Consider the following 144179-nt stretch of genomic DNA (forward strand, 5'->3'; position numbering starts at 1 on the left):
CGATTGTGATTGGGCTTTGGCTTGAGCGCGGATCTAAGTTTGCTGATTGTGGGGAGATTTTGGTTGTTTGATTTAGTGTTGTTTGCTGCTTCACTACGTCAGAGAACTTTAGTTCTGGGACGTATTTGCGGCTTATTTGGGCAATTCGTTGTGTCTTTGCTTCTTTGTCTTTTTTTATTTTATCTGCTACCTTTTTACGGAGCTCTACGAGTTTGGGGCAACCTTTGTATGACGCGGGGTGTCCATAGTTTTTGCAGTTGACACAGAATATTTTGTCTTTGGTTACTGCGTTTTCCTTTTTTATTGTGCAGTCGCCTGGGCCATGGGGCTCACTGCATTTAACACAGCGGTAGTTTAGGTTGCAGTTTTGCGCTGTGTGGCCTATTCGCTGGCATTTGTGGCACTGAGTTATGTCATCCTTTTTTTTTATTATTTTTTCCCATTTTATCTTGTAGTAGTTAAAGTAGTTTATTTTTAGTAGGTTGCTTGTATTGCTGTTGGGGGATAGCTGTATTATGTAGATTGGGAGCAATATATTGTTCTCCCTTGATTTTTTTGTCGTAAATCGTGAGACTTTTCTAAATTGGACGTCGTCTATTTGTAGGGCTTGTAGGTCTGTGAGTATTTCTGTTTCAGTGTAGCTATTGTCTAGACCTTTTAACAAGTATGTATGGTGTTTCTCTGTTTTGGGTGTGTACGTGTAAAAGGTTGTGTTAGCTGAGAGGAGTATTTGTTTTGCTTTGTGGAAATCGGGTAGGTTTCGGAGGTAAAGTGCATGTTTACCTGAGTGTATTCTTTTAATATGGAACTGATTGATGTCCGCTACTTTCTCTATGAGCGTTACCGTGTCCTTGGGGTCTTGTAGGAGTATGTTTATGGGTGGTGGCCTGTTGTCTTTTATGGTGGGTGGGGTGCTCGTGCGCTCCTCCGCGGAGCATCCGGTGGGGCGTCCGTCCGGTGCTCGGTCCCCCTTGGCGGTGTTGGAGGCGCCGGGCCTCCTGGGTTGTACGGTGGGGTGCGATGCCCTTGCTGCGCCGATTGTTCCGGTGACGTGGTGGGACCGTGTCTTCCCGTTTTGCCTCGTAATGTTTCGTTTTTCTTTTTTATTTGCTCTAGCGTTGATTTCCACGTGGAGTTTGATGGTCCCGGTTGTGGATGAGGCTCTGGTTCAGATTGTAATATACTGAACCTATTTTTTGTTACTATCGCTGGAGGCGAAGTAGCTCTTGTGGGCTTCATGTTTTTGATTTCGTTAGCCTTTTCTTCTTGGCTGGGGTGATAATCTACAACTGTGTTTCCTAGGATGTTTGCTAGACTTTTTGCCCTGGCGACCAGGTTAGGTTGTGGGTTGAGTTTCCGCGTCTTTTGAGCGGGTAGTCTTAAGATACTGTTGAATTCCCTGGCTGTTTTATGTATAATTATTTTTCTCTTGATTGCTTTTTTCATTGGATCTGCGGTGGGTTCCGTTTCGTTGCTCTTGGCTTCATTATCGGTGGTTTTGATTTTTTTGTACAATTTTATTTTGTCTTATCTTATTTTATTTTCTTTTTGTTCTTATTTGTATTTATGGAGATGATGAGGATGCAGTATTTTTCACTATTTTGTCACTATTTTGTCACTTGATCCTTCTACTTTAGTGGATGTTAGTCTACTCCGACGCGCGCTCCGAGGGGTCCGTCCCGCTCGGTGGTCAACACTCGACTGACGAGAACGAGTGCACTCAGCGCGGTATGAGCGTTGGCTGAAATTAATAGTTTTCTTATTTGTTTTCCAGGGTCAAAAAATAGAATATTTAAAGAAACATAGGTGTGTGCCAAAATGAGAATGATACAATGTGCATGATAATGATCGCGTAATACTAAAACATTTCATTTTCTCGATTATTCGATTATAGATTGTTAAACATTGTTTGTTAAGGAAGCCGAATTGATTTTTTTTTTAGGATTACGCTATTTTTTTTTGTTCAAAAGGAGACTAGGCGGTTATTTATGATTATTTCGAATATTTTGGTTATGTTGGTTAGGAGACTTATATATCGCAGGTTTGAGGGTGAGAAGCGGTCTTTATTTTCTTTTCTTTTGTGATGGCTGCTAATATTATTAAAGAGCACTGTTTAATATCATTTTATTTTGTTGGTTAACCGTTTGAGCAAAATGTTCGGGACGTCGTCGAAAGCGGATGATTTTTTATTGTTTAATTTAGAGGAAATGATTTTTAGTTTGATTATAATTTGTAAAGTAGTTTATTTCTGTGTCTGGTTGTTTGGGGTTGTCCGAGGTGTTTTCATTAGAGAATATGAAGACTGCCTTATTTAGCGATATGTCTCGCTCTATTTTATTTTTCAGTTTATTTGTTTCGGAGATAATAATTCTCGGCCCAGGTGATCGTTGTGTGTGTCTGTTTTGGAAAAGTGAGTGCCGATAACGTATAGTTTTTCCGTTGTTTTACATGTTGTGAAATAACTAGACTCCATGTTTTTATTGATGTTCTGTATCGCTATACCTGCATCTTGGAGGAGGGGAGCTTTCTCTGGAGGTAGTTTGAAAGAAGGGATAGAGTTAGATTCTTTTTACCTAAAAATTTGATTTGTCTGTGGGAACATGCTAGCTGAGTCTTTTTAGACATATTTTTTTTATTTTATTTACCTTCTCTTTTTGTCGTAAGAATTTTGTTGTACTTTAGATTGTTTATTTTGGATAGTATGTAGCTTTTGTCTCGTTGTAGCTCGTTGTTGCTCGCTTTCGCAGTCAAGGCGCTATTTTAGAAGGGTACTCCAATAGCCAAAACGATTCTCTTCAACATTCGTAGCAGTATTTCTAATTTCCTACGCTACGAGTTCCTTGTAAGGATAATTGACGGATTTTAACGGCCCGAGCGGTCGAGCGCCACTCTTACCCAATTACATCGAAGCCTCGCATTCACCCAGGTATCGTTCACGCTCTTCCAGCGAAGGATCTGCCCCGCACTTGGAGCGTATTCACGCAGTAAACGCCATCTTGCGGGCGAATATGCCGCGTGACGATTTTCTTGAAAACCACCAATCAGCGTGCGTATTTGGGGTCCTCCGTTTCGAGCCTTGTTGGAGTCTAACAACGGTATCGGCAGTCTCGTTCGAGTAGTTTAATCGTGAGCATGTAGCAGCGAGTCAGTTTCCGTGCGTTCGAATCGCTAAACGTGGACTAAAGAACCGTTTCAATCTCTTAGCGCTCTTCAAGCGCTCGTGCAGGTGAAATCGTTTCGTCAGTCGCAACGATCAGTGATACTTTTCTGTGCTAGCTTCTTCGATGAGTCAATATCTTGAAGCATTCGTGGACATGGCTGCAAGCGTTGGTGGAGACAGAGTCGTTCCATCAGGCGTGACGATCAGTGGACAGTCCTGTGCGAAATCTTCAATTGTGAACAGTATCTCCAAGCATACGCGAAGGTAAGTATCATTTTAGTGAGCGAACGATTAGTAAACCGTCTCGTGCTGGTCTTTCAATTGCGAGCGGCATCGTCACGCGTGTATCGTTAATCATTCGTATCGTCGTACGATAATTCAGTCGCATTCGTTCAGTCGTACATCGCGTCGCGGCATTCGCTTCAGTTGCTTCGTATCGCATAATCGTCCGCAGTAAGTATTCCTAAATTTCGTCTTAATCGTCGAAAACAATTTGAAACTTTCTCATTGTTTGTTCTTTTTTTCTTTTTTTTTTTTTTTCCGAGTTTTAACTTCGTCAATTGTTCTTCGCGCATTGAGTCATTACTCTCCCTCGTAAATCTGTCACCCAAGATTAATTCGACGGGGAACGAGTTACAGAGCGCGGTATCGTCCGATATCAGAGACACACGCGCATGTTAGACGTATCGTTGTTTCTTTAACCGATTGAGTACCAAGCAGCGTGATCGCGGTGTTTAGATTTTATGTCGAAAAGTCCCAGTACATTTGAACGCTACGGACGACTGACGGTATTTTGTATTTCATTGTTATCTTAATAATTTTTATTGAACAAAATTTGGAATATTTATAAACTAATAGTACGCATATATAAAAATATAGATGTATTTCATAAAAATAACACGTATGACGAGCGCTATTGTGCCGCTTGTTTCTCTCGCGATCGATTAAGGGGTTATCCTGCCGTTCCGGACTTTTCCACTGTCACGTGAAATAACAAAATAAAAAAAGGAATTTGAGGTGAAAAATAAAAAAAGAAAACTTTATTTTTTTTTCTTTCCAACAACAATACACTTTACAATCTACTTCTGAACTCTAGGCGTGACTTTCTAAGACTGACTCTTACGATTTTACTTTCGATCGGATCCGATTACTTTCTTTTGTCATCCCTCAACATCCATCCCCACCGTCCATGCATTTGCTAGGCGTCCGCGATCGTTGCCACGTGCTCTTTCTTCTAGAACCTTCGGTGGAAGGACCGTTGGGATGTTGATGGTTCATTAGGCACTTCAGCGATATACATTGTCGCCGAGTGCCGCCACATCTTTATCTCTGTCGTCAGTCCGTCGGATTTGAAGTATGCCGGTCGTGACATACCCTCCTGGTGAGATTGATCTTGGTCCTCTAAGATCGTAGTAGAATGGAATTATTTAAATGTAGATCATAGTATATGTTTACGCTTTTTTTTCAGGGATCGCTATGAATTGATTTTCTGCATGTGATGGTACAAAAGTTATTTCGTTAATCTTAAATGTAGCAATTTTACAATATTTGTTAATGCTCGAGAAGCTAATAGTTTGAGGCGTAATCATGTTGTAGTTTTCGATCGTGAATTGGTTGGGTTTGTTTACAAAGCGTAATTCCTATCCCGTGAATTTAAGGCAACTAATTAAGGGTATTGTTACTAGTGCTAGGGTCAGCATTATCCTGATAAAAGTACGCTTTCAATCGGTTACCATGTATCTTTTTCTTAGCATTGTCGATGGAAATAATGTAATAAGGAGTTTTCACATCGTTAATCCTGTAGGGTCCTAACCATTCAATGTCCAACTTATCTCTTTTATGGTCGTTGTGAATTAAAACAAAGTCTCCTTTCCTAAACACAGTCCGAGTTTTAACAATCTTTCTTTCTTGGTCTCGCTTGTATCGCTGCTTATTCTGAATAAGTGTTTTGTGAGCTGTTTCCCAATATTTATTCAACTGTTTTTGCCAAAGTGAGTACATATCATCATAGCTAAGTGTGGGAAATTTGGATATTGCGGAAGGTAAGTTAGCTTTTCGCCCAAAGGTCAATTCAAAGGGAGAGAATCCTGTTCCTTCATGTTTCGCGGTGTTGTACCCTAAACAAATGAACTTAAGTACTTCATCCCATTCTTTGTCATTGTCATGTAATGCAGTACGAATTAAATCTTTAACTGAGGCATGCGTTCTTTCGAGGGATCCGTTACTTTGTGGGTGAAATGAAGTTGTTTTGATGTGTTTGATTTTAAAAGCTTCTTCAAATTTCGTCATTAAATCACTAACAAAATTTTGTCCCTGATCTGTTAGGATCGTTTTTGGTGCCGAAAATATGTAAATATAGTGTTCAATGAGCGCGTTAATTATGGACTCAGTTCGTTGCGTTTTAAGGGGAACTAGTATGAGATATTTCGTGAGTTCATCGTGTATTGAAAGTATGTATTGGTTTCCGCGTTTGGTTTTCGTCATCGTTCCTATGATGTCCATAGCGATTTTGTCGTTAGGGTTAAGTGGCGTGTCTGAGATTTGTGGGGATTCTTTGGGTCTGATACGTGTTAGTTTCTCCTTTTGACGTGTGTCGCATGTTTTCACAAAGTTTTCTACTCTTTCTAAAAGTCCGGAAATTTTGAATTTATCCTTGATCCGTTGATACGTTTTCTGTATTCCTAAATGTCCTACGGTGTCGTTATGGTTTTCCTTTATTGTTTGTATTATTTCGTTTTCGTCTAGTTTTAAGATGGGATTAGGTGCATAAGTAATTTTCTTGTACGTGTCGTTAAAATATATTAGCATGAGTTTAATCTGTGTTTTCTCTAATTCAGTGAAATCGTTATTTCCTATGCCGATTTTTGTTGTATCTTTAAGAATTTTGTAAAGTCTTCTGATCCAAAGTGTCTCGTCGTATTCTCCTAAGTCGTTTCGATTTAATTGGTAAAATGTTTGGTCATTTGGTGTAATTTCTAAGAGTTTCGGATTCTCGTTGTTGTCTTTCCATGCGTTGAATGAATTAGTGTGATCAATTACTAGGTCGAGGTTAACTACTTCGTCGCGAGTTACTGCGTGAACTCTAGATAAAGCGTCTGCAGTTGTGTTATCTTTACCCTTTGTATATTCGATTTCATAGTCATATTCTTCGAGTCTAAGTCTCCAACGAATCAGTCTGCTAGAAGGGTCTTTGCAATTGTGTAGCCACTTAAGAGCTTGGTGGTCGGTTCGAATAATGAAGCGTCGTCCTAACAAATATCGTCTTAATCTTTTCACGGCCCATACGATGGCTAAGAGTTCCTTTTCTGTCGTGGTATAGTTTCGTTCGGGTGGATTCAGTGTTCTTGAAATGTAACAACAAGGATGACCGTCTTGCGACAGTATTGCTCCTAGTCCTTCGTTACTTGCGTCGTAGTTAAGGTAGTTAAAGGTTTTGTTAAAGTCGGGATAAGGGAAATATTGGGAAATTACAGAGTTTGTCTTTTAAAGTATCAAAGCTAATCTGGTGTTTGTCAGTCCAATGGAATGGTGTGTCCTTTTTTGTTAAGTCTGTAAGGCTTTTCGCGATTTTGGAAAAGTTTCGAATAAATTTGCGGTAATAACCTGCTAAACCTAAGAATGATTTCACGTCCGTGGCATTGCGGGGTAATCGAAAGTTTTTTACAGCGTCTAATTTCTTGGGGTTTGGTTTGACTTCTTCGGATGAAACTACATGGCCTAAGTATTCTAATTCCGGTTTTACGAATTCACATTTGTCTGGTTGCAATTTAAGTCCTAATTCTCTGAGTCTCTGAAATACTATCGCGAGGTTTTCGTTATGTTCTTGAATCGTTTTTCCGAATATCACTATGTCATCCAAATAAACAAAGCAGTATTTTCCTACAAGTCCAGTTAAGGCTCTGTCCATTAATCTTTGAAAGGTAGCGGGTGCGTTTTTAAGTCCGAATAGCATTCGATTGAAATGAAAATGCCCTTGCGGTGTCGAAAAAGCGGTATATTTTTTAGATTTCTGGTTCATTGGAATTTGATGGAATCCTGAGGATAAATCAAGTGCCGAAAAGAATTTTGCGTATCCTAGTTGTGTTAAAATGTCGTCTATATCAGGTAAAAGGTAAGCGTCTTGTTCTGTGAGTTCATTTAGTTTCCTGAAATCGATAACTATCCTCCATTTCTGTTTTCCTGAGGCGTCTAATTTTTTCGGAACTACCCATACCGGAGAGTTATAAGGGGATTCGGATTCTTCTATAATATTTGTCTTCAACATGTCTCCTATTTGTCGCGAAATCTCGTCACGGTGACATTCCGGTGGTCTATACGATCGTGTGTTAATAATTTTGTCTTTGGTTAACGAAATTGTGTGCCGAGTTAAATTAGTACAGGGTAAAAGATCGGTTTCTAAATTAAAGATGTCAATATAATGGAGGATAATCTTTTCGATGGATTCACGGATTGGTTTTTCAATGTGATCTGTTCTCACTAGGCTTTTTAGTTTTGATACGTTGGAAAAGTCATGAGAATTTTGAATATTGCTAGAAATTTCAATGTTTTGCTCACCAGTGTTGATAAAACATACTTTAGTTGGTTTGCCTTCCAAATAGATTGTTTGAACTCTGTTTTCTCCAGGACTCAAATGTATTGGTTCCTGAAATAAAATGGTTTTGTCGTTTAATCGAATTTTGTCATTGGATATTGAATAGTTATACTTCTCTAAACATGGTAGCCCAATGATTCCGTCTTCGATAATAGGGAAATTGTTCGGTATGTGAAATTGTTCGGAAAAATGTTATTTTGTCCAAAAATTCGTTTCGTTACGTATTCGTTAGTTTCGTATTTGTCTCGTCCCATAGAAAATTTTTGTTTAGGCCCTATTTGTATCGCGTTGACAGTTTTGTTACGTTTCACCAGGTTTATCCCTGCTCCTGTGTCGACCAGAAATACTCGCTCTTCGGTTCGGGTTGACAAAGGTATTGCGAGTAGTCTTCCCGTGGCGATGTTGACTCGTATGTCTCGTACGGTTCGTCCATCTCCTGGTTCGATGTTGTTTCTTGTATTTCGTCCCATTCCTGGACTGCCTGAATCCTTGCGAATCCTTGCGGGTGGTCGATCGCGCTGGCTCGGTGGTAGAAAATTTTGACACTTGTTGGCAATATGTCCCAGCTTTCCGCACTTGAAGCACTTCATCTGCGCGCGTTCAGCAGGTGATCTATTTCCTACTTGGTTAAGTGTAGCAGGTTTCTCAGCTACTGGCGTGTTAGGCGATTTTGATGGTACATTAGATCGTCTTACCTGCATATGCTGGTTGTTGGGGCGATTACTAACCAAAGGTAAGCGATTACATGACCAATTAGGTTGTCGTTCTTCTCGCAAGTAGCGTTCTACATCGGCTGCCTTTTTTTCAGCTTCCGGAAGATTCAAGGGTTCACTGCTTAATAGTATTCGCCCTATGTCGCGTCTGAGTCCCTTTAGGTACACACGAACAGTCTTCTTCGTGATTTCATCGGTCATAATTTTACGTGTTAGTGGTTGTGGGTACTCATTGGTTACTGCGTACAGCAAACGGTTGAGTATTCTTCTAAACCGAATATTAAAACTTTGCACTGATTCCTCGCGTCCCTGTCTCAACTCTCGTAATTGTTCTTGGTACTCATCCGAAGTCACTTGTGCTGCTAAGTTATTTCTCAGTGCGTCGTACAGATCACTGTAACACTCAATAGGAATGTTGCGAATACTTTGGGCTGCTTTCCCCACGATTTTTTCCACTTTTATTGCTTTTAGCAATAGATCTTGCTCCATACAGCGATCCTTCATACTTCTCACTTCTTTGATGAAGTCTTCAACTCCTACATCATCATCTCCGTTGAGCGTTGGGATGTAGCGTATTGCATCCTTAGCTCGTAGAGTGGAGAGGAGCGGGCGGAAAATAGCCTCTTTCTTCCACCTCGGGTTGTTCGATGTCGAGGTGGACAGGTGGGGTGTCTGGAGCTGCTAACCCTGACAGTTTGCGTGCTTTTGCCATATTCACGGTGCGATTGATTGCTGTCGACGCACTTTCATTGTCTTCGGTGATAATGGAAGCAAATTCATCGGTCGCAGGGGATCCGAACCCAGTCCGTAGCCCTGCGACGGTTTTCCCGAGATTCTCGATTTCTGCTGTCCTGTGTCTGTTCTCTTCGTCATTTTGCATAGACAAACGTAACATTTCCTCTCGTAAAAGGGCAATGTTCTCGTTCTGTTTTTAAATACTGTCCCATATTGCTCGCAACATTGGGTCAGTTGAGGTTGAAGTTTGAGATTCGTTTGCCTTGGACATTATTGCCCTGATTTATAATTTTCAGACGAAGACGAGTCTTGGCTACTGAAGCTAAATTTTCTTTCACGGTAACGTACAAAGGAATTCAGTTTACCTTTTATTGTTACTTCACTTGGTTCGTGATAGTTACTTTGTTGTTGCGGATGACCGTAGTCCCAAATAATTCGATCTTCCGTAGATGATGAGTGTCTTTTGGTTTCCGAACAAACACTTTTCACTATCCTGGCAGGATCGCCAAAATGTCACGTAAAATAACAAAATAAAAAAAGGAATTTGAGGTGAAAAATAAAAAAAGAAAACTTTATTTTTTTTAACATCAATACACTTTACAATCTACTTCCGAACTCTAGGCGTGACTTTCTAAGACTGACTCTTACGGTTTTACCTTCGATCGGATCCGATTACTTTCTTTTGTCATCCCTCAACATCCCCACCGTCCATGCATTTGCTAGGCGTCCGCGATCGTTGCCACGTGCTCTTTCTTCTAGAGCCTTCGGTGGAAGGACCGTTAGGATGTTGATGGTTCATTAGGCACTTCAGCGATATACATTGTCGCCGAGTGCCGCCACATCTTTATCTCTATCGTCAGTCCGTCGGATTTGAAGTATGCCGGTCGTGACACTGGTTTAGTTACCTTATTATCCTGGTTTTGGATATTTTCAATTTACTTTCTATGCTGAGTTTACAGTTTCGACTAGTTAGCCAGTACGTCTGTCTCCTTCTTATCCGTATTTTGTCTATAATTGATTTGGTATGTTGCTTTCATGTAAGTTATGAGTCTAAGTGGAGTCTTAGTATTTAACTTGCTTTGTTTGTGTTATGTGCGTGCCATTCAATCGGATATTAGGTGGTTTCCGTTTTCGTATTGTAAATGTAATGTGGTTAAATTGACTGGGGTTTGCTTTTATCTTGCAGTCATTTTTCTATTTTTCTGATAAGTTCTGGTAGTAATATGACTGCTGTTTCTGGATTAGAGTGTTTGTGTTACGTCGAAGGCACGGGGAGTAGTGAAATTAAGAAATCACTGTTCATTTCCTCGCGTCGTTCGAATGATTTCGCTTAGGTTTAAACGTTTCACGAGCAAGGTAAGAAAAATTCAGACGTTTATTATGTGAATTCAACAGAGTGGCGGTTAAGAATGTTGGGACAGAGTGTGATATAACGACTCTCGATTGACGACTCTTGACTCTTCGGTGGCTAACCGAGGATCAACGGTTGCGGTGCCGAAGAAATACTCTGTGGTGTTTAACGGTATATTTATTAACAATGCTCGCTTTCGACTTTTTACGTACAACTCTCGATTCCAACTGACGATTCTCTGCCCTCGGTTACAACTCAACTGTTTTCTTGATCCGTTTCGTTTCTTTTTGTCATCCGTTAATATCCCTACTACGCACACGTTCGTTACACGTCCGCCACCGTTGCCATTGTCACGTAAAATTGATACTTGGGTTTGAAGAGAAAAGAAAGCTGAGTCGCGTAACCCAACTATTAATTTTCTTTTATCGAACTTTATTATAATTTTGGCACTTATAATAATAGTATAACACTGAACCGTAAAAAGGGTGTTGTACAAGAATAGCAATTAGAACAAGAACTGCCCGAGCTGGGTGAAGCCTCGGTTTATATACGTTTTGGTTTGAGGATGTTGAGAGGGGCTCGGTGTAGGTTATGATGTAGAAAAGTGTCCGAAGGTCGGGGGTCGATGTCTTGTCTCTGATGTAGGTTGAGATGTGATTGATGTCACACCATCTACGCCTTCTTCCAAATATTCGGCGGAAGAACCGTACGGATATCGGTAGCTCATTAGGCCTGTCGGCATTTGCGCTTCGGTGATACCGTTGGAAAGTTTTGTTGCCGAGTGCCGCGAAGCCCTATTCAAGTTTTCCGACCCTTTCTGCTTCTCGGCATTTGCGCTTTATCGCCGACATTGTCTGTATGTCGGCGATCTTTCCGCGTTACTATAATAGACATCAAAGAAGCCGTTCTACAGTGTCACCTGACTGGTACAGTGTCACGTAAAATTTATGATAAAAAAGGAGTAACTTAACTTGACCGTGTTTTTATAATTTTATAATTTTGTTTTTATAATTTATAATTTTATTCGCGAAAATGATTAAGTATAATATTACAATGAAGTTCAAATCACGGCCAAACTGTACACAAGACTGAACTCAAAACTAAAAAAGACTCTTCTTGGTGGAATGCTTGCGATTTTTATAGGTTGCGTTTGTTGGTGTTGAGGGGCAAGGGGCGGCGGATCCTAATTGCCCTACGTAATGGGGAAAATGTAACGTTGGGCCATGTGCAAAGGTCAAGTCAGGTAGTATGGAATGACGTGGATTTGGATATGGTCGTTGTCACGACAGCCGTGTCGTCCGTGAATGTTGGTATTTTGCTGTTGGTAGTTATACGCAATCCAGTGAAACTAAATAGTTTCAAAATTGAAGTAGGCGAGAAAATTAGAGTATTATGATGGTGCAGGTCGAAAGGGCCTGATTTCCTATACCAAAATAAGTCGAGGATGAAGTGACAATTTTTGACACAAGACTTGGTTTTCCAGAAAATCAATTATGAAGTTCGGTCCACTTGACTCCGCTACTTTTTAAGTATACGCGTATCTACATGACGGAACTTCACAATTCATTGTTTGGGAAACGAAGCCAGGAAAAATTTTATAAATCTGTATGCACGTCTAAAAATACCATTTATCCTCATACATACACGTATGTTTTCTTAAATATTGTGTCTATTCGATAACATGAAATAACAAAACTGATCACTAAAGCTAACGCTCACACCGCGTTGAAAGTACTCGGTCTCGTCTGATCACGAAAGTCAAGCAGCGCTGGGCACGGTTAGTACTTAAACGGGTGACCGCTTTGGAACTCCGTGTGGTGTTGGCTCTTCTTACTTTTCTTAACACTTAGCCATCCGAACCATCGGATCTCTCCTCTGTGGAGAACATCGATGAGTGACCGAACGCGGGGAGATCTCCCTTTTTGATTTTAGCGACGCATTTTCTTTGTTGTTGTTGTTGTTGTTGTTGTAATTATCAGTTATTGTTTACCTGGAATTGTTTCCAATTAATTGCTACTCTTTTTCCGCTTTTATAAAGTGCAATATGTAATAAAATACACCAATTTAGTGTTCTTAAAATTAATTAAAAAGTTACACTATCAGTTATGACTAAGTAAAGTTATAGTCGAACAATACCACACTGTAAAAAAATATTAAAATGCATTATGAATTTTCAACTTCACTTTCAAGTCGTTTCATTTATCTTTAGTCATCTTTAATGTTTTTAATTTTACCTATATCTCCTTATACTTTTAATTTGATGTTTTGTATAAACAATATGTGAAATCGTTAAACAAAATCATTACCGCAAAATATAATTGACCACTTAAATAATTTTTAGACTTCTTTGTTTTTCAAGTATTAGCGAATATAAGTCCTCCTTACTTGGAAAAATGCACGGTGGACAGCGTATAGGTTAGCCTGTGCGAGCGCGGTTGGCTAAGTGTTAATAAGCTGTATAGTCGTATACATCGAGAAAATATCTTTTTAGCATCAAACGATTATCACCATACGTTGTATCATTCTCGCATACACGTTTACTTATACAGGGTGGTTGGTAACTGGTGGTACAAGCGGAAAGGGGGTGATTCTACGCGAAAAAAGAAGTCGAAAATATAGGATAAAAATGTTTCGTTTGAGGCTTTGTTTTCAAGAAAATCGACTTTGAATTTTCGCTCGGTACGTGCGTACTTTAGCACATCTTGTTATAACGGATCTCACTGTAGATCGTTGTCTCGATGGAAAAATTAAAGAAAAAAAAAAATTAAAAAAAAATTGTATTCTATATTTTCGACTTATTTTTTCGCGTAGAATCACCCCCTTTCCGCTTGTACCACCCATTACCAACCACCCTGTATATTGCTTTGTTTATATTTTCCGATAATGTTATATGTATTCAATATTCGAAATTGGAGAACGTACAAGTATTATACATACGTATGTCGTTTGAAAGAATGCAAAGATACATGTGCCGAAAATTGTGACACAAACCGAAGGACGATGATTCCCTGTGCGTGGCGAAAATGAAGTCGAAAATGTAAAATGACATTTTCCGCTTTGTTTTCGCGAAAATCAATTATGAAATTGCCCCTACTTAACTTCGCACTCCATTTTCTTGAAAACGATGCCGGACAAGATTTGACATATCTTTCTTATCCTCCTACATAATTGTACGTTGTAAATATTTTTTATTGAATAATATTAAATAACAAAATTGACTGCTTCAACTAACGCTCATTCCGAGCTGAATGCATTCTTTCTCGTCAGAGTGCTGTGAACCCCCAGCAGGTCCTATCTCACTGGCAAAAAATACCAGGCGTAAGATTTGTTAGTGAGTTTGCCAATTTATGCAGTGATATTAAATAACGAAAAGTGATAAATAATGCTCACTAGAAAAACAATCAAGAAAATAAGAGAAGGAAAGAAGATAGATAGAATGAAAGAAGCAACCAAAAGAATAATATAGCATAAGTGGGTCAAGAACTTTCTTGGCAACACAAGCTTTGGCACCTAAAGGACGCGGAAACTCAACCATTCGCCAAACCTGACCAAGGGAAACAACAGGGCAGAGAGTAGCCAGGAAAGTGTAAGCAAAGAGGAAAGTACAACAGGAGACGCGGACCGCCGAAAAAACGAAACCATAAATTCAGCCGATAGCTCCCCATTATCAGCAATCAGCAACGCCCTCAAATAATAACAATAAAAGAATCCACAATAATAAGGAAAAAGAACGAAAACCTACGAAATAAAGCAAGTAGGCATACGGCCTCTCGGGAGAGGAAATCACAAGTCTGAGAGAGAATAATAAATGGACCGAGAAATGTATCATAACCAACGACACCCTCAACGTCCCTGGCGCAGCCCAGCGAAATGGACAACGCAGTGGGCCCATCTCCAGCGACAACGCAGCCGAGAAGCCAGACACAACCCGGACAGGCGACTAGCCTCTGCAAGGAAGAACGCAGACACCACTGTCCCTACAAATAGAGACAACCCGCTCCCAATAAACATCATCCTCCAAGACACGAAGGGCACGGTAAAACTGGTTGAAGAGGCTCTAAACACAGTCACTCCACTTTAAACGAATACACGCAGATAAACACGTGCTATTTCTACGAAATATACCAGACTAACAAAATGAAAGACATCCTAATTGCAACCAAGACAGCGATTACGCATATATACTCAAATCAGGGAAGTACCACACGATCGTATTAAAGGGTCTAAACAATAGCTTCTCCGAGACAGAGATACTCGCAGAGTTGCAAGCACTACAGATGTCCGACGTCCAATTGATAAAGGTTTGGCGCTTCTCAACAAAAAGATCCATAGAGAACAATGTATTGCTCCCAATTTACATAATCCAAGAATTCCCACAAAGCAATATTAGTAACCTACTAAAAATGAACCGCATAAATTACTTTAGGGTAAAATGGGAAAAAGTCAGAAAAAATGACATAACGCAATGTCGCAAATGTAAACTGCATGGAGCCGCACGGACCAAACGAGTGCAAAATAAAAAAAGTGGACGCGGTAAATAAAGACGAAGTATACTGCGTGAACTGTAAAAACTACGGATATCCTGCGTTGTATAAAGGATGCCCAAAATTCGTTGAACTTTGCAAAAAAACTTTGCAAAAATATCAACAAATGCAAGGAATCAAAAACAAATGCGTTGCTCAAATAAGCCGCAAATTCATTCCGTAGTTAAAGTTCTCAGACATATTACGACAAGGAATAAGCCGAAACCAAGTCTCCGAAAACCAACCACATCTAACAAATTTATTACCGCGCGTAATGCAAAATCCAAATCCAATTAAAACCATACCCCAACTGGACATAATAAACTTATCGAGGTCTTCAAAAAAAGCATGTTCAAAGCTCTAAATGAACAACAAACACAATTAAACGAACTAAAACAATCATTAAAAACGCAGGAAGAATGGATTGACTCTTGCCCAAAAGGAGTCTCATACCTAGACATATGCTTTGGAGACACACAATTACAATTCCTTTATCAATTACAATTCCTTCAATTTACGGGCAACTAACCCGCTCAAAACTATAGACTACGATTGCGACCATAGCGCTCTCGTATTCCAGATAAGCAAAAATACATCTGACTTCCTAACCCTAGAAATACAGAGTGACGAACCCAGGTGTAAGTACAAAGAAATAAACTAAAAAAATTACAAAATCAGCTGGAAAGAACTGCGACCTAAATATCCACAACAATGTCAATCTAACAAAGAGGCAAATCGACTCACTTATAGACGAAATAGAATAACATATACAAACCCTTCTTCAAGAATCCGTACCAAACTTAAAAGAAAAAAATTCTTGCGAGTCCTATATCAATAATAAAATTAAAAAACTACAGCGAGACAAAAGCTACATTCTATCCAAATTAAACAATCTAAAATACAACTATTCTTACGACAAAAGAGTAAACTTAGAATTCCTAAAGTAGCTGCTATAATGTTAATAAAATCGCAACTGAAACAAGAATTCGCAAACTCTATAAATCAACACTGGGCAAACAAAATAAAAAATATCTCTAAAAAGGACTGATAGCATGCCCCACAGAGGAATCAAGTTTTTACATCCAAAGATCCAAACTCTGTCCCATCTCTCAAATTGCCTTCAGACGAGAACGATTCCATTCAGCGCGGTATGAGCGTTAGCCGAAATAAATGATATTCTTATTTGCTTTTAATGTACAAAAATAGAATATGTGAAAAAATATAAATGTGTGCAAAAATGAGTGATATATGGTATTAGTCGCGTAATACTAAATCATTTCTATTTTTCCATGTTTCGACTATAGATTATTAAAAATAGATTATTAAGGAAAGTAAAAAGGATTGGAAAAACAAAAAGGTCAACACCACGGGAAGTTCCCAAGCTGTCACCCATTTAAGTACTTTCTTCATCTTAACTTTCGTTATCGGACGAGAAGGAGTTTTTTTTTATAACGTTTGTTGACCAGTAGATGAGTATTACGTTTGTATGTTGTTAACAATAAACAATGGACTTCGGTTGTGGGGTGGCTTAGGCAAAAGTACCGATACGTGACTGGTTCTCGTTTTCTTGCGCGACGGAGAGAGTTTGATGATCCACAGACTGCCGTATGTTGGCGGTGAATTGTCCGATGCAATCAAGGTGTCGGAATTGTCGCGGCGAACATTTATCAGGATTTTGATTGAACGCATAAGTAAGGGGTTTATGGTCCGTGAAAATTATGAAATTTCTTCCTTCTATGGCGTGTCAAAATCGCTTGACCGCGGTGTACATGGCAAGTAGTTTGCGATCGTACGCGCTATACTTTCGCTGCGCGGAGTTTAAAGGTTGGTAAGGAAACTCAACGGCTGCCAAGCGTCGTTGACGCGTTGCTGCAGGGCCGCTCCTAATGCATAGTCGGATGCGTCTATCGCGAGGCTAATGGGCGCGCCAGGTATCGGATGCGCTAACATCGTGGCGTTAACGAGGACGCGTTTCGACTCGTAGAAGCGAGCTTCGAATTGCTCCGACCACTCGATGGGCGCGTTGCCCTTTTTCGCTCCTTTTAACAGGTCGTTGAGTGGCTTAAGTGTTTTTGCGGCCCCCGGTATGAAAGGTCGGTAGAAGTTAATCATACCGAGGTGCCTACGTAATGTTTTAACGCGAGAAGCGGTACTTCTACAATTGCGTCAACGCGTTCGGCTACCGGCTTTATCCCGTTGGCGTCTACGGTGTGTCCCAAGAATGTGATTTCGTTCACATCAAATTCACACTTTATGGGGTTGATGACTACGCCGTTGTCGTGTAAAATTAAGATAAAAATAAGGAACTTGTTAATTTCCGAAAAGGAGATAAAGTTCTTTTTATTTTTTACTCAATTTATACAATTTTTTCGGTTCGCGATGATACACTTTCGATACTTGGATTAGTTAAGAATTTTTTTTTAGACTGACTGGATGATTTTGAAGGGAGCATTTATATTCTTCCATTCGTTGGAGTGGGAGAAGGTTTTGTTTATACTTAGTGTAAACTTCGGTGAACGGCTGGAGTGATCGAATGCCACTCAGGCGGCTGAGAACGGATGCTGACCGGACGGTCACACGCGATAAGGCGTTCGGAATTTCGGTTTGTTATATAGAGCTGCTCGAATTTCGTCTGTGACATTCCCCCCTTCTTAGATTGAACTTGATCCCTCAAGTTTTCTTCAGAAGACTTTTGTGGAATCGGACTTGACGTGGCTTGAAAATTACAGCTGATTCCTCCTCTTCATCTGAGTGGTATGTGTTGGTTGGAATATAGATGTTGGGTGTTGAGGCCAGGGTGAGTGGTACTGGTGGGGCTGTTGCATTGTGGCTGTTGATTACAGTTTCATTTCGGCAGCAAAATAAATTGATACATAATTTGTTCGGTATACATTTCCTGATGCATTTGAATACCCCTATTTTGTTTAATCCATATATACCTAGTATGCCTAATGCTATGTACCCTAATATCTGGAGCGTGGTTAGTCCCCAATACTGTATATTTTTAATTCTGTGTTCGAAATTAAGAGTTTCTATCTCGTCGCCTATTTTATCGATCGTTGTTTTATAGCCTTGTAAATTATCTATTATTTTCGGTGCTCGCTCGAGTTTATCTAACAGATGAGTGAAACTATCGTTTGTTTTGAGCGCTAGGGTTTTTGTTTTGATTTCGTATATGACTTCATTTTTTGTTTCGCCTATACGCATGTGTTCGTCTTTGTACAATATATCGCAAGAAGTGTTGGCTCTTATGATGGAAGGCTTGTCAAGTTTTTGTAAGGTATGTTTCGTTTGGCAAATGGTGTCTATTTCTATCGGATTTGCTGGTATCGCAATGTAACAGTTGCTAGTTTTGAGCGGTATAAAGCTAATGTCTTCAATCTTAAGTACAGTTATTTGACAATGTTCAATGTGTGGTTTGAAATTTATTATTTCGCTGCGACAATCGGTTCTTGAATTTCTGTCATGGATTGGTAGTGTTTGTTTGCATATAGTGGTTCCGGCTCGATTCTTACAAAGTTTGTTGAAATACTCGATATCAGCGTTTATAAATGAAAGACCTGAAGTTAAATATATCTGATGTTCGACTACTGGAGCCAAAAATACTCCATTTCTTTTACTCGGGATAGGATATACTTGTAATATGTTCCATTCTGTTTTAGAGACTAAAGGTATGAGGTGGTATAGTGATAGGTGCGTAAGGAACTACTCTTGGTGTTTTTACGAATAACAGTTTATTAGAACTAATCAACAATCAGAGTTAACAATTAATGATCAACAATAACACTTAACGGACAACAGGTAACAACTAACAAATAACGATAGACACCGAGATGCCGTTCGACGCGTTGCTATCAAAAAGGACCGAGGAGCTACACTTTTAATGACGCAAGACAGACTGACTCTGCTTTTTGTTTTTCTTCGCGCAGATCCTTCCCTTCGTAGCCCATCGATATCCCCACTAGCGTGCATTCATTAGATGTGCCGCCTGTGCTGGCACGTGTATGCTCTTCCGAGAATTCGGCGGAAAGAGTGTGAAGATATCGATGGTTCATTGGGCACGTCGGTGTTGCGCTTTGGCGGCGTCGCGCTTTGTATCCGGAGCCGTTGAACAGTTCCGTGGCCCGTGCCGCCACAGGTACTATGATTTTGAAAAATATTTTGTCATCTATTGTGAAGATTTTAAGATCACTGATGTCGAGTATGAATTGAAAATGTTCGGTTTTGGCAGAAATCGCGGTGTTGTACATCTGGCTACCTATTGCCTTGGCGTAATTTTCTATGAATTCATTGGGGTCAAGTATTTGTGGACTAATTATTCCTTGTTTGCCTAATATCATGACGTTAAGTATTTCATCTAATTGGAAGTGTGAAGTTTGCATCGCGGTGTCGACTTTCATGATCATCTTAAGCATAGATCTATCGATATTTGCCTGCTGTTGTAATTTTAATATATCACTATGTGATCTCTCTAAGTGGTGTAGGTTTTCTGAGTTTACAATTTTTCTAATAAGTGCTGTTTGATTAGCTATTATGGTCTTGATTTTATTATTATCATCGAATAGTTTGTCCATATTTTCGTTTATGAGCGTAAGATCATCATCGTCGAGAGTCCCGAACAGACTTTTCGATACGAAACCTATGATGTTAAGCAAATCTCGTGTGCTCCGGGTATGTGTTAACGCTTTCAAGTGTTTTGCGAGTTGTTTTAGGTTATTGATGCGATTTTGTAATCCGCCTAACTCTTCGACGTATTGTTTGCTGATTGCACGTGAGTCTATTGTTAATTTATATGATTCTAATCCTACTATAACATTGGCAGTATCGCTGTACAAATATCCTTTTCCTATGTTTTCTACGAATACAGAGTTTCCTTCTAATGGTGTAATATTTATTTGCGCGGATACTATTCCGGCAAAGAGGAGCGTCGACCTGGAAAGTAAGGTTTTAAACGATTACCGTGTATCTTTTTGTCTTGAATCAGATAGTACGGAGTACATACTTTATCAATCGTGTATGGTCCTAACCATTCCACATCAAGTTTATGCCTTTTATGATCGTTATGTATTAAAACGGAGTCTCCTTCTTTGAAAACTGATTGAGGTTTTATAATCTTACGTCTTTGATTGCTCTGATATCGCTGTTTACTTTTGATCAATGTTTCGCGAGCGTGTCGGAGTCTAGAGTCCCATTCCTTCTTGCGGAACGTGATTTCGTCTGCGTATGTGCGTTGGGGATTCTTGGATATTGTGGAGGGAAGATAGGCTTGGTGTCCGAATGTGAGTTCGAATGGCGTGTAACCAGTAGAGTCGTGTATCATTGTATTATATGCAAGGCATACAAAGTTAAGTTGATCGTCCCATTCTTCATCCGAATTTCGCTGTATCGATTTTAACATGTCTGTTACTACTGCGTGTGTCCGTTCTAACGATCCGTTACTTTGTGGGTGGAAGGATGTCGTTTTGATATGTTTGATTTTGAAGGCGTCTTCGTACTGTTGCATTAAACTAGATATACAATTCTGTCCGCGGTCAGTTAATATCTTTTTTGGAGCGGAAAAGATGTAAATGTAATGATTCAAGAGTGCGTTCCAAATTGTTTCCGTTTGCTGAGTTTTTAGTGGTACGAGTATTAAGTATTTTGTCAATTTGTCATGTATGGATAGAATGTACTGATTGCCTTTTTTCGTCTTTTTCAGTGGGCCTAATAAATCCATAGCAATTTTATCGTTTGGTTCGAGGGGTGTGTCGGTGATACAAGGTTCTTCGCGCGGTCTGATACGTGTAGTTTTAGATGTTTGGCAGGTGTCGCATGATTCTATATGTTGTATGCGTTTCATCAAATCTGGTACTCTGTGCCGTTCACGAATGCGGTCGTATGTCTTTTGTATACCGGGGTGTCCTACTAAATCGTGATTTTCTTTCAATAATTCGTCTATTTCTTCATCGCTATATGTTTGAATTGGTTCCCATGCAAAATTTAATTCTTTTACGGTGTCGTTCAGGAATAGTAAAATTCGTTTGATCGCGTTCTTCTCGGTCTCTGTGAAACTGTCGTCGCCTATACCTATCTTTTCGTTTATACGAATAATTTCGTTTAATTTAGTTAACCATTCGATTCTGTCGTAATTTCCTAGCTCTGTTTTGGATAATTGATAGAAAGATTTACGGTTCGGAGTCATTTTGAGAATTTTGGGTAACGCGTCGGTAGATTTTTCCCAATCGTGATATTTTTTATCGAGTTCTATGTTCAAATTTTCGCGTCGTCTGGTCAGAACATGTATTCTAGATAGTGCGTCGGCTGCAGTATTATCTTTTCCTTTCGTGTATTCTATGTCGTATTCGTATTCTTCTAGTTTTAATCGCCATCTCATCAAGCGTGATGAGGGGTCTTTGCAATTCTGTAACCATTTTAGTGCTTGGTGATCGGTTCGGATGAGGAATTTCCGTCCTAACAGATATTGTCGGAGGCGTTTGACGGCCCATACTATTGCTAAAAGTTCTTTTCCTGTAGTGGAATAATTTCGTTCCGGTGGGTTTAGAGTTCGCGAGATCTAACAACATGGATGTCCGTCCTGTGATAAGATTGCACCTATACCTTCGTTACTGGCGTCAGTCGTTAATGTGAATGGTTTCGCAAAGTCTGGGAATTTTAGTACGGGTGATGAACAGAGTTTGTCTTTTAATGTCTGGAATGCTTCCTGGGTTTTATCTGTCCAATGAAATGGTGTCTCCTTTTTTGTAAGTTCGGTCAATGGTTTCGCGATCTTAGAAAAGTTTCTGATGAATTTACGGTAATAACCTGCTAGTCCTAAGAACGATTTGATGTCTGTGGGATTACGTGGCTGTTTGAAATTGCTAACGGCTTCTAATTTTTTGGGATTTGGCTTTACACCTTCGGCGGTTACTATATGTCCAAGATATTCTAATTCTGGTTTGAGAAATTCGCACTTGTCCGGCTGTATTTTGAGTCCGAGTTCGCGTAGGCGTTGCAATACTATCGCGAGGTTGCTATTGTGCTCTTCAATCGACTGTCCGAATATTATAATGTCGTCTAAATATACGAAGCAATGTTTATTTATGAGTCCTCTTAGCGCGGTATCCATCATGCGTTGAAATGTTGCAGGTGCATTCTTTAAACCGAATGGCATCCTATTGTAATGATAGTGTCCTTGTGGTGTGGAGAATGCTGTGTACTTTTTAGAGTCTATGTCCATTGGGATTTGGTGGAATCCGGAGGATAAATCGAGGGCTGAGAAGAATTTTGCGTTGCCTAGTTGGGATAGTATGTCGTCTATGTCAGGTAATGGATATGCGTCCTGGTCAGTTAGTTCGTTTATTTTTCTGAAGTCTATTACAATTCGCCATTTCTGTTTCCCTGAGGCGTCTGCCTTTTTTGGTACTACCCAGACTGGTGAATTGTAAGGAGAATCAGATGGTTCTACAATGTTCTTTTGTAGCATTTCGTCCATTTGTCGTTTGATTTCTTCTTTATGGCATTCAGGCGGTCGGTAACATTTTGTGTTAATGATTTTATTTTCTTTTAACGTTATTGTGTGTTTAGCAAGGTTAGTGCATGGTAATAAGTCGGTCTCTAGATTGAATACGTCGAGGTAGAACAGCAACATCTTTTCGATTGGTTCACGGAGGGTTTTCTCTATATGCGAAAGTCTAGCTAAATCTTTAAACGTGGAGACTTGATCGTACGTATTTGAATTTTCGATAAAATTAGTCATTTTGGCTGGGCACTCACCACCATTGATAAAGCATATCGTTGTCGGTTTTCCTTCCAGGTAGACTGTTTTTGACACTGCTTGTTTTGGAGGTACGTCGTTTTCCTGTTGCAATAAAAGTATATTATTGTCAAGTTTTAATTGTTGATTCGAGAATTCAAATTTGAATTTAGATAGGGCTGGCAAACCGAGTATGCCGTCTTCTATAATTGGAAAGTTGTCTTCTACCACAAAAAATTCTAGAGTTTTGCCAAATAGTTTTATCAAAGCGTGTTCGTTAGTTTTAAATTTAGAGAATTTCCGTTCTTTTGTTATTCTTGGTCGTAATACGCATCTTCGCTTGAGTATATTAATTCCTGCTCCGCTGTCAATGAGGAATTTATGTCGCTGTCCGTCGGATCGTAAAAGTACTGTGGGTAGCCTTCCTGTTGTGGCGTTAATTCGTAAGTCTGGTCTATTGGTTTCTCTATTTCTTCCTTGTGTGTCTCGAGATTGTGGACTGCTGGTGGTCTCGGAAATTGGCTGGGTGTTCGAAAATTTTTACATTGACTGGAGACATGTCCGATCTGGTTGCATTTGAAGCATTTTAATTGTGTCCTTTGGACAAGTGGTATTTGTTCGGTTTGTCGGAAGCTTCTTGGCATTGGATTGGGTGTTGGAGTTGGTTTTTTAATGATCGGATTAGGATTATTGGTTGTTAGTCGTTGCTGCTCAGGGAGTCGTAATCGTTCTATTGGTTTTGGTCGTCGATTTTGATCTTCCCTGAAGAATCGCTCGATGTCGGTGGCTTTCTTTTCGGCTTCAAGGATATTGTATGGCGGATTGGCGAGTAGTAATTGTCCTATTTCGCCTTTCAGGCCTCGGATAAAATCGATCACGGAGTCTTTTAAAATCCTGTCGTTCATAGCTCGTCTAGTAATTTCGTCACAGTATTCGTTCGTTATACTGTATTGTAACTTATTGAGCGCTCTGCGGAACCTGATGATATAGCTTTGCACACTTTCGTCGTGACGCTGTCTCGTTTCGCGTAGCTGGTCTTGATGTTCTCTAACAGAGTCTTGGATGGCTACGTTTCGTCCTAGGGCATCGTACTGGTGTGCGTATTCGTATATCGGTATATTGCAGATGGCCATTGCGGCTTTACCCGTGATTTTCCCGATTTTGATCATTTTTAATAGTAGCGTGGGTTCGCTACACATGGCTCGTAATTCGCGTACTTCGCGTATGAATTCTTCTACTCCGATATTGTCTTCGCCGTTTAATTGCGGAATACATACTATCGCGTCTTTGGCCCGTAAGCTCGGAGAGGCGAATTGCGGTGGACGGTCTTCGTAAGAGGGATGGTTGTCTTCTTCTGTTCGAATTGGAACGCATGGTGGGGAAGTTCTATCTCTCGCGGCAACAGATTCGTCCATAGTAATAAGGGAGCCTAGTTCTGTAGTAGCGACGCGTCCTATTTTTATTTTGGAGATATTTTTGCCTAATAGTTCTATTTCCGCTGCACGCTTCTTATTTTCACTGTCGGCCGTCCGTTGTGTCTCTTCTACACGTTGCGCAAGAATTTCAATTTGTTTTTGTATCACGTCGAGTATGGCACGAATCGAATTGTCCGTACCTCCGTTTGTAGAAACGGTTTCAATAGTTTCGACTTTGTCTTTTCGTGATGTGGGCATGATTCTAATTAAGCTTATTGATTCTGAACTAATGTTGCTATTTGGACTCGAAGCGCTTGAGAAACTGGGTTTTCTCACACGGTATCGTGAAAATGAATCCAGATTTTTCAGCTTACCGTAGTAGCTATGACCGTTGAGGAGTCTCAGGGATGTTTCCTCTCTGGTTGGTTCTAGATTCCGAATCTTATTCGTAGGCTTGCTCTGCGCTGACCGTAGTCCTCTCGTCTAGTTTCACCGTAGTGGAACGTTGAAAGTTGCTGCAGGGCTTCGTAGTAGCAAAGATTTGCACTGGGTCCGTTGATCCTTCGATCTTCCATGATGCGCGTACGCCGAAATCGTAATTTCGTTTGCACTGAAGTGAATAGATCCTGGCAGGATCGCCAAAAATGTCGTGTAAAATTAAGATAAAAATAAGGAACTTGTTAATTTCCTAAAAGGAGATAAAGTTCTTTTTATTTTTTACTCAATTTATACAATTTTTTCGGTTCGCGATGATACACTTTCGATACTTGGATTAGTTAAGAATTTTTTTTAGACTGACTGGATGATTTTGAAGGGAGCATTTATATTCTTCCATTCGTTGGAGTAGGAGAAGGTTTTGTTTATACTTAGTGTAAACTTCGGAGAACGGCTGGAGTGATCGAATGCCACTCAGGCGGCAGAGAACGGGTGCTGACCAGACGGTCACACGCGATAAGGCGTTCGGAATTTCGGTTTGTTATATAGAGCTGCTCGAATTTCGTCTGTGACACCGTAATCGTTTAAGTTTTCAAGCAAAATCCGTAAGTGTTCGAATATTCCTATTTTCGTGTTACAATTTTTTTCGAGGTATTCATTGTCAACGTTCATATATGCAAATCGATGCGTTAAGAATATTGGATGTTCTGTTACAGGTGCCAAAAATACATGGCCTATTTTTATCGGTATGGGGTATACTCGCATTATATGCCATGCCGAGTCTGTTAGCAAAGGTATGGTTATTTTAAAGAAAACTACTTTTGACAGTGAATACCGTTAATCTTGATCTTGATATCTAGAATGAAATGATAATTTTTGTATTTCGGTTCTAATGCTGTGTTATAAAGGTGATGTCCTAATGCTTTTTTATAACTCTCGATAAACATTACATGATCAATGATTTGAGGGCTAAGGATCCCTGCTTTTCCCATATTTATAGAGTTGAATATTCCTGTTAAGAATCGTGGATTTTGATAGCCGAAATAATGTTATAGGAACACTAAATTCACGCTGGAAGTTGCTGGAAGTTTCTTGGCATTGGACTAGGTGTTGGAGTTGGTTTCCTAATGGTTGGATTGGGATTATTGGTCGTTGGTCGTCGCTGCTCGGAGAACCGTGATCGTTCCATTGGTCTTGGTCGTCGACTGCGATCTTCTCTGAAGTATCGCTCAATGTCGGCGGCTTTCTTTTCAGCTTCCACGATGTTGTATGGTGGATTGGCGAGTAATACCTGTCCCATTCCGGTTTTTAGGCCTCGAATGAAATCGGTTACGGAGTCCTCGGTACCAAATTCATCCTCATGCGGCACACAAATATTGTATGCCCGTAATTACCGTAGTGGCGGCACTTGCTCCAGAAGGCTGGTGACCCGCTTCATTTATTTTCGGGGCTCGATGGTGGCTTCCCTGACGGAGACATCGGCTTCTCCTCGTAAAAGAAAGGTCTCATTTCGCTTCGTAATTGATCCGTCGTCCTGATGTCGCTCGTGAGTGCTAATCTCATTTCTCATTTTGGAATCTGTAAGTACTCAATCAGGCTCTGATGCATTTTCTTTCGAATATGCGAATCTTTTCCATTTGGGAGGCTGATATGTTGTACCAGATTGGGCAGCCGAAGGTTATGATCGGTCTGATTAGTGCTTGGTAGCATAGTATTTTTACTTTGCTGCCGAGATGTTTGGAGTAGAATAGTTTTTTTATTTTCCAGAATGCTTTATTGGCCTTAGTAAGTTGAATTTCGGTGTGCTGCTTGTAGTTTAATTTATAGTCTATGTTTACTCCTAGGTATTTTACGCAATTTTTGTGTGGTATGAGAGGCCCTTTGTCTGTTTTTTCTCCTAGTTGAAATTTTTTGCAGTATTCTCTTTCTATTGGGCCTATTTCACTTGACTTGGGTCTAAACAGTATGGTTTCGCATTTGCTTGTGTTGATTTTTAGTTTCCATGCGTGGTAATAGTCGTTTATTTTTTTGAAAAGTTCTTGAAGTTCAGTTTTTATTGTTTTGGTTTTGCGGCCTGTTACGTAGATGATTAGGTCATCTGCGAAGGCTATGGAACGTTTATGGGTGGATGTATCGAGATTAAAGAGATTTAGTAAGTCACTGTTGTAAATACTGAAAAGTAACGGGGAATTTACTGTACCTTGTTGTAGACCGTTTTTTATGGAGAATTCTTTGCTTGATGAGCGTGAACCTTCAGTCATTACGAATGTTCTGCTTGTGATCATGCCCCAGACTATTTCAATCAGGTATTTAGGAAAATTTTTCTTGATCAATTTGTATATGAGACCTGGAATCCAGACTGTGTCGAAAGCTTTTTCGAGGTCTATTTAGCAGGCGGCTGCTCGTTGTTTTGCGTTTAGAGCCCAGCAGATGTCCGACGTAAGTTTGTTTATTGCGTGAATTGTGGAGTGTTTGTGTCGGAAGCCGAATTGATTCTCTGGGATTATGTTATTTTTTGTGCAGAAGGAGGTTAGGGGGTTGTTTATGATTATTTCAAATACTTTGCTTATGTTGGGGAGGAGACTTATGGGTCGTAGGTTTGCGGGCGATGAGCCGTCTTTATCCTTTTTTGTTATAGATATCAGTTTCGCTTTTTTCCATTTTCTGGGGAAGTATGTGTTGTTTAGAGCATCGTTGAAGAGTACCGTGTAGTACCATTTTATTTTGTTCGGTAGGCGCTTGAGTAAGATGTTTGGGATGCCGTCGAAGCCGGAGGATTTTTTGTTGTTTAGTTTGGAGAGGATTGTGTTTAGTTGATTGTAATTTGTGAAGTAGTTTATTTCTGGATCTGGTTGTTTGGGGTTGTCTGCGGTGTTTTCGTTTGAGAATGTGCAGACTGTTTTGTCTTGTTCCATTTCATTTTTGAGTTTGTTTGTTTCGGCGATGATAATTCTGTTTAGTTGTTCTCGGCCCATGTGTTCGTTTTGCGTATGTATTTTGGAAAAGTGGGTGCCGATGATGTCTAGTTTTTCTATTGTTTTAGGTATTATGAAGTTACCCTCGGTGTCTTTGATGGTGTTGTGTATCGTTATACCTGCTTCTTGGGTGAGGGAGGCATTTTCTGGGGGCAATTTGAGAGGTGGGATGGGGTTTTGTTCTTTTGGTCTAAAGATTTGATTTATTTGTGGGAACACGTTGGCTGAGTCGTTTTTGGAGATGTTTTTTGTTTTGTTTGTCCAGTAATGGTTTATAGAAATTGCGTATTCTTGTTTCAGTTGCGCTTTTATTCTGTGTAGTAGGAACTGTAGGAATTCTAATTCTTCTCTTTTGTCGTAAGAATAGTTAAGTTTTATATTGTTTATTTTGGAGAGTATGTAGCTTTTATCTCGATGTAGATCTTTTATTTTATTGTTTATATAGGGCTCGCATGAATTTTTTTGTTTTATGATTGGCACGGATTTTTGGAGAGCGATTTGTGTGTGTTTTTCTATTTCGTCTAAGAATGAGTCGATTTGTCTGTTTGTTAGGTTGACGTTGTTGCAGATCTTTAGGTCGCAGTTTTGCTCGAGTGTGTTTTGGAACTTTTTCCAGTCTGTCTTTTTGTAGTTGTACCTGGGTGTCTCGGTCTGGGTTTCGAGTGTTAGGAAGTCAGATGTGTTTTTGTTAATTTGAAATACTAGGGCACTTATGGTCACTGTCATAGGCTAAGGTTTTTAGGGTGCTATTTGGACGTAGGTTTTGGAATTTTAGTCGCGCATCTGCTAGGCATATGTCCAGGTATGAGCCTCCTTTTGGGTAAGAGGGTAGCTCGGAGCTGTATAAATTTGTTTTGTAGTGGATGCTTTTATTGTCTAGCCAGTTTCTAATGAAGTTGCCTCTCGTGTTGTTTATTTGGTTTTTCCAGCTTGTATGTTTTGCGTTAAGGTCTCCTGCTATTATATAGTAGTTTTCCGGTTTGTTGAACAGCAAGAGTTCGAAAAGATTATTGAATTCGTAGATAAATTCTTTCTGGTTTCCGTAGGTTGCGTAGGCTGCAGTGATGAATAAATTTTCCTTATTGCTTATTTTTATTTTTATGATCGTTGTTTCTAAGGTTCTGAAACTTGTTATTTTATCAATTAGGATCTTTTTGTATTTTATAGGGTTTTTTTATGAGGATCGCTGTTCCTCCTCCTTGACTGGCGTTCGGTCTGTCGTGTCTTATCATGGTGTAATTTTTGAAGTGTACATTGTGTCCTTTGTTTAGTTTTGTTTCTGAGATGAGTACCATATCGGGGGCTTCTTTATTTATTAGGGTTAGCATACTGTATCTTTTTTGGTTTGAAATTAAAGAGTTAGCATTTATTGCGATTATTTTCAGATGTTTTAGGTTGAATTTATGTGTTTTTTGCTGTGATTGTTGGTTTGGCGTGTTTTGGTTATTCGTCATCTGTACTATTGAAAGTGCTGAAGATGGCGTCGAGCCTTTCTTCGTGCGTTGATAGTGTATTTTTTATTCCGTTTAATTGCATTTGTTGTTCTTTTAACGCTTGGAGGATACCTTTCTTAAAGTCTTCGATAACGTTTATAATGTTTAGATGGGGGGAGTTATCGATTGTGATTGGGCTTTGGCTTGAGCGCGGATCTAAGTTTGCTGATTGTGATGTGTTTTTGGTTGTTTGATTTGGTTTTGTTTGCTGTTTCACTACGTCAGAGAACTTTAGTTCTGGGACGTATTTGCGGCTTATTTGGGCAATTCGTTGTGTCTTTGCTTTTTTGTCTTTTTTGACTAGTCTTTATCGGCTAGCTTTTTACGAAGCTCTACGAGTTTGGGGCAACCTTTGTATGACGCGGGGTGTCCGTAGTTTTTACAGTTGACGCAGAATGTTTTGTCTTTGGTTACTGCATTTTCCCTTTTTATTTTGCAGTCGCCTGGGCCATGGGGCTCACTGCATTTAACACAGCGGTAGTTTAGGTTGCAGTTTTGCGCTGTGTGGCCTAATCGCTGGCATTTGTGGCATTGAGTTATGTCATCCTTTTTTTTTTATTATTTTTTCCCATTTTATCTTGTAGTAGTTAAAATGGTTTATTTTTAGTTAGGTTGCTTATATTGCTGTCGGGGGATAGCTGTATTATGTAAATTGGGAGCAATATGTTGTTCTCCCTTGATCTTTTTGTCGTGAATCGTGTGACGTTTATGAATTTTACGTCGTCAATGTGCAAGGCTTGTAGGTCTGTAAGTATTTCTGTTTCGGTGTAGCTATTGTCTAAACCTTTTAACAAGTATGTATGGTGTTTCTCTGTTTTGGGTGTGTATGTGTAGAAGGTTGTGTTCGCTGAGAGGAGTGTTTGTTTCGCTTTATGGAAGTCGGATAGGTTTCGGAGGTAAAGTGCGTGTTTACCTGAGTGTATTCTTTTGATATGAAATTGCTTGATGTCCGCTACTTTCTCTATGAGCATTACCGTGTCCTTTGGGTCTTGTAGGATTATGTTGATGGGTGGCGGCCTGTTATCTCTTGTGGTGGGAGGGGTGCTCGTACGCTCCTCCGCGGAGCATCCGGCGGGGCGTCCGTCCGGTGCTCGGTCCCCCCTTGGCGATGCTGGTGGCGCCGGGCCTCCTGGGTTGTACGATGAGGCCTGTCGCCCCTGCGGTGTTGATTGCTTTGGCGGTGTGGTGGGACTGTGTTTTCCCATTTTGCCACGTAATACTTGGTTTTTTTGTCTTATTTGCTCTGGCGTTGAGCTCGATATTGGGTAGTTTGCTGGTCCCGGCTGTGATTGTGGATGTGGTTCTGATTCTAGTAAGCTAAATCTGTTTTTTGTTGAGATCGCTGGGGGCGAGGCAGCTTTTATGGGTCTCATGTTTCCGATTTCCTTAGTCCTTTCGTCCTGGGCGGGGAGGTGCTCTTCTTTTGTGTTTTTTAGGATATCTTCTAATCCTTTGGTCCTGGCAACTAGGTTTGGTTGAGGGTTGAGTTTCCGCTTCTTTTGCGCGGACAGTCTTAAGCTATTGTTGATTTCCTTGGCCGCTTTTTGCGGATTTATTTTTCTTTTGGTGGGTTTTCTTGTTAATTCTAAGGTGGGTTCCGTTGCCTTGCCTTTTGCATCATTCTCGGTAAATTCTATTTTTTTATATACTTTTATTTTCTTATTTTTTTTAAATTTTATTTTTATTTGTTTTTTTATTTATAGCGATGATGTCACTGCAATATTTTCAGGACCTAAGTCTGATGTCCCTTTTTGGGCTGAGGGCTCCGTCCTGTTTGGAGGTTAACGATCAACTGTTTTTAGTATGTGTACTACCGAAGGAAGTAATTCTCATTTTGGCACACACCTATATTTCTTTAAATATTCTATTTTTTGATCATCAGAAACAAATAAGAAAACTGTTTACCTCAGCCAACGCTCAAACCGCGTTGAGTGCACTCGTTCTCGTCCGATCACGAAAGTTAAGGAGCGCTGGGCACGGATAGTACTTGGATGGGGTGACCGCCTGGGAACTCCGTGTGGTGTTGGCTTCTTTTCCTTTTTCCAATATTTTTACTTTTCTTGACAATCTATTTTTAATAATCTACAATCGAAGCATCGAGAAAGAGAAATGTTTTAGTATTACGCGACCATTATCATAAATTGTATCATTCTCATTTTGGCACACACCTATGTTTATTTAAATATTCTATTTTTTGACCATGGAAAACAAATAAGAAAATTACTAATTTCAGCCAACGCACATACCGCGCTGAATGCAATCGTTCTCGTCATATAATTACCGTGCGCTGAAACAGGCTAGGAAATCAACTGTCCGCGCAAAAGAAGCGGAAACTCAACCTCCAACCAAACCTAGTTGCCAGGACCAAAGGATTAGAAGATACCTCCAAAACCTACCCGATTTCCATAAAGCAAAACAAACTCTCCTCTCAGCTAACACAACCTTCTACACGTATACACCCAAAACAGAGAAACACCATACATACTTGTTAAAAGGTTTAGACAATAGCTACACCGAAACAGAAATACTTACAGACCTACAAGCCTTGCACATTGACGACGTAAAATTCATAAACGTCACACGATTCACGACAGAAAGATCAAGGGAGAACAACATATTGCTCCCAATTTACATAATACAGCTATCCCCCGACAGCAATATAAGCAACCTACTAAAAATAAACTATTTTAACTACTACAAGATAAAATGGGAAAAAATAATAAAAAAAAAGGATGACATAACTCAATGCCACAAATGCCAGCGATTAGGCCACACAGCGCAAAACTGCAACCTAAACTACCGCTGTGTTAAATGCAGTGAGCCCCATGGCCCAGGCGACTGCAAAATAAAAAAAGAAGAAGCAGTAACCAAAGAGAAAATATTCTGCGTTAACTGCAAAAAACAGTTCTGCCCGAACAGCCGAGCTAAACGGGCGTGTAAAACAGTGCTTCAGAGAAAGTGCGGCAAGTGGGGAAGAGAAATTTAAGAACGGTTACGCCTATAGCCAAACAGTGGAAACCCGTGTCTTCTATCAAGAAGACTAGCAAACCTACCATGGAGAATATTGCACCAATAAAAATTATAAACAAACAAGATCAATACTACATATACAAAACAACAGATACATCAAAAACAAGTCAACCAACAAACCAAGGACAGGACTACTCAGCCACAATTGAAGTTGACATGGAAATCAACAAAGTAACAACTCAACAGGACGAAAGCTGGAAGGTAGCCAGCTATAACAAAAAAAGAAAAATAACAGGTAATCTAGATACGGAAAAGCAGCGATGGCTGCAAGAATTACCGCTAAGAAACTCCTTCAGCTCGCTAACAGAAGAATTAGACGACGACCCAACAAGCAATACCACAACTCAACCAACACACATTACAAAACCTCCACCAATATTTGTTGAGACGCAAATAATAGACTCGCTTATTGATCAACTTAACAATATTGTTGGAAAGGATAATTACACAATAAAACAAACAAAATTAGAACAGGTAAAAATCCAAACAAACACACCAGAAAATTATAGGAAAGTTATAAAAGAATTAAGGGGAAAAAATGCTATATACCACGCGTACCAGCTCAAAACGGAAAGGAGCTACAAAGTAGTTATAAGAGGACTGCATCCAAAAATTAACACAAAAAAACTAAGTGACGAATTAGCAAATATTGTCCACCAAACAAGAACTATAAACAATATTACAAGGTACGATACGAAGCAACCACTACCGCTATTCTTAATAGAATTAGAATCTAAAAATAACAACAAGGAAATGTTCGATATTAAAAAAATTTTAAACACATTAATTACAGTCGAGCCACCCAGGCACAAAAAAGACATACCACAATGCATGAGATGTCAACAATATGGACACACTAAAAATTACTGCAACAGGAACTCGGCGTGTGTCAAATACGCAGGAAAGCACCTTACAGTGAACTGCCCAAACACGGGAAAAATAAATGATGTAAAATGTTACAATTGCGGTGAAAATCGCCCAGCTAGTTACAAAGGCTGTTTAGTAAGAAAACAACTTCAAGGTAAACTTTTTCCGCCGCTTCGTAACAGGATATACACTAACTCTCACACACATCAGGATAGCACAGTAACTGAAACATCAACAAACATACAGCATGTAATGAACATCAACCATAATAATACCAACACCTTTGGTAGTCGAAGCTACGCGCAAGCAGCCAAACAGTCAACACCCTTAGATAATCAAATCCAGAACAATAACATCGACGACGCTACAGAAATCATAGAACTGATAAAGCTATCCATTAAAAACAAGGAAATGTTAGCAAAAATGATAAGTGAACAAAACGCAATCCTTGAACAGCAAACGCAACAAATCACACTCATGCTACAGCTACTCACAAACACGCTAAGCAAAAAATAAAAATTGACACGCTTAAAATAGCAGCCTGGAACTCTAACGGCCTACAACAAAGGGCCTTAGAAACTAAAACATTCCTGTACAACAATAATATCGATATACTACTTGTTTCAGAAACACACTTCACTATAAAAAACTATTTAAAAATACCGTACTACACCACATATGATACCAAGCATCCCTCAGGAAAAGCACACGGCGGGACCGCAGTAATAATAAGAAACGATATTAAACATCATTTACACAGTCAAGTTTGTAAGGAATATATCCAAGCAACCACCGTTACAGTACAAACTAGCAGCAACTATTTACAGTTATCAGCAGTATATGTGCCACCGCGACACAAAATTACATCACAAATGTGGGAAGAGTACTTTCAACATTTAGGTGACAAGTATATTGCAGCGGGAGACTATAATTCGAAGCACACACTATGGGGATCAAGAATCACTACACCCCGAGGTAGAACCTTGGAAAAATACATTAGAAACAATAACCTCAATATATTGTCCACAGGAAGACCGACATACTGGCCGACAGACCGAGCAAAATACCTGACCTACTTGATTTTGCAGTTACAAAGGGACTAAATGCAAATAAACTATATATAGCACCCAGTCTTGAGCTTAGCTCTGATCATACACCCATAATTATTACATACAGAAACAAACCAATACTTTATAACAATTCAGAGACACTATGCAATAATACCCCCAAATGGCAAACATTTAAAGAAATAGTTGAGAACAAAATCAATTGTAACATCTCATTGAAAACACCTGAACACATCGAACAAGCAGTAACAACACTTACTGAAACTATCCAAGAAGCAGCATGGGCAACTACTATACCTGAACCAACCAATAGACAAACAAAAATAATTCCGCCAAACATCCTCGAAATAATTAGAGAAAAAAGAAAAGCGAAAGCAAAATGGCGAAAACATAGATCAAAAGAAAATAAAAAACACCTAAATAAACTTGCAAAGGAAATTAAAAACAAAATAAAAGAACACAATAACAATGAGTTCACAAAATTCATAGAGTCACTATTTGCGCACGAGAACTCCAACTACTCCCTATGGAAAGCCACAAAAAAAATGAGAAAGCCAATAAAACTAGTCCCAGCAATCAGAAAAGCAGATAATACATGGGCAAGAAGCAACGAAGAACAAGCTGAAGAATTTTCCAACCACCTAAGCAACATATTTACACCACATATAATCAATAATAGCAACCACAATTGTCATACCGATGAGGATGCGTTAACCACTAGTACCTCAACTGACAAACACTATATCATACCTAAAACAGCAGCACAAGAAATTAGAAACATAATCGAGAAAACAAAAAACAATAAAGCACCAGGGATCGACCTAATCAATGGTAAAATTTTAAAAAACCTTCCTCCAAAAGCGATACGACTAATCACAATAATTTACAACGCAATATTAAGAATGCAATACTATCCTAAACTATGGAAACTAGCACAGATCATAATGTTACCTAAACCAGGCAAAGACCCACACCAAACAACTGTTAGGGAAGTGATACATTTACACTGTACATGAGAGTGTGTGTGTAAGGGTCAGAGGGCGTCCAGGTCTTAGTTGAGACAAAAGACTGCCGTTAGAAGATTCTGTTTAGTCGGTTGGCGACAAGCGTGCGTGCAAGACGTTTTTCAGAGTGTAATATAGATGTATAGCTGTTGGGTGTGAAATATAGTCAATTATTTGTATTTCCAAATCCTCGAATTTCCTCAACAACAACATCTTATAGACCAATATCACTACTTCCCGTGTTTTCCAAAATACTAGAAAAAATAATTTGCGCCCGCTTAAAACCAATAATAGAGAAGGAAAAATTAATACCAGATCACCAATTTGGATTCAGAAACAAACACTCCACGATAGAGCAAATGCACAGACTTACAAATTCTAGCATTAGAAAACAAACAATACTGCACAGCCCTCTTTATGGACATCGAGAAAGCATTTGACAAAATAAACCACGAAAGTCTACTTCAACCAATCAGAAAACAATTCCCGGAGCAGATATACCATTTAATTAAATCCTACTTAAGCAGCAGAACCTTCGTAATAAAAATTAAAAACACATACTCTGAAGTTAAAGACATCAAGGCAGGGGTTCCGCAAGGTAGCGTCTTAGGACCAATTCTATACACATCTTACACGGCCAACATACCAACAACTTCTAATAGCAAGATACTGACATTCGCGGACGACACAGCGGTACTAGTCAGGCACACTGACCCTGCAACAGCAGTCACATCACTACAAGAACATATCACAAAAATAGAAAAGTGGCTTCAAGCTAAAAAAAACTGCAAAAACTACGGACACCCCGCGTCTTACAAGGGGTGCCCCAAACTCGTGGAGCTGCGCAAAAAGCTAGCTGAAAAAAAGAAAAAAGACAAGGAAACAAAAATAAAACGAATTGCCCAAATAAGCCTTAAATACGTCCCAGAACTAAAGTTCTCTGACGTAGTGAAACAACAAACAAAACTAAATCAAATAATCGAAAACACAACACAAATAACAAACTTAAATCCGCGTTCAAGCCAAAGCGCAACTACAACCGATAACACCCCTCAACAAAGCATTATAAACGTTATCGAAGACTTAAAAAAAAGTATCCTCCAAGCGTTAAAAGAACAACAAACGTAATTAAATGAAATAAAAAAGACACTATCAACGCACGAAGAAGGGATCGACGTCATCTTCAGCACTTTCAATAGTACAGAAGATGAATAACCAAAATCCACTAAACCAACAATTACAGCAAAAAACACAAATTAAACTTAAAACATCTGAAAATAATTGCAATAAATGCCAACTATCTAATTTCAAACAAAAAAAGATACAGTATGCTAACCCTAATAAATAAAGAAACCCCCGACATCGTACTTGTCTCAGAAACAAAACTAAATAAAAAACACAAAGTATACTTCAAAAACTACTCCATGATAAGACACAACAGATCGAACGCCAGCCAAGGAGAAGGAACAGCGATCCTCATAAAAAACCCCATAAAACATAAAACAATCCTAAATGACAAAATAACAAGTTTTAGAACAACGATCATAAAAATAAAAATAAGCAATAAGGAAAACTTGTTTATTACTGCAGCCTACGCAACCCTTGGAAACCAGAAAGAATTTAGCGACGAATTCAATAAACTTTTCGAACTCTTACAGCTCAATAAGCCGGGAAACTACTGTATAATAGCAGGCGACCTTAACGTAAAACATACGAGCTGGAAAAACGAAATAAACAACACGAAATAAACAACTTCATTGGAAACTGGCTAGACAATAAAAGCATTCACTACAAAACAATCTTATACAGCTCCGAGCTACCCTCTTACCCAAAAGGAGGTTCATACCTGGACCTATGCCTAGCAGATGCGCGATAAAAATTTCAAACCCTACGTCCAAATAACACTCTCAAACCCTTAGCAGATCGCTGTGGAGTGCCGAAGCGTGCAGACGTGTCTCTAGTGCCCAGTGTAGTCCGAAAACAACACGTGTCGCCCAACCGTCGAAAATGAACACAGCCAAGTGTTTCCTACCATTTAGGGAGAAGAAAATTCCACGCACCTAACCCGAATACTAGCCTCATAGCCTCACGACTAGTTATTCATTTTGAATTAACTAGCTCGATGATGGCCCAGTAATCGCGACCAGGCTCTCCGGAGCAGACTCGCAACTACTCCGCGCTACCTCCTCCGTGGCAGAAGTGTAGCAGGTCTCTCCGCACCAACGACGCTAATATTACAAAGAAACGGAAAATAGAAACATCAAACCAGACATGAACGACACCCGGAACGAACAATCAACGATACAAATAAACACCCACAACAGGTTCGCCGTATTGCAATCCACTAACGACGCCATGGAAATCGCAGACCCGCCGCCAAACCAACAAGCACAGAAAATCCCCCCTCCCCCACCAATATTTGTGGATGACGTCATCAACATACAATGATCAAGTCCTTAGAGAGAGATATCTCCAAGGAGGACTACAACTTAAAGATAAATAACAATAAAGTAAAAATACTGCCGAGGAACCGAGAAGCTTACAGAAAACTCACCAAGATACTTAGGACCCTGAGCGCCAACTTCAGCACCTATCAACTCAAACAGGAAAGGCCTTTCCGGGTGGTCCTACGAAACATCCACCACTCAGCAGACATAGACGAACTCAAATACGAACTCTCAAAACTCGGCCACGAAGTCATCAACGTAAGTAATATAAGGCATAGAGTCTCGAAAGACCCGTTATCCCTATTTTTCATAGATATAAAACAAAAGCCCAACAATAAGGAAATCTACAATATCAGTCGCCTAATGAACGCGATAGTAAAATTCGAACCACCGCTTGTGAAAAAAGAAATAGTGCAATGCAAAAGGTGCCAAAGGTACGGTCATACGCAGAAATACTGCAACCATACTTTCCACTGCGTTAAATGTGCAGGCACTCACTCCACTGACCAGTGCGCCAAATCACCGGAAACCCCAGCGAAATGCATCCACTGTCAAGGTGACCATCCTGCCAACTACAAAGGCTGCTCAGTCTATAAAACCCTATACACAAACGGGTACCCTAAACTCAGAGCAAAAGAGCTAACCAACCAAACACCCAGCCCGCCGAAATGCACGACTACCCCAATCCCCTCAACCAACCAAACACCCAGTCCTACCAAATTCATCACCACCTCAACCTCCTATGCCCAAGCAGTACAAGGCATCCAAAATAACCCGAATAGCCAAAGGGATCTTTCCCAAAATAGTGTCCCCAACCCACCTAACACAGACAACTTCTCTAGGCTTGAAAAGCTAATAGAGAAACAATCAGAGCAAATAAATAATTTGCTATCGCTACTAACACTCATCATGGATAAATTAATACGCCCCGACGCAAAATAAAACCAAGGCGCATAGCTCTTTGGAACGCCAACGGTCTAGCGCAACACAAACTTCAACTAGAACTCTTCCTAAAACACCAGCAAATCGACGTAATGCTCGTATCGGAAACCCACTTCACCGACAAAAACTACCTGAAAATAAATGGTTACAAATTCTACCATACCCAACACCCCAGCGGAAAGGCCCACGGTGGCACCGGAATCATAATCAAAACAAGTATTAAGCACTTCCATCATTCCAGAAAGACTACCTCCAAGCAACAAACGTAGCAATAGAAGACTGTCATGGCACAATCATCACTTCAGCAGTATACTGCCCTCCCAGACACTTCATCGCCAAAGAAGACTTTGATAACTTCCTGGACACCCTGGGCAATAGATTCATAGCTGGTGGAGACTACAACGCCAAGCACACCCAATGGGGCAGCAGACTGGTTACAGCAAGAGGCAAAAACCTCTTAAACAGCATAATAACCAACAACTTCAACTACCTCACCAGATACGAACCCACATACTGGTCCACTGACACTAACAAAATACCCGACCTTCTCGACTTCTTCGTAACTAAAAATATCTCATCAAGACACGTCCAGATCAACTCCTCGGCTGATCTCTCCTCCGATCATTCCCCCGTGATAGCAACAGTCAGTTCAACAATTATCGAGAATACACCTAATGGCTCCATTCACAACCAACACACCAACTGGCAGCTCTTTAGAGAAGTCTTTACACACTCAACTTCAGCCTTAACTCCACTAAAAATAAAGGAAGAAATCGAAGCATCCAAGGAATACTTAAACACGAGCATAATAAACGCCATCCGCCTCTCCACACCGACAAAGACGTCTATCAGCGAACAAGAATATCCCCAATACATACTAAGAAAAATAGCAGAAAAACGTAGACTAAGAAGAGTATGGCAGACCCATAGAACACCGGATGACAAACGTAAATTAAACAACGCAACTAGAAAGCTATCCATAACCATAAAAAATTACAAAAACGACTGTTTCCAAAAATACCTCGCCAGCTTATCCCCCACAGCCGACTCAACTACTCACTATGGAAGGCCTTCAGGAAACTCACACGCCCCCCACAAATAATCCCACCAATCCGCCGTCCGCAAGGTGGATGGGCGCGAAGCCCTATAGAAAAAGCAGACCTGTTTGCTAAATACTTGTCTAAAGTATTCAAACTCCATCCCCCCAAAGCTGCCGCGGACGTTACTGAATACTTCCAAATGTTACTTCCAAATGTCCCCTCCTATTGAACCCTTCACTTCTGCAGAGACTATAGAAACAATCAGTCGCCTAAATCCCAAGAAAGCAGCAGAGCAAGACCTAATAGGCAATAAAGCAACCAAGGAACTTCCCATAAAAGGGATCGCACTCATCACATCGATTTTTAATGCTATCTTTCGCCTTGAACACTATCCTAAGGGCTGGAAAATCTCATTGATTACCCTCATCCCTAAACCCGGTAAACCGATATACGAAACCAGCTCCTATCGCCCAATCAGTCTTTTACCTACCCTGTCTAAACTATTCGAGAAGATGCTCACGAATCGACTCCTTCCACTCCTAGAGAACTTGAAAACACTCCCAGATCACCAATTCGGCTTCCGAAAACAGCATTCAACAGTAGAGCAAATCCACCGCATAACTCATACGATCAACCAAACACTCGAAAAGAAAAAATATTGCTCAGCGGTTTTCCTAGACATCCAACAGGCATTCGACAAAGTATGGCATGAAGGACTACTATACAAGCTTAAAAAGATCCTACCTTACCCCTACTACTCCATCCTAAAATCCTACCTAACCAATGGACAATTCATGGTTAAATGCCTAGACGCCACTTCCGCAACATTCCCAATAGAATCCGGCATACCCCAAGATAGTGTCCTCGGGCCCCTACTGTACTCCATCTACACTGCCGACTCACCTATATCAAACGAGATAACAATAGCGACATTTGCAGACGACACAGCGCTATTAGCTACCCACGCAGACCCGGTAATAGCCTCATCCACTCTCCAGCGAAGTCTCGACTCCATGGAAAAGTGGTTTCACAAATGGGGCTTCAAAGTCAACGAAAAGAAATCCTCACATGTAACCTTCACGCTCCGAAAACAAACCTGCCCCCAGGTCACCATCAACAATGCAACAATTCCTAGCAGGGACACAGTCCGATACCTGGGCATGACCCTGGACAGGAGACTAACGTGGAAGACACACATCTCAGATAAAACGAAGCAACTAAAGGACAAACTAAAAAAACTCTATTGGCTCACGGGCCGACGCTCCAAACTAAACATACAGAATAAAATTACCCTGTACAAGACCGTAATAAAACCTGTCTGGACCTACGGAATCTAACTATGGGGAACAGCAAGTAACTCCAACATCGAAATACTACAACGATTCCAATCGAAAACGCTAAGAGCCTTAATAGACGCACCTTGGTATGTTACCAACGAAACCATCCATCGCGACCTCAAGACACCTACAGTCAAAGAGGAAATAGCAAAATATAGCGACAGATATAGCAAAAGAGTCAACAAACACCGAAACCCCCTAATCACTGGACTACTCGATACGACGGACCAGATTCGCAGGCTGAAGAGGCACTACCCGCTAGACCTAAACGTTAGATTCATTTAATTATCCAAATTAAGCATATGCACTTACTTATAATACTTATAAATTATACCTATCTATAATAAGTATTAACTTATTGTAAATAAACAGCCATGTCACTGCGCCACGCCAGAAAAATTACTGAAAATTCTCAACGCGAGAATTGATTCTAATTTCAACAAATAAATAAAAAAAAAACCCTTAGCCTATGACAGTGACCATAACGCCCTAGTATTTCAAATTAACAAAAACACATCTAACTTCCTAACACTCGAAACCCAGACCGAGACACCCAGGTACAACTACAAAAAGACAGACTGGAAAAAGTTCCAAAACACACTCGAACAAAACTGCGACCTAAAGGTCTACAACGTCAACCTAACAAACAGACAAATCGACTCATTCTTAGACGAAATAGAAAAACACACACAAATCGCTCTCCAAAAATCCGTGCCAATCATAAAACAAAAAAATTCATGCGAGCCCTATATAAACAATAAAATAAAAGATCTACATCGAGATAAAAGCTACATACTCTCCAAAATAAACAATATAAAACTTAACTATTCTTACGACAAAAGAGAAGAATTAGAATTCCTACAGTTCCTACTACACAGAATAAAAGCGCAACTGAAACAAGAATACGCAATTTCTATAAACCATTACTGGACAAACAAAATAAAAAACATCTCCAAAAACGACTCGGCCAACGTGTTCCCACAAATAAGTCAAATCTTTAGACCAAAAGAACAAAACCCCATCCCACCTCTCAAATTGCCCCCAGAAAATGCCTCCCTCACCCAAGAAGCAGGTATAACGATACACAACACCATCAAAGACACCGCGGGTAACTTCATAATACCTAAAACAATAGAAAAACTAGACATCATCGGCACCCACTTTTCCAAAATACATACGCAAAACGAACACATGGGCCGAGAACAACTAAACAGAATTATCATCGCCGAAACAAACAAACTCAAAAATGAAATGGAACAAGACAAAACAGTCTGCACATTCTCAAACGAAAACACCGCAGACAACCCCAAACAACCAGATCCAGAAATAAACTACTTCACAAATTACAATCAACTAAACACAATCTTCTCCAAACTAAACAACAAAAAATCCTCCGGCTTCGACGGCATCCCAAACATTTTACTCAAGCACCTACCGAACAAAATAAAATGGTACTACACAGTACTCTTCAACAATGCTCTAAACAACACATACTTCCCCAGAAAATGGAAAAAAGCCAAACTGATAGCTATAACAAAAGAGGATAAAGACGGCTCATCGCCCGCAAACCTACGACCCATAAGTCTCCTCCCCAACATAAGCAAAGTATTTGAAATAATCATAAACAACCCCCTAACCTCCTTCTGCACAAAATATAACATAATCCCAGAGAATCAATTCGGCTTCCGACACAAACACTCCACAATTCACGCAATAAACAAACTTACGTCGGACATCTGCTGGGCTCTGAACGCAAAACAACGAGTAGTCGCCTGCTGAATAGACCTCGAAAAAGCTTTCGACACAGTCTGGATTCCAGGTCTCATATACAAATTGATCAAGAAAAATTTTCCTAAATACCTGATTAAAATAGTCTGGGACATGATCACAAGCAGAACATTCGTAATGACTGAAGGTTCACACTCATCAAGCAAAGAATTCTCCATAAAAAACGGTCTACAACAAGGTACAGTAAATTCCCCGTTACTTTTCAGTATTTACAACAGCGACTTACTAAACCTCTTTGATCTCAATACATCCACCCATAAACGCTCCATAGCCTTCGCAGACGACCTAATCATATACGTAACAGGCCGCGAAACCAAAACTATAAAAACGGAACTCCAAGAACTCTTTGAGAAAATAAACGACTATTACCACGCATGGAAACTAAAAATCAACATAAGTAAATGCGAAACCATACTGTTTGGACCCAAGTCAAGTGAAATCGGCCCAATAGAAAGAGAACACTGCAAAAAATTTCAACTAAGAGAAAAAACAGACAAAGGGGCTCTCTCTCATACCACACAAAAATTGCGTAAAATACCTAGGAGTAAACATAGACTATAAATTAAACTACAAGCAGCACACCGAAATTCAACTTACTAAGGCCAATAAAGCATTCTGGAAAATAAAAAAAACTATTCTACTCCAAACATCTCGACAGCAAAGTAAAAATTCTATGCTATCAAGCACTCATCAGACCGATCATAACCTACGGCTGCCCAATCTGGTACAACATATCAGCCTCCCAAGTGGAAAAAATTCGCATATTCGAAAGAAAATGCATCAGAGCCTGATTGAGTACTTACAGATTCCAAAATGAGAAATGAGATTAGCACTCACGAGCGACATCAGGACGACGGATCAATTACGAAGCGAAATGAAACCTTTTTTTTACTAGGAGAAGCCGATGTCTCCGTCAGGGAAGCCACCATCGAGCCCCGAAAATAAATGAAGCGGGTCACCAGCCTGCCGGAGCAAGTGCCGCCACTACCCTACAGGCAAACTTCTCACAATACGGTTTAACACAAAAACTGGACATGTAACACACTTCATCGACGCAGAAGCAGGAATCAACCTATTGAAAATGACAAAGTAGACTCTCAAACATTCAAAGCCGATGAACCTCGAATGTTCTCCATGGGACAAGACAAATATACCACTAACGAATTTATTAGATCTAAAATGTTTGCAAAGAACATAAATTTTTTATAGTACCGGAAGACTTTCCCCTAATGGAAGACGGAATAATAGGACTACCTTGTTTAGAGAAGTACCAATATGAAATTTCCAACGGTAGATTAAAACTTGATAATAAGATTTTATACTTTCAGAAACCAGAATCGATACAACCAGGCGAAAAGAGAGTTCGGACCATCTACCTAGAAGGCAAACCAACGCGAGTATGCTTCTTCAATTCTGGTGAGACAAATCATGAAATTTCTAACGACATTGATAACAGTAAAGGATTAGATCAAATTGCTAAACTTAAAACCATAGTGAGAACAAATCATATTAAACGCGAACTCCGCGAACCCATAGAGAAAATATTAATACATTACATTGACGCATTCAATTTAGAAACAGGCCTATTACGATGTAGTAATCTAACAAAACATACAATCACATTAAAACAAGATAAAATCATAAACACCAAACCATACAGACTCCCAGAGTGCCACAAAAACGAAATCTACGAAAAAAACGAAAAGTAAATAAAAACATTATAGAAGAATCAGACTCTCCGTTCAATTCACCAGTATAGGTTGTTCCCAAGAAATTAGATGCATCAGAAAAACAGAAGTGGAGAATAGTTATTGACTTCAGAAAACTAAACGAACTGACTGACCAAGACGCCTATGCATTACCCGACATAGAACATATATTAAGCCAACTAGGAGATTAGGATTACTAAACTGTATCAGTAACCTGAAACAACTCGCAAAACACTTGAAAACGTTAATACACACCCGAAGCAAATGATGTTTACTCAACATCATAGGTTCCGTATCGAAACGTCTATTCGGAACTCTCGACGATGATGTCACGTCGATTCGGGGTAATTTCACGTTCCGCACGCAAGGTGAGAAATTCGTACTTAAATTTTGATTGTTATTAGAAAATTTATTGAACACTGACAGAGTAACAATACAGAATGGTCAAACAGCACAGAAAAGAATGTTCTTACAACGACTCGAGAGGTACTTTTTTATATCAAGGACCCGGCTCCTGTGGAGGGGCTATCGCTGGATGCCGGTCACATAGGGTTTCTATTACTGCTTAGCCATCATTTTGCTGACCAAGGTATGTGAGGCATAACCATCCTTTCGTTGCGTTCTCATGACCACCGTGACATTCCCCCCTCCTTAGCTTCGCTTTACTCCGCTAAAGCGTAAGGCTCTGGTGGGGCTTCTAAGTTGAATGATCCCCTCATCTTCGTCTTCGGTGATATTTTGGAAGGTGACCGTCCTTGGTACTGTTGATGTTTGATCGATCCTGTTTACGCGAGCGGTAGGGCAGAGTATTTTGATACGTACATTTTTAGGAAATGATCGGCGTAGACATGCGAAAAGTTTACATTTGTACATTACATATATTGTTCCTAGTCCTAGGGCTATGATTCCTAATATTTGTAGTGTGGATATGCCATATTCCTTCAATGAATTTATGCGTCGCTCAAATTGCAGGGTACTGATTTGTGTTTGTAATGTGTCGAGGTTGGCTTTATATTGGTTAAAATTGTGAGTTACTTTTGGAGCTGTTTCTAATATTTTCTCTAATATTGGAACATCTGTTTCTTCGAAGCTGTATATGCTATTCTTAAATTTGGTTTCGTAAGAGATATTTTTATGTGATCCTCCTATTTTCATAATATTATGATCGTATGTGATTATGCACCCGGTTTTACTGCTAATTAAGCTTGGTTGTCTAATTTCTAGGATTTTATGTGTCTTACATAACACGTCGATTTGTACATCTTTCGCAGGAATAATAATATAATGGTTTTTCGTCTGCAAAGGTACGAACGTCAATTCTTCCAGCTTGAAGACAGCAGTCGGGCAAGTTTTGACCGTCTGTCGATTAGTAATTAATTCTGATCTGCATTCAGGTGAATTGATTCTATTGTGACTCGGTTGAGTTCTTTTACAAATGTGGATGATTGCCGTTCGTTTACAATATTTGTTTAAGTAGTGACTATCGACAAAGGTGTATTGTTCTGAGTCGGTTAGTATCAAATCAGTTTCTATTACAGGCGCAATGAATACAGAGTTTTGTTTGGAAGGTATCGGGTAAATTTTAGTTATTTTCCATTCATTGTTTTCCAAAAGCGGCACAGTTATTGTATATATAAGTTTGTTATCTCTTATCCATACCTTTAGTTTGCTTAGATCTAGAATTAGTTGAAAGTTTTGAACTGAAGGTTCGATATGGTTAGTCATAAAGTTTTGTCTCGTTATTTGGTCAAGTGTTTTTAAGAATTGTTCGGGTTCTATAACTTGTGGGTTTATGATTCCTTGTTTCCCTAACATAACAGTGTTAAAAATTTCGTCGATGTTTATATGGAGTTCTGATATGGTAGATTCGGTTTGAATTAATAGGGAGACTAATATTTCGTTTTTTTCATTGTGGTTTTCAATCTTGTGTATATCGTTGGCTAAGTTTTCAAGTTGATTTGTTTTGGTATTGTCTAGCACGCGTTTGATGAGTGCGGTTTGGTTACTAAGAATTGTTTTTATTTTATTGTTGGAATCAAATAATGTATCGATGTTCTTGTTAATGAGTTCTAAATCGTTTTCGTCGAGAGTTCCGAATAAAGTTTTGGATACTGAGCCTATGACATTGAGCAATCCGCGTTTGCTTTTATAACGCAATAATAATTTGAGTTGCCGAGTCAGATTTTGAAGATTTCTGTACTTAAATTTTAGGCTGCTTATTTCTGGTATGTAAGCGCAAGGTGGTTTACATTGACGGTCTATTAAATTTATTACGCGTTGTAATCTATTAACTTGGTCAATTGGATCGTTAAGGCCTACTATAAGGGTGATATCTATTTGTTCGTTGTACAGATAGCAATTGTCAATGTGTTCCAGGAATATGTTGGCGTAATTCAATGGTTTTACTTCTAGATCGCTTCTAATGTACTCGAGTGTTATGATGATCCATATTATGGTCTTCTTCCTGAAAGGTAGGGTTTTAGCCTGTTACCGTGGATTCTTTGCGTGTGACCGTTGGAATATTCGATAAGATAGGTGGGTGGATTGGATGAGAGGATTTCTGCAGGTCCTAGCCATTCGTGGTCTAGCTTGTTAGTTTTGTGATCGTTATGTACCCATACTTTATCTTTTACTCGGAATATCGTCTGTGTTTTAATAATTTTTCGCATTTGATCCCTCTGGTATCGCTTTTTGTTAGATTCGGTAACTCGTCTTGCTTTAGCTATATAGGCGTTGTGTCGATTTTTCCAGAGGTTAAACAATTGTTCTCTGGTTAGGCTAGGAGTGGTTGATATTGAGGATGGCATGTTAGCTTGTCGTCCAAATGTTAGTTCGAATGGGGTATGTCCGGTCGTCTCGTGTACTGAAGTATTATATCCCATGCATATTAATTTTAAGTTTTCATCCCAGTCGTTCTGTCGGTCGGTCGTACAAGTTCGAATAAGGTCCTTTACTACGGCATGCGTTCGTTCAAGGGATCCGTTAGATTGTGGATGGAAAGAAGTGGTTTTTATGTGTCGGATTTTGAAAGCCCTTTCAAATGTGTCCATCAATTTACATACGAAATTTCGTCCCATGTCCGTCAGAATACTTTTTGGTGCGGAAAATATGTACACATAGTGATCCAAAAGTTCGTTAATGATTGAGTTGGCTGTTTGGTCTTTTAAGGGTATGAGGATGAGATATTTGGTTAATTGATCTTGGATAGACAGGATAAACTGATTGCCCCGTTTGGTTTTGGTGAGAGGTCCGAATATGTCCATTGCGATTTTGTCATTAGGATTAAGGGGTGTGTCAGTTATCATAGGTTGTTCCTTGGCCCTGATACGATTTAGCTTTTCTCGTTGGCAGGTGTCGCAGTTTTGTATGAATTCTGTAACGTCTTGTTCTAGGTTTGTCCAGTGATGGTGCTCTTGTATTCGTTTCACGGTGCGGTGTATACCTAAGTGTCCTACTAATTCGTTATGATTTTCGCGTAGTATCGTTTGTTTTTGTTCGTTATCGTAGTCTACTGGCGGATCTTGTCCAAATATTAATTTAATTTGAGGGAATCTAGTTGTTAGAAACCTTAGCATGAGTTGAATATTTACCTTTTCTAACGTGCTGAAGCTATTGTCGTTTATTCCTATTTGTAAGCGTCCGGTTCGGTGTTTAATAAAGTGTTTGGTTAATTGACGCAACCAATGCTGTTCGTTAAAGTCTCCCAGTTCGGTCTTTGTAATTTGTTTAAAGTGTGGTCGGTTAGGTTTTTGAGTTATCGGAGCTGGGGTGATATTGATTTTCCAGTCTATATACTCGTCATAATAGTCCGGGTTTTCTACATTGGGTTGGATTTCTTCATTAGTGATAGGATACAATCGGGATAGAGCATCTGCAGCTGTATTTTCTTTTCCTTTTTTGTATTCGATTTCATAATCGTACTCCTCGAGTCTCAAACGCCATCGCATGAGTCTCGATGAGGGGTCTTTAACATTCTTTAACCATTTCAAGGCTTGATGATCGCTTTGAATTTTCAATTTTCTACCAAGTAGGTATTGTCTTAGTCTTTTGATTGACCATACTATTGCTAATAACTCTTTCTCGGTTGTGGAATAATTCTTTTCAGGAGGGTTCAAAGTTCGGGATATATAACAGCATGGATGTCCGTCTTGGGAGAGTATTGCTCCTAACCCTTCGTTACTTGCGTCTGTTGTTAATGTGAATGTTTTGTCAAAGTCTGGATATTGTAGTACAGGGGCTTCGCAGAGTTTTTGTTTTAGTGTGTCAAATGCAAGTTGTTGTCTATCGGTCCAGTAGAATGGAGTGTCCTTTTTTGTGAGATCTGTCAATGGTTTTGCGATTTTAGAAAAATTACGTATAAATTTTCTATAGTATCCAACGAGTCCTAAGAATGACTTTATGTGAGTCGCGGTCTTTGGTGTTTTAAAGTCTTTCACGGCTTGAATCTTTTTGGGATTAGGTTTTACTCCTTCCTTTGTTACTACGTGTCCTAAGTATTCTAATTCCGGTTTCAAAAATTCGCATTTGTCCGGTTGTATTTTTAATCCTAAATTTTGTAGTCTGTCTAGTATAATGGCTAGATTTCGGTTATGTTCTTGGATGGTGCTCCCGAATATTATAATGTCATCCAGGTATACGAAACAGTTATTTCCTATTAACCCCCGTAGCGCGGTATCCATCAAAATTGTAAACTCGGAAAACCTAAACCACCTAGAGAAATCATATAACGATGTATTAAAACAACAACAGCAGGCAAATATCGATAGATTTATGCTTAAAATGATTGTGAAACTCGATACCGCGATGCAAACTTTACACTTCCAATTAGATGAAGTACTTAACGTCATGATATTAGGCAAACAAGGAATAATTAGTCCACAAATACTTGACCCCAATGAATTCATAGAAAATTCAGTTAGACGAGATACTTAACGTCATAATATTAGGCAACACGGAATAATTAGCCCACAAATACTCGACCCCGATGAATTTATAGAAAACTACACCAAAGCGATAGACAACCAGATGTGCAACACCGCTATCTCTGCCAAAACCGAACAGTTTCAGTTTATACTCGACATCAGTGATATTAAAATCATAGTACCTTTAGTCTCTAACACGGAATGAAATATATTACAGGTATATCCTATTCCGAGTAAGAGAAATGGAGTATTTTTGGCTCCAGTAGTCCAGCATCAAATATATTTAACTTCTGGACTTTCATTTATGAACACTGATATCGAATATATCGACAAACTTTGTAAGAATCGAGCCGGAACCACTATATGCAAACAAACACCACCAATCCATGACAGCGAAATAATAAACTTCAAACCCCCTATCGAACATTGTCAAATAACTGTGTTTAAGATTGAAGACATTAGCTTTATATCGCTCAGAACTGGCAACAGCTACATCGCAATACCGGCAAACCCGATAGAAATGGGCACAATTTGCCAAACGAAACACACCTTGCAAAAACTTGACAAGCCCTCGATCATAAGATCCAACACTTCCTGCGATATATTGTACAAAGATGAACACATGGGTATACTCGAGACAAAAAACGAAGTCAAATGCGAAATCAAAACTAAAACCCTAGCGCTCAAAACAAACGATAGCTTCACTAATCTGTTAGACAAACTCGAGCGAGCATCAAAGGTAATAGATAATTTACAAGACTATAAGACCACGATCTATAAAATAGGCGACGAGATAAAAACTCTTAATTTCGAACATAGAATCAAAAGTATACAGTATTGGGTGCTAACCACGCTCCAGATATTGGGGTACATAGCATCAGGCATGCTAGATATATACGGATTAAACAAGATAGGAGTATTCAAATGTATACCGAATAGTTTATGTATCAATTTATTTTGCTGCAGAAATGAAACCGTAATCAACAGCCATAATGGGACATCCGCACCAGCACCAAGCGCCCCGGTCGCAACATCCGACATCTATATCCCGACCAACTCATACCACCTCGAAGAAGAAGAGGAATCAGCTGTGATTTTCAAGCCACGCCGAGTCCGATTCCACAAAAATCTTCTGAAGAAAACTTGAGGGACCAAGTTCAATCTAAGAAGGGGGGAATGTCACAGATGAAATCCGACTAAACAAAACGATAGGATAGCGAAATTCCAAGCGCCTTAGCATGAGTGACTACCGGGGTAGCATCCGGTCACTCTACCCGTTCTCAGAAATATATGATCGAAGCCTTTTCCCACTCCCACGAATAAAAGAATTTAAATACTCCCCCTAAAATCATCCAAGTCAGTCTTGAACAGTCACGCCTAGAGCTCGGAAGTGTATTGTAAACCAGAAAAAAATAAAGTTCCTTTCTTTCTTAAGTTTCTTTCTATTTTACGTGACAACCACCATGGCATTCAACGTGTTAATATAAACATACATTTTATTATTGTTTTTTACAGTCTACAGCATATTACTTAATTTGTTATATTATTTGTTATTAAATAGGTTTTGGAGTTTGATATTTATTGATTCACACAGATTCAGCTTTTACGTTCTGTATTTCACCACCATGTACAGCCATATAAACACACCAGATACACTCAGATGATTAACACGTGGCGGACGCCAAAACAAAAGAGCGTCGTTAGAAGTCGTACCAACTTTGCATGTAGGAACTAGTAATCACACCAACCTAATATTTTCTTCAACATTATTATAGTAATAGTTGTTTATACTAATGAAAAAATGTACACAGTAAAGTTGTAATATTACATCAATTTTGTTTTAATTTGCCTATACCAGAACACGAGTGGTCTGAATTGACACCGTGCGAATCGCGGTTGCTACGTTCAATAGGAATGTTATGTTACTATGACAGAGATATGTATATGTATATGTATATGAATGTGCATCTCTCAAACGGCGAAATTGGATTTGGAAACAATTTCTCTTTGCTAATTTAAAGATAACCGAATATAGTTCGCAAATATAAAATGGTTTAAGCATAATGTTACTGGGGACACTACTTTAGCTCCGCGTTGTTTTCTCCATTTCCAAATTTATATGCTTTTGCTTAGTTATAGATTTCGAAAGTATTACACTGTCTGTTTTTGTACTGCAGCTGCATTTATTGGGACTCTACTAACGCTTTAATTTCAGCAGCGACGGAAGAGAAAGTTTCTTCAGTTGCCTCTCGCAAAGCGCGTGTTACATATTCCTCCGTAACGTTCTCGTATGCCTCTTTGGCTGTAACATACATAAAGAGAAATGATAATTATTTATCCTGGTTTAAAGTTACAAAGAGATATTCCAATTAATAACCAATATTCAATTAATAAACATGTCTAATCATCCACTTGCACATTAATAACAAAAGCGTCAAAAATAAACAAATACGGCGCTTTATTTTTTCATGCGATAATTATGTAATTAATGATATAGACAGTTTGCTATTTCATCATACTGAATATTAAAAAAGTTAAACAATACTTTTACAGATGATTACAAACCTTCGTATTTCTAATGGGGATAAAATGTATCGATATCATCATACGTTATAACCCAATCATTCTCTTAAAAACTAGTATAAAAGTTCCATCGTAATCTACAGAACGTTTACGTTTCAAAGAAAAATGTAAAGTAAGTGATTATTGTCTGACTGTTTATTAACGCACATTAAAACCATAAATGTGGCGAATCAAATTTTTCAGCAATCAAATAACAACAAATTATTCTTCCACTTGTGAAATATACCGCTGTGCAGTAATAACTAACTATAACTACTACATTCACTTACTATGTAAATTAAGAACTAATACTACATCATGTTTTTTGACATTGATCTTGACAGTGATCTGTTGATTTCGTGATTTCCTGTTCTTCCACGTGACAACGGCAGCAAATATCACGATGTTGACTTAAATATCGGAGAGATCTCTACAAAAATTAATAAGTCCACTGCATCTATTTACAATTCCCTGGAAATGCCTAAGAAGTACGGTAAAAACCACAATACTGGTGACAATACTAAATTAACAAGAGAAGATCGTTTACGAATATTCAAAGAAATTGTTATTGGGAATAAAAGAGCCAGCGAAGTGACAAGAATTTTGGACTTTCCGGTGATCGCACAACGTGCCTAAAAAATATTGTGGCAAAATAGAAGATTAAAGTAGACCAAAAAATCATTGAAACCACCTTTTGAGCAGGAGCATAAAAGAGTAAGAATGGAATTCGTTCAAAATCACATGTCATAGCGTGAGAAGTGAAAAGATATTACATTTTCTGATGAAAAAAAATTTAATTTAGTCAGTCCAGGCAGATTTAAACATTATTGACACTCTTTGGTTAAATTTCGGTGAAGGAAGTTTGATGATGTGGATTACATTCAGTTATTTCCAAAAAGCACCAATTTGTATGATCTCTATAAGAATAAATTCAGAACAATACATAGAGTTAGTAGATGATTGTTTGATTACGATCCTTTAAGAAAGTCACGAAGAAAATGTTATCTTTCAACATTCGACAAAAGGATTGGAGACTAAAGTGGTATTCACGCTGCCCGGACTTCCAAAAACTTAGTCGGAATGCTATCAAGAGCCGTATATAAGAGAGGCAAACAATATAATAATGTTACTATACTACAATATTTCAAAAATTAATTTGTAATATGGACTATCGAATATTGGAAATGATTAAGCGTACTAGTGGAAGTACATGTCATTAATATCATAATTTTTATGTTCTTTGTAATAATTTGGTACATTGTACTTTACACATTACGTATTGCATATGCGTTATTTTGTTTTTATTCTTTTTGTCCTGGTTTGCGGTATATAATAGGTAAGATTTTTCCGATGATTTCATATGTAGTTCCTTAATATTTTCATTAAAAAACGACACTACAAAAAATGTTTCCTACATCTGGCTCATCTCTCGAAATCACTTGAATTTCGTGAAAGTAATTCTCATATCATCGCAGATCGAGAAAATATTTACGTGGCCTGTTTTAGGTGAAGCACCTTGTATATTGGGAATTACATCAGAAATATTGTTTAATAACCGTTTAGGCCTAGCTCGTTTTCAGAAAGTCTGGTGAGTGGCTAAAATAAAACCGCTTTTGAAGAAGAATAAGGATCAATCGGACCCAGTTAGTTATAGGTCCGTATCACTTTTTCCTAATATTAGCAAAATTTTTGAAAAAATCGTAAACAGAAATGTTATCAATTTTTGTCATAATAATGGTCTTATGTCAAACAAATAGTGAGAATTTCGCAACCACAACTCCTAAGAGGTCACCACCACTTCTAAGAAAACTCTACATTTGGTCTAACATAACTGAAAATAACACCCAGCCTCGAGATTAGCTCCGATCATACACCCATAATAATTACATACAGAAACAAACCAATACTTTACAACAATCCAGAGACACTACGCAACAAAACCACCAAATGGCAAACTTTTAAAGAAATAATCGAGAGCAAAACCAACTGCAACATCCCATTGAAAACACCCGAACACATCGAACAGGCAGTAACAGCACTCACAGAAACTATCCAAGAAGCAGCATGGACGACTACTATATCTGAACCAACCAACAGACAAACGAAAATAATTCCACCAGACGTACTTGAACAATTTAGAGAAAAAAGAAAAGCAAAAGCAAAATGGCAAAAACATAGAACACGAGAAAACAAAATACACCTAGACAGACTTGCAAAGGAAATAAAAAAACAAAATAAAAGTGCACAACAATAACGAATTCACAAAATTCATAGAGTCACTCTCTGCACACGAGAACTCCAACTACTCCCTGTGGGAAGTTACGAAAAAAATAAAGAAACCAACAAAACTAGTCCCACTAATCAGAAAAGCAGACAACACATGGGCAAAAAGCAGCGAAGATCAAGCTGAAGAATTTTCCATCCACCTTTACAACACATTTACACCACATAATATCAACAAAAGCAACCATAATAGTCATACGGACGAGGATGCGCAAACCACTAGTACCTCAACTGACAAACACTACACCATACCCAAAACAATAGCACAAAAAATTAGAAACATAATCGAGAAAACAAAAAATAATAAAGCACCAGGAATCGACCTAATCAATGGCAAAATCTTGAAAAACCGTCCGCCAAAAGCGATAAGACAAATTACAATAATAGTTAACGTAATACTAAGAACACAATGCTTTCCTAAAATTTGCAAACTGGCACAGATCATAGTGTTACCTAAACCAGGCAAAGACCCACATCAAACTACATCATACAGACCAATATCACTACTTCCTGTGTTTTCTAAAATACTAGAGAAAATAATATACGATCGCATAAAACCAATAATAGAGAAGGAAAAATTAATACCGGATCACCAATTCGGATTCAGAAACAAATACTCCACTATAGAGCAAATGCACAGACTGGTCAACGAAATAATACTAGCACTAGAAAACAAGCAATACTGTACAGCCGTCTTTATGGACATAGAGAAAGCATTCGACAAAATAAACCACAATAGCCTTCTACAAACAATCAGGAAACAATTCCCGGAGCAAATATACCAATTAATAAAATCTTACTTAGGTAGCAGAACCTTCGTAATAAAAATCAAGGACTCCGAAGTACTCCGAAGTCAAAGACATCAAGGCAGGGGTTACGCAAGGAAGCGTTTTAGGACCAATACTATACACGCTATACACGGCCAACATATCAACAACTACCAATAGCAAAATACTGACATTTGCGGACGACACAGCCGTACTAGTCAGGCACACTAACCCAGAAACAGCAGTCAAATTACTACAAGAACGTATCACAAAAATAGAAAAGTGGCTGCAAGTTAAACAAATTAAAGCAAACCCCGAAAAATGCAACCACGTTACATTCACACTGCGAAAACAGATACCACCAAACATTATACTGAACGGCACGCACATAATACAAACAAGGCAAGTCAAATTGCTAGGACTCCACCTAGAAACACAACTCGCATGAAAACAGCATACTAAATCAATAACAGACAGAATACAGATAACAAGGATACAAATGCATTGGCTAACAAGTCGAAAATCGAAATTAAGCATGGAAAATAAATTAAAAATATACAAAACGATCATAAAACCAATCTGGACGTACGGAATACCACTATGGGGAGACAGCAGCAATGAGCCATATAAACAAAATAGAGACAGTACAAGCTAAAATTCTTAGAACAATAGTAAACACCCCATTGTACCTTAGAAACGAAGATATATAGAAGGACCTGGGAATACCAACGGTCATAGAGGAAATTAGCAGACACGCAGGAAAATATAAAGAAAGAATAGGAACACACCCAAACCGGCTAGCTGTGGAAACAATCAACACCTCAAACATGGATAGAAGACTTAAAAGGAAACACCCAACAGACCTCACAAAGGACACAACCTAACCAACACGAAATGGTATCCCACTGGGGGCAGCCACCCACATGATAATCTAACAGCTAAAAAAACTCTACCAAATATCCAAACTGGACAAATTGTGAATGTAAACAATTAAATAAAAAAAAAGAAAAGAAAAAAAAATTTGGTCTTTTTAGTTTTCTCAAGCACTGAAGCTGAGATGTAGTTGTTGTCCGTGATACTTTTAGCGCTCGCTGTAGATGTGGCTGCTGAGGTACTGCTATTTTTCTTCTAATTTAGATGCGTGGAAGAAAAATAGGACACGGGCGCTGGGATTCGAACCCGGGTCCCGAACTTTCGTAACCTAAGGCGCTAACCACTGCCCTACCGTGGTCCGGTTGTAGTTACTGTCGAGTGACGGTATTTGTTGTCGAGTGCCGCCACAAAGCCATAGACAAAAGACTGCGACGAAGTCAGACCATAAACAGTATACAGGCGACGTTGGCTTCGGGATTTTTAGTTATTGGGTAACACAGCTAGCGTGCGGATCTGGACCAACTCAAATTGTATTCTTACTTATAATTACACTTCTGCATTAAAATATATTTCTACCTTACAATTCATCCACGAGTTTCTCTGTTTATACATCAAATAACCTCAACAATAATAAACATTTTTTACAGCCCATCGATACTAACGCGCAATACGCTGCCATGGACACACAGCTATGGATTGAGTTCATTGTACCGATCATTTTTTGCGAATATCTCGGAAACTAAGCGAGACCGTCGATTACGTATGTAGGAAAAATCGGAGGTGAAGTAGCTTTTTTGCAGTTTGACAATTCAGTCTTTTCTTTGAGGTATATTATAATTTACGACCGACCTATTTCAATATTGCCAAGTGAATGTTTCAAGTGAAATTTCCATAGGAAATGAATTTCTACCACATTTTCGAGATTTTCTACAACTGCGGAACATCAGCGTGTGAGCAGCACGTTTCCTCTGACAGCGGTCTCCTGTAATGGTTGCAGATCCTGCAACTGGATCCGCATACAGGTAGCTGTGGTCACAACGGAATAACTATAGCGCGTTGTTTGAACGTACCTCAACTTTGTGCTTATGAAAACCGCACCTGGTAAGGCTTCGCGCCAGGTACAGATACGTGAAGAAAATAATAACGTATTTGCTATCGTAATCTAAAATCTCCGAAAAGTTTTCTATCTTATTCGGGATACCATTTTGTTAATTTATTTTCATCTCGACACAAGTTATAGATTAACTTAGGTATCATTTTTAAAAAATTATAGATTGTGGCTACTAAGTATAAAATATAATATGAATGAACAATAATTTTTTATGAATATACTAGGAAACTGATAAGAATATGATTAGGAATATATACGTATATATACTAACAATTACTCACATTTTATTGACAAGTGTCCAAAAAGTTCGCAAGCTGCCAGATTAAACGCATGAATATCTTTTGCACCTTGAGTAGATTTTCTGGCCCAAATATAAATTCTTACGTCTCTGTACTCCTCTTTATTTTCTTTAATATTTGATTTACCTCTCGTAATATATATATTGTGTGCTATTTGTTTATTTTGCAAATAGTCTATTATCAAAAATGCCCAATTAACAAAGTCATCCATATTCTGGACATTGGAATACTTTATACAAAATCCTTTTGCTGGGTAGTTTCTTAATATTTGTATAGGCCCTGCATGTTCTTCAAGATCCTGAAAAATAGTACTAGTGTAGATAATAATGTTATACAATAACAAATATCAGTGTTAACGAAATTATATTGAAAAGAAAATTACAAAAGTTGCAATAAATAAGCAAAGAATTTAGCCTTTTATCCATCAGTAACATATGATAATTGTTATTTAAATTTTCCGGCATCTATTTCAAGAAGGTTTAATATCTGATAGACATTACAATTAGTTAGACTAACACGTGACGTTATATATCAATAACGTAACGATATATCAATTGTTAATTATCTTCACCATTAAAATGTAATTAAGAAAAGTGAAAGATAAAATGATTGTTTTATATTGTTCTCGTTAATGATATTAATTAGATTAAGTTGCATTTTTCTGTTAATACTCTCCACATATGTCAAAAAATATACTGGATGAGTAATAAAAATGATTGTAGTAAGAAAGTTTAAAAGAAGATTGTAACGAAACAAATTATGAAATAGTATTGTTAAAATTATTACAATTGAAAATCAGTTTACTCTCTGAGAGACTTTCCTAATTACATGTTAGCATGTTTCTATACATCCAAAATAAATACTTGAGCAGATGTCTATCTTCTTCTACACCATTTACAATAGGAGGTGCAGCTACAAATTTCTTTTACTTGGGATGATAAATTTAGTCCCACAAATAATTTTTATATCATTAATAACCATATATTTATTACATATTTTCTATTTTTCACAGAGAATGCTGCAAATAGCGAGTCAGAAGCTTTTAAACAATTTATATATGTCGGGTTATCATTAGAATTTAAGGCGCGTAACGATTCTTCGTTTGAATTAGCCATTGTTTTACGAAACAGAAATTATATTTACGCGAATATACAAGATTTTACAAAATATTATGAATAATGAGTTTAATGAATGATAAGATTAACAAACGATAAGTTTAACTAATGATTAGATTAAAGAATAATAAGTTAAACGAATAATAAGAGGAACGAATAATATGTCTTACGAATAATGAATTTAACGAATAATGAGATTGATATGTTTTACGAATAATGAATTTAATTTACGCTATTAACAATGTTCCGGAGTTCAAACGAATCCACGGTCAACGGGATAACTCTTTACTATGCGTAGAATAATTTTAAACACAAAAATACGATTGCTGAGACACTCGGTAAATTGCTCGATGTATCACTTTCCAAGGCGATCACACGAATGAATATCTGATGAAAATCTTTTTCGCTATACAACTGCATTTGTTTGTTATATGCTCGCTGGAGGCATCGAGAAAGATCCAAGCGCCGTTGCTAGGCAGTTTCTGTCTGGAGTTTGATTCGTAACACAACGTGTGTCCCATTATATCGACATCTCCAAAGTACAATTCTATGTGATTTCTAGGGAGAACAATACAACCGATCCACACCTTGATCAGGCAAAACGTTTATCCCGTGACCGTGGCTACGTTCGGCGACCAGTTGTCACCTCGAACCCACTTTCGCTATCACAAATATCGAACAATTACAAATGACAACAATTGCTTAATTACAGCTATGATAAAATCTAGGCTAAAGCATTAGAAGACTTTCTCAAAATTGCAAAGGGAAGGCTCCGGTTTTCCTTTCATCTCCGACATATATATTCAGGGGCTCAGCTCCCTTATCGCGATAGTTAAACAAACGTAGTAAAGCTGTTGTCAAACTTTAACTAAAGTCTTATTTAAACCAAAGTCTTCCATTGCTGAAGAATCATGATATTACTTCAACATCTCTTGTATTTTCTCTCCTGGTATAACCAGCAACCACGAAGAAGTCAGCCGATTTCCGTTTTCAAAATATTGGAACCAAACTTCCAGAATTTCAAGTCTACCAATAATATTTCAGCGACGCGGAAGACTGGCGAAAGCAACAATTTGACTTTAAATTACGCAAAAGCTATTATATTTGCAACAAAATCTTTCATACCACAAACTTACATAGCTACATGACATTATCGAGTGACAGCAATTTCGCTTTATGAGAAGTAATATCCAAGCTATTAACCCCTTAACCTACGATTTACGTTCGAGAATTTTGGACCGAAAACGTAAACAAGCTATTATATATTACATTATATATTATATTTGGCCCGATCATCATACATCATACCACTGCCCGTTTACATTTGACCCGATTATCGTACTACGGGCTATGCCCGCAGTTGTAGGTTAAGGGGTTAATAAAAAGATGGAAATCGAAGAGAATGTTACAATCGTCCTATACCCCGCGGCGTACTTTTTATTTGCTTTGCTGAAATTATACGAATTATTGTATACAAGGCAATAATACTCCTTATTTTCTTCATTATTACGTTATTCATTTGTATTCTTCCTCTTGATGTTTTTGATGCGAAGTCTCAAATAACTGGCGATCAGTCAGGTTGCAACTGATCGCTTGATATCACAAACCGTGAACGATATTAACGCTCAAGGTGGAGGTAAATTAAAGATACCGAGTAGTAGTACGTTTAGTTGATTTATTTGCACTCTGTACATGAAGAGAAGCTAGCAAGTTAAGATGCAGAGTAATGTTGTGTTTAGTTGATTTATTTCCAGTGTTTAGTATACACGGAAAGAGTCACTAGCAAGTTACGATGTTGACCGATTGAAGATTGGAAAACTATCATCCTTCGGTGATGATGGTGCTGTCGCTGAGGAAAATTAGTGATAGTTGTATCTAATTTGTATTAGTGATAGTTGTTTGACAATTTGTTTTTAACCTCATCGATTTTCCTTTAACTTTTCCCCACATATCAATAAGTCATCTACGAATAGAACTAAGTATACATCATTGATCTCATACTTTACATAGAGATAAGAATCACTCTCGCTTCTTTGAAATTCTAATTTTTTCATATAATCGTCGAAACACTCATACCAAGCTCTTGAACTTTCACGCAATCCATATAATGCCTTTGATAACTTAGATACTTCCCCGCTTTTGTCGTCGTAACCCATAGATTGTTTTACAAGTATTTCCGACTTTACAGCTCCGTTTAGGAATGCTGTCTCTACATCCATTTGCATAATTATTGAACCATATTGACAGCAATAAAATAATAGTAATTTCAACGCCTGCATTTTTTTTACTGGAGAGTATAAATCTTCCTGTACTTATTTTTGTTGGAAGCCTCGAACAACTAGTCTCGCTCTCTGACGATTATCAGATTTATTCGTATATGTCCATTTCAAATATAATATTTTCTTGTGTTTTAGTTTCTCTACTAATTGTCAAGTTTTATCTTTAATTAAACAATTCATTTCTCGATCCATTGCTTCTTTCTGTGAATCTCTGCCATCTCACTTAAAGTCTCTTCATGGATTTTAGGACTATCTGCGCTAACTACATTCACGTAAATGAGATATGAGCTCGTTTGGCCGTATCTTTGAGGTTTCTTTCTTTCCCGTTCTGACTGTCTCAAACCATTTCCTTTATCATCAAGTTTCCCTTCTGATTTGTTACTTAAGTTCCTGTCCTTTTTTGCTTTAACTTTTTCCGCAGAGGTCTCCGTCCGCGTGTTACCCTCGCTCCGAACCGAACCGAAAACCCAACTTTATTTATATAATCAAGAAACAATTATAAACCTCACTCTTTGATTTCAATGTATAGATCTATGCGCCTTTACTGTAGTGGCCTATAAATGTCAAAAAATATTTTGATCCATCATATCCGGTATTAGTGTGAGACCCATTTAATCCTTTCGCCACTGGAGGTTTCTCCGGCGAGGCGCTCCCGCTGAACGAGCCGCCGTGCCAAAACTATTGAAATGTTATTGTTATTTCCTTGTATATAATGACTTAAAAGTTGGTGAATTAATTCCAGGTGAAATTTTGCCATTGATATTTGTTTGTCAGTTTTTAATTCATATAAACAATGAGAGTTCCAAACACACATATCTATTAAATAATAAAAATATTTTTATACAACTTCATACTTTTTCGTTCTGAATGCATGGTGTTTATAACCATGTTTGCTTTGTCCACAGTTCTCATCAACCGACTATAATCGACAATACGCTCTGCTTTTTTAATCATTTCTTGCGTGTGATAATGACGTTTCGTGTGAACAAATTTTTCATTGTGGAAAGAACGCAACATATACACTTCCCTCTTGTCACACCATTTCATTGCTAATAAAAGACTTGAGGAGCGGAAACTCGCTTCACCCATTTTTAATTTTTTCTGGGTAATTGGAGTGCCCTTTCGCCTTTCCTTTACAGTTCTATAGGTATTAGTTCCATTTTTATATAAAAAGATAAAAAGTGCTGGGCTTCTGTACCAATTATCCAGATAATTTGCCTAAATAAGGTTTCAATAGTTACACGACTATAGTCTTTGATTCGCAGATAATTTCATTTTCGCTGCTTACAGTACTCAATGATCCACTATAAATAATAAGACCCTGTACATACCCAGATTGGGTATCACATAAAATAAAAAATTTTATCCCAAATCTGTTTTTTTTTTTTTTTTTTAGAGGGAATGTATTGTTTAAACGATAACCTTCCTGTACAAAGGAGTAAATCCTCATCAAGGTACAAGTTTTCGAAAGGGTAAAATGCCTTCTGAAAACTTTGTCTGGGCGTATCGCAAATTTGCCGTATTTTATTGCTGTATTCATAACTCCCCCAAAAATTTTGCTCTTGAACAATTCATCGTTAGATCAATATTCACAATATGACACTTTTTTATTTCGTGGCATTAATAATTTGATGGCGAGAAAGCAACAAATTTCTGGAAGAGAATTGTTTCTGGAATTTATCGCATTAGCATCCTGATCAATTCTGCTCCGATAATCGTTTGTCGTGCCAACAATGAAATTTATAAAATTTTCAGAAGAGAACAATTGAAAAAAATCTAAAACTGGTGCCGAATAACTAATTGATATTTTTATTCCCGAATGCTCACAATTAAATTTATGAATATTTGGCCGGAATGATTCGTTAGTCCATGTAATTTCTCTGGTATCTTTTCCAGATTCAGTTGAAGTGTTTGAGGTATTTCGTCCGCGAGAAAGAAATGAGGCAAAACAAAATACTAATGCTACGTGTCCAGAGTAAGATACGTGATGTGTAATAACTTCAATCACTCGTCGTATGTACAGTACACGGCATTTTACAAAGAGCAATTATTTCGCCCATAGTACGTCAGTGACATTTTATGCAGAGCGACTGTAGTCGCCCGTAGCAGCGAAAGGGTTAAATCGGTATGTACCAATTCTAAAATTTCGTGTGCTTTACTGCGGTTATTTTGGAAAGGCAAAATGTGCATTTTATTCTGGATGCAGGTTCCACATTTCAATTCTATTCTGTTCACAATTTTCTGGCATTCCCTCAACTAAGTTTTTCTTACATGTCGTATTTAAATAATTAAAACTATTACATGTCCCAAGATTCTGTGAGATTTATCTTTTAGTGTCATCTTTTACATTTTTTACATGAGACTCTTGCCTTTCAATATAACTATTTATCTATCTTCCATCTTGGTTACAATCCACCGTAATTTCCATCTTGGATGACTAACAATCGCAATTGTGTAATCAGATGTTCTCTAAGTCTTCGGTTTCCAAAAACTCGTAAAAATGAGAAAAATAAAACGCGTAGATAAATTGTATGGTAGAAAATATATTTTAATACAGAAGTGTAAGTATAAGTAGGAATATAATCTGAGCCTGTCTACTGTGTGTCTTCGTCCCAGTCTATTGTCTATACGCTGTGGATAGCTTCAGTGCTTGAGAAAGCTAAAAAAACCAGATGTTACGTCGCGTAACCCTCTACCTAGCCCAGGCCACACACCGCGGGCAATATGGCAACCAGATGTCTTCGGATACTCGCAGCGTATCCTCCATAGTTTCAAGTACCTTCCATAAATCTCATAGATTTCCTAGAAAAGGTCCTTCAAACGAAACAAACATCTGTTTCCGAGGAATTTCTAGAGACTATTGTCTACCACGGCGAAAAAGGGAAGTTAGTTTTTCTCACGTACGCTGCAACTTTCCTCCCACTAACCACTTTCTCTCGAGCGCGGTTAAGACCCTTCGTCTAACCAATTAACGACGAAGCCTACTCCCTCACTCTCCTAACTCAAATCGTCACGAACAAATCCGATGGTCCCGTGCGCTAGACACACCCATCCTTAGCTTTCCTCCGACACAGCATCGTCTCCCAAGGGAGTACTGATTTTACATCCTTCGAACGGTCAACATCCTTCGACCGGGTATACACACCCGTAGATCAGTCACTCACTCATCTCGTACATACGCACCAGCGTAACTGCCATCGTTATAAGTTGTTGGAATAAACGGTGAAATATAACTTACTATACTGTGTCATACTCATTCAACCACCTCTGTTATCTTAACCGAAACAGGGAAACGACTACTTCGCGGCGTCGATTAACCGAATCGTAGCGAGAATTTACGCCTCTCGCTGACGCGTTTTCCTCGCGACCGCGTCTCTCCGCGAACGATCGTAACAAGGCGAGTAATTTGAATTCTATAGAATTTACATATACATTTTAATATATATATGTCGGGTTTACATTAGAATTAGGGTTAAGGGCGTGAAACGAATCTTCGTTTGGGTTACACGTTGTCGTTATGCAATAGAGAAGACATTGACTAGTGCAAATACGATTATTATAGAACCGGACAAGTAACCGCGGTAATTAGGTACTCGAGAAACTAATGACAATGATCCTAGGCTCAATAACGAATCCGCGGTCGACGGGATGATAGATGAACGTACTCACAAAATCTAAGTCGGACGCGTAATACTCACTGGTCGCAAAGAGCTACTCCTTTCATCAATGAGATCGCGAGCGAGAATGTCTTTCCCGTCCCGATGATGCCACAGAGGAAAACTATAATGGGGTGTGTCTAAGGACACGAGATCATCGGATTCGTCGAGAAAAGCCTTCGTTCAGAAAGTAAGGGAAATTGGCGTTGCTGCTAATTGGTCAATCTCCATATCGGTGGTTAGAAAAAGATGCTAGCCGCCCTCGAGGGAAAGTTGCTAGTGGGAGACGCCGCTCGTTGAAAAATATGTCTCCCCTATCTTCCCGTAGTTGGGACAAAGACTGTTTGTCTGTTTGAAGGACTTTAGTTAACTAAACCTTAAGATTTATAACGGGCCCTCGGGCTAGCCGAACATGTACTGCGGAGACGCATCGACATCTGGCAATCATCTTACTCGAAGAATAGGGTCTGCGTGTGGCGAGCCACGGGACAAAAACCGTTGGAATGTTTACTGTCGCGTGTCGCCACGAATATTTCTTTTAAGGAGAGCAATAGAATTACTCCATACCTTTGTTAGGCAAAGCGTTCATCCCGTGACCGCGGCTACGTTCGGCGACTGACTGTCGCCTCGAGCCCAAGCTCATTATCACAACTCTCGAACAATTACAATCGGGTTGAATAACTACAATTGTTCAGTTACAGCTATAGTAGACTTTAGGTTACAATGTTGCGGGATTATCCAAAATTCCAAAGGCTCCGGTGTTCTTTCATCTCCGACATATACATATGTTATCTATCGTGCATCGACCTATTCTGAATCTTGGTTGTGTTTCTGAGAGTATTTTCTTCCTCTCTACTTTTTTCATTGGTTGTTCTTTTAACATCATTGCGTAAACCTTATATGCAGTATTCAATGGTAATAGCCCTCTGTAGTTGTCTACTTCATGTTTACTACCATTTTTATTTATGGTTGTTATTTCTCCCTTTCTCCAATCTGTCGAGAGGTCTTCTTCATTCCAGATTCTTCTTACTATTTCCTTTAGTTTCCTTCTGGCTTCTCCTGCACCATATATTCATGCTTTATTTTGTATCTTGTCTCTGCTTACTGCTTTTCTCTTGTTTATTCTTCCTATTTAATCCTCTATTTCCCTTTCTTCTACTTCTCCTGCATATCCCTTGTTTATCTTGTAATAGGTCATTGAAATGTTATTTCCACTCTTCCATCTTTATATGAGCAATTGTCTTGCTTTTCTTCTTTCTCTTCCCATTAACATATGCCCATATTTCTGCCTTCGTTTTACAACCCCTTACCTCTTTCATCTTTTCGTATATTTTTTGTTCTTCTTTTTCTTTACATAATATTTTATACTCTTCTTTTTCTGCTCTTTATACTTTTATATTCTTCTTATGTCATACTTGTTTTACTTTTTTGGTCTTTCCAAGACATATTGTCAGTGCCTTTTTCGTTTCCCAGTATTCTGCATCCTACAACTTTAGTCTTCTTGTTCTTCCTCATTTTCGTTCGCGTTGCTTCTATTAATTCTATTATGCAATTCGATGAGCGAGCGATGATAGCGGTAGAACATACGATTCACACATTCGTCTTTTTAATAATTCCTATAGATTTTCTGTGGGTCTGAGGTCGAAGTTTTGTGCAGAACAATCCAAAACTGGAAATGTTAGAGTTTTTAGCCAATTTTGTATGTTTTTGCGTATATGTTTTAGTTCCTGATCTGGTTTGTGTGAGGATATTTTTAATGAGTATTACTCCAAATGTTAGATATATACTGCAGGTTTCAAATTTGCTGCAAATTGAACTTGTCATGGAGGGAAACCACAAGCGTATAAATTTATTAAATTATAATTTATTGTTTTCACCACTTGTTCTGCATTAGCTTCATATTCATAGCATTTATTATAATTTATATAAATAATTTTATTTCTTATGTATAGCGCAGTGTTCTATTAAAAATTCGATAAGAGCTTGTTGAAAGTCAAGCCAAAACTTCACTCCGAGAAAAAGCATCAAGTTAAGATATCGTGGCAGACCTGAGCATTATAAATCGACTTCATTACCCTCTTCATTTATTTGAAATTTTATTTATACATTTATTTTGTAGTAACTGATACAAAACGAATGTCATGCAGCCATTATACAAATAAATAGTAATAAGAGTTAAATAGTTTTCAAGGGATAAGTAATCATGTGAAGAGGAAGAGTCACTACCTTCCGGTATTCACTATCCTACTATAATAAGAGTAGCTGCTGGAGGTAGCGAGTGAACTTTTATTATCCAAATGATCTTGTTCCTCGAGTCGTTTGGACAAACGTAGTCCTACTGTATTGTCAAAAAATTTCTTACATTTCCTCTAACCACGATAATTGTACATATTATGTTTATTTTTCATGTTTCTTATTGTTTATGACAGCGAATAATGATTTATGCAAAAGCTACTCATCATTTTGTTCATATAAATACTAAAAACTTTTCTTTTAAATTTTCTTTGTACATACAACTGTATAATTTGGTTTGCTCACCGTGTGCATTATTATCATTATTACAATATTTAGTAAATAAAATGGGTTTCACGAGTTATAAAAAAAATAAAAGAAAACGATATGTGAAATTGTTGATTTATGATATTTTAAGTTAAGTAGTTATTTCTAGTTATTTCTAGAGTTATCCCATTTATTTATAAGGCAAGTACTAAGGAATCGAAATAAAATTTCCCTATTGTGAATCTTATTAAATGTTTCAATTGTTTATGAATGTTTAAGTCACAAAGAAATCAATACAATTGGAAGTAACAGATTACCATGTGTCCCCTCTATCATAGCAACATAACATTCTTATTAAGCACCTATAGTCTATAATAATAGCCTGATACTCATGATCATCGTGATGACTGCCCTATTCCAATCGATTGATTCCTTGACATAGCAACTACCCAATACACTATATATATAAAAACACCAAGAATATCAATAAAGAATGGCCCTCTCATTCAACATTCAATCAACTATATAATATATATAATTATAATTAAGTATAAGTATACTTGAACACCTCCTTTCCACCCTGAAAATAAATTTATTACAAAATTATGAATTTTAAAGTTTTCATTTGTTTTTTTAAAAAGAATAAAACTTTGTAACACATGTTATAATTTGTTAATACAGTAAGTTATTAATTTTTCACACAGATATTCTTGTGTGATAATGATAATTTTTTAATCCAAATTGCAGTTCAGTTGGTGGTCTACAACATTCATTTGTAATATTTTCCTCTATCTCCACTCAGTCCCCAGATATAAGCAACTAAGTAAGAGAAGAGACTGATTTTTACAATTATACCACTTCTGATTATGTATTGTTGAAAATAATCTCTTACCTTGAACAGATTCTCATTCTCAATTGTCAATAGGACCACATTAAGCGATAGAACAATAATTAGAATTTTTTTAATGAAATGGATTTAATTTAATTCAATGTAACTCGACTGGACTAGTAAGATATATATATATAAGGAATAACAGAATAAAAATGTAGTTACAATATATTCCAGTAACATCCTCCATCTCAAGTAGTATAAATGCCAATGAAGATGGTTCACAGATGCAAAAGCACAAAGACTGTTAAAAGCCACCCTGATATATCTGCAAACAACATATTATCAAATTGTTAAGCTTTAGTTATTTATTTACTCCAATTATTCTTTTTATTCTCTGTAGATCTTATATCGAAAACTCAAGTATATTTAAGCTCTTGGTTATTTAAAATAGTAGATTAAAAATATTATTTTATTATAAGTATAAATATAATATGGATTAGATTTTGAAATATGTAATGTTATTTCTTTGATCAGAATTTCACAATTGGATTCCATTGAACAATAAAATCACAAACTTAACCGTTTGAGTGCCAAGCAGCGCGATCGCGCTGTTTAGATTTTGTGTCGAAAGGTCCCAGTACATTTGAACTGTATTCTGTATTTCATTATTACCTTCTCAATAATTTTTATTGAACAAAACTTGAAATATTTATAAACTATGTCATAAAAATAACAAATATGACGAGTGCTATTGCGCCGCTTGTTTCTCTTCGCAATCGATTAAGACAAGCGTTAGCACGCTGTTCGCGATTTTTCGACACCTGAGACTCAAACGGTTAAGACATTTATTGTTGCATGTTGCACAAATCCAAGATAGTTAATCCATTGCCTTATGATTTAAGTTCCAACATCGCGTGCTGTAACCAACGGCAGGGTCGAGCCATTTCACAGTCTGGCTGAGCGTTCAAAGTTGTGTAAATCGCACCATTCTTCTGATCAGTAAGGTACAACTGTAGAGGACAGGTATATATGGATGTTTGACCGTGAGATTTATTGGAGGTTATCGTTTGTTGTCGTAACCGTCGAATTTATTTAAAATAATAAATTAATGTACAGCCTATATTCGCTGAGGCTTTAGCACAAAGTATAAATCGCAAAATAAAATCGCGGATAAACACTCGATAAATGCTCGTCGCGTAACTTGGTAGATAACTCGTAATAACACTTGGATCGCTCGTTACATACAGAAAGATGCTCGTAATACTCGTAGATACTAAACTCTTTTTGGTTGCGTCGGTTTATTTATACTGGTCGATGGGGGGGGGGGGAGAGTCGGAAGATTAAATCGTCGTTGTTCGACGGTTATGCGTAGCGGTAACATTGTTTTTCCCGGAGTCTATTTGTTCTTACATTACTTGTGTCCTAACGATCTTGATAATCCGAAACAACAACATGATATGAATTGTCCTCTGACTCATGTGCCGCTACACAACTAACTTTATGTTGCAAGATGTTTGATAAATAGCTACTACCAATTGATCATTGAACAAGAAAGATTTGTGGGACTTTCGGTTCGATTCGGAGCGAGGGTAACACGCGGACGGAGACCTCTGCGGAAAAAGTGAAGTGTGAAGGGAAAAAGGAAAAGGACGCACAAACTGGCATGAAGAAGGGAAAATAAAGAGTGAGCATACGAGGAGCAAGCAAAAGAAAAGCGAAAAAAAAGACTAGAACAAGAGAGAGCTATAAATAAAAAAAACTAGAAAAGAAGAGGTTAGGAGGTCAGAAGCGCGGCAAAACAAAGTAAGGTAGGGAAACGGCAGATGGCGACAAACAAGGGAAGACCAAGGAGCACTGGTAAAATGGGAAATAAGGCAGTCTTCAAAAATACACTGGACAAATACAGCTCGACAGAAAAAGAGACACCAGCCAGGGAGAAAGGAATGGAAGTAATGATGGAAAAAGCAGAGAAAATGGAAAGAGGATTTAAGGCAATGATAAAAGAAATAAAAGGGATATTCGAAAAAAAGTGGAGGAGATGAAGAGGGAAATGAAAGAGGAAGAGGAAAGAAGTGAGAGAGAAGAGTGGGAAAGGGAAAAGAAGGAACCATTGGGCAGAATTAGAAGAATCGCGGAGGAGAAAGACAGAGCAGAGAGAGAGAGAGAGAGAGAGAGAGAGAGAGAAAAGAAGAAGGAACATAGTAATTAAAGGACTGGAACGAAGGAAGCAATGAAGAGACAGTAAAGGAGTTCATAAACGAAAAAATGAAGATAGGGGCAGAAGTAGAAAGAGTACATATGATAAAGGGGGGGGCAAGAACACAATAATAGTGGCGACGATGAAATCGATGGAGGAAAAGATACGGATAACGAAGGAGAAAAGCAAATTGGAAAAGGGTGTATACATAGACGAAGATCTGACGAGAAAAGAAAGGGAAGTACAGTTACACATAAGAAGGGTAGCCAGAGAAAGAAGGGAAAAGAGCGAATATGTAAAGATAGGATACAAGAAACTAAAAATAGAAAACAAATGGTACAGATGGAACGAAAATGAAGAGAGGCTGGAAGAAGAAAGATAGAGAGGGGGAGAAAAATGAAAATAGGGGGAAAGGGGGGTTACAAAGGGGACGAAAACGTACTTCTGGAATGTATCAGGGCTAATAAGCAACAACAGGGAGGTGTGGGAATATCTGAAGACATTCGACGTGATCGGACTCACGGAAACATGGATAAAGGAAGGCAAATGGGGAAAAATTAAAATATAGACTGCCCAAAGAATTCGACTGGAAATGCAGGACAGCAATGAGAGTAAGGAAAAAAGGAAGTGCAAAGGGGGGGGGGGGATAATAACGGGTATAAATAAAGAACTAAGAGAAATAGAATATAAAGAAATAAGTGATAATATAGTTGAAAGAAAAATAATATACAATGACAAGACATATAGAATAATGATGGTTTATAATCAAGATACAAAAGGGACATGGAAAAAATAGAGGAAAGAGTAGACGGAAGAGAAGAGGAAGTGATGATCATCAGCGTAGACTGGAACGCAAGAACGGGAAAAGAGGGAGACAAAAGACAAGACAGTAAACATGGAAGGAAGAACACTGCTAAAGTATCTGGAAGAGAGAGGCTGGACGATAATCAATGGCAGAGATAAAGAAGGAGAGGAGTGGACCTATATTGGGGAGAGAGGAAACTCAGTAATAGACTATGCGATTGGCAATCAGGAGGCGACAGAAGAAATAATTGACATGAAGTAGGAAAAAGAACAGAGTCGGACCACATGCCGTTAGAAATAGAAATAGGGGGCTGGAATTACAAAAAAATGAGGAAAAGAAAGAAGAAGAGAAGGAGAAAAGAGAATGAACAAACGGAAGTGTGGAAAAATACTTGGAGGAATGTAAAGACTGGACCTACAATGGAAGAACAGTAGACGAAATGTGGACAGAAATCAAAAAGAAGATAAACGAAGCAATGCCAAAGAAGAAAGTGAAGATGAGGAAATGGGGCATGGGAGAGAAAGTGTGGTACGACAAGAAGTGGAAAGAGAGGAAAAGAGAGATAAGAAGGAAAGTGAGAAAGTTTATGAAAGGAAAATGCAGTAGAGAAGCGCTCATAGAGGGGAAAAAGGCATTCAAACAGTGGTGCAAACAAAGAAAGAAAAGACACGAAGAAGAAGAAATGGAGAAAATCAAGCAGATCAAAACAGAACAAACAGCGTGGAAATACATAAATAAATGATACAATACTTCTTAATGATACAATAAGGTTAATTGAAAATACTTATAAACTATAAACAACAATGTGATATTAGTAGTGTAAATAGTTATAATGTAAATATTTTTAAATGTCAGAAAATGTTAATAAATCATGCCAAAATTTCAAAATTTTTATTTTTCCTATTAAATTGGGATTGCATCACTGATTAAGTTTTATGTTATAACAATTAGAGTTTCAAAAATAAAATAGAATCATAAAATAATTACTTCTTTATTCATAAAGCATTACTACAATAATCTTATTTTATTAACTGAATAATGCTTAATAAATATTATTAAGAAAAATGAAATTTATGAGAGTACTGTGTATGTTTTATTAACTTTCCTTTGACATTGCATTTTTTAACAATCAACATATGTATTTATAAATTAATTAAAGATTTAATTTCTGTACTTTTGCTTCAAAGGTGGAATATACTTACGAAGACAAACTCAAGGAAAACAACTCAATAGCTTTCAATAAGCTATGCTTTGTTACAAGTTGAGGTAATTGTTTACATCTTTGTGGCAACAGCAGAGAATGACAGTATTCAATCGGACTAGCATTAATTGCAATTATATCATCTTTGTCTGTATTATTTAAATTCATTATTTGTTCTTCTGACACAAGTTTTGTAAAGTTAAAGTCTTTCCCATTGAAAGGTTGGTTCATCGAAATAATATTTTCTGGAGATCTTCTTTTATAACCGCGATCAATATTTAGCTAAAATTAATAAAAATTGTCAGTATTAAATATTAAGAAAAATAAATATTATTTATTATAAGATTATTAATAATAAAGAAAATTTTTATATGATTAAAACAAGTTTGTATATGTTTTGTCAGAGGACAATATATAATTGGATTGTTCATATAAAACCTTTATAAAAATTTGAATCATTAAATATTTTAAACATTTAATGCCTGTGTCTAATGAATAGAAAATATCAGTACATATAAGAATTAATCTTATATAAAGTACTATTTATCTTCATCTTCTCCTTATAATGTATTTTTTCTTTTGTGAATCTGTTTTTTGATTTTTGGATTTAATGTCTAGATTTACATAAAATATTGTCCAATTTTTTTAACACCTTGTATATAACACCTTAAACAATTTACTGGCTTAGCAGTTTCTGGAAGTATGTATATCTCTCTAAATAACAGATGAATTTCAGTGTATTTATAATTCAAAGGGGCTTATTTACATGGTTAAGGAGATTCCCAAACCGCATTTCTCTGGTGATGAACTATTCAATAGGTTAACAAAGAGAAACATCATACAAAAAATTTCTGTAGAAAATTGTGGCATATTACAAACATTACGAACTTTTTGACAATTTTCTTTTCGTAAAAGATGACAAATTTATAGAATTACAGATTATATATATATGTAATAATGTAAATGCTTAGAATAAATCGGACGATCGATTCTGGAAAATCGAGTTTATTTTGAGAATAATTAAATTCAATACAAGAACAGTTAATAACAAATCCACTACAAATTTTACCTGGAAAATCGATTTTCTAAGTCCTAAATTACATTTCTTCTCTCGTGATCTATTCTATTCATACAGTTACATATATATATTAGGTTGTCCGAAAAGTTTCATTCGTTTTATAAGGCAATAATAGATGCACAATGTTTTTTGTTTTATATTATTTTATTGAATTATGCACGAACATAATAATAGAAATATAATGGAATGTGTCATACCTAATTCAATAAAATAATATAAAACAGAAATTGTTGTTCATGTATTATCACCTTATGAAACGAAAGAAACTTTTCGAATAACCTAATATATATAGAACTATAGAATTTATAAATTTATAGATTTTTAGGCTTTTTAATAAGATATTCCAGTGGTGAATGTGTCAAAAATCGATTTCCTCAAAAATTTCACGCAAAAAAGTAGCTTTTATGTTTTGGATATTTTAATACCTTCTATATATAATAAATATAGTATGAAATTTTAGAATTTGTGTTAATTTGAAGTATCGTTCAATAATGTGACTTACAAAGTAGTTGAGTGAATTCGAGCTCAATATAAGATCAATTATTTTTTAGATGAGAAAAAAGTTGAAATTTGATATAAGATGTTTTTTTGGTACTATCATATGGCACATCATTACATAAATTTGGTTGGAGGACTCTTTTGACCCCGTTCACTCGCTATACCTTTTAGATAAAAGTAGCTTTAGATAAAAGCTACCATTTTACTAATTTTCAATTTCTTATGATGTTTAGATATTTTGCAAATTTTTAACCACAATTTTTATGGATTAAATTACTGGAAGTCATATTCACAAGGCACAAGTATTCCAAGATCTGGTTAATGACTAAATGTACAAATGAAGGTGCAACATCCCATTGGGAGATAAAGTATATTATTGGCAAACAGATACAGGTACAGGTACAAGCTTATGAGTACAGAAGTCTTCCAACAAAGTCTCAGCCACCATAAATGTCCGATGCTGAGAAGATAGACAAAACTGTGTAGGTTCGGCATGCCATAGGTAACCACATCATTGTTCAAATCAATACCAACTCATTTTGCCAACTAACACTCTGGCAACGCACACATGTTAATCTTTTTTGCAAAAAGATGTTAACGAGATGCTAGTCACAACAATTCAGTAATAGGTGACATTTATAGCAGCGATGCATGTTTAACCATTTATGACGGATATACTCATCACGTCAAAAAAAGGCAATATTTCATGTTATAACAATTCATGTCAGCAATAAAATTAAAAAATAAAACAGTCATTTCATTATAACTTAATTCTATATTATAACAGCCACACATACTCTGTATTTGGCCATTATACTTCATCGCTTACTTTCTGTGACACATTTTAGGTATACAATTTTCAAAGTTTTCAAAGAAGGCGCAACAGCTAACTGGTTAATCAGCAATTGTATACTCCAATGAATGTACCATGGCGCGCAATATGATTTTTTTCAAATATTAAATTTTCTAACAATGCACCCTATGGGCATTAAAGTACTGAATACTACAGTATTGCAAATTTATTTACTATGCAAAAAAAGACAATGTTATATTTATGATTGTATATATCTTTGATTATATATATTGTATATATCTTGTATATTTGACCTTTGCTCTTATAATGGAATACTTTTGCAGAGTGAGGATCTTCCCATATGCAGAATTTTAACTAAATCAGTAATACAAATGTCTTGCAGTTCCCATGTTATTTGTTGATGAATTTACATATATATGAATCAATAGAATTGTTTTTTTCCTTTCATTGTGTTACAGTTATATTAACTAAGTCATACTAGAGTAACTTAACACATTAGCACCGTGACTCACATATATGTCATTTGAATTCCTTTGCTAGAATCTAAATGATATATATATATATATATATTATTAATATATATATATATATATATATATATATATATATATATATATATATATATATTAGTTTCTAAATGCTCTGATGCCAATGTGTTAAAAGATTATAAGTTCTTTGAAATACAATAGGGGCGAGAGACATTATGATTCTCATAATTATAAATCATAAAACATTAAATAATTTTAGTTCATCAATAGATATATATTCCTAAAAGTATAATACATTGATTAATAAATAAACAATCCTGATATTGTATTGACAATAACAAATATATATTCATTGCTACTTCTTTAACTGTTATTTTATATATGATTTTGCACTATAAAATTAATTTATATAATTTTACTCTTATAAATATTCCTAGAATAAACAATATTATCTATATTATATTATTAGATATAATTACAGTTACATAATATTTATTTCATTTTTATTTTTGTAAATTATCACTGATTTTGTAAATATTTTTGTTTTATCTGCTTATTTTTATTTTATAAGTTATCAACAAAATGTACTTGAGAGTATTAAAACAAAGAGATAAGCATATGTAACCAGATTTACATGTACTTTTGTATTAATGACATTAATACACAAAACATATTTGTAATTATTAAAATTTGAACTAGAAAATTATCTCATGAATATTTATGCAAGAGATGGTAAAATTAAAGCATACATTTACACATATGACAAGTGAACAATAAAAACATGTAAAATATTTTATCCTGTAAATTACTATATTACTTAAACAAAATTGTAACAATTAAAAAATATTTGAAAATAAATTAAACAAATATTTATTATAATTAATTATTTAATAACATTACCTGGACTAAAAAGTGATATTTGCCTTCCAATATTTTTGAATCTTGAATGTTTAATATATAACGAAACACTCCATTTTTCTGGGCTTCCATCCACTTTTCTTTTAAAACCAAATCAAAATTAGATTCCTCATCTTTTTTAATATCTTTACTACAAGCACAATTCGTTTCAGTAGAAGAATTGTAGGACATGATTGTGTCGGATTTTGTTATGTAGATTTAAATAATATGAAATCATTTAGCACAACTAACCACAGCCTATTTTAGGTATAAACCATGTGGTGATCTAAACATAACCTAGTTAATATTCTATGTAATATATATATATATACATATGTATGTATGTACTTCACCATAGATTTCCTGCGAAATTAAAAGATACTGACACGATAAAAAAATTATAATGCAGTGAGTTAGAATATGCAATAGTGAATACAATACATGTAAAATGAATTTATACCATATTTAGATTAACTAGTTATATTTATTGTTTTCTTGTGTATCATAATTACTTAGATGAAGTGAGAAGTGTTGTATAATATTAAATATTTATTTTGTATCTTTTATCTTAGGTATTTTACTCTACAATATGATAGTATTACATAATTTTTTTTACATTAAGATCTTATTAATAATATCATTGTATTACTGTAACACTAGTTACAAGAAAGTTATGATACAACTTTTTTTAAGAATTAAGGCATGATATCTTTATTATATTAGAAAATATGTTTAACCCTTTGCACTCCAAATTTTATTTCAATTTTGTTATCAGCAGCTCCTAACGCTTCTAAGTGTTTTATTTGAAATTTACTTTAACCAAAAAATAAGGCAATTTAAATAAATAAAGGAAGAAACAAATTCACTTAAATACCAGTTTTATTCACACTATTGTTGTATTTTGTAATTTTTAGGCGTATGATATATCTTGAAACAATTTCCAGGATGCAATCCTTGTTTTCTTTCGCACATTTCACAAAAAAAGGTGGAACTGAAAGAATGTCGAGTGGGACTCAACAAAGTAGCTCCTGAAATAAAAACTGATGTTGAGTCACACTCGACATAGGAGTGCAAAGGGTTAATACATTAATAAAAAATTAATAATACAAAATTTAACAAAGAAGAAATTAAAAGAAGACATTAAATTATATTTAAAATTTGTATTTCATATTGAATTTTTTGATCTCTGTTAAAAGTTTCTCATGGTAGTATTAAAGCTAGTAAGTATAAGTAAATAAAGATAATTAGTTTAAAAATTGTTATTTTAATGTTTGATCTCTGAATTAATTTTTTCATTTTGATGCTAATTTGAAATTTTATTAATTTTAAATGAAATCTTGTATTAGATTTAACTTTTGTTGAAAAATATAAGAGAACATTTTTTTCTATTGTAACTTTGGGAATATTTTGATTACAATTTTTTTCTATTTTCTTTTCAATATTATTTTTACTATCTGATATTAGTTATGAAAATCATTGTTAAAGCTTGGAAACGCGCACGTCGATTATATTAACTATTCGTTACAAACACGCACAAGGGCCGACTTCCGAAAATATGCATGCCTAACCGAATAGAATAGTGGAAAACCATAAATAAGGGAAGAGAATAAGAAGCGTATCAACGCTATGTTACAAACAGCACGCCAGCGACATCCATATACCCATTCATCAAACACGCACAAATGTCCAAGGACACTTGAATTCCTTTCTTTCTTTTTTTTTTATTTATTAAAATTTACAATCAATTCTCGCATTGAGAATTTTCAGTAATTTTTTCTGGCGTGGCGCAGTGACATGGCTAATTATTTATAATAAGTTAATACTTATTATAGATAAGTATAATTTATAAGTAAGTATTATAAATAAGTAAATATTACTTAATTTAAATAACTAATTGAATCTAGCGTTTAGGTCTAGCGGGTAGTGTCTCTTCAGCCTGCGGATCTGATCCGACGTATCAAATAGTCTAGTGATTAGGGGTTTCGGTGTTTGTTGACTCTTTTGCTATATCTGTCGCTATATTTTTCTATTTCCTCTTTGACTGTTGGTATCTTGAGATCGTCATGTATTAGTTCGTTGGTGACATACCTGTTAATTGATGTAGGTTTGGGGTTGATAATTAATCGATTCACACAGATTCGATTTTCTCTATATATTTCTCCGCCTCGTACAACACGTCTTAACTCACAGGATACACTTGGTCAATTAACACGTGGTCGACTTCTAAGACAAAAGAGCGTCGCTAGAAGTCGTACCAACTTAGCTTGTAGTAACTAGCGATTATACCAACCTAACTTTTCTCAACAATACCAGGGTGCATTTATAATGGATCTTAGCGTTTTCCATTGGAAGCGTTGAAGTATTTCAATGTTGGAATTATTTCTTGTTCCCTATAGTTGGATTCCGTAGGTCCAGACAGGTTTTATTATGGCCTTATAGAGGGTAATTTTATTCTGTGTGCTTAGTTTGGAGGATCGGCTAGTAAGCCAATAGAATTTTTTGAGTTTGTCCTTTAATTGCTTCGTTTTGTCTGTGATGTGATTTTTCCAGGTCAACCTCCTGTCCAGGATCATGCCCAGGTATATGACTGTGTCCTTGCTAGGAATTGTTGTATTGTTGATGGTGACCTGGGGGCAGGTTTGCTTTGGGAGCGTGAACGTTACATGTATGGGTTTTTTTTCATTAATTTTGAAGCCCTATTTATGAAACCACTTTTCCATAGAGTCGAGATATCGTTGGAGAGTGGATAAAGCAATTATCGGGTTTGCGTCTATTGTCTAGAGCGTCAAGGAAGTTATCAAACTTTTCTTTGGCGATGGAGTGTCTGGGAGGGCAGTATACCGCTGAAGTGGTGATTGTACCATGGCAGTCTTCTATTGCTACGTTTGTTGCTTGAAGGTAGTCTTTCTGGAATGTTGGAAGTTCGTAGTGCTTAATGCTGGCTTTGATAATGACTCCGGTGCCGCCGAGGGCCTTTCCACAAAGACTGTTTGTCTGTTTGAAGGACTTTAGGTAATTAGATCGTAATGTTTATAACGGCCCTTAGGCTAGCTGAACATGTACTGTGGAGATGCATCGACATCTGGTAATTATCTCGCCCGAAGAATAGGGTCTGTGTGTGGCGAGCCACGGGACAGAAACCGTTGGAATATTTACTGTCGCGTACCGCTGCAAATATTTCTTTTAAGGAGAGCTATAGAATTACTCCATGCCTTTGTTAGACAAAGCGTTCATCCCGTGACCGCGGCTACGTTCGGTGACTGGTTGCCGCCTCGAGCCCAAGCTCATTATCACAAATCTCGAACAAATACGTCTCCCACTAACAACTTTTCCTCGAGAGCGGCTAGCATCCTTTTCTAACCACCGATATGGAGATTGACCAATTAGCAGCAACGCCAAATTCCCTCACCTTCTGAACGAAGGCTATCCTCGACGAATCCAATGATCTCGTGTCCTCAGACACACCCCATCATAGCTTTCCTCTGCAGCATCATCGCGACGGAGAGTCATTCTCCGTGAGGTCGTATTAGCGAGTTACTTTGTGTCTGTACGCTCGGTGGATATTCCACGTTTTCGCAAAGAGTCCGACTTAGATTTTTGTGAGCACGTATATCTATCATCCCATTGACCGCGGCTTCGTTATTGAACCTAAGACCAACATCACTAGTATCGCGAGTGTCCAACCGCCGCGGTTGATTGTCGAGTCGGTAGTATTCATACTTGTATTAACAGACCGTACCTTCATTATAACCCAACGATGGCCAATTCCAATGAAGATTTATCAAACGCCCACAACCCTATTCCTGACGTTTCTCCGACATGTATATTATTTTACTATTTCATTAATAGTATTAGTAAATTATTAATAAATAATAAATTAAATATGAATTATATAAATTGTACACAAAATAGTAAATTATTATTTTATAATAATGATATTGTTGAATTTATTTATTTATTGAAATTACTTTTGAATTTACCAGAAACAATGATAGAAAGAACGAATTATTAATTAGATAAATAAATATTAGTCAAATTGTATCATGTTCGATCTCGCTTTCGTCGGAAAAGGTTCGTCAGTATCAAAATCTTTTTTCGCAGGGAACCGAAAAGAAAGAAGGTTTGCCGTTGCAACGGTGATATTCCCTGATACGTAAACTTTTAATCTTTTTCTATTGTTCCCGCCCTGTACTGTATTGTACCCCTACTGTATCCCTCTCTGTTGTACATTCGGTATTTTTTCAGTATTTTTCGCTACCGGCAAAACACAAAGCGTATGGAGAATTTATTCTATCGCCGTATCCCTTCCAGAAGAAGTAAGATTGGTGATTCGTTAGAAGTTTTTAAAATCACCTACCAAATTAAGAGAACAGGAATATAAATTATATCATTGATTCCATGTGTTAATTTTTCTAACATGCGCTAAAAATGAACCCCTCAATCAAAGAATGCTAATACATGATAACTACCGCTTGTAATTGTACTTATTAAAATTTTTTTAACAAATTTATTTCAATATGTTTGTTTGCTTACGAAGGCTATGTATATGTACAGTTTTGTTTTTCGTTTAATATTTACTCCCAAACGTAGAACTTACTGAGCAAACTACGTACTGATAAAGTTTATGTTACAGTGAATCGTTTTAAGAGCTTATTTATTTCGTGGAAATTTTGTTCTGCATGTTGAGCTATTTTTCCTTCCGGTAGAATTTTTGGTTCATACTTCAGCAATTGATAGCCATCAACTAAATACTTCTTTGACTCCTGCTGCAAAAAAAAAAACAAACCGTCAAATATTTGTTAATGTAAAGTGCAAATAAATGATGGCAGAAATTTTTGTTCACAGTTTATATAATTGTCTGTTAATATTGTATAATTATCGTATTATGTAAAAAATGCTTCAGCCCCTTACCGCTCGCGTTAGAACTATAATTACCATTAGAACACGCGTATATTATCGAAAGGAATAGAAACAAGGGCGACCGAAGACAATACAAAAAATGTGTTTTGTAGATTAAATATGTTGAATATATGGTATATTTGTATTGTACGTGTAGAGTGAGGAAACGTAGAGAGAAACGATACACAAATATAATATGTATCCCCTCCATAGTATGTATGATAGTGTTGCATGATGGCCTAGGACTCCGTTGAGAAAAAAGAGAGAAGTGCAATGTGAAATCTCGTGCCATAGGCCTCTGGCGAGTAGCCCACGCGGCGAGCAGAGTTATGTGAATATTCTAATATTCTAGTATTCTAATACTAGGGAGGGGATACATACTTGTTTGTGTTTTCGCTCTACGTTCTCTCTCCCTCGCACGTACAATACAAATATACTATATATTTAACAAAGACTAATGGTGTTGAATCTACTGATTAGTAATATTATAAAAAATTCCTTATTGACTATTTTTGACTAGTAGTTTTCAGAATCCACGAGTCAACAACTTATCGCAGATAACGTAATTTTTCACGTGCGGATCCATGATCTTAAAAATGATCAATTATTTATCAGTTATTTTGTTTATAAAAATAGTACTTACAAGTTGTTATACTCCAAATTTTTATAGAAAATTGCTCTGCGACGACAGTATCTTCAAAATGATTAATAAGTACAATATTCTACACTTATTACATTCGTTACGAAATAGTCGAATAAGTAGACAAATATCTTCGAACAATTGAATACTATACAACTTTTTGTAATGAACTTTGCAACGTACGGCAGTCAACTTGGATAAAATTTTAAGTATTTGAGGTCGTATTAACGTGTTAGTTTATTAAAGAGATGAGTGGTAAAAATGTAATAGTTAATTATATTAAAATCATTTTAGGTACAAGTACAGAGATAGTGTATGTCGGTTGTAACCGTCGCTCACTTGATTCTATCGTATGACTCGCTATGCTGCTCGCTATATTCTTCGCTATACTGATTCGCTCTAAAGACTCCTTTTCCTAGAGAGGATGTCCGTCTATTTATATTGTCCGGTGGATTTACAGAAGATCATATATGGTTTCAGTTGACAATTATTCATAACGGCGATAATGTTTTTGCCCGGAGTTTGTTTATTCTTAAATCTCGCAAATTAAAACAGCGTTGATACTATAAGGCACAACAATATGAGTCACTCCCGATTCGAATCGTCCTATGACTCATGTGCCGCTACATATTCATGTTTATAAGAGCAGTAATAGGCCACATACTTAGCCTTATCAGAAATTATTTTAGCTTCTTTTCAAATTACAGACGATGAAATCAAGGTTTTCGAAAACTTTACATGATCTTTGAAACGGTATTTGAGATTTTGAGTGGCCGTCCGTTTATGGCTCGGATAGCACCTATCCCTTCTTTGGGAAATTTCGAACTACCTGTCCTCCCCGAGCTCTAAGTCTGATGATTCAGAGGTCAGGAAGAAACTCCAGGGAAAACCCCCGGTCGGGAAGGCATGATGGATGGAGGAGACCCAACGGCTGATGGGGGGAATCAGCGACATACTAGGACAGTCAACAGAGCGTCGTACCGTGTGGGTGAAATACTTCACTCTCAACAAAACATTACAACCGTCGTGTTCGGAACATCAAACTTTACTTTAATACAACAAGTGCAAATAAAGTGCCAAATTACACTAACACTCGATTTATTAAACCTCCTCCACCTTGAGCGTTAGTCGCTCTTTAGTTGATAACTTGCAACAAGCGGTCCGCAAGATAACATCACAGATACAGATTTTCAGAATGTTGTCTCAAAATTTTCATGTTATCTTAAAACTTGAAAATGAAATGACAACTAAATTATGGATACAATATTTCGATATGATTACAATAATAAAGCACTTCAATGAGGCTGAAAGAAGCGGCAACTGGAAATTACATTTCGGCGCTTTAAGAAGAATGAGCCCGCATTTTCATGTCAGTGGTTACTACCTTTATATAAAGCCTTGCCAATTATATTTGCAAGACATGCAGTAGCAAGAAACACAGACATACTCCATGTTGAAAAGTTTTCAAGCAAAAGATTTTTCACGGCTCGGCGGTTAAATAAATTTTGGTCGGGGATTACGTTTGATGTAACTATAGAATAAATCTTAATACGATCCGGAATGAAATGTGACATTCAGAAATGAGAGAAATGAAAAGTATGCCGAAAAAGGGGAATAAGAATGAAGCGACATAGACGATGAAGAATTTTAAGAAAAACCGAGATTATTGTAATCGAAATCAAATTTTAATTGATTTTTTTTGTGAATATCTCTAAACTTAAGACCGAGCGACGGTAATATATACGGAAAAGTTGTTTAGAACGACAACATATCTCAAGGTCACCGAAATCGATAAGGTGTAACCTTCTGTAAATAATTACCATAGTTTTTTCTGTACTTTTCTGCGACTATACTCCTCTTTTCTTAATATCCTTTCTTTTCTCAGACATTGATTTGTCGTCGATGATGACATCATGGGTAGTTATAAACGCTCCAGTCCCTTACCGCTCGCGTTAAAACTATAATTACTTAATTATAGGATATTACCGAAAAGAATAGAAACAAGAACGACCAAAGTTAAGATAAGAAAAGTGTTACGATTACCGAAGTCCCTTTCTACCATTTGTATCTTCCCGTGATCGGTAATTGCGTTCTTTATGCAAAGAATTTAGCGTTCCGCAACGTGTGCATTTATTATAAGTTATGCGAACAATATCATTATATCATATGTAAATAGTCACACCCATCACATCGTGTTACCAATGGCGTTGTGTTCCGAATAAAATTCATTCGATTCGACCAGGATCGTGAATCATTTTGCTCTTCTCGCACAAACCTATGTGTTCTTCTCAGCATAGACTCCAACCTTTATACAGTCCGCTATAAAACTAAACATGTTTCAATGGAGATTTCTTTCCATATATTTCGCACATTTGTTCTCGGACGGAAATTCTTCGTGTTCTTCTTCGGACATTTCTTTATGAATTTTTGTATATTTAGAGTGAGTTCTACCGACCACTTTCCACACTTTAAGAAAGGATTTACCTTCTGAATATAATTTTGTAACAAGATCTCGTACTGGAATGTCACTTTACTTTCTCTCATTAGCCATGTTGGTGGTATGATCGCCAGGTTACGGACAAGAGTTAGTGTTTTATTTTTCGTTGCTTAACAATTGTTTTACGAATTATTTGAACACAATTTCGTCGGACTTCCTCCTCGATAACACCAATATTCAACAAATACATACTTGTATTATTTAAGTAAGTGTACTTTTACGTTTCTGTCAAAATACCCATAAATATTTATTTTATTAAAAAAATGTTTACAAATTACTTATTAAAATATATATGAAATATATGTAGAATGAGTGGACACGAATATGCCGAAAATTAACGTGAAGTAAAGAATATGAAAACATTAACTTAAATTTTATAAATGTTATTTTCTCAAATGTAGTAATTTTAGATGGTGTGACAACGTAATTTGGAAGTAAAGATATAAAGATTATCCTATTGTACATAGCACTATATATAAACGGATGTTCTATATAATATTATATATTTAAAAAGGGTGTTTGGCTACAGTTGTAACAAAATTTAAAGTGATTCTTGAAGCTAAAGTAAGATGAAAATCAAGAATAAAAAATTGCGTTTTCTTTGTTTTTTAGTTATTGTCAGTTAGAAACTAGCTGAAACATCCCTGTGCGCGAACAAACCTCTTTACATGAACGAAAGTAGTGTTATTAAATATAGTTTTGGGGTTGATATTTAATACATTCACACAGATTGAATTTTACTTTCTATATTTCACCACCTCGTACAAAACGTCTGAACACACCGGATACACTCAGATAATTAACACATGGTCGACTCCTAAGACAAAAGAACGTCGTTAGGAGTCGTACCAACTTAGCTTGTAGGAACTAACGATTATACCAACTTAACGTTTCTCAACAAGTAGGTCAATCTAAGTAGCGGACTGTACAGGAATTTTCGAATCGAACGATACATGGGCAGCAGCTTATCTTGTACAAGTTGTAGGGAAGAAAATTGTATATACGTATACAGAATGTTTTGTTTAACTGAAATTATTGTTCCAGTAGCGGGATAGGTTTTAAGGTCAACCATATATCTTTTAATACATTAATCGATCTATCTTATTATTTCCCATAAAAAGATATTAACTTATTTATGTCGAAAAACTCTTACATAATTTAATAGGTAGTTTAGCTTTAATTTGTAAAATTTAACGTATGAAAGACAAGCAATGATGTATAGCGGTATTTTTGTGTTTATAAAGTCATATCTTGTGTGAATCATTTCTACAAAGAATTTTTAAAATTAGAGAAACTTATTTTACCAAGAACATAGTTCCATAACATTTCTAATCTTGAGAGTTTATTAAGACTGTTTTGCCTTATCTTTAGCGATTTTGCTAATTCCTCGGTAATGAAATTCATACTAGATCCGATGTCCAGCAACGCTCGACAACGGATTGGTTGCTGTTTATCATTCAAAACGTTAATCTACGCTGTGATGACTAGATCATTGGATAATAATTCGGATGCTATTGGTCTGATATGTTCGGTCATCAACGGAGTCGTCGATCGTCGGCGTCATTGGTTATGTGTTCGTCTGTCACTGGGAGGTGGACTTGGAGACGCGGCTGTTCGTGGTGTTTCCGATCTGTGGTCTGTTGTGTGCTAAGCAGCACATGTCCTAGGTCCGGAAACAGTGTAAAGTCTTTAAATTTTGACGATAGACTCCGATTTTGCAGAAGCTAATCGTAATCGTGACTACATTTCCATCGAAATCGATTAATGTTGCTACGAGTTAGAAACAATGAAAAAAATTGTGAAAAATTGTCACAATTTTTGACCTGTAATTGTAACAAATCTAATGATTCTTACATTTTTCTAATGCCTATCACTTTTTTCTGTATCAATCGATTTTAGCGAAATATTCAGCATGCACGTGGCAGTAAACGTATTATTTAAATTTTCACTACAGACCCAGATAAAACTGTTGTAAAAAGGGAGTTTTACGACTTTTTTCGCAATTACACCTTATCGGCGTAAGAGTACAATTTGCATGCTTTTCATCGAAATCAATATTTCATAAACTACACATACCATATCATAATGCACATATCATAATAAAGAAGTTACATTTAAATTACAATACGTCCTCATAAATTATTAACTTTTTAAAGCTCTTGACTTTTGTCCCCTTTTTCTAGATGGTCTTTATCTCTTTCAAGCTCATTGTGTTTTTCCATTGTTCATATTAATGAAGAAATTAAAAATACCCCATTAAAATTTCTAACCAGGCATCTGTATTGTAATTTTATCAAAGATGGTAATTTTTTGTGTTTGTGTTATACATATTATTATTTAAATATGTAGTATTATTTAAGTACGTGTTAAATTTGATATTTCATCTTACCAATAATGGCACTAAAATCTCCATTTCTGTATGCCTCCTACTAAGGTCTGCGTGGGCTACATGTAATTCGAAAAGAATCAGACCTCGAATTCGATTTTCAGCTGAAACAAAGACCTCAAATTATGCCTACTATTATTATCCGTACCACGTGGATGAGATACAATGAAATCGCAAAGTAAAGCATGACGTAAATAAGCGTACTAATTGATTTGATTGCAGATAGGATCGTGCTTATTTCGCACATACATACCTAGGCAACTGTATCAATTTTTGAAATTGCCGATTTTTATTGTTTTATGCAATTGACGATTTTTAAGAAAGCATACTACAGTTATATTTGAAATAAAAATAGAATTAAAATTAAAGATAATGTTTTTTCGTTACAGCTTTGCTTTCTGATAAATTTGTAAAAGTTTATCAATTGTATGTTTATTGTTTTCGCTTATATACACCTATCATGTATCCCTATAAGTGATATGCAGTGATATTTGTACCTATCATATCAAATTGCAAAGGAAGAAATATTAGTAGTAATATCATAATATCAACATATCTTCTATACAAGGATTATTGGTAATTATTTACAACGCGGACAAACTTGTCGATTTCACTGACCTTGAAATATGTCATCAAGGTCAACGTTCTGAGCAATTTTTCCCTATATACATGTCGAGTTATCATAAGGGTTAGGGATGTGTAACGAATCTTCAGTTGGATTACACATTGTTGTTATGCAATAGAGAAGACATTGACTAGTGCAAATATGATTATTACAGAATTTGACAAGTAACCCTGATAATTATATACTCGAGATGCCAATAGCAATGATCTTAGGCTCAATAACAAATTCACGGTCAACGGGTTAGACAATGTGCTTTCTTCCAAAGTCCAAGTCGAACTGAACTCACTGGCCCACAATTCAAGTGTAATTCCACTTACTCGTCCACAAGTAGAACTCCACTAACTTCTTCAGTCCAAATCGAACTACATCTATATACTCCTCTCCGTACCTCTCTGTACCCCTCGGGTCAATTATATTTTTAAGGAGAGCTATACAATTACTCCATACCTCTGTTAGATAAAAACGTCCATCCCGTGACCGTGGCTACGTTCAGCGACCCGTTGTATCACTTCGAGCCCAAGCCTATTGTCATAATTCTCGGGCACACATGATCGGATTAAATCATAAACAACTACTTCTAAGTTTTATTATTCAAGTACCGCTATAATGAAAGGTCTAAACTACAGTATTGGCAATCTTCCCAAAAATTCCAAAAGATAGGTCCTGATGTCCTTTTATCTCCGACATACATATATATCTGCAGTACTGCTTTAGTTTTCAAGTTACTCGTAAAAACGTATTCGATACTATATGTGATATTTTGCTGTTTACACATGTATGTTATTGGTCTGTGACACTCTACATTTCAGATAGTAATCAAAACAGTAATGCACATACAGAAAATATACAATGTATGTGGCAGGAAATCATAGCGATTATTCCACGGTATGGAACTTGCAAATTATATTGGCTACTTAGTTGAGTTTCTGTTTAGACGCCAGTATAATTTTGATAATCGAATATCCGCTTATTGTCAATATTGTGGCTGAAATATTCTCAATATTAACGGCAGTACCTAAAGCTTAATACGAATCTAAACTTATTTTACTCTTGCGTTACAGGCATATCTAATAGTTGTAACTGTTAAAGTAATAATCTGTAACGTTTTATTAAATATAAAAATTATATGTAACATAATAACAATTTTGTATGTAACAAAATAGCTAGAAGTATTAATGTACACCGCTCTTTTCTCTTATACATCTGAAACAGGAATGAATTTGTTTTATTGCACATTCATTCATTTAACACACACGCGATGCGTTCGTTTCATGGCGTTTTCCTTTTGTCTTCCTTTCCGTCATTCCTCGCAAAGTAACAAGTTATTAGATTTCTTTATTTGATTCTGCCATAGACGGCCTAGAATAAATCTTCCTGTTTCAACTCTCCATGAAATAATTTGATAAGGTTACATAAAAATGCGACCAATTAAACCATAAACAAACAACAAATTTAATAACTTGTTATAATATAGATACGAAAACATGCAAGTAAACAATACTAGAACTGTGTGTGTAGTGCGAAACACATCCTGTCAGAAGCAGTATATGACATAATATCTTGGAAACTAAAGCCGAGTGACGGTTGTACATATGTATAATGAAATAGTCTAAAATGTCGACCTTGAAAAACATTTCATGGTCATGGAAATCGGTTATTACTGGTTCGAAATTGGTGATGATCGAAAATTTCTAAATTATTTGTCGTTAATGCAAACTTTTGCAAGTAATCACCATTTTTAAATATAATTGCATTCTGTACAAGATACGGCATTTAAATGAGAGCACTTGGATATCTCCGCTATTAAAGATCCTATGAAAAAGATTCTTAGGACAATGTTATTCAATGTTTCGACCATTCGCGGGGAGACGCGATCGCGAGAAAGCACGTCAACGGGAGTCGTAAATTCCCGTTAAGATTGGATAATCGACGCCACGAAATGATCGATCTCCTGATTTCTGTTGCGATAATAGGGGTGGTTGAATTGACTTTACACTGAATTAATAGATATAATTAATGTTTATTCCAACAACTTCTTAACTAGAAATGTACAATTAATTCGATTGATAGCTAGAATAACAAGGTGTTGTACGCGACGCACGCTTAGATGTTGAAGGTTCAAAAAATGTATGAAGACTGACTTTCGGTAACGATGATGCAGCGGAGGACACTTGCGATGGGTGGGTCTAATGATGCGAGAAAAGCTGATTTGTTAAGACCAAGTTCTTGTTGGGAGAGTGAGGGAAGGACTTCTCTGGTAATTGGTTAATTTTCTGAATTGGTGTGGAAGGGTGGAGGAAGGGTGTTAACCGCCCCGGAGACAAAGTTGCTAGTGTGAAACATCGTACATGAGAAAAACGAACTTCTTCTATCTTTCCGTAATAAACATTCCATAAAACATTCCATAATAAACATTAGAAATTCCTAAGATTTATGATCGGCTCTTAAGACTATTGAAGATACGCAGTGAAGGCGTGCGGACATCTGGTTGCCATCCTGTCAGCGGTGTGTGGCCCGGTCTAGGTAGAATGTCGCACGACGTAACAAGCTAAATGAACATTTTTATGAAATTTCCAAGTCAGCGCAATTTTTTAATGATGGAACTATATATATGTCGGAGATGAAAGGACACCGGATCCTTCCCTTTGGAATTTTGGGAAAGTCCCTTAACACTTTAATCTAGATTCTACCATAGCCGTAATTAAGCAATTGTCGTCATTCAATCCGATTGTATTTGTTCGAGATTTATGATAGTGAGCTTGGGCTCGAGGTGACAACCAGTCACCGAACGTAGCCGCGGTCAAAGGATGAACGTTTTTACCTAACACAGGTATGGAGTAGTTCTATAGCTCTCTTTAAAAGAAATAGTTGTAGCAGCACGCGACAGTAAACATTCCAACGGTTTCTGTCCCGTGGCTTACCACACACAGACCCTATTTTTCGGGCGAGATGATTACTAGATGTCGATGCATCTCCACAGTACATGTTCAGCTAGCCTGAGGGCCGTTATAAACATAACGATCTAATTACCTAAAATCCTTCAAACAGACAAACAGTCTTTGTCCCAACTACGGGAAGATAGGGGAAATCTTCTTTAACTACCAACATTGAAATTGACCAATTAACAACAACGTCACTTTCCCTCACTTTCTGAACGAAGGCTATCCTCGACGAATCCGATGATCTCGTGTCCTTGGACACACCCCATCATAGTTTTCCTCTGCAGCATCATCGTGGCGGAAAGTCATCTTCGTGATGTCGTATTAGCGAGTTACTTAGCGGCTTTAGGTTCGATGGACATTCCACGTTTTAACAAAGAGTTAGTTTAGTAATACTTGTACCATAGCCAAGCAAGTCGAGTACGACTTGGGCTTTGGAAGAAAGCGCATTCTGTTATCCCGTTGACCGCGGATTCGTTATTGAACCTAGGATCATTGTCATTAGCTTCTCGAGTATCTAATTACCACGGTCACATTACTTGTCAAATTCTGTAATAATCGTATTTGCACTAGTCAATGTCTTCTCTATTGCATAACGACAATGTGTAATCCAAATGAAGATTCGTTGCACGCCCCTAACCCTAATCATAATGTGAACCCGACATATATATATATATATATATATATATATATATATATATATATTTCATTTTTATATATCTTTTTCCTGTATAAAACAGGATTAAAGCATTTTAGGCCCAAAATTACTTGGTGTACAATGTAGTATACAAATGTAGTTTACGTATGACAGACAAGGTAGGGTATAAAATAGCACCGTGTTTATATTTTCTTCATTTTTCACACTGAATTTGATGATATTAAAATTGAAATACCTCTTAAACTAAGCATTTCTAAATAAAAATACTACATTAACACTTTTGTATGGAGGAGGGAGCATCAGGTCAATTGATATATAGAGAAATATAGAGTCCCATCTAAGAAAACATTTATGATCTCAGAATCTTAAAAATAAAATAACATTACTTTGTACATAACATTATTATTTTTAATTCTTCCGAGCCGAGGCTCCGAGCAACGCGAGAGACCAGCGAGGACATTCTATGGAATGATGCTGCGGTGTGCTAGCGGATATGAGAACGTACCTGATTCTAGGTCAGGGAGCCACACGAGAAGGAAGAAAGTTACGGCTCAGGGGATTTCGGAGCCCCCAGGCTCCGTCGGTGTTGCGGATAGTGCTTCTTCAGTCTCGCTCTGACGGTCATCACACGACTGGGTGAACAACGACGAGAGGATGGTCAGTCCCAGGGCCACCTCTCACGCGGTAAAAGCGACCAGGGATCAAGCGCTATTGGAGAGTGACACGGAGAGGAGATTAGAGGAGGCTTCGATTAGACTAATCGGAATGAAGGACAGCACTAAGGAGGAAGTTGGGTCAGGATAGTGAGATGGATCAAAGTAGCTACCTGACCCCCGATACGAACAGAACCAGAAAGGGGAAGCGCATTCATAAGATCGTCTACGGCCCACAGCACTGTATCGCATGCAGCGCCGTGCGTATTGGCGGGCACAATGCCGATTTACTACAAAGCGGAACTCCGGGCCAAGATGTATGAAGTAAAGGAGAATTACCAACAAGAACATTGTGAGAGTCGGCCTAGAGCAGGAATTGCCTCAAATTTCGTGGAAAGCATGAGGGCAGTGAAAGAACGTATAGACGACAAGTGGAGGGAAGAATGGAGCTCTTATAGAAATGACAATTGGACGAAGTAACTAAGAGGAGACGCTTGTACTTTCAAGAAGTGTAAGAAAAAATATTGATCATTGGACGATACAACTATTGACCGGACACGGGATATTCAACGTGTACCGTAGGACGACCAGCAAAGAGGTTCATTCCAGATGCTGGGATTGCGACACAGAAGGGAGGACACGGAGCATGCGTTGTTACACTGCCGTAGGTGGATCTTCGGCAGGACCAAATTGGGGAGCCATGTCGGCACGCCATTAACGACGGAAAATATTATTGAAGAGGTAATCAAGATGACAACTGGACTAAGTTCCAGGCATTCTACGAAAGAATTATTATGGGGAGACGAAAGCAGAAGATGGATATAGAAAAAAGACGAACAAGAGCCAATAGAAATGGAAATAATTGAAAAGATGTAACGAATGAGGGGTACATGCTAGGGTTAATCCTGAAGAATGCTGAAAGGCGCTTCCGGGGTTGGTACCTGTACGTTAAGAAGAGCGGTCAGACGAGGGGTTTTTAGTGGGTATGGCGTTCCACCTGCTGAGTCCCCCTTAACTCAGTGACGCGGGTCACTGGGTATGCATGCATTTTGCCCTCCTCGTGAAAAAAAGGCCAGGGAGCCACAGGATTATTGATTGCGGATGAGGATGAATATATAAGTAGGGTGTCACTAGAGTGAAGTCACTTGCGGTCCTTGACGTAAAGTCCGGGAGGTTCAAACTAGGAGAACCCAATGTGAAATCCGAAAGCCACTGGGAAAAACGGCGTAGATGAACTCAATGACGTGCTATTATTTATTAATTATTTATGGAGGGAAAGGATTAAAGGAAATATTAATACTTTGTACTCGAAAATTCTATGCGGTAACCAAAAAAAGTAGCTACGGTCAAGACATGTAGCTAAACCATGGGAGAAAGAGAACAAAGCTAAAGGCTAAAACATTATATACTGGTGGACACGGGAGATTGAGATGGGTGGGAAAGAACTGATCAAGAAAAGGCATATTTTGAAAACTTTGAAATAGAGAAGTACACTACACCTAGAAGAGTTTCGTAGTGCTGAGAGAAGGAATGGCTAAAAATGAGGGGAAATGACATGATGTACTCGGTTAAACTTCGGCCTAGCTAGGAAGTTAAAAGAGTTAGTTCGAAAGTAACTCTAGGTTATGCGCGCGCTCATGATCACGGTACCCGAGGAGGAGAGAGTGGAGAACGACGAATTGGAAATTGTACAATTACCCTCATCCCCCGGGGATCCCTGACGCCTAACCAACAAGAATTTGGTACTTTCTAGGCTGTGCAGTTTCTACGAATATTTACATTTTTTGAAAAAAAGGGAAATTCTCAACTGCTTCAGGCAATGCGCAATACGCACCCAGAAGAAAAAGTAAAGAAATACGAGGGTTTCTGTGAAAATGTTGGACGGACAGGTATACGATTGTATTAAATACATTATAATTTGTTAAAAAATACCCTGATCCCTCCATCACATGCCTATAACAATAACAACGGTGGCATCAGAAAATGTTAATCGAGTAAACAAATTAAATAACAAAACGTTCCCAGGAATTCCTTGAAATCCTACCATCATGTATTTGTATTTGAGTATTTTGCGTATCTGTGGTAAAGTTAATCAGCCAGTTTTAAAACATAGGACTCGTTGAATTCGTCAGAAATGAGTAAAGGTAATATGGAATAATTGTCGTTAGTTATCATTTCTTAAATAAAATACATTACCAGGAACGAGTGTCTTGAGCAATTTATCCAGTTTTTTGCATAATTCTATTTTCTCGATGAGAAGATCTGTTTCAACTGCTGCTAATCCTCCAGTTTGTTGTCCAATCAATTGAGCCAGAGCAATCGTTACATCAATATTGTAAAAATGATTTGGGTGGAGGGTACTTTCGTAACGACTTATAAATTCTTTACATGCAATAATGTCATTTTTCTTGATAGTTGAAAGGTATATACCAATATCTTCTAACATTTTTTCAATTTCCACATAAGGAACAATTGATTCACAAATTTTGCATATATAATCCTGTTCCTGTTCAAAAAATGTTTTGGGTAATATGTATCCTGGACAATTCCTGGAAAGAAGTAAACAGATCAAATCATTCTTGCATACAAATAATTTGAAAAATAATGTTCCCCAACTTTTCGTGGTATTTTTGTGTTAAAGAGAAAGAGTTTAAGACTTTAAAAGCTCATAGTACTTTTCAAGAGAATGTGTAATTATCATGGATTCTGAAAGCAACTCTTTTGTTGTAAAATTAACTTTTCTTATTTACAAGTATCTGACATTCTATTGACATCAGCCTCTTCGCAACATATTCCAAATAAGCCACAGTTTAGAGTTAGTTTAAAAGTACTAGGTAACGGAGTGAGTAACACCCTCACTCCTGGATCATCAACGTAAAAATGACTACTTTATGTTATTTTTATTTTTATTTATAAAAAATTGTATTTTAGTTTAAATGATGTATTTTTCTTTAGGTTTAATCACGATTATTATTGATATAAGCTAGCGTTCGTTTTTTTATATTTTTTTGTAAAAAATTAGCAACAAAATATATTCGAGGCCAGACACTGCGCATCCACGTGAGTGCACCACATAATCACGACTATCAAGCATAAATAGAGGGCTGGTAGTTCGATTCAGTTCCTCGATTAATGGCTTCAAGAACCAACTTAGAGATTAGATCTTTGAGAAACCAAGAGACTCACAGTCGGTTGGTTCGCTTTAAGTTTAATGAGCTCGCGAAGGGCTTAATCACCGAAACCCTAGAATTTACCTGATCCGGTTTTATCTGTCTGTGTAGAGCTCTCAAGATCAACTTGATTAAATTAGCCAGCGAAGGAACAATTTTAGTTCAAGGACACGCTCTGAGCTAAACCTAATGTTGATTTAAAGTTCATTCTACGTCTAATGATCTAGCGAGGAGCAGAGCTTCTTTGTAACGGTGTTGCTCAATAAAACTTACTGGGTTTACTGCGTTTGAGCTTTATCTACAAAGCTCGTCGGTCTAGCCTGCACATGTGCAGTCAATTTAATTAATAAGATAGATTTTAAGCATCTTAATTATCGTACATATTGAAAACGTTTCAGAATATTATAAACTTTCGTGTTCAAACTTTCAATATTATATCATAATCATTCAAATACTTGTCATTTTAGTTTATTATATTAGTACTATTGTATTTATTGTTTCACTATTATTGTTGATATTATTTTCATTGAATAAATCTCTGTTTAAAGATCTTAACTTTTGGATTTCTATTGTTAACAGTGCGCCACATGTACATTATTTCCACTCTTACGCCACTGATGCTAATAGTTCTTTTTATCAATAACAGATGCCATAACCTCTGGGAGCGTTTCTCCAAGATTATCGTTATAATATTTATTAATACCAACAAAAATTATTTCATAACAATCTAAATGAAGAAGCTAGAATTACAAGCTCTTTTGGACAGTAGAATTTCCATTATCCGAATTTATGGAGGAAATTAATGGAGTGATGGCTGCTTGAATGAGGGAATTTGTGGATGGTGGAACACGCGTGTTTTATTATCATTATCGGTCCATTTTTCAAAAAGTATAATTCAAGAACAATTACAAAAAATACAATATAATATAAACGTAATATTTTTTTAATTCATTTATGGATTCCATATCTTTTTTACTGCTATATCAAATAAATTTGTTAATAGCTTGAGCTGCGTTAAATCATCCTATTTGTATCTGAAGACAGTGGTTTCCAACGTGGGAGGCGCGGAGTATTGCTACGGGAGGCAACAACATTTCTTAATAAAATATTAATTTTCATACCATAATATTTACAAATAAATAGAACTTCATATCGTAAAACACGTATATGTTATAGCAAAATCTTGTTATTATTCTGTTAATTGTAGTTTTCAGCTTTTTCTATTATTTAAAACGTGTTTATATTATTATATCTATAAAAAAGTAAAAGGTAGGGAGGCGCGGAAAGAAATTTTTTTCAGGGGAGGCGTAGTAGCATAAAGGTTGGAAACCGCTGTCTCGAAACACTTAGGTCCATTAATGTCATAAACGTTTCCAAATAAGAAGACTTTCTTATGTCTGAAGATTATTTTCTTGTGGACTTCCTTTTTCAGCATGCGAACTTAAAATGTGGGAAACAATATTTATCCAAATTTGAAAACTTCTTCGCATAATAACGTAGCTAGAATGAAAAACTGGCGTTTCCTTATTGCTGATTTATAGAAACAATTATTATACAGCAGAGTTTAGATACCTATTTCTCAATTCCTTTATAGTTTTTCTATACCTTGAAACACCTCAGTAGTTTTCAATTACATGTATCTGCTTTTTGACGTTATGAACTGTAGATCTAATCTAGACTGTAGTTTAATACTTAATACGACATGATTCCTGCTTGATATCATTATACGCGAAATACTAACGCGTTCTACCTCAAACATAATGTAATAGAAAGATATGAAATTATAGAAGGACATAAGTAGAAATATTGTGTAATTAATGACACGTTTGGGTAGTGGAACGTCTGAATAATAAAATATTCAGATAATAGGTCTTCAAATACTGGGAGTTTCACTATATTGACTTTTACCCAGAAAAGATACAAAAGTTGCGCACAGCTCGAACTTAGCTTACTATTTGGCTTTTTGTGTTTTATATTTAAACCAAAATTCGTCTGTGACTCCTGAATTAGATAGAATGGAGGTTATTAATCCGTTAGGAAGATACTTTCGTTTAGGTAAGAATCTGATGGAAGAATAAAAGATTTGTTGAATCCTCATGTCGGAAGTTGGCGAAAATACGGAAGAATTCTATAGAACAGTCGTCACAGGACCAGAAAAAAATATTAAGTCATCTAGTACATCGATGGAAGACATTTACAGGTAGATGGGAATAACCGATTTTTCTACTAAATACCATTCCGAAAATTCCTAATTTATAAATTTATTGGAAAAGCATAGGGAGAATTTAAATTACGGAATATGTATGTTATAAATACTATCTTGTGTTGGTAACCTTAAATGAATGTACAGATATACATTGAATGTAGTACTGTGTTACATGATGGCACAATAATGAAATTCATTTAAAATCGAACGAGTAAAAAGATTTGACTTTACATCAGGATTTTGATGTAAAGCATATATTATATAGGTAATACAAATATATTTATAGGTATACTATTTATATATTTATATATTTATATATATTTAAATATTTATATATTTATAGGTATAGGCATATATTATATAGGTGATACAAATAAATAAGGAATTGCATATATATATGTCGGAGATGAAAGGACATCGGAGCCTTCCCTTTGGAACTTCGGGAAAAATCCCTTAATACCGAAATATAGATTCTATCATAGGCGTAATTAAACAATTGTCGTTATTCGACCCAATTATAATTGTTCGAGATTTGTGATAATGAGCTTGGGCTCGAGGCGACAACCAGTCGCCGAATGTAGCTGCGGTCAGGAGACGAACGTTTTTACCTAACAGGGGTTTGGAGTAATTCTATAGCTCTCCTTAAAAGAAATATTTGTAGTGGCACGCGACAGTAAACATTCCAACGGTTTCTGTGCCGTGGCTCGCCACACGCAGACCCTATTCTTCGGGTATGATGGTTACTAGATGCCGACGCATCTCCACAGTACATGTTCAGCTAGCCTGAGGATCCGTTATAAATCTCAAGATCTAATTAACTAAGGTCCTACAAACAGACAAACGTTTGTTTGTATTTTATATATGGGCAATGTCACGATTTGCTTTCTGTTGTCATTGTTATCTTGTGAACTGACGTTCACTGTAGCTAAAGCCGCTGGAGTACTTTCTGTGGGGTACATTAAAATAACATAACATGTTGTGAAAAACACCAGGGGATATGAACGAATAAATTCGCGAAGCATGCATTGGGTTCGATGCAGAGGCAATTCAGAGTGTAGCTCTCATGATTATTTATAAATCTCAAACGTCTATGATACTATGACAGTGAATACGATGCGAGTACTATGAGGTAAAATCTGTAGTATCGATAAACCGGTCTCTTACGAAAATCTTTGATGATGTTGAATTTCCAACCTGATATTACAAAAAGTATATTTTCAGGAAACAAAGCGAAATTATTCGTCGACTCGTATTTATGACTCATAAAGGTTAATTCCTCTTTACTCAGGATTCAATACTCTTTTGTATGTTCATATAAAAAATATAGCATTCCCTTTAAAATATATAAATTGTCCTTGAAATCTTCAAAATGTCTTCACGTATTAAAAAAACAATACATGCACAATATAATGAGCCCCTCCAAACCCTGCAATTTTTGTATGTAAAATTATTTCATACGACGCATAGTGTTCGGAATTCGCCCAGCCGAATTTTTATAGAATGCACAGTGTGCTGTGTTGTCAATTAAACAGTAGAACTATTTCTGGAAATCTTGTTTACTTTTCAAGATATCTATGCGTAATTCATTCCTTTTGCCCTTAAATATAGGTTCCAAAGCAGTCACATCCTGGATTCTTTTCTTTTCGAGTCCTATGAACCCAACGTCTCGCGCTATTCGTTTCTTTTCTAAAGGTAGCAATTTCGTCACTTCACCAGTAATTCGCCCAGTTTACTCTTTTGAGAGTAATGTCACATAAATCCTGTATTGCTATGTTGTATCTAACAAAATGATCCAATTTTTGTTCTTCATGGGTGCTCCACTCTGAGATCGTATTGTCGTAAAGAACAAGTAGAGCCTCGCTGTCGAGATTATTCAGATTATAACCATATTTCGAATTAAAATCCTCCGAAACAATTAATCGAAAATCGGATCTTCTAGCTTCGATAATGTCGACCTCCGATATGTACAAATATAATTGAAATATTGCCACAATCAAATGTTCGGTGAAGTGTAACAACTAAAAAATCTAGCGTTATCCGAAATTTCGAAGACAAACCCATTGTTACTTTTGGCAGAGCCCGCACCATAGTAAACATTATTATGTCTTGTTGCCTAAATTGCCATATTGCCGCCTTAGTCAGTGTGCCAGCCGTTACTTATGGAATGCGGTTTTATGGAAAGCTCAATTGCTGTCTTATACAGCAACTTGTGGGCTAACTTGTATCTATTACAGTTTACTTGGAAAAATTTTATTTTTGTATCATCAACGATGTTGTCTGATTAATTAATTCCCTATAAATAAGACAAGGCAGAGAGGCCGTTACATGATTTATTTTACCTTCATCCATGTTTCTCTTTTTACATATAACGCACCTTTGAGGCGTGGGCAGTTTTTCTGGTGTATCCCTCGGCGCTACTTCTTCCACGTAACTCTTCTCCATTTAATATTTAATTAAATTTAAATTCAGCACTCGTACGATCAAATCTGTAGCGACAGGAGCATCAAACGACTGGCGGTACAATCTGAATAGGAAAATTTATAAGGCCCATTTCAATCCTTTCACCTTCTTTTATTTTATCCCTAAATTCGCCTGAAATCTCGGCCAGAGCAGTTCGCGTACCATTGAAGCTTCTTCTTAACCCTTAGAGTGCTGAATACTCGAGGCCTATGCGGTCCGTACGGACGGCGCTCGGCCAGCGCTGACGATCGCTGTGGACGGAGTACTTTTCCGCTAGACTGAACTTTGTTGATTGACTATTCAAAGAGCAAATCGTAATAAGTTATAGTCATTCTTTTGCACGAGATTAAATGATTCGAGAGCGTTATTTTGTAGTATTAATTATTTATTATAAACATTGAAATTTACAATAAACTAGAATTTGGGTAATAAACTAGAAAACAATAAACTAGAAAACTAAATTTAGTAAATATAATACAAGTTAATAATTCAGTTGTCTGTGAAAAATTTTAAACAATTATCGATACATAATCCGACATCGCATTTTCTGCATTCGTATCGCGTGTCGCTCCTTCTCTTATTTTTCAAACAAACAACACATTTTCTTCTTGATAATTGTGTTGTGCCGGCACGATTAGGGCATTTTGATGGAAAATGTCTATCAATTAAACAAAATGGTAAATCCTCAGACTTTCCCTTTCCTCCTCCTACCATGTTCCTACGTTGGAAATATTTTCGTAAAATGTGTCTTATCAACACTAAATGAAATTCACTAAATTTTTGTTTCGAAGCAGTAGATTTTTGATATAAAATATTTATCTCACACAAACGTAATAGTATTACTTCTGTATAGGTGTACGGAAAAATTGACTAACGCATATATGTGTTCTTCTTCCACACCGATAGCTTTCGCTAAACGCATATATGCGTCCATAGCACTCTAAGGGTTAAGGCCCCCAATTCAACGTCTTCCTCTTTGTCGGTACGTAGAGCGACCGTGGTATTATTGACTATTTCTCCTTTCTCAATGATAGAATCAAGATCTCTACACTGAAATGTAATCGTCTGATTCATTGCTTTAACCACAGTGTCTTCGCCCAGTACTCTTCTTATATCCTCATTCAAGGCAGTTATTCTTCTTCATCTCGATGAGAAGTGTTCCTATCCTTTTTCTATATTTTCCAGTATTTTCACCAATCTTTAAGGTGATAGCTCATTGTGAAGCTCAGTAAAATCTTTACCTTTATCGATTATAACAAGAATTGCATCGTTTTTCGTTCAAAGTCTTCTTCTGAACTGAGGTTCTCTTAGAGATCCCGTCGTAAGTCTATCAGAGTTGACTTTATCTCCCTTTTGGACGCTACTGTGTATTGTGAATTCGACTTTTTATGCAATTTCAATGCATAAAGAGAATGAATGAACGAAAAGAATATATGTACAGCGCCACTTAAAAGATTTAAATTCAGTGATAGAAAAATGCACTTTTAAAAGTTTCTGTTTACAGAAATATAATAAATCAATATAATAGATTCTCTGCTTATTACCAATGAAATTTAATTTAAAATATTTGTTTACTGACGAATAACAATTTATTGATATTATATACTACGTATTGAAGAATAAAATTGAACTGTTTATTTTGTTTTGACTCCTCTTAAAAGGGAAACAATGATCTGACCCAAATCTCTGATCTTCGCATTCTCTTGACTCATATGTTGAATTTTGATTAGTTATATTGAAGCGATCTTCCTCGTTTGTTAGTGATATTTGTTCTGTTGGCAGATAGAATAAGATATCATAGTAATAAAAATATTAACTGGGATATAACAAATTGAAATAGCAAAACACAGACGTCGGTCAAGAAGTGTGTGATGTAAAATATTTTCCGAATATATCTGACATACATCGGATACATCTCACAAATACAAACATTTGTTCTTACGTCAAATAAGGATAAAGTACTGATATATGCATCACAAGTTAAACGTCGAGATAAATAATTCTGTAAGCATTTCCCGTAACCATGCAATTGTATTATACAAGCTTTTCAACACTTAGGCAACCGAATAGGGAGATCTCCCTTTTTGACTTTAGCAACGCGTTTTATTTTTTTTTTTTTTTTTTTTTTAGTCCGTTACGACTAAATAAAGTTATAATCGAACGATACGACACTGTAAAAAAATATTGAAATGCATCATGAATTTTTAATTTCATGTTCAAGTTGTGTTATTTATCTTTAGTCGTCTTGAACGTTTTTAATATTACCTATATTTTTTTATACTTTTAAACACAATGTTTTGTATAAACATTGAAATCGTTAAATAAAATCATTACCACAAAATATAATTAACTACTTAGAGAATTTTTAGACTTTTTTGTTTTTTAAGTACTGAAAATTGGTCCTCGATACTTGAAGAAATGCGCAATGGAAACGTATAGCTCGCTGTGACGCGCGCTGGTTGGCTAAATGTTGAAAGATTTATATTCGAAATATAATGTAATAGTTTGAAACATCCTCTATATCTCCGCGAATACAGGAACAATTACGAAATTGTGCTTTCTTTCCTAAATTCTATTACAGTAGAGCCTTCTTTATCTGAACATCCATTATCCGAATACAGTATTATTCGAACGTTCTGCTATCCCAACATAGTACTTCTCAGTAATAAATATCTTTTTCCATTTCAGGTATGTACATATTAAATTGGTGTTCGTATACAATGTATTCTTTCCTTAATTCAATTGAGTGATTGCTAATTGTAAGAATTTGGTACAGAACTTGTTGCGATTTATCAACTAGACGGCGATGAGCCCGGTGCAAACTGTTATCTTGAGGTCGCGGTCCTTGAACGATATTACCGCTCAAGGTGGAGGTAGACTAACGATGCAGAGTAATCTTGTGTTTAGTTGGTTTATTTGCAGTTTAGTATACATTGCGATGGTCGGAGTTCGCGTGAGACCTCTACTTTGTGAGAAAAATTGAAAACAGTACTCCAAAATTAGGGTCAAAGCTGGCCCCGTCAGCTTTACTTAATATTTACAAATATCTGCAAATTGATATTGCCAAACTATTGTATATCAATGTATTAGTTGAAGCCCACGGAATTCATTGAACCTAACGGGAATCGTATAGTTCTTGTAATTTTGCTATAAATTGAGGTCAAAGTTAAAAAATTGCAATCGTGTTGAACAGTTTAATCTAACGCTGCGTCTCCCCACGAAGCAGACGGTGCATTCGGGCGCTGCCTTACAGAAAAAACCCTGAATATCGGCGCCAGTGTCAACGTGTTAATTTGCCTTGTTTGTGTTATGTGCGTGCCATTCAATTGGATATTTGGTGTTTTCAGTTTTCTTAGTGTAAATCTAATATGGTGGCATTTACTGGGGTTTGCTTTTATTTGTTTATCTTGTAGCCACTTTTCTATTTTTGTGATGTGTTCTTGTAGTAATTTGACTGCTGTTTCTGGGTTAGTGTGCCTGACTAGTACAACTGTGTCGTCCGCGAATGTCAGTATTTTGCTATTAGTAGTTGTTGGTATGTTGGCCGTGTATAGTGTATATAATGTTGGGCCCAAGATACTTCCTTGCGGTAGCCCTGCCTTCATGTTTTTACTTCAGAATATACATCCTTTATTTTTACTACAAAGGTTGGGGTTAGGTTGGGTATGATTTGAGTAAGTAATGGATTTATTCCGGGAAGTGTTTTTTGATTGTTTGTAAGAGGCTTTCATGGTCCACTTTGTCAAATGCTTTCTCAATGTACATGAAAAGGGATGTACAGCATTGTTTCTTTTCTATTGCTAGTAAAATTTCGTTGACGAGCCTGTGCATTTGCTCTATAGTGGAGTGTTTGTTACTGAATCCAAATTGGTAATCTGGTACTAATTTTTTTTCTCTATTGTTGGTTTTAGGCGATCGCATATTATTTTCTCTAGTATTTTGGAAAGCACAGGAAGTAGTGATATTGGTCTGTAAAATGCAGTTTGGTGTGTGTCTTTGCCTGGCTTAGCTAACATTATGATCTGTGCTAGCTTCTAGAATTCTTAAAATTGCATTGAATATTATTGTGATTAAACGTATTGCTTTTGAAGGAAGGTTTTTAAAAATTTTACCATTGATTAGGTCGATTCCTGGTGTTTTATTGTATTTTGTTTTCTCGATTATGATTCTAACTTGTTGTGCTGTTGTATTAAATATGTCTTCGTCTCAGTGACATTTGGTTTTACTGTTGTTAGTATTATATGGAGTAAATGTGTTACAAAGGTGGTTGAAGAATTCTGCAGCTTGCTCTTCGTTGCTTCTGGCCTATGTGTTGTCTGCTTTTCTGATTGCTGGGATTAGTTTTATTGGCTTCCTTATTTTATTCGTCGCTTTTCATAGAGAATAGTTGGCATTCGCGTGCACAGAGAGTGTTTCTATGAATTTTGAGAATTCGTTACTATTATGATCTTTTATTTTACTTTTTACTTTCTTTGCGAGTTTGTTTAGATGTTTTTTGTTTTCACGTGTTCTATGTTTTTGCCATTTTGCTTTCGCTTTCCTTTTTTCTCTGATTTTGTCAAGGATATTTGGTTTTGTTTGGTTTATAAATAATAGTTAGCCATGCTGCTTCTTGCATGATTTCTGTCAATGTTGTTACTGCCTGTTCGATGCGTTTGGGTGTTTTTAATGGAATATTGCAGTTGATTTCGCTCTTGATTAGTCCTTTAAATGTTTGCCATTTGGTACTCTTATTGCAAAGCGACTCTGATTTGTTATTAAATATTGGTTTGCTTGTATATTCTATTATTATCGGTGTATGATGAGAGCTAAGCTCCAGACTGGGTGTTACTTTTAATTTGTTTGCGTTTGCTCCTTTTATACCTGCAAAATTAAGGAAGTCAGCAATTTTGTTTAGATCTGTCTGCCAGTGTGTTGGTCTTCCTGTGGATAATATGTTGAGATTATTAGTTCTAATAAATTTTTCTAGTGTTCTACCTCGGGGCGTGTTAATTCTTGAGCCCTATAGCGTGTGCTTTGCATTGAAGTCTCCCGCTGCGATGTAATTACTTACGTTGAAAGAATTACGTGTCTTAGCAGCCAAAAAGATATGGATATTCAATATTTAGAGAAGCTATCGATTAATCTTAATTTGTATTTGAAATAAATGAAATTTCACACAAGAATAGTGATTGTTGTATTATGAGAAAATTCCATTATCCGAACAGTATGCCTGCTTATAAATTCTCATAAAGAAGACTCTACTGTACTTGCATCAGTTCTATACAATATTGTAAAGTGGGAAAATATTTTTATTTATAGTAATCCATTCTTCGTGTTCATAATAATTTGTATAAGACTTGATTTTTAATTTAACTTACATTCGATTGCACCTTAAAGCGTTAAACATTGTTCCAAATTCTGTGGGATCCTTGCATCGATCACAAGTACATTCAAAAAATTTTGTTTTAAGAAGATGGTGTCTTCTGTTTGCAGTACCCCACAATGGATCCGTATAACATATAGAAATGTGGTCTCCTAAAATATTTCATACAAATTTATACAGTTATCTACAAGATTTAGGCTAAGAACAGACAATTTATTCGACGCGATTTTTGAAGAATTGGTCACATCGCCTTATACTCGATAGCTGAATTGCTTACAGAAAAAGACACAGAATTTCTTAATTACGCACAAAGATTTTCAATTCTACCATCGCAAGCGCTTTTATTCTTTACACCGTTGATTTATTTTCATCCATGGAAGGTACAAGTACACACAAGAAACAGTTCTTTAGCATAAATGTATGTATATATGTCCGGTTTACATTAGAATTAGGGTTAGGGGCGTGAAACGAATCTTCGTTTGGGTTACACGTTGTCGTTATGCAATAGAGAAGATATTGACTAGTGCAAATACGATTATTATAGAACCGGACAAGTAACCGCGGTAGTTAGGTACTCGAGAAACTAATGACAATGATCCTAGGCTCAATAACGAATCCGCGGTCGACGGGATGATAGATGAACGTACTCACAAAATCTAAGTCGGACGCGTAATACTCACTGGTCGCAAAGAGCTACTCCTTTCATCAATGAGATCGCGAGCGAGAATGTCTTTCCCGTCCCGATGATGCCACAGAGGAAAACTATAATGGGGTGTGTCTAAGGACACGAGATCATCGGATTCGTCGAGAAAAGCCTTCGTTCAGAAAGTAAGGGAAATTGGCGTTGCTGCTAATTGGTCAATCTCCATATCGGTGGTTAGAAAAAGATGCTAGCCGCCCTCGAGGGAAAGTTGCTAGTGGGAGACGCCGCTCGTTGAAAAATATGTCTCCCCTATCTTCCCGTAGTTGGGACAAAGACTGTTTGTCTGTTTGAAGGACTTTAGTTAACTAAACCTTAAGATTTATAACGGGCCCTCGGGCTAGCCGAACATGTACTGCGGAGACGCATCGACATCTGGCAATCATCTTACTCGAAGAATAGGGTCTGCGTGTGGCGAGCCACGGGACAGAAACCGTTGGAATGTTTACTGTCGCGTGTCGCCACGAATATTTCTTTTAAGGAGAGCTATAGAATTACTCCATACCTTTGTTAGGCAAAGCGTTCATCCCGTGACCGCGGCTACGTTCGGCGACTGACTGTCGCCTCGAGCCCAGGCTCATTATCACAACTCTCGAACAATTACAATCGGGTTGAATAACTACAATTGTTCAGTTACAGCTATAGTAGACTCTAGGTTACAATGTTGCGGGATTATCCAAAATTCCAAAGACTCCGGTGTTCTTTCATCTCCGACATATATATATACACGAACAGAGCATACAGCTGGAACCACTCCGATCACTGCATCTTCACTATTTCAGTGAAAAGTATTTCAGATAAAAGTTGAATGGTTTCAAGGAGGACAGAATTTGACGCGATTAGTGTCTTTGTAGGAGAATGCGTAAAATACATATGAAGGCCAGATCTGTCTTCTTAAATGAAATCATATACCTTTTATTATGTTAGTCTATCCAACTCATAATTCTATATAAAAAAGAATTAACCTATTAATATTAAAAACCATTAGTTTATATGTGGCATAACTGAAGCCACTGCAATAACTCTAAAAATAGTAACTTGAATTCAAGCAGTTGACAAAAATCAAAACTTGACCTTCTGCGCATCTTGAAACCATTCAACTTATATCTGAAAAATTTGTCACGAAAATCATGACATACACAGTGATCGAAGTGGTTCCTGTTACCTTCATTCCGTATATTAAATATTGTCAGTAGATGTCCATATTACGTATTCATAGGAAATTTTAAAGTGTAAAATTACACAAAGTGCGTATAATGTGATAAAAGAATTTTCTACCGAGATTCCTCCCTACCTATATTCTCAAGAAGATGAATTTGCATAAAAACACTCAATCCAATTATTAGCAAATTTCTATCGTAACATATAAAGATGTCCACATAGTTGATGATTCGTTTATGTTTTGAAGAATGGCTGTAACAAAAGCTAATATTTTAAATTACTTATTGTCTTACTTAGAAAGAGAGGAAGAGATAAGCATGGATATTTACATAAATATTGGAAAATTATTTTGCTGTAATTTTCTTCAATCGACATTGTAATATTTTCAATCAACATGAACTTCACTACTCGTATATGTAATCAACAGTTTGTAATTGAAATCTATTTTGTAATAGTACTGTGACTAATTTCTATAAAATTTATTTGGTATTCTCAACGTCTTTTTGTCGACTCTCGTCGCCGACTTTCGTGAAAACTACCCTGTGTGTACAGTTAAGAACCAATTAAAAGAGCCTATTACTTCTTTAAAAATTGCTTTGCGTGTTCTTAGTCATAATGATGCTTCTATATGTATATATACAGGTCATTTATATGTCGGCGATGAAAGGACACCAGAGCCCACCCTTTGGAACTTTGGGAAAAACCCTTAAAATTATAATCTAGATTCTTTAGTCAATCCGATTGCATTTGTTCAATATTTGTAATAGTGAGCTTGGGTTCGAGGCGACAACCAGTCGCCGAACGTACCTGCGGTCAGGGGGATAAACGTTTTGTCTAACAAAGATATAGGGTAATAGTATAGCTTTCCTTAAAAGAAATACTTGTAGCAGCACTCGGCATTAAACATTCCAACGGTTTCTGTGCCGTGGCTCGCCACACGCAGGCCCTATTCTTCGGGCAAGACGATCATCATATGTCAACGCATCTCCACGGTACATGTTCAGTTAGCCCGAGGACCCGTTATAAATCTTAAGTCCTTCAAACAGACAAACAGTCTTTGTTCCAACTACGGGAAGATAGAGGAACTTAATTTTTTTCTCACGAACGACGCTTTCCGCTAGCAACTTTCCCTCAAGGGCGGCTAGCATCCTTCTCTAACCACCAACATGGAAATTGACCAATTAACAGCAACATCAATTTCCAACACTTTCCGAACGAAGGCCTCTCTCGACGAATCCGATGATCTCATGCCCTTAGACACACCCCATTATAGTTTTCCTCTGCAACATCACCGTGACGGAGAGACACTCTCTCTCGCGCACTCTCAGCAACTAATTACACAGCGTTTTGATCAGTGAATTTCTCACGCTCTAACATAGAGTCCAACTTAGACTTTGACGAAACAATAAATTCGTTATCCCGTTGACCGCGGATATCGAACCCGAGGTTATTGTCATTAGAGTCGCGAGTGCCCAGTCGCCGTCGTTAATTGTCAAGTCTGTAGTATCCATACTTGTGTTAATAAACTGTATCTTTGTTATACCACAACGATGGCTAATTTTAATGAAGATTCATAAAAACAGCCACAACCCTACCCACAACGCCAACCCGACATATAAATATGTGATATCAAATTATTTGTAAATATCAAAACGGTAAAATAGGTTAATATGTAGAAATACTGGATAAATGATAAACAATTTAACTTTACACTACAAAATGTTTATGTAGACGTCAGCCGTTTTGCCTCAGCGTACACATTTGCCGGAATGACAGACAAAACGTTCAATAACATCATTTGTTAAGCAGAGTCGAAATGTTCAACACACATATGCACACGTGTAATATAGAGTATTCTAGTCACTCATCGTAAAACATTTCCAGCGTATTCTATAATTAAGAATAAAAGAACCATATAAACATAGGCTTATAAACTTTTTATTAAAAAGTTGTAATGATGATACGAAATTAGCGAAATTTTCGTTTAAATATAATAGGCAACGAGTACCAACAATGTCGCACCTCAACAACGTCGAGTAATTCTTTGGTTCAACCAGATTTTTAATTGCGGGCAATTGTAAACGACGAAATTCATGTAACAAGATTTAATGCACGCCAGGAATCAATATAAAGAAATCAATGAGAAGTTTGTAATATAACGAGTTTACGTTTTTTGCATTTCGACTGGAACAAATAAAACTGATATAAATATCGTCAATCTGTATCTTTTATCGAACGAAAAATTAGTCGGTTGTTTCGCCTTTGTGTTCTAATTTTTTAGAAATGCATTAGCACAACAATTTCCCCTTATTTTTAGTCATAGCATATGCCAACACCGTTTTGCACAAAAGACTGGAATATGCCGTACTATTTGTTGCTCAGAAAATGATATTTGAGACTGCAGAGTAGCAAGAGCATTACTCTGCTACTTCGCTCACCATCACACGATGCCGTATGGTCTTACTTGTAGATGCAAAGTTTTTAACCGACACGCATATCTATTTTTGTGATTGGGGCTATCCAAAACAACAAAAATGAAAGCTACATTCTTTCCAAGTGCCTTCTTCTGAACAACGAGTTATATACAGGGTGTTCGACTACAGATGTAGAAAAATTTAGGGGGTGATTATTAAAGCTAAAATAAGATGAAAATCAAGAATAAAAAGGTCGTTTTATGGAGTAATGTGTAATAATACAAATTGTTGAACTGAATCTCACTTCTAGGAAAACTCTACATCTTCTCTAGTGTTTAGTTTTTGGCACAACGATCCTCTTTACAGCGGCTTTTCTGGTTTCTATTATAGTGCCGCGGAAAGATCGCCGACATACGGATAATGTCGATGATAAAGCGCAAATGCCGACAAGTCGAAAAGGTCGGAAAACTTCAATAGGTCTAACGGCCATCGATATATTTTAGCACCGCAGCCATTGATGTTCATTTCACCGGAAAGTCCAGAGTCAAGAGTCGTTAATCGAGAGTTGTCATATCATACTACTGCATTAAGTGCACGTTAAGTAATCATCGTTTGCGGTTTAATCCACTGTAATAAATCCATCTATCAATACATTATCATATCGAATAGAAACTATTGGAAATTCTAATTTCTAACATTTCTGAATAAAGTATTTCTATAATACATTAATTCACACGTTTGCTCTCTCTATTCCGATATATATACGTCGAATCATGACCGTAACACGGGTCCGGGTCGCTATCATAGTAAGGGTTTGGGGTATGTAACGAATCTTCACTGGAGCTATCCATCTTCTTACACCACTGAAGTGACGTTTATTGACACAAATAAAGATATTACAGAATTGGCGAAGAATCACGATGGTTAGACACTTGTGACATTGGTCTAAGACTCGATAACGAATCCGCAGTCAACGGGTTAGTAGGCTTATTTCTTCGTGAAAGTCTAAGTTGGAATTGACACCAAGCGTGGAGTAATCACAGATAACAAGGCGTAGTTAACTCGCCCAAGAGCTCGTACACCAGCAAGAGTGACTTTCCGTCACGGTGACGCTGTCGAGGAAAACTATGATGGGGCGTGTCTAAGAGCACGAGATCATCGGATTCGTGGAGAGACGTCTTCGTTCGGAAAGTGAGAGAAATTGATGTTGCTGTTAATTGGTCAATTTCCATGTTGGTGGTTAGAGATGGATGCTAGCCGCCCTTGAGGGAAAGTTGCTAGCGGGAAGCGTCGTTCGTGAGAAAAATAGATTTCCCCTATTTTCCCGTAGTTGGGACAAAGACTGTTTGTTTGTTTGAAGGACTTTAGTTAATTAAATCCTAAGATTTACAGCGGCTCCTCAGGCTAGCTAAACATGTACTGTGAAGATGCATTGACATCTGGTAATCATCTTGCTCGAAGAATAGGGTCTGCGTGTGGCGAGCCACAGGACAGAAACCGTTGGAATGTTTACTGTGGCGTGCCGCTACAGCTATTTCTTTTAAGGAGAGCTATAGAATTACTCCATCCCTATGTTACGTAAAAACGTTCATCCCGTAACCACGGCTACGTTCAGCGACTTGTTGTCGCCTCGAGCCCAAGCTCATTATCACAAATCTCGAACAATTATAATCGAGTTAAGTTATAGAGGCTAAAATATTGGGGGTTTTCCGAAGAATTCCGAAGAAAGGCTCCGGTGTCCTTTCATCTCCGACATATATAAAAACCTCAACACAAATTAATGTGCAGCAAAATAAAAAATTATACTTATAGTATTGAATAACTCTTTTAAGTTTCTGGTAAGTAGGTATACCCAACAATACTTTTGAAAGAAGCACCTCAGCTATCGTGCCTGACCCTGGTTAATTTCGAGAAAACTATACAAAGAAAATGAAAGCGTTGGTAAAGAATATCGTAAACTTTTTTCTGAACGAACTCTCCACTGCTACCTTGTTATGTAACATGTTGTAGTCAGGAGAATTGTATAAACATAAAGCTGGAGTTAATTGTAGATTCAATATAGGTTTAAGTTATTCCGCTGTAGATTTTTTCGGGCTTCTTCACTTTTAATTTTTTGAATATTTTTATTTCCTTTATTTTTTTATTCTTTTTATTTTTTGAATTTCTTTTGTTAGTTCCAACGCGAGTGATTTGGGTGTGTGATGAGTATGTAGTGTATACAGTGCGTGTTGTATGTACCGTGCTTATTGTGTATTTCGTTTCCAAGAAAATGGAGCATATATTGAACACGTACTGTAACATAAAACGATTGCTATTTTCGTTACAATTTTTCTATGTACAGGCTGAACACTTGTGGCGCGTGTGTGGTTTTTCTGTGTAACATGTAACAACAACAATAAACATTGTTTATATGTGTTACTATTTATTAATTTGAGGTGGTGTGTCGCGATAGGTGCGTAAGAAATACTCAGATGTTTTAAGGAACAATTGCTTATTAAGAACGAATTAACAGTCAGAGTCAACAAATAACAATTAACAGATACGATTAACAAATAATTGGTAACAATTAACAAGTAACAATAGACACCAAGAGATCATTCGACGCGTTGCTATGCAATGGTACTGAGGAGTTATACATTTAACGGCGTAAGACAGACTGACTGCCCTTTTGTTCTGGATCGAACGGATTCTTCCCTTTGTTGCCCATCGATATCCCCCACTAACATGCATCCATTAGCTGTGCCGCCGCGGCTGGCATGTGTATGCTCCTTCGAGAATTCGGCGGAAAGAGCGTGAAGATATCGATGGTACATTGGGCATGTCGGTGTTGCGTTTTGACGGCGTCGCGCTTTGTATCCAGAGCCGTTGGAAAGTTCCGTGGCCCATGCCGCTACAAATTATTTATAAACACAAAAGATTAGAGAAGACGTTAATCTTTCTACTTGAAAATTTCATGAGTTTTATGTTGTTATGGATTTTAATTAGTAGACTGGTATAATACTTTTAATCTACGATTTTTCTCATAAAATGTTGCGCGGGATAGTTTACGTCTTCGAATGTCATGATCTTCCTCTCTACGACTTGTACCGGGTAAGCTGTTGCACACATATCGTTCGATTTGAGAATCGCTGTGCAGCCTGATGGCTGACCGGGCAGCTGACTTATTCTCGTCCATGTGAGGAGATTTGCATGCGTATAGGGGCATTTTAGGTAATTTTAACTAACAATAACTAAAAAACAAAGCCGAAAACGCAATTTCTTTATTCTTGATTTCCATCTTTACTGTTCTTCAAAAATCACCCCTTAAATTCTTTTACACCTGTAGCCGAACACCCTCTATATTACTATACTTTATAGAATATATATATATAATATAGTCACCTTTTGCAATAGGTACTGCAGCATGAATAATCAGCCCTCCAGTATCAGTGAAACTTTTCGAGCAATTTGCTTTACAGTTATGCTCAAGTAACGATGTCAGTTCGTAAACTGCTACGTATGGTGGATCAGTAAGCGGAACTTCATGTCCATTAACCTGCAATTTAAGTGTTTGTCATTCACTTATTCAGATATATTTCTAAACCGATAGAATATATGATATGTTTGTATTTGATCAAGATAATTAAAAGAATGCTAATTGAAAATAATATACGGTCGGATCCCGTATGAGACGATGCTTCTCTAACGTGGACTAAAAATTACGCCAATGCTTCCATATAACGCGATTAAGAAGCTGCAGGAAATGACTCTTTTCTAATATGAAAATATGTAAGTCTTTGAATTGACTCGATGCACGGTTTTGCATTAACTCTTGTGCGATAATGAGTTGGTATTGTGAACAGTTATTATTGTGGGTCGCATATTATTTTGTCATATTAAGAAAAGACTGCATATTTATTTAATTATATTCTTTTGCGCTCTTGAATTCTTGCGTTATAATTCTAGCGTTATAGGAGGTGCTATTGTACAACATTGTTCAGTTATATACACAGATTCATTGATCAATATCCGAAACAGGTCTTTACGTCTGAAAGTTTAAGCTTTCAAGCATTAACTCAAGGATCTGTCAGGTTAAACACGATGCGTAGACGAGAAGTCAAGCCACATTTTGTACTTTTGCTGCGAATTCGCCTCAAACCGAGGAGTAACGGGCACAAACCCGGCCATGATACTGAGACGCGATCTAATGCGGTGCAAATATCCATCGAGTATATATATTTAGAAATTAAATTCATGTTGTTTTTAACCCTGCTGAGGTCTCCGGGTCTCTTTGTTCTTACTGCTCTCCTTTCTTTCTCTAAGAACTTCTGTATTCTTTTGAACGTATAGAGCAAAATTTTATCTGACTCTTGAAACCGACATATTCGAGAAAACAAAAAACGCGCGATCATAGCAAAAATTTAGGGAACGCACTGATGATACAAAATTATATTACAAGACGGTAATATGACCCGCGTAGGAAAGCTGCAAAAGAAATAGCAGAGAGTGTTATAAATACATTGGAACATTTCAAAGAGAAAATACGAGTTTGTAAAAATTTCACTAATGCCAAAATTTTCTTTGCGATAATAGAATGTACCGGTTCTTTGCAATGAAAGTTATTATGAAGGATATAGTAACGTACCGCTACATTTCCCCGGTCCTTAGTTAGAAGATAAAATAAAGAAAAACGAATCTTTGTATGCAAAGGTAACTTTCTTCTTCAAACTCTTACCGAATAATTTAGTTAAATGGAAGACCGCAGCAGGGTTAAGTGTGGGTATTCGCAAGTAACAAGCATTATAAAAAGTTTTCATCACTTTGATTACTCCTTTATGGGCAAACATGCTATCCGTTTCTTCTTTTTTTTTTTTTTTTTTTTTTGTTTTTTTTCATTTATTTAATTTGTACTTTACAATTTGGCTTGGACGCGTTGCCGTTCTTTCCTTGTATTTTTTCTTTTTTTTTTTTTCCTTTTTTTGAGTACTTGCCGATTTCTTCTTTGACCATTGGTATTTTTAGGTTTTGCGTATATCCTCGTTTCTGATATTCCATGGGGCGTTGACTACTGTTCTGAGTATTTTCTAGAAGCGATTCTGGTTTAGTTACCTTATTATCCTGGTTTTGGATATTTTCAATTTACTTTCTATGCTGAGTTTACAGTTTCGACTAGTTAGCCAGTACGTCTGTCTCCTTTTTATCCGTATTTTGTCTATAATTGATTTGGTATGTTGCTTTCATGTAAGTTATGAGTCTAAGTGGAGTCTTAGTATTTAACTTGCTTTGTTTGTGTTATGTGCGTGCCATTCAATCGGATATTAGGTGGTTTCCGCTTATTGTAAATGTAAATGTAATGTGGTTAAATTGACTGGGGTTTGCTTTTATCTTGCAGTCATTTTTCTATTTTTCTGATAAGTTCTGGTAGTAATATGTTAAGTTTATGTTGCCTATATGTTAAGTCTATATGTTTAAGTTTATAGTTGGCGAGACTTAAGTTTTGCATGTCCTAGCAACGTGCACGTCTTAAATCTTACAGATGTCCTTGAAACTGAAATTTTGGATGTTCTCGGAACATCTCTCCCGAAAGTCCTACGAATATTCTTAAAGTTTATATTTCGAATATTTTACTAATATCCATTTCGTAAATCTAAAGAATTAAATATCAGATGTTCTAAGAACAACCGTTTTGTAGGTTTTACAGATAGAAATATCACTTTACAAATTAAATTAAACATTTACAGATTGAACCACAGATATTGCAAGAACAACCGTTTTCTAGGTTTCACAGTTAAGTTTTGAGTGCTGAAATGTTTTTAGAACATTCATTATAAAAGTACAAGGTTTCCAATTCCACGAATTTTTCCAATTTCCGCAAAGTTTCCATGTTTAGGCTATACACGCACTAGAAATTCTAATTTCAGGAAGTAGTAATGCAATAAATTGTGGCGAAATTGTGGCGAAATTGTGGCGAAATTGTGGCGAAATTGACGCGAAATTGACGCGAAATTGACGCGAAATTGACGCGAAATTGACGCGAAGAATCGGTGTCTAACCATTCATAGTTAGAACAAGATGTTCTGGAAAGATATGCTGCCAGACGAAAGTAAATGATTCCCTATTCAAAAGTAAGTCCAAAATGTGCAATGACAATTTTTGATACAAAGTTTTGTTTTCGGAAAAATTGACGCTGAAGTTTCGTCGAGTACGCATGCACTTGAAATTTAACGATATCAATCTGTTATCATAAAATTTCTGCATATCAAGAAACAACGTGACTTCTTTTAGCTTTAAAACATGCAACAATTTATTTGTACGTCTATGAGAGAGTGATACAATGTATGATAATGGTCGCGTAATGCTAAAACATTGCATTTTCTCGATTATTCGATTATAGATTATTAAAAATAGATTGTCAAGAAAAGTAAAAAATATTGGAAAAATAAAAAAAAGCCCACACCACAAGGAGTTCCCAGGCGGTCACCCATCCAGCGCTCCTTAACTTTCGTGATCGGACGAGAACGAGTGCTTTTTTTTTTTTTGTTTTTTTTTTTTTAAGATGTTGAGGTGATATGTCGTGATAGGGTCGGAAGGAAAACTCAGATTTACTCAACGATAAATGTTTATTCACCGTAATGTGAATGAGTACACTTGGCGCAGGACTCGCGATTATATTCGGTTCGCGAATGCGCGGTTATAAGTTCGAGCTTGGATAGCTATGATTCGAGATGCGCTACGAGTGCGGACAATGATTGCACGAGATGTCGAGAGCTTAGGTAATTATTCGACTCGAACCGTGTAAGTATAACGATCGTGGTATGTTGACTCGCTGTAATAGACTGACTTTTTTGTCGCGATGCTGCTGCGGAGGAAGACTGCGTTGGGATGTGTCTAAGGATGCGAAGGCATCGGATTCCTTGAGAAAAGCTTTGGTTCGGAAAGTGAGGGAAATGAAATGTACGTTAATGTTTATTGGCTAATTCGTGTTGGTCGTTGGAAAAGGATGCTAGCTGCCCTTGAGAGGGTGTCGCTAGCGGGAAGCATCGTACGTGAGAGATAGCAGATTTCTCGCGTGTCCCCGTGGTAGGTGGTCGACTTCGAGACTGATAAACAAAGACTGTTTGTCTCTTTGGAGGACCTTAGCTGAAATAAATCCTAAGATTTATAGCGGTCCTTAGGCTAGCTGGAAATATTCCGTAGGAATGTATCGACATCTGGCAATCATCTTGTCCGCAGGTATAGGGTCTTTGTGTCGTGCGTCACGCGACGTGAACTGTTGGGAAGTTTACTGTCAAGTGCCGCCACAATGTTTATTAAACCCAAGATACAATTTTAAATACATTTTGGTATTCACAATAAACGGTGAATTTATGTAATGATATCTTAGGCAAAGGTACCGATACGCAACGGTACGACGTAGCCATGCTATAATATGTGTCGGCGCTTTACATTTTTCCTGATTAATATAATTTTTTGGTTTAAGCCGCTGGAGGGAGCGAAGCTTCTATATGATTCTGTTTTCATTTGTTTTTACTGTCCTGAAAACTGGGTCGCAAAACAGGACGCTTCGGTAGTATATTTTTGGGTGCTGTGAAATTTTGGGGAGGGGCGGGATGAGCGGAAGGGGGAGGGGGATGTCTTTAGTGTCTTTCAGAGGGAGGGCCATGTTGTATCTGGTGTTGTGCCTAGTGTCTGCGGTCTGTCCATTTAGGTTTTCTTCGTAAAGTATAGTTTTGATCCCTATTTTTCTTTTTATGTGATAAATTATTGGAATATTATTTATTATGGTCCTGGAGGTAGTTTTTTTCGTCAAGGTATGGGAAAGCTTCTGGCGGGATGTAGCCTGTTGTCAGAGTGTTTTTGTAATATGCGTCATTTGGAAATAAGCAACTGAAGATTAAACTATTTTCTTTTATCTTTGCCGCTTGCGCGAAGTGGTTTCTTATTAGCTTTAGGATGTGACAGTCTATGCGGTGAACGTTGGGCTAGGTCGTATATTATTTTGTTTTTTTACATGTTTTTTGAATCCGCTGTGTTCGGATCTGTAAGTACTCAAGCAAGCCCTGATGCATTTTCTTTCGAATATGCGAATTTTTTCCATTTGGGAGGCTGATATGTTGTACCAGATTGGGCAGCCGTAGGTTATGATCGGTCTGATTAGTGCTTGATAGCATAGAATTTTTACTTTGCTGTCGAGATGTTTGGAGTAGAATAGTTTTTTTTATTTTCCAGAATGCTTTATTGGCCTTAGTAAGTTGAATTTCGGTGTGCTGCTTGTAGTTTAATTTATAGTCTATGTTTACTCCTAGGTATTTTACGCAATTTTTGTGTGGTGTGAGAGAGAGCCCCTTTGTCTGTTTTTTCTCTTAGTTGAAATTTTTTGCAGTGTTCTCTTTCTATTGGGCCGATTTCACTTGACTTGGGTCTAAACAGTATGGTTTCGCATTTACTTATGTTGATTTTTAGTTTCCATGCGTGGTAATAGTCGTTTATTTTCTCAAAGAGTTCTCGGAGTTCCGTTTTTATAGTTTTGGTTTCGCGGCCTGTTACGTATATGATTAGGTCGTCTGCGAAGGCTATGGAGCGTTTATGGGTGGATGTATTGAGATCAAAGAGGTTTAGTAAGTCGCTGTTGTAAATACTGAAAAGTAACGGGGAATTTACTGTACCTTGTTGTAGACCGTTTTTTATGGAGAATTCTTTGCTTGATGAGTGTGAACCTTCAGTCATTACGAATGTTCTGCTTGTGATCATGTCCCAGACTATTTCAATCAGGCATTTAGGAAAATTTCTCTTGATCAATTTGTATATGAGACCTGGGATCCAGACTGTGTCGAAGGCTTTTTCGAGGTCTATTAAGCAGGCGGCTACTCGATCTTTTGCGTTTAGAGCCCAGCAGATGTCCGACGTGAGTTCGTTTATTGCGTGGATTGTGGAGTGTTTGTGTCGGAAGCCGAATTGATTCTCTGGGATTATGTTATTTTTTGTGCAGAAGGAGGTTAGGGGGTTGTTTATGATTATTTCAAATACTTTGCTTATGTTGGGGAGGAGACTTATGGGTCGTAGGTTTGCGGGCGATGAGCCGTCTTTATCCTTTTTTGTTATAGCTATCAGTTTCGCTTTTTTCCATTTTCTGGGGAAGTATGTGTTGTTTAGAGCATCGTTGAAGAGTACCGTGTAGTACCATTTTATTTTGTTCGGTAGGCGCTTGAGTAAGATGTTTGGGATGCCGTCGAAGCCGGAGGATTTTTTGTTGTTTAGTTTGGAGAGGATTGTGTTTAGTTGATTGTAATTTGTGAAGTAGTTTATTTCTGGATCTGGTTGTTTGGGGTTGTCTGCGGTGTTTTCGTTTGAGAATGTGCAGACTGTTTTGTCTTGTTCCATTTCATTTTTGAGTTTGTTTGTTTCGGCGATGATAATTCTGTTTAGTTGTTCTCGGCCCATGTGTTCGTTTTGCGTATGTATTTTGGAAAAGTGGGTGCCGATGATGTCTAGTTTTTCTATTGTTTTAGGTATTATGAAGTTACCCGCGGTGTCTTTGATGGTGTTGTGTATCGTTATACCTGCTTCTTGGGTGAGGGAGGCATTTTCTGGGGGCAATTTGAGAGGTGGGATGGGGTTTTGTTCTTTTGGTCTAAAGATTTGATTTATTTGTGGGAACACGTTGGCTGAGTCGTTTTTGGAGATGTTTTTTATTTTGTTTGTCCAGTAATGGTTTATAGAAATTGCGTATTCTTGTTTCAGTTGCGCTTTTATTCTGTGTAGTAGGAACTGTAGGAATTCTAATTCCTCTCTTTTGTCGTAAGAATAGTTAAGTTTTATATTGTTTATTTTGGAGAGTATGTAGCTTTTATCTCGATGTAGATCTTTTATTTTATTGTTTATATAGGGCTCGCATGAATTTTTTTGTTTTATGATTGGCACGGATTTTTGGAGAGCGATTTGTGTGTGTTTTTCTATTTCGTCTAAGAATGAGTCGATTTGTCTGTTTGTTAGGTTGACGTTGTTGCAGATCTTTAGGTCGCAGTTTTGTTCGAGTGTGTTTTGGAACTTTTTCCAGTCTGTCTTTTTGTAGTTGTACCTGGGTGTCTCGGTCTGGGTTTCGAGTGTTAGGAAGTCAGATGTGTTTTTGTTAATTTGAAATACTAGGGCACTTATGGTCACTGTCATAGGCTAAGGTTTTTAGGGTGCTATTTGGACGTAGGTTTTGGAATTTTAGTCGCGCATCTGCTAGGCATATGTCCAGGTATGAGCCTGCCTTTTGGGTAAGAGGGTAGCTCGGAGCTGTACAAGTTTGTTTTGTAGTGGATGCTTTTATTGTCTAGCCAGTTTCTAATGAAGTTGCCTCTCGTGTTGTTTATTTCGTTTTCCCGGCTTGTATGTTTTGCGTTAAGGTCTCCTGCTATTATACAGTAGTTTTCCGGTTTGTTGAGCTGCAAGAGTTCGAAAAGATTATTGAATTCGTAGATAAATTCTTTCTGGTTTCCGTAGGTTGCGTAGGCTGCAGTGATGAATAAATTTTCCTTATTGCTTATTTTTATTTTTATGATCGTTGTTTCTAAGGTTCTGAAACTTGTTATTTCATCAATTAGGATCGTTTTGTATTTTATAGGGTTTTTTTATGAGGATCGCTGTTCCTCCTCCTTGACTGGCGTTCGGTCTGTCGTGTCTTATCATGGTGTAGTTTTTGAAGTGTACATTGTGTCTTTTGTTTAGTTTTGTTTCTGAGGTGAGTACCATATCGGGGGCTTCTTTATTTATTAGGGTTAGCATACTGTATCCTTTTTGGTTTGAAATTAAAGAGTTAGCATTTATTGCAATTATTTTCAGATGTTTTAGGTTGAATTTATGTGTTTTTTGCTGTGATTGTTGGTTTGGCGTGTTTTGGTTATTCGTCATCTGTACTATTGAAAGTGCTGAAGATGGCGTCGAGCCTTTCTTCGTGCGTTGATAGTGTATTTTTTATTTCGTTTAATTGCATTTGTTGTTCTTTTAACGCTTGGAGAATACCTTTTTTAAAGTCTTCGATAACGTTTACAATGTTTGCATGGGGGGAGTTATCGATTGTGATTGGGCTTTGGCTTGAGCGCGGATCTAAGTTTGCTGATTGTGATGTGTTTTTGGTTGTTAGATTTGGTTTTGTTTGCTGCTTCACTACGTCAGAGAACTTTAGTTCTGGGACGTATTTGCGGCTTACTTGGGCAATTCGTTGTGTCTTTGCTTTTTTGTCTTTTTTGACTAGTCTTTATCGGCTAGCTTTTTACGAAGCTCTACGAGTTTGGGGCAACCTTTGTATGACGCGGGGTGTCCGTAGTTTTTACAGTTGACGCAGAATGTTTTGTCTTTGGTTACTGCGTTTTCCCTTTTTATTTTGCAGTCGCCTGGGCCATGGGGCTCACTGCATTTAACACAGCGGTAGTTTAGGTTGCAGTTTTGCGCTGTGTGGCCTAATCGCTGGCATTTGTGGCATTGAGTTATGTCATCCTTTTTTTTTTTTTTTTTTTTTTTTTCATTATTTTTTCCCATTTTATCTTGTAGTAGTTAAAATGGTTTATTTTTAGTTAGGTTGCTTATATTGCTGTCGGGGGATAGCTGTATTATGTAAATTGATCTTTTGATCAGTCGTGAATCGTGTGACTTTTATGAATTTTACGTCGTCAATGTGCAAGGCTTGTAGGTCTGTAAGTATTTCTGTTTCGGTGTAGCTATTGTCTAAACCTTTTAACAAGTATGTATGGTGTTTCTCTGTTTTGGGTGTATACGTGTAGAAGGTTGTGTTAGCTGAGAGGAGAGTTTGTTCTGCTTTATGGAAATCGGCGGGTAGGTTTTGGAGGTAGAGCGCGTGTTTACCTGCGTGTATTCTTTCGATGTGAAATTGTTTAATGTCCGCTACTTTCTCTATGAGCGTTACGGTGCCCCTTGGGTCTTGTAGGATTATGTTGATGGGTGGCGGCCTGTTATCTCTTGTGGTGGGTGGGGTGCTCGTACGCTCCTCCGCTCCTCCGCGGAGCATCCGGTGGGGCGTCCGTCGTCCGGTGCTCGGTCCCCCCTTGGCGGTGTTGGAGGCGCCGGGCCTCCTGGGTTGTACGGTGGGGTGCGTCGCCCCTGCTGCGCCGATTGTTCCGGTGGCGTGGTGGGACCGTGCCTTCCCGTTTTGCCTCGTAATGTTTCGTTTTTTTTTTTTTTTTGTCTGATTTCATCCAGGGTTGAGCTCGAAGTGTGGAGTAGTTTGATGGTCCCGGTTGTGGATGAGGCTCTGGTTCAGATTGCAATATGCTGTATCTATTTTTTGTTTTGATCGCTGGAGGCGAAGTAGCTCTTGTGGGCTTCATGTTTTTGATTTCGTTAGCCTTTTCTTCTTGGCTGGGGTGATAATCTACAACTGTGTTTCCTAGGATGTTTGCTAGACTTTTTGCCCTGGCGACCAGGTTAGGTTGTGGGTTGAGTTTCCGCGTCTTTTGAGCGGGGAGTCTTAAGATATTGTTGATTTCCCTGGCTGTTTTATGTGAGATTATTTTTCTCTTGATGGCTTTTTTTATTGGGTCTACGGTGGGTTCCGTTTCGTTGCTCTTGGCTTCATTATCGGTGGCTTTTATTTTCTTTGTACAGTTTTATTTTGTCTTATCCTATTTTATTTTCTTTTTTGTTCCTATTTGTATTTATGGAGATGATGTCGATGCGGTATTTTTCACTTTTTTGTCACTTTTTTGTCACTTGATCCTTCTACTTTAGTGGATGTTAGTCTACTCCGACGCGCGCACCGAGGGGTCCGTCCCGCTCGGCGGTCAACAGTCGACGAGAACGAGTGCACTCAGCGCGGTATGAGCGTTGGCTGAAATTAATAGTTTCCTTATTTGTTTTCCATGGTCAAAAAATAGAATATTTAAAGAAACATAGGTGTGTGCCAAAATGAGAATGATACAATATGCATGATAATGGTCGCGTAATACTAAAACATTTCTCTCTCTCGATGCTTCGATTGTAGATTATTAAAAATAGATTGTCAAGAAAAGTAAAAAAATATTGGAAAAATAAAGAAAAGCCAACACCACACGGAGTTCCCAGGCGGTCACCCATCCAAGTACTATCCGTGCCCGGCGCTGCTTAACTTTCGTGATCGGACGAGAACGAGTGCACTCAGCGCGGTATGAGCGTTGGCTGAAATTAATAGTTTTCTTATTTGTTTTCCATGGTCAAAAAATAGAATATTTAAAGAAACATAGGTGTGTGCCAAAATGAGAATGATACAATATGCATGATAATGATCGCGTAATACTAAAACATTTCATTTTCTCGATTATTCGATTATAGATTGTTAAACATTGTTTGTTAAGGAAGCCGAATTGATTTTTTTTTTAGGATTACGCTATTTTTTTTTGTTCAAAAGGAGACTAGGCGGTTATTTATGATTATTTCGAATATTTTGGTTATGTTGGTTAGGAGACTTATATATCGCAGGTTTGAGGGTGAGAAGCGGTCTTTATTTTCTTTTCTTTTGTGATGGCTGCTAATATTATTAAAGAGCACTGTTTAATATCATTTTATTTTGTTGGTTAACCGTTTGAGCAAAATGTTCGGGACGTCGTCGAAAGCGGATGATTTTTTATTGTTTAATTTAGAGGAAATGATTTTTAGTTTGATTATAATTTGTAAAGTAGTTTATTTCTGTGTCTGGTTGTTTGGGGTTGTCCGAGGTGTTTTCATTAGAGAATATGAAGACTGCCTTATTTAGCGATATGTCTCGCTCTATTTTATTTTTCAGTTTATTTGTTTCGGAGATAATAATTCTCGGCCCAGGTGATCGTTGTGTGTGTCTGTTTTGGAAAAGTGAGTGCCGATAACGTATAGTTTTTCCGTTGTTTTACATGTTGTGAAATAACTAGACTCCATGTTTTTATTGATGTTCTGTATCGCTATACCTGCATCTTGGAGGAGGGGAGCTTTCTCTGGAGGTAGTTTGAAAGAAGGGATAGAGTTAGATTCTTTTTACCTAAAAATTTGATTTGTCTGTGGGAACATGCTAGCTGAGTCTTTTTAGACATATTTTTTTTATTTTATTTACCTTCTCTTTTTGTCGTAAGAATTTTGTTGTACTTTAGATTGTTTATTTTGGATAGTATGTAGCTTTTGTCTCGTTGTAGCTCGTTGTTGCTCGCTTTCGCAGTGAAGGCGCTATTTTAGAAGGGTACTCCAATAGCCAAAACGATTCTCTTCAACATTCGTAGCAGTATTTCTAATTTCCTACGCTACGAGTTCCTTGTAAGGATAATTGACGGATTTTAACGGCCCGAGCGGTCGAGCGCCACTCTTACCCAATTACATCGAAGCCTCGCATTCACCCAGGTATCGTTCACGCTCTTCCAGCGAAGGATCTGCCCCGCACTTGGAGCGTATTCACGCAGTAAACGCCATCTTGCGGGCGAATATGCCGCGTGACGATTTTCTTGAAAACCACCAATCAGCGTGCGTATTTGGGGTCCTCCGTTTCGAGCCTTGTTGGAGTCTAACAACGGTATCGGCAGTCTCGTTCGAGTAGTTTAATCGTGAGCATGTAGCAGCGAGTCAGTTTCCGTGCGTTCGAATCGCTAAACGTGGACTAAAGAACCGTTTCAATCTCTTAGCGCTCTTCAAGCGCTCGTGCAGGTGAAATCGTTTCGTCAGTCGCAACGATCAGTGATACTTTTCTGTGCTAGCTTCTTCGATGAGTCAATATCTTGAAGCATTCGTGGACATGGCTGCAAGCGTTGGTGGAGACAGAGTCGTTCCATCAGGCGTGACGATCAGTGGACAGTCCTGTGCGAAATCTTCAATTGTGAACAGTATCTCCAAGCATACGCGAAGGTAAGTATCATTTTAGTGAGCGAACGATTAGTAAACCGTCTCGTGCTGGTCTTTCAATTGCGAGCGGCATCGTCACGCGTGTATCGTTAATCATTCGTATCGTCGTACGATAATTCAGTCGCATTCGTTCAGTCGTACATCGCGTCGCGGCATTCGCTTCAGTTGCTTCGTATCGCATAATCGTCCGCAGTAAGTATTCCTAAATTTCGTCTTAATCGTCGAAAACAATTTGAAACTTTCTCATTGTTTGTTCTTTTTTTCTTTTTTTTTTTTTTTTTCCGAGTTTTAACTTCGTCAATTGTTCTTCGCGCATTGAGTCATTACTCTCCCTCGTAAATCTGTCACCCAAGATTAATTCGACGGGGAACGAGTTACAGAGCGCGGTATCGTCCGATATCAGAGACACACGCGCATGTTAGACGTATCGTTGTTTCTTTAACCGATTGAGTACCAAGCAGCGTGATCGCGGTGTTTAGATTTTATGTCGAAAAGTCCCAGTACATTTGAACGCTACGGACGACTGACGGTATTTTGTATTTCATTGTTATCTTAATAATTTTTATTGAACAAAATTTGGAATATTTATAAACTAATAGTACGCATATATAAAAATATAGATGTATTTCATAAAAATAACACGTATGACGAGCGCTATTGTGCCGCTTGTTTCTCTCGCGATCGATTAAGGGGTTATCCTGCCGTTCCGGACTTTTCCACTGTCACGTGAAATAACAAAATAAAAAAAGGAATTTGAGGTGAAAAATAAAAAAAGAAAACTTTATTTTTTTTTCTTTCCAACAACAATACACTTTACAATCTACTTCTGAACTCTAGGCGTGACTTTCTAAGACTGACTCTTACGATTTTACTTTCGATCGGATCCGATTACTTTCTTTTGTCATCCCTCAACATCCATCCCCACCGTCCATGCATTTGCTAGGCGTCCGCGATCGTTGCCACGTGCTCTTTCTTCTAGAACCTTCGGTGGAAGGACCGTTGGGATGTTGATGGTTCATTAGGCACTTCAGCGATATACATTGTCGCCGAGTGCCGCCACATCTTTATCTCTGTCGTCAGTCCGTCGGATTTGAAGTATGCCGATCGTGACACGACCCCTTTTGGTTTTTCAAAGACCCCTGGGGCTCGAACGGTTAAATTATGTCAATATTATCAGCAAATAATTATTTTTCTATTTACTCTATATGATTTTCGAAACATTGAAAGATCATTATTACTCGACTACTTCAATATTGATTACGATACTTTTTTAATTGCGGTTAAATTTGTCACTACTGGTGTGAGAGACTGTAAAATTGATTCGAAATAGTATTTTACAGAGACTGATGAAACCGATGAGTTAGATATTTATATAATTAAAAGTTATTTCTATTTCTGAATTTTCTTTCTGAATATTTCTTTTAAATACTATTTTAAGTAGTTGTTGGTCTACAGTACGAATAAAATATTTTGAATATGTAGTAAAAAATAAACTATCTTTATTTTCACAATGTGGTATATAAAATAAAGTATTTTATCTTTGTATTGTAAATAGTGTTTAAAATGTTTCTTAACGATGAAAATAGATTAAGCAGAAGAAGGTTAATATCAGGATGCAAGAAACCAAAATATTTAGAAATTAAATTCATGTTGTTTTTAACCCTGCTGCGGTCTCCGGGTCTCTTTGTTCTTACTGCTCTCCTTTCTTTCTCTAAGAACTTCTGTATTCTTTTGAACGTATAGAGCAAAATTTTATCTGACTCTTGAAACCGACATATTCGAGAAAACAAAAAACGCGCGATCATAGCAAAAATTTAGGGAACGCACTGATGATACAAAATTATATTACAAGACGGTAATATGACCCGCGTAGGAAAGCTGCAAAAGAAATAGCAGAGAGTGTTATAAATACATTGGAACATTTCAAAGAGAAAATACGAGTTTGTAAAAATTTCACTAATGCCAAAATTTTCTTTGCGATAATAGAATGTACCGGTTCTTTGCAATGAAAGTTATTATGAAGGATATAGTAACGTACCGCTACATTTCCCCGGTCCTTAGTTAGAAGATAAAATAAAGAAAAACGAATCTTTGTATGCAAAGGTAACTTTCTTCTTCAAACTCTTACCGAATAATTTAGTTAAATGGAAGACCGCAGCAGGGTTAAGTGTGGGTATTCGCAAGTAACAAGCATTATAAAAAGTTTTCATCACTTTGATTACTCCTTTATGGGCAAACATGCTATCCGTTTCTTCTTTTTTTTTTTTTTTTTTTTTTGTTTTTTTTCATTTATTTAATTTGTACTTTACAATTTGGCTTGGACGCGTTGCCGTTCTTTCCTTGTATTTTTTCTTTTTTTTTTTTTTCCTTTTTTTGAGTACTTGCCGATTTCTTCTTTGACCATTGGTATTTTTAGGTTTTGCGTATATCCTCGTTTCTGATATTCCATGGGGCGTTGACTACTGTTCTGAGTATTTTCTAGAAGCGATTCTGGTTTAGTTACCTTATTATCCTGGTTTTGGATATTTTCAATTTACTTTCTATGCTGAGTTTACAGTTTCGACTAGTTAGCCAGTACGTCTGTCTCCTTTTTATCCGTATTTTGTCTATAATTGATTTGGTATGTTGCTTTCATGTAAGTTATGAGTCTAAGTGGAGTCTTAGTATTTAACTTGCTTTGTTTGTGTTATGTGCGTGCCATTCAATCGGATATTAGGTGGTTTCCGCTTATTGTAAATGTAAATGTAATGTGGTTAAATTGACTGGGGTTTGCTTTTATCTTGCAGTCATTTTTCTATTTTTCTGATAAGTTCTGGTAGTAATATGTTAAGTTTATGTTGCCTATATGTTAAGTCTATATGTTTAAGTTTATAGTTGGCGAGACTTAAGTTTTGCATGTCCTAGCAACGTGCACATCTTAAATCTTACAGATGTCCTTGAAACTGAAATTTTGGATGTTCTCGGAACATCTCTCCCGAAAGTCCTACGAATATTCTTAAAGTTTATATTTCGAATATTTTACTAATATCCATTTCGTAAATCTAAAGAATTAAATATCAGATGTTCTAAGAACAACCGTTTTGTAGGTTTTACAGATAGAAATATCACTTTACAAATTAAATTAAACATTTACAGATTGAACCACAGATATTGCAAGAACAACCGTTTTCTAGGTTTCACAGTTAAGTTTTGAGTGCTGAAATGTTTTTAGAACATTCATTATAAAAGTACAAGGTTTCCAATTCCACGAATTTTTCCAATTTCCGCAAAGTTTCCATGTTTAGGCTATACACGCACTAGAAATTCTAATTTCAGGAAGTAGTAATGCAATAAATTGTGGCGAAATTGTGGCGAAATTGTGGCGAAATTGTGGCGAAATTGACGCGAAATTGACGCGAAATTGACGCGAAATTGACGCGAAGAATCGGTGTCTAACCATTCATAGTTAGAACAAGATGTTCTGGAAAGATATGCTGCCAGACGAAAGTAAATGATTCCCTATTCAAAAGTAAGTCCAAAATGTGCAATGACAATTTTTGATACAAAGTTTTGTTTTCGGAAAAATTGACGCTGAAGTTTCGTCGAGTACGCATGCACTTGAAATTTAACGATATCAATCTGTTATCATAAAATTTCTGCATATCAAGAAACAACGTGACTTCTTTTAGCTTTAAAACATGCAACAATTTATTTGTACGTCTATGAGAGAGTGATACAATGTATGATAATGGTCGCGTAATGCTAAAACATTGCATTTTCTCGATTATTCGATTATAGATTATTAAAAATAGATTGTCAAGAAAAGTAAAAAATATTGGAAAAATAAAAAAAAGCCCACACCACAAGGAGTTCCCAGGCGGTCACCCATCCAGCGCTCCTTAACTTTCGTGATCGGACGAGAACGAGTGCTTTTTTTTTTTTTTGTTTTTTTTTTTTTAAGATGTTGAGGTGATATGTCGTGATAGGGTCGGAAGGAAAACTCAGATTTACTCAACGATAAATGTTTATTCACCGTAATGTGAATGAGTACACTTGGCGCAGGACTCGCGATTATATTCGGTTCGCGAATGCGCGGTTATAAGTTCGAGCTTGGATAGCTATGATTCGAGATGCGCTACGAGTGCGGACAATGATTGCACGAGATGTCGAGAGCTTAGGTAATTATTCGACTCGAACCGTGTAAGTATAACGATCGTGGTATGTTGACTCGCTGTAATAGACTGACTTTTTTGTCGCGATGCTGCTGCGGAGGAAGACTGCGTTGGGATGTGTCTAAGGATGCGAAGGCATCGGATTCCTTGAGAAAAGCTTTGGTTCGGAAAGTGAGGGAAATGAAATGTACGTTAATGTTTATTGGCTAATTCGTGTTGGTCGTTGGAAAAGGATGCTAGCTGCCCTTGAGAGGGTGTCGCTAGCGGGAAGCATCGTACGTGAGAGATAGCAGATTTCTCGCGTGTCCCCGTGGTAGGTGGTCGACTTCGAGACTGATAAACAAAGACTGTTTGTCTCTTTGGAGGACCTTAGCTGAAATAAATCCTAAGATTTATAGCGGTCCTTAGGCTAGCTGGAAATATTCCGTAGGAATGTATCGACATCTGGCAATCATCTTGTCCGCAGGTATAGGGTCTTTGTGTCGTGCGTCACGCGACGTGAACTGTTGGGAAGTTTACTGTCAAGTGCCGCCACAATGTTTATTAAACCCAAGATACAATTTTAAATACATTTTGGTATTCACAATAAACGGTGAATTTATGTAATGATATCTTAGGCAAAGGTACCGATACGCAACGGTACGACGTAGCCATGCTATAATATGTGTCGGCGCTTTACATTTTTCCTGATTAATATAATTTTTTGGTTTAAGCCGCTGGAGGGAGCGAAGCTTCTATATGATTCTGTTTTCATTTGTTTTTACTGTCCTGAAAACTGGGTCGCAAAACAGGACGCTTCGGTAGTATATTTTTGGGTGCTGTGAAATTTTGGGGAGGGGCGGGATGAGCGGAAGGGGGAGGGGGATGTCTTTAGTGTCTTTCAGAGGGAGGGCCATGTTGTATCTGGTGTTGTGCCTAGTGTCTGCGGTCTGTCCATTTAGGTTTTCTTCGTAAAGTATAGTTTTGATCCCTATTTTTCTTTTTATGTGATAAATTATTGGAATATTATTTATTATGGTCCTGGAGGTAGTTTTTTTCGTCAAGGTATGGGAAAGCTTCTGGCGGGATGTAGCCTGTTGTCAGAGTGTTTTTGTAATATGCGTCATTTGGAAATAAGCAACTGAAGATTAAACTATTTTCTTTTATCTTTGCCGCTTGCGCGAAGTGGTTTCTTATTAGCTTTAGGATGTGACAGTCTATGCGGTGAACGTTGGGCTAGGTCGTATATTATTTTGTTTTTTTACATGTTTTTTGAATCCGCTGTGTTCGGATCTGTAAGTACTCAAGCAAGCCCTGATGCATTTTCTTTCGAATATGCGAATTTTTTCCATTTGGGAGGCTGATATGTTGTACCAGATTGGGCAGCCGTAGGTTATGATCGGTCTGATTAGTGCTTGATAGCATAGAATTTTTACTTTGCTGTCGAGATGTTTGGAGTAGAATAGTTTTTTTTATTTTCCAGAATGCTTTATTGGCCTTAGTAAGTTGAATTTCGGTGTGCTGCTTGTAGTTTAATTTATAGTCTATGTTTACTCCTAGGTATTTTACGCAATTTTTGTGTGGTGTGAGAGAGAGCCCCTTTGTCTGTTTTTTCTCTTAGTTGAAATTTTTTGCAGTGTTCTCTTTCTATTGGGCCGATTTCACTTGACTTGGGTCTAAACAGTATGGTTTCGCATTTACTTATGTTGATTTTTAGTTTCCATGCGTGGTAATAGTCGTTTATTTTCTCAAAGAGTTCTCGGAGTTCCGTTTTTATAGTTTTGGTTTCGCGGCCTGTTACGTATATGATTAGGTCGTCTGCGAAGGCTATGGAGCGTTTATGGGTGGATGTATTGAGATCAAAGAGGTTTAGTAAGTCGCTGTTGTAAATACTGAAAAGTAACGGGGAATTTACTGTACCTTGTTGTAGACCGTTTTTTATGGAGAATTCTTTGCTTGATGAGTGTGAACCTTCAGTCATTACGAATGTTCTGCTTGTGATCATGTCCCAGACTATTTCAATCAGGCATTTAGGAAAATTTCTCTTGATCAATTTGTATATGAGACCTGGGATCCAGACTGTGTCGAAGGCTTTTTCGAGGTCTATTAAGCAGGCGGCTACTCGATCTTTTGCGTTTAGAGCCCAGCAGATGTCCGACGTGAGTTCGTTTATTGCGTGGATTGTGGAGTGTTTGTGTCGGAAGCCGAATTGATTCTCTGGGATTATGTTATTTTTTGTGCAGAAGGAGGTTAGGGGGTTGTTTATGATTATTTCAAATACTTTGCTTATGTTGGGGAGGAGACTTATGGGTCGTAGGTTTGCGGGCGATGAGCCGTCTTTATCCTTTTTTGTTATAGCTATCAGTTTCGCTTTTTTCCATTTTCTGGGGAAGTATGTGTTGTTTAGAGCATCGTTGAAGAGTACCGTGTAGTACCATTTTATTTTGTTCGGTAGGCGCTTGAGTAAGATGTTTGGGATGCCGTCGAAGCCGGAGGATTTTTTGTTGTTTAGTTTGGAGAGGATTGTGTTTAGTTGATTGTAATTTGTGAAGTAGTTTATTTCTGGATCTGGTTGTTTGGGGTTGTCTGCGGTGTTTTCGTTTGAGAATGTGCAGACTGTTTTGTCTTGTTCCATTTCATTTTTGAGTTTGTTTGTTTCGGCGATGATAATTCTGTTTAGTTGTTCTCGGCCCATGTGTTCGTTTTGCGTATGTATTTTGGAAAAGTGGGTGCCGATGATGTCTAGTTTTTCTATTGTTTTAGGTATTATGAAGTTACCCGCGGTGTCTTTGATGGTGTTGTGTATCGTTATACCTGCTTCTTGGGTGAGGGAGGCATTTTCTGGGGGCAATTTGAGAGGTGGGATGGGGTTTTGTTCTTTTGGTCTAAAGATTTGATTTATTTGTGGGAACACGTTGGCTGAGTCGTTTTTGGAGATGTTTTTTATTTTGTTTGTCCAGTAATGGTTTATAGAAATTGCGTATTCTTGTTTCAGTTGCGCTTTTATTCTGTGTAGTAGGAACTGTAGGAATTCTAATTCCTCTCTTTTGTCGTAAGAATAGTTAAGTTTTATATTGTTTATTTTGGAGAGTATGTAGCTTTTATCTCGATGTAGATCTTTTATTTTATTGTTTATATAGGGCTCGCATGAATTTTTTTGTTTTATGATTGGCACGGATTTTTGGAGAGCGATTTGTGTGTGTTTTTCTATTTCGTCTAAGAATGAGTCGATTTGTCTGTTTGTTAGGTTGACGTTGTTGCAGATCTTTAGGTCGCAGTTTTGTTCGAGTGTGTTTTGGAACTTTTTCCAGTCTGTCTTTTTGTAGTTGTACCTGGGTGTCTCGGTCTGGGTTTCGAGTGTTAGGAAGTCAGATGTGTTTTTGTTAATTTGAAATACTAGGGCACTTATGGTCACTGTCATAGGCTAAGGTTTTTAGGGTGCTATTTGGACGTAGGTTTTGGAATTTTAGTCGCGCATCTGCTAGGCATATGTCCAGGTATGAGCCTGCCTTTTGGGTAAGAGGGTAGCTCGGAGCTGTACAAGTTTGTTTTGTAGTGGATGCTTTTATTGTCTAGCCAGTTTCTAATGAAGTTGCCTCTCGTGTTGTTTATTTCGTTTTCCCGGCTTGTATGTTTTGCGTTAAGGTCTCCTGCTATTATACAGTAGTTTTCCGGTTTGTTGAGCTGCAAGAGTTCGAAAAGATTATTGAATTCGTAGATAAATTCTTTCTGGTTTCCGTAGGTTGCGTAGGCTGCAGTGATGAATAAATTTTCCTTATTGCTTATTTTTATTTTTATGATCGTTGTTTCTAAGGTTCTGAAACTTGTTATTTCATCAATTAGGATCGTTTTGTATTTTATAGGGTTTTTTTATGAGGATCGCTGTTCCTCCTCCTTGACTGGCGTTCGGTCTGTCGTGTCTTATCATGGTGTAGTTTTTGAAGTGTACATTGTGTCTTTTGTTTAGTTTTGTTTCTGAGGTGAGTACCATATCGGGGGCTTCTTTATTTATTAGGGTTAGCATACTGTATCCTTTTTGGTTTGAAATTAAAGAGTTAGCATTTATTGCAATTATTTTCAGATGTTTTAGGTTGAATTTATATGTTTTTTGCTGTGATTGTTGGTTTGGCGTGTTTTGGTTATTCGTCATCTGTACTATTGAAAGTGCTGAAGATGGCGTCGAGCCTTTCTTCGTGCGTTGATAGTGTATTTTTTATTTCGTTTAATTGCATTTGTTGTTCTTTTAACGCTTGGAGAATACCTTTTTTAAAGTCTTCGATAACGTTTACAATGTTTGCATGGGGGGAGTTATCGATTGTGATTGGGCTTTGGCTTGAGCGCGGATCTAAGTTTGCTGATTGTGATGTGTTTTTGGTTGTTAGATTTGGTTTTGTTTGCTGCTTCACTACGTCAGAGAACTTTAGTTCTGGGACGTATTTGCGGCTTACTTGGGCAATTCGTTGTGTCTTTGCTTTTTTGTCTTTTTTGACTAGTCTTTATCGGCTAGCTTTTTACGAAGCTCTACGAGTTTGGGGCAACCTTTGTATGACGCGGGGTGTCCGTAGTTTTTACAGTTGACGCAGAATGTTTTGTCTTTGGTTACTGCGTTTTCCCTTTTTATTTTGCAGTCGCCTGGGCCATGGGGCTCACTGCATTTAACACAGCGGTAGTTTAGGTTGCAGTTTTGCGCTGTGTGGCCTAATCGCTGGCATTTGTGGCATTGAGTTATGTCATCCTTTTTTTTTTTTTTTTTTTTTTTTTCATTATTTTTTCCCATTTTATCTTGTAGTAGTTAAAATGGTTTATTTTTAGTTAGGTTGCTTATATTGCTGTCGGGGGATAGCTGTATTATGTAAATTGATCTTTTGATCAGTCGTGAATCGTGTGACTTTTATGAATTTTACGTCGTCAATGTGCAAGGCTTGTAGGTCTGTAAGTATTTCTGTTTCGGTGTAGCTATTGTCTAAACCTTTTAACAAGTATGTATGGTGTTTCTCTGTTTTGGGTGTATACGTGTAGAAGGTTGTGTTAGCTGAGAGGAGAGTTTGTTCTGCTTTATGGAAATCGGCGGGTAGGTTTTGGAGGTAGAGCGCGTGTTTACCTGCGTGTATTCTTTCGATGTGAAATTGTTTAATGTCCGCTACTTTCTCTATGAGCGTTACGGTGCCCCTTGGGTCTTGTAGGATTATGTTGATGGGTGGCGGCCTGTTATCTCTTGTGGTGGGTGGGGTGCTCGTACGCTCCTCCGCTCCTCCGCGGAGCATCCGGTGGGGCGTCCGTCGTCCGGTGCTCGGTCCCCCCTTGGCGGTGTTGGAGGCGCCGGGCCTCCTGGGTTGTACGGTGGGGTGCGTCGCCCCTGCTGCGCCGATTGTTCCGGTGGCGTGGTGGGACCGTGCCTTCCCGTTTTGCCTCGTAATGTTTCGTTTTTTTTTTTTTTTTGTCTGATTTCATCCAGGGTTGAGCTCGAAGTGTGGAGTAGTTTGATGGTCCCGGTTGTGGATGAGGCTCTGGTTCAGATTGCAATATGCTGTATCTATTTTTTGTTTTGATCGCTGGAGGCGAAGTAGCTCTTGTGGGCTTCATGTTTTTGATTTCGTTAGCCTTTTCTTCTTGGCTGGGGTGATAATCTACAACTGTGTTTCCTAGGATGTTTGCTAGACTTTTTGCCCTGGCGACCAGGTTAGGTTGTGGGTTGAGTTTCCGCGTCTTTTGAGCGGGGAGTCTTAAGATATTGTTGATTTCCCTGGCTGTTTTATGTGAGATTATTTTTCTCTTGATGGCTTTTTTTATTGGGTCTACGGTGGGTTCCGTTTCGTTGCTCTTGGCTTCATTATCGGTGGCTTTTATTTTCTTTGTACAGTTTTATTTTGTCTTATCCTATTTTATTTTCTTTTTTGTTCCTATTTGTATTTATGGAGATGATGTCGATGCGGTATTTTTCACTTTTTTGTCACTTTTTTGTCACTTGATCCTTCTACTTTAGTGGATGTTAGTCTACTCCGACGCGCGCACCGAGGGGTCCGTCCCGCTCGGCGGTCAACAGTCGACGAGAACGAGTGCACTCAGCGCGGTATGAGCGTTGGCTGAAATTAATAGTTTCCTTATTTGTTTTCCATGGTCAAAAAATAGAATATTTAAAGAAACATAGGTGTGTGCCAAAATGAGAATGATACAATATGCATGATAATGGTCGCGTAATACTAAAACATTTCTCTCTCTCGATGCTTCGATTGTAGATTATTAAAAATAGATTGTCAAGAAAAGTAAAAAAATATTGGAAAAATAAAGAAAAGCCAACACCACACGGAGTTCCCAGGCGGTCACCCATCCAAGTACTATCCGTGCCCGGCGCTGCTTAACTTTCGTGATCGGACGAGAACGAGTGCACTCAGCGCGGTATGAGCGTTGGCTGAAATTAATAGTTTTCTTATTTGTTTTCCATGGTCAAAAAATAGAATATTTAAAGAAACATAGGTGTGTGCCAAAATGAGAATGATACAATATGCATGATAATGATCGCGTAATACTAAAACATTTCATTTTCTCGATTATTCGATTATAGATTGTTAAACATTGTTTGTTAAGGAAGCCGAATTGATTTTTTTTTTAGGATTACGCTATTTTTTTTTGTTCAAAAGGAGACTAGGCGGTTATTTATGATTATTTCGAATATTTTGGTTATGTTGGTTAGGAGACTTATATATCGCAGGTTTGAGGGTGAGAAGCGGTCTTTATTTTCTTTTCTTTTGTGATGGCTGCTAATATTATTAAAGAGCACTGTTTAATATCATTTTATTTTGTTGGTTAACCGTTTGAGCAAAATGTTCGGGACGTCGTCGAAAGCGGATGATTTTTTATTGTTTAATTTAGAGGAAATGATTTTTAGTTTGATTATAATTTGTAAAGTAGTTTATTTCTGTGTCTGGTTGTTTGGGGTTGTCCGAGGTGTTTTCATTAGAGAATATGAAGACTGCCTTATTTAGCGATATGTCTCGCTCTATTTTATTTTTCAGTTTATTTGTTTCGGAGATAATAATTCTCGGCCCAGGTGATCGTTGTGTGTGTCTGTTTTGGAAAAGTGAGTGCCGATAACGTATAGTTTTTCCGTTGTTTTACATGTTGTGAAATAACTAGACTCCATGTTTTTATTGATGTTCTGTATCGCTATACCTGCATCTTGGAGGAGGGGAGCTTTCTCTGGAGGTAGTTTGAAAGAAGGGATAGAGTTAGATTCTTTTTACCTAAAAATTTGATTTGTCTGTGGGAACATGCTAGCTGAGTCTTTTTAGACATATTTTTTTTATTTTATTTACCTTCTCTTTTTGTCGTAAGAATTTTGTTGTACTTTAGATTGTTTATTTTGGATAGTATGTAGCTTTTGTCTCGTTGTAGCTCGTTGTTGCTCGCTTTCGCAGTGAAGGCGCTATTTTAGAAGGGTACTCCAATAGCCAAAACGATTCTCTTCAACATTCGTAGCAGTATTTCTAATTTCCTACGCTACGAGTTCCTTGTAAGGATAATTGACGGATTTTAACGGCCCGAGCGGTCGAGCGCCACTCTTACCCAATTACATCGAAGCCTCGCATTCACCCAGGTATCGTTCACGCTCTTCCAGCGAAGGATCTGCCCCGCACTTGGAGCGTATTCACGCAGTAAACGCCATCTTGCGGGCGAATATGCCGCGTGACGATTTTCTTGAAAACCACCAATCAGCGTGCGTATTTGGGGTCCTCCGTTTCGAGCCTTGTTGGAGTCTAACAACGGTATCGGCAGTCTCGTTCGAGTAGTTTAATCGTGAGCATGTAGCAGCGAGTCAGTTTCCGTGCGTTCGAATCGCTAAACGTGGACTAAAGAACCGTTTCAATCTCTTAGCGCTCTTCAAGCGCTCGTGCAGGTGAAATCGTTTCGTCAGTCGCAACGATCAGTGATACTTTTCTGTGCTAGCTTCTTCGATGAGTCAATATCTTGAAGCATTCGTGGACATGGCTGCAAGCGTTGGTGGAGACAGAGTCGTTCCATCAGGCGTGACGATCAGTGGACAGTCCTGTGCGAAATCTTCAATTGTGAACAGTATCTCCAAGCATACGCGAAGGTAAGTATCATTTTAGTGAGCGAACGATTAGTAAACCGTCTCGTGCTGGTCTTTCAATTGCGAGCGGCATCGTCACGCGTGTATCGTTAATCATTCGTATCGTCGTACGATAATTCAGTCGCATTCGTTCAGTCGTACATCGCGTCGCGGCATTCGCTTCAGTTGCTTCGTATCGCATAATCGTCCGCAGTAAGTATTCCTAAATTTCGTCTTAATCGTCGAAAACAATTTGAAACTTTCTCATTGTTTGTTCTTTTTTTCTTTTTTTTTTTTTTTTTTTCCGAGTTTTAACTTCGTCAATTGTTCTTCGCGCATTGAGTCATTACTCTCCCTCGTAAATCTGTCACCCAAGATTAATTCGACGGGGAACGAGTTACAGAGCGCGGTATCGTCCGATATCAGAGACACACGCGCATGTTAGACGTATCGTTGTTTCTTTAACCGATTGAGTACCAAGCAGCGTGATCGCGGTGTTTAGATTTTATGTCGAAAAGTCCCAGTACATTTGAACGCTACGGACGACTGACGGTATTTTGTATTTCATTGTTATCTTAATAATTTTTATTGAACAAAATTTGGAATATTTATAAACTAATAGTACGCATATATAAAAATATAGATGTATTTCATAAAAATAACACGTATGACGAGCGCTATTGTGCCGCTTGTTTCTCTCGCGATCGATTAAGGGGTTATCCTGCCGTTCCGGACTTTTCCACTGTCACGTGAAATAACAAAATAAAAAAAGGAATTTGAGGTGAAAAATAAAAAAAGAAAACTTTATTTTTTTTTCTTTCCAACAACAATACACTTTACAATCTACTTCTGAACTCTAGGCGTGACTTTCTAAGACTGACTCTTACGATTTTACTTTCGATCGGATCCGATTACTTTCTTTTGTCATCCCTCAACATCCATCCCCACCGTCCATGCATTTGCTAGGCGTCCGCGATCGTTGCCACGTGCTCTTTCTTCTAGAACCTTCGGTGGAAGGACCGTTGGGATGTTGATGGTTCATTAGGCACTTCAGCGATATACATTGTCGCCGAGTGCCGCCACATCTTTATCTCTGTCGTCAGTCCGTCGGATTTGAAGTATGCCGGTCGTGACATACCCCCCTGGTTAGATTGATCTTGGTCCTCTAAGATCGTAGTAGAATGGAGTTATTTAAATGTAGATCAAAGGATATGTTTACGCTTTTTTTTTCTCAGGGATCGCTATGAATTGATTTTCTGCATGTGATGGTACAAAAGTTATTTCGTTAGTCTTAAATATAGCAATTTTACAATATTTGTTAATGCTCGAGAAGCTAATAGTTTGAGGCGTAATCATGTTGTAGTTTTCGATCGTGAATTGGTTGGGTTTGTTTACAAAGCGTAATTCCTATCCCGTGAATTTAAGGCAACTAATTAAGGGTATTGTTACTAGTGCTAGGGTCAGCATTATCCTGATAAAAGTACGCTTTCAATCGGTTACCATGTATCTTTTTCTTAGCATTGTCGATGGAAATAATGTAATAAGGAGTTTTCACATCGTTAATCCTGTAGGGTCCTAACCATTCAATGTCCAACTTATCTCTTTTATGGTCGTTGTGAATTAAAACAAAGTCTCCTTTCCTAAACACAGTCCGAGTTTTAACAATCTTTCTTTCTTGGTCTCGCTTGTATCGCTGCTTATTCTGAATAAGTGTTTTGTGAGCTGTTTCCCAATATTTATTCAACTGTTTTTGCCAAAGTGAGTACATATCATCATAGGTAAGTGTGGAAAATTTGGATATTGCGGAAGGTAAGTTAGCTTTTCGCCCAAAGGTCAATTCAAAGGGAGAGAATCCTGTTCCTTCATGTTTCGCGGTGTTGTACCCTAAACAAATGAACTTAAGTACTTCATCCCATTCTTTGTCATTGTCATGTAATGCAGTACGAATTAAATCTTTAACTGAGGCATGCGTTCTTTCGAGGGATCCGTTACTTTGTGGGTGAAATGAAGTTGTTTTGGTGTGTTTGATTTTAAAAGCTTCTTCAAATTTCGTCATTAAATCACTAACAAAATTTTGTCCCTGATCTGTTAGGATCGTTTTTGGTGCCGAAAATATGTAAATATAGTGTTCAATGAGCGCGTTAATTATGGACTCAGTTCGTTGCGTTTTAAGGGGAACTAGTATGAGATATTTCGTGAGTTCATCGTGTATTGAAAGTATGTATTGGTTTCCGCGTTTGGTTTTCGTCATCGTTCCTATGATGTCCATAGCGATTTTGTCGTTAGGGTTAAGTGGCGTGTCTGAGATTTGTGGGGATTCTTTGGGTCTGATACGTGTTAGTTTCTCCTTTTGACGTGTGTCGCATGTTTTCACAAAGTTTTCTACTCTTTCTAAAAGTCCGGAAATTTTGAATTTATCCTTGATCCGTTGATACGTTTTCTGTATTCCTAAATGTCCTACGGTGTCGTTATGGTTTTCCTTTATTGTTTGTATTATTTCGTTTTCGTCTAGTTTTAAGATGGGATTAGGTGCATAAGTAATTTTCTTGTACGTGTCGTTAAAATATATTAGCATGAGTTTAATCTGTGTTTTCTCTAATTCAGTGAAATCGTTATTTCCTATGCCGATTTTTGTTGTATCTTTAAGAATTTTGTAAAGTCTTCTGATCCAAAGTGTCTCGTCGTATTCTCCTAAGTCGTTTCGATTTAATTGGTTTGGTTTGGTCATTTGGTGTAATTTCTAAGAGTTTCGGATTCTCGTTGTTGTCTTTCCATGCGTTGAATGAATTAGTGTGATCAATTACTAGGTCGAGGTTAACTACTTCGTCGCGAGTTACTGCGTGAACTCTAGATAAAGCGTCTGCAGTTGTGTTATCTTTACCCTTTGTATATTCGATTTCATAGTCATATTCTTCGAGTCTAAGTCTCCAACGAATCAGTCTGCTAGAAGGGTCTTTGCAATTGTGTAGCCACTTAAGAGCTTGGTGGTCGGTTCGAATAATGAAGCGTCGTCCTAACAAATATCGTCTTAATCTTTTCACGGCCCATACGATGGCTAAGAGTTCCTTTTCTGTCGTGGTATAGTTTCGTTCGGGTGGATTCAGTGTTCTTGAAATGTAACAACAAGGATGACCGTCTTGCGACAGTATTGCTCCTAGTCCTTCGTTACTTGCGTCGTAGTTAAGGTAGTTAAAGGTTTTGTTAAAGTCGGGATAAGGGAAATATTGGGAAATTACAGAGTTTGTCTTTTAAAGTATCAAAGCTAATCTGGTGTTTGTCAGTCCAATGGAATGGTGTGTCCTTTTTTGTTAAGTCTGTAAGGCTTTTCGCGATTTTGGAAAAGTTTCGAATAAATTTGCGGTAATAACCTGCTAAACCTAAGAATGATTTCACGTCCGTGGCATTGCGGGGTAATCGAAAGTTTTTTACAGCGTCTAATTTCTTGGGGTTTGGTTTGACTTCTTCGGATGAAACTACATGGCCTAAGTATTCTAATTCCGGTTTTACGAATTCACATTTGTCTGGTTGCAATTTAAGTCCTAATTCTCTGAGTCTCTGAAATACTATCGCGAGGTTTTCGTTATGTTCTTGAATCGTTTTTCCGAATATCACTATGTCATCCAAATAAACAAAGCAGTATTTTCCTACAAGTCCAGTTAAGGCTCTGTCCATTAATCTTTGAAAGGTAGCGGGTGCGTTTTTAAGTCCGAATAGCATTCGATTGAAATGAAAATGCCCTTGCGGTGTCGAAAAAGCGGTATATTTTTTAGATTTCTGGTTCATTGGAATTTGATGGAATCCTGAGGATAAATCAAGTGCCGAAAAGAATTTTGCGTATCCTAGTTGTGTTAAAATGTCGTCTATATCAGGTAAAAGGTAAGCGTCTTGTTCTGTGAGTTCATTTAGTTTCCTGAAATCGATAACTATCCTCCATTTCTGTTTTCCTGAGGCGTCTAATTTTTTCGGAACTACCCATACCGGAGAGTTATAAGGGGATTCGGATTCTTCTATAATATTTGTCTTCAACATGTCTCCTATTTGTCGCGAAATCTCGTCACGGTGACATTCCGGTGGTCTATACGATCATGTGTTAATAATTTTGTCTTTGGTTAACGAAATTGTGTGCCGAGTTAAATTAGTACAGGGTAAAAGATCGGTTTCTAAATTAAAGATGTCAATATAATGGAGGATAATCTTTTCGATGGATTCACGGATTGGTTTTTCAATGTGATCTGTTCTCACTAGGCTTTTTAGTTTTGATACGTTGGAAAAGTCATGAGAATTTTGAATATTGCTAGAAATTTCAATGTTTTGCTCACCAGTGTTGATAAAACATACTTTAGTTGGTTTGCCTTCCAAATAGATTGTTTGAACTCTGTTTTCTCCAGGACTCAAATGTATTGGTTCCTGAAATAAAATGGTTTTGTCGTTTAATCGAATTTTGTCATTGGATATTGAATAGTTATACTTCTCTAAACATGGTAGCCCAATGATTCCGTCTTCGATAATAGGGAAATTGTTCGGTATGTGAAATTGTTCGGAAAAATGTTATTTTGTCCAAAAATTCGTTTCGTTACGTATTCGTTAGTTTCGTATTTGTCTCGTCCCATAGAAAATTTTTGTTTAGGCCCTATTTGTATCGCGTTGACAGTTTTGTTACGTTTCACCAGGTTTATCCCTGCTCCTGTGTCGACCAGAAATACTCGCTCTTCGGTTCGGGTTGACAAAGGTATTGCGAGTAGTCTTCCCGTGGCGATGTTGACTCGTATGTCTCGTACGGTTCGTCCATCTCCTGGTTCGATGTTGTTTCTTGTATTTCGTCCCATTCCTGGACTGCCTGAATCCTTGCGAATCCTTGCGGGTGGTCGATCGCGCTGGCTCGGTGGTAGAAAATTTTGACACTTGTTGGCAATATGTCCCAGCTTTCCGCACTTGAAGCACTTCATCTGCGCGCGTTCAGCAGGTGATCTATTTCCTACTTGGTTAAGTGTAGCAGGTTTCTCAGCTACTGGCGTGTTAGGCGATTTTGATGGTACATTAGATCGTCTTACCTGCATATGCTGGTTGTTGGGGCGATTACTAACCAAAGGTAAGCGATTACATGACCAATTAGGTTGTCGTTCTTCTCGCAAGTAGCGTTCTACATCGGCTGCCTTTTTTTCAGCTTCCGGAAGATTCAAGGGTTCACTGCTTAATAGTATTCGCCCTATGTCGCGTCTGAGTCCCTTTAGGTACACACGAACAGTCTTCTTCGTGATTTCATCGGTCATAATTTTACGTGTTAGTGGTTGTGGGTACTCATTGGTTACTGCGTACAGCAAACGGTTGAGTATTCTTCTAAACCGAATATTAAAACTTTGCACTGATTCCTCGCGTCCCTGTCTCAACTCTCGTAATTGTTCTTGGTACTCATCCGAAGTCACTTGTGCTGCTAAGTTATTTCTCAGTGCGTCGTACAGATCACTGTAACACTCAATAGGAATGTTGCGAATACTTTGGGCTGCTTTCCCCACGATTTTTTCCACTTTTATTGCTTTTAGCAATAGATCTTGCTCCATACAGCGATCCTTCATACTTCTCACTTCTTTGATGAAGTCTTCAACTCCTACATCATCATCTCCGTTGAGCGTTGGGATGTAGCGTATTGCATCCTTAGCTCGTAGAGTGGAGAGGAGCGGGCGGAAAATAGCCTCTTTCTTCCACCTCGGGTTGTTCGATGTCGAGGTGGACAGGTGGGGTGTCTGGAGCTGCTAACCCTGACAGTTTGCGTGCTTTTGCCATATTCACGGTGCGATTGATTGCTGTCGACGCACTTTCATTGTCTTCGGTGATAATGGAAGCAAATTCATCGGTCGCAGGGGATCCGAACCCAGTCCGTAGCCCTGCGACGGTTTTCCCGAGATTCTCGATTTCTGCTGTCCTGTGTCTGTTCTCTTCGTCATTTTGCATAGACAAACGTAACATTTCCTCTCGTAAAAGGGCAATGTTCTCGTTCTGTTTTTAAATACTGTCCCATATTGCTCGCAACATTGGGTCAGTTGAGGTTGAAGTTTGAGATTCGTTTGCCTTGGACATTATTGCCCTGATTTATAATTTTCAGACGAAGACGAGTCTTGGCTACTGAAGCTAAATTTTCTTTCACGGTAACGTACAAAGGAATTCAGTTTACCTTTTATTGTTACTTCACTTGGTTCGTGATAGTTACTTTGTTGTTGCGGATGACCGTAGTCCCAAATAATTCGATCTTCCGTAGATGATGAGTGTCTTTTGGTTTCCGAACAAACACTTTTCACTATCCTGGCAGGATCGCCAAAATGTCACGTAAAATAACAAAATAAAAAAAGGAATTTGAGGTGAAAAATAAAAAAAGAAAACTTTATTTTTTTTAACATCAATACACTTTACAATCTACTTCCGAACTCTAGGCGTGACTTTCTAAGACTGACTCTTACGGTTTTACCTTCGATCGGATCCGATTACTTTCTTTTGTCATCCCTCAACATCCCCACCGTCCATGCATTTGCTAGGCGTCCGCGATCGTTGCCACGTGCTCTTTCTTCTAGAGCCTTCGGTGGAAGGACCGTTAGGATGTTGATGGTTCATTAGGCACTTCAGCGATATACATTGTCGCCGAGTGCCGCCACATCTTTATCTCTATCGTCAGTCCGTCGGATTTGAAGTATGCCGGTCGTGACACTGGTTTAGTTACCTTATTATCCTGGTTTTGGATATTTTCAATTTACTTTCTATGCTGAGTTTACAGTTTCGACTAGTTAGCCAGTACGTCTGTCTCCTTCTTATCCGTATTTTGTCTATAATTGATTTGGTATGTTGCTTTCATGTAAGTTATGAGTCTAAGTGGAGTCTTAGTATTTAACTTGCTTTGTTTGTGTTATGTGCGTGCCATTCAATCGGATATTAGGTGGTTTCCGTTTTCGTATTGTAAATGTAATGTGGTTAAATTGACTGGGGTTTGCTTTTATCTTGCAGTCATTTTTCTATTTTTCTGATAAGTTCTGGTAGTAATATGACTGCTGTTTCTGGATTAGAGTGTTTGTGTTACGTCGAAGGCACGGGGAGTAGTGAAATTAAGAAATCACTGTTCATTTCCTCGCGTCGTTCGAATGATTTCGCTTAGGTTTAAACGTTTCACGAGCAAGGTAAGAAAAATTCAGACGTTTATTATGTGAATTCAACAGAGTGGCGGTTAAGAATGTTGGGACAGAGTGTGATATAACGACTCTCGATTGACGACTCTTGACTCTTCGGTGGCTAACCGAGGATCAACGGTTGCGGTGCCGAAGAAATACTCTGTGGTGTTTAACGGTATATTTATTAACAATGCTCGCTTTCGACTTTTTACGTACAACTCTCGATTCCAACTGACGATTCTCTGCCCTCGGTTACAACTCAACTGTTTTCTTGATCCGTTTCGTTTCTTTTTGTCATCCGTTAATATCCCTACTACGCACACGTTCGTTACGCGTCCGCCACCGTTGCCATTGTCACGTAAAATTGATACTTGGGTTTGAAGAGAAAAGAAAGCTGAGTCGCGTAACCCAACTATTAATTTTCTTTTATCGAACTTTATTATAATTTTGGCACTTATAATAATAGTATAACACTGAACCGTAAAAAGGGTGTTGTACAAGAATAGCAATTAGAACAAGAACTGCCCGAGCTGGGTGAAGCCTCGGTTTATATACGTTTTGGTTTGAGGATGTTGAGAGGGGCTCGGTGTAGGTTATGATGTAGAAAAGTGTCCGAAGGTCGGGGGTCGATGTCTTGTCTCTGATGTAGGTTGAGATGTGATTGATGTCACACCATCTACGCCTTCTTCCAAATATTCGGCGGAAGAACCGTACGGATATCGGTAGCTCATTAGGCCTGTCGGCATTTGCGCTTCGGTGATACCGTTGGAAAGTTTTGTTGCCGAGTGCCGCGAAGCCCTATTCAAGTTTTCCGACCCTTTCTGCTTCTCGGCATTTGCGCTTTATCGCCGACATTGTCTGTATGTCGGCGATCTTTCCGCGTTACTATAATAGACATCAAAGAAGCCGTTCTACAGTGTCACCTGACTGGTACAGTGTCACGTAAAATTTATGATAAAAAAGGAGTAACTTAACTTGACCGTGTTTTTATAATTTTATAATTTTGTTTTTATAATTTATAATTTTATTCGCGAAAATGATTAAGTATAATATTACAATGAAGTTCAAATCACGGCCAAACTGTACACAAGACTGAACTCAAAACTAAAAAAGACTCTTCTTGGTGGAATGCTTGCGATTTTTATAGGTTGCGTTTGTTGGTGTTGAGGGGCAAGGGGCGGCGGATCCTAATTGCCCTACGTAATGGGGAAAATGTAACGTTGGGCCATGTGCAAAGGTCAAGTCAGGTAGTATGGAATGACGTGGATTTGGATATGGTCGTTGTCACGACAGCCGTGTCGTCCGTGAATGTTGGTATTTTGCTGTTGGTAGTTATACGCAATCCAGTGAAACTAAATAGTTTCAAAATTGAAGTAGGCGAGAAAATTAGAGTATTATGATGGTGCAGGTCGAAAGGGCCTGATTTCCTATACAAAAATAAGTCGAGGATGAAGTGACAATTTTTGACACAAGACTTGGTTTTCCAGAAAATCAATTATGAAGTTCGGTCCACTTGACTCCGCTACTTTTTAAGTATACGCGTATCTACATGACGGAACTTCACAATTCATTGTTTGGGAAACGAAGCCAGGAAAAATTTTATAAATCTGTATGCACGTCTAAAAATACCATTTATCCTCATACATACACGTATGTTTTCTTAAATATTGTGTCTATTCGATAACATGAAATAACAAAACTGATCACTAAAGC

The 144179-nt window shown here is 37.5% G+C and overlaps 2 protein-coding genes, 1 long non-coding RNA gene, 2 other non-coding genes and 3 pseudogenes across 12 annotated transcripts; 3 read left to right on the plus strand and 5 right to left on the minus strand.

The window, feature by feature from the left end:
* Window positions 1-12257: 12257 nt before the first annotated feature.
* Window positions 12258-12376, plus strand: LOC143303982 (5S ribosomal RNA; annotated as a pseudogene).
* Window positions 12377-31032: 18656 nt separating this feature from the next.
* On the plus strand, window positions 31033-31152 carry LOC117165572 (5S ribosomal RNA; annotated as a pseudogene).
* Window positions 31153-50871: 19719 nt separating this feature from the next.
* On the minus strand, window positions 50872-77754 carry LOC143303853 (GDP-D-glucose phosphorylase 1-like). 7 transcript variants are annotated; one of them, XM_076625830.1, is made up of 6 exons: window positions 77619-77754; window positions 75534-75631; window positions 71757-72037; window positions 67775-67877; window positions 57154-57469; window positions 50872-51578 (listed from the first exon to the last, which is right to left on the minus strand). In XM_076625830.1, exons 2-6 carry the CDS (start codon window positions 75621-75623, stop codon window positions 51460-51462), a joined length of 909 nt encoding a protein of 302 aa, XP_076481945.1. In that variant the 5' UTR covers window positions 75624-75631; window positions 77619-77754; the 3' UTR covers window positions 50872-51459. The 7 variants fall into 7 exon arrangements, with proteins under 7 accessions (XP_076481945.1, XP_076481946.1, XP_076481941.1 ...); XM_076625831.1 differs by lacking the exon at window positions 77619-77754 and adding an exon at window positions 77066-77122; XM_076625826.1 differs by lacking the exon at window positions 77619-77754 and adding an exon at window positions 77066-77106 and having other exon boundaries at window positions 75534-75681.
* Window positions 77755-79520: 1766 nt separating this feature from the next.
* LOC143303886 (uncharacterized) lies at window positions 79521-104176 on the minus strand. 2 transcript variants are annotated; one of them, XM_076625990.1, is made up of 5 exons: window positions 104024-104176; window positions 93024-93376; window positions 85956-86056; window positions 80144-80296; window positions 79521-79883 (listed from the first exon to the last, which is right to left on the minus strand). In XM_076625990.1, exons 1-4 carry the CDS (start codon window positions 104050-104052, stop codon window positions 80153-80155), a joined length of 627 nt encoding a protein of 208 aa, XP_076482105.1. In that variant the 5' UTR covers window positions 104053-104176; the 3' UTR covers window positions 79521-79883; window positions 80144-80152. The 2 variants fall into 2 exon arrangements, with proteins under 2 accessions (XP_076482105.1, XP_076482104.1); XM_076625989.1 differs by lacking the exon at window positions 79521-79883 and having other exon boundaries at window positions 79919-80296.
* A 6601-nt stretch (window positions 104177-110777) lies between these two features.
* Window positions 110778-112170, minus strand: LOC117165547 (uncharacterized). Its single transcript, XR_013060571.1, has 2 exons — window positions 111685-112170; window positions 110778-111193 (listed from the first exon to the last, which is right to left on the minus strand). It is a non-coding gene; the product is annotated as an uncharacterized LOC117165547 (long non-coding RNA).
* A 9149-nt stretch (window positions 112171-121319) lies between these two features.
* LOC117165351 (5S ribosomal RNA) lies at window positions 121320-121438 on the minus strand. Its single transcript, XR_004465984.1, has one exon. It is a non-coding gene; the product is annotated as a 5S ribosomal RNA (ribosomal RNA).
* A 12100-nt stretch (window positions 121439-133538) lies between these two features.
* Window positions 133539-133657, minus strand: LOC143303979 (5S ribosomal RNA). Its single transcript, XR_013060646.1, has one exon. It is a non-coding gene; the product is annotated as a 5S ribosomal RNA (ribosomal RNA).
* Window positions 133658-144177: 10520 nt separating this feature from the next.
* LOC143303983 (5S ribosomal RNA) overlaps window positions 144178-144179 on the plus strand; it is a 119-nt pseudogene continuing 117 nt past the window's right edge.

The sequence above is a fragment of the Bombus vancouverensis genome, chromosome 17, assembly GCF_051014615.1.
Source record: "Bombus vancouverensis nearcticus chromosome 17, iyBomVanc1_principal, whole genome shotgun sequence".
Lineage (NCBI taxonomy): Eukaryota > Metazoa > Arthropoda > Insecta > Hymenoptera > Apidae > Bombus > Bombus vancouverensis.

Coding starts and splice junctions, on each gene's coding strand:
- LOC143303853 (XM_076625827.1), bottom strand. CDS start 75,722: ATGTCCTACAATTCTTCTACTGAAACGAATTGTGCTTGTAGTAAAGAT. Junction 72,038..75,533: donor AATATCACTTTTTAGTCCAG/GTAATGTTATTA, acceptor TATTAATTTTAG/CTAAATATTGATCGCGGTTA. Junction 51,579..57,153: donor TGGACACTTGTCAATAAAAT/GTGAGTAATTGT, acceptor TGTATGTTACAG/CCAAAGAGGCATACGAGAAC.
- LOC143303886 (XM_076625990.1), bottom strand. CDS start 104,052: ATGTTTAACGCTTTAAGGTGCAATCGAAT. Junction 93,377..104,023: donor GCTTTAAGGTGCAATCGAAT/GTAAGTTAAATT, acceptor ACTTCTTTCCAG/GAATTGTCCAGGATACATAT. Junction 80,297..85,955: donor AGATTTTAGTGCCATTATTG/GTAAGATGAAAT, acceptor TTTTTTTTGCAG/CAGGAGTCAAAGAAGTATTT.